The sequence below is a fragment of the Coregonus lavaretus genome (genome assembly GCF_964263955.1).
Source record: "Coregonus lavaretus genome assembly, chromosome: 17".
NCBI classification, from domain to species: domain Eukaryota; kingdom Metazoa; phylum Chordata; class Actinopteri; order Salmoniformes; family Salmonidae; genus Coregonus; species Coregonus lavaretus.
The window spans coordinates 48,821,593-48,965,771 of NC_140004.1; the positions used below are offsets into that span (position 1 = coordinate 48,821,593).

The following is a 144,179-nucleotide window of genomic DNA, read 5'->3' on the forward strand; positions in this document are numbered from 1 at the left end:
TTGAAATCTAGCATGCTCTAGTCAGAGAGATGTTGTGGAATCTAGCCTGCTCTAGTCAGAGAGATGTTATGAAATCTAGCCTGCTCTAGTCAGAGAGATGTTATGGAATCTAGCGTTCTCTAGTCAGAGAGATGTTATGAAATCTAGCCTGCACTAGTCAGAGAGTTGTTATGGAATCCAGCCAGCTCTAGTCAGAGAGATGTTATGGAATGTAGCCTGCTCTAGTCAGAGAGATGTTATGAAATCTAGCCTGCTCTAGTCAGAGAGGTGTTATGAAATCTAGCCTGCTCTAGTCAGAGAGAAGTTATGGAATCTAGCCTTCTCTAGTCAGAGAGATATTATGAAATCTAGTCTGCTCTATACAGAGAGATGTTGTGAAATCTAGCATGCTCTATTCAGAGAGATTTCATGAAATCTATCCTGCTCCCGTCAGAGAGATGTTATGAAATCTAGCCTTCTATAGTCAGAGATATATGATGAAATCTAGTCTGCTCTATTCAGAGAGATGTTATGAAATCTAGCCTTCTATAGTCAGAGATATATGATGAAATCTAGTCTGCTCTATTCAGAGAGATGTTATGAAATCTAGCCTGCTCTAGTCAGGGAGTTGTTATGGAATCTAGCCTGCTCCCGTCAGAGAGATGTTATGAAATCTAGCCTTCTATAGTCAGAGATATATGATGAAATCTAGTCTGCTCTATTCAGAGAGATGTTATGAAATCTAGCCTGCTCTAGTCAGGGAGAATTCATGAAATCTAGCCTTCTCTAGTCAGAGAGATGTTATGAAATCTAGCCTGCTCTAATCAGAGAGATGTTATGATATCTAGCCTGCTCTAGTCAGAGCGAAGTTATGGAATCTAGCCTGCTCTAGTCAGAGAGATGTTATGAAATCTTGCCTTCTCTAGTCAGAGAGATATTATGAAATCTAGTCTGCTCTAGTCAGAGAGATTTTATGAAATCTAGCCCGCTCTAGTCAGAGTGATTTCATGAAATCTAGACTTCTCTATTCAGAGAGAAGTTATGGAATCTAGCCTGCTCTAGTCAGAGAGATGTTATGAAATCTGGCCTGCTCTAGTCAGATAGATGTTATGATATCTAGCCTGCTCTAGTCAGTTAGATGTTATGAAATCTAGCCTGCTCTAGTTAGAGATATGTTATGAAATCTAGCCTGCTCTAGTCAGAGAGATGTTATGGAATCTAGCCTGTTCGCATCAGAGAGATGTTATGAAATCTAGCCTTCTCTAGTCAGAGAGATATGATGAAATCTAGTCTTCTCTAGTCAGAGAGATGTTATGAAATCTAGCCTGCTCTAGTCAGTGAGATGTTATGAAATCTAGTCTGCTCTATTCAGAGAGATGTTATGAAATCTAGCCTGCTCTAGTCAGAGATATGTTATGAAATCTAGCCTGCTCTAGTCAGAGAGATGTTATGAAATCCAGTCTGCTCTATTCAGAGAGATGTTATGAAATCTAGCCTGCTCTAGTCAGAGATATGTTATGAAATCTAGCCTGCTCTAGTCAGAGAGATGTTATAAAATCTAGCCTGCTCTAGTCAGAGAGATGTTATGAAATCTAACGTGCTCTAGTCAGAGAGATGTTATAAAATCTAGCCTGATCTTGTCAGAGTGATGTTATGATATCTAGCCTGCTCTAGTCAGAGAGATATTATGAAATCTAATCTGCTCTATACAGAGAGATGTTATGAAATCTAGACTTCTCTAGTCAGAGAAATGTTATGACATCTAGCCTGCTCTAGTCAGAGATATGTTATGAAATCTAGCCTTCTCTATTCAGAGAGAAGTTATGGAATCTAGCCTGCTCTAGTCAGAGAGATGTTATGAAATCTGGCCTGCTCTAGTCATATAGATGTTATGATATCTAGCCTGCTCTAGTCAGTTAGATGTTATGAAATCTAGCCTGCTCTAGTTAGAGATATGTTATGAAATCTAGCCTGCTCTAGTCAGAGAGATGTTATGGAATCTAGCCTGTTCGCATCAGAGAGATGTTATGAAATCTAGCCTTCTCTAGTCAGAGAGATATGATGAAATCTAGTCTTCTCTAGTCAGAGAGATGTTATGAAATCTAGCCTGCTCTAGTCAGAGAGATGTTATGAAATCTAGTCTGCTCTATTCAGAGAGATGTTATGAAATCTAGCCTGCTCTAGTCAGAGATATGTTATGAAATCTAGCCTGCTCTAGTCAGAGAGATGTTATGAAATCCAGTCTGCTCTATTCAGAGAGATGTTATGAAATCTAGCCTGCTCTAGTCAGAGATATGTTATGAAATCTAGCCTGCTCTAGTCAGAGAGATGTTATGAAATCTAACGTGCTCTAGTCAGAGAGATGTTATAAAATCTAGCCTGATCTTGTCAGAGTGATGTTATGATATCTAGCCTGCTCTAGTCAGAGAGATATTATGAAATCTAATCTGCTCTATACAGAGAGATGTTATGAAATCTAGCATGCTCTAGTCAGAGAGATTTCATGAAATCTAGCCTGCTCCCGTCAGAGAGATGTTATGAAATCTAGCCTGCTCTAGTCAGGGAGATTTCATGAAATCTAGCCTTCTCTAGTCAGAGAGATGTTATGAAATCTAGCCTGCTCTAATCAGAGAGATATTATGATATCTAGCCTGCTCTAGTCAGAGAGAAGTTATGGAATCTAGCCTGCTCTAGTCAGAGAGATGTTATGAAATCTGGCCTGCTCTAGTCAGAGAGATGTTATGAAATCTAGCCTTCTCTAGTCAGAGAGATGTTATGAAATCTAGCCTTCTCAAGTCAGAGAGATATTATGAAATCTAGTCTGCTCTATTCAGAGAGATGTTATGAAATCTAGCCTGCTCTAGTCAGAGAGATTTCATGAATTCTAGCCTGCTCTAGTCAGAGATATGTTATTAAATCTAGCCTGCTCTAGTCAGAGAGATGTTATAAAATCTAGCCTGCTCTATTCAGAGAGATGTTATGAAATCTAGCCCGCTCTAGTCAGAGAGATTTCATGAAATCTAGACTTCTCTAGTCAGAGAGATGTTATGACATCTAGCCTGCTCTAGTCAGAGAGATGTTATTAAATCTGGCCTGCTCTAGTCAGATAGATGTTATGGAATCTAGCCTGCTCTAGTCAGAGAGATGTTATGAAATCTAGCCTGCTCTAGTCAGAGATATGTTATGAAATCTAGCCTGCTCTAGTATGAGAGATGTTATGGAATCTAGCCTGCTCCCATCAGAGAGATGTTATGAAATCTAGCCTTCTCTAGTCAGAGAGATATGATGAAATCTAGTCTGCTCTAGTCAGAGAGATGTTATGAAATCTAGCCTGCTCTAATCAGAGAGATGTTATGATATCTAGCCTGCTCTAGTCAGAGAGATGTTATGAAATATAGCCTGCTCTAGTCAGAGAGATATTATGAAATCTAATCTGCTCTATACAGAGAGATGTTATGAAATCTAGCATGCTCTAGTCAGAGAGATTTCATGAAATCTAGCCTGCTCCCGTCAGAGAGATGTTATGAAATCTAGCCTGCTCTAGTCAGGGAGATTTCATGAAATCTAGCCTTCTCTAGTCAGAGAGATGTTATGAAATCTAGCCTGCTCTAATCAGAGAGATATTATGATATCTAGCCTGCTCTAGTCAGAGAGAAGTTATGGAATCTAGCCTGCTCTAGTCAGAGAGATGTTATGAAATCTGGCCTGCTCTAGTCAGAGAGATGTTATGAAATCTAGCCTGCTCTAGTCAGAGAGATGTTATGAAATCTAGCCTTCTCAAGTCAGAGAGATATTATGAAATCTAGTCTGCTCTATTCAGAGAGATGTTATGAAATCTAGCCTGCTCTAGTCAGAGAGATTTCATGAATTCTAGCCTGCTCTAGTCAGAGATATGTTATTAAATCTAGCCTGCTCTAGTCAGAGAGATGTTATAAAATCTAGCCTGCTCTATTCAGAGAGATGTTATGAAATCTAGCCCGCTCTAGTCAGAGAGATTTCATGAAATCTAGACTTCTCTAGTCAGAGAGATGTTATGACATCTAGCCTGCTCTAGTCAGAGAGATGTTATTAAATCTGGCCTGCTCTAGTCAGATAGATGTTATGGAATCTAGCCTGCTCTAGTCAGAGAGATGTTATGAAATCTAGCCTGCTCTAGTCAGAGAGATGTTATGGAATCTAGCGTTCTCTAGTCAGAGAGATGTTATGAAATCTAGCCTGCACTAGTCAGAGAGTTGTTATGGAATCCAGCCAGCTCTAGTCAGAGAGATGTTATGGAATGTAGCCTGCTCTAGTCAGAGAGATGTTATGAAATCTAGCCTGCTCTAGTCAGAGAGAAGTTATGGAATCTAGCCTTCTCTAGTCAGAGAGATATTATGAAATCTAGTCTGCTCTATACAGAGAGATGTTGTGAAATCTAGCATGCTCTATTCAGAGAGATTTCATGAAATCTATCCTGCTCCCGTCAGAGAGATGTTATGAAATCTAGCCTTCTATAGTCAGAGATATATGATGAAATCTAGTCTGCTCTATTCAGAGAGATGTTATGAAATCTAGCCTTCTATAGTCAGAGATATATGATGAAATCTAGTCTGCTCTATTCAGAGAGATGTTATGAAATCTAGCCTGCTCTAGTCAGGGAGTTGTTATGGAATCTAGCCTGCTCCCGTCAGAGAGATGTTATGAAATCTAGCCTTCTATAGTCAGAGATATATGATGAAATCTAGTCTGCTCTATTCAGAGAGATGTTATGAAATCTAGCCTGCTCTAGTCAGGGAGAATTCATGAAATCTAGCCTTCTCTAGTCAGAGAGATGTTATGAAATCTAGCCTGCTCTAATCAGAGAGATGTTATGATATCTAGCCTGCTCTAGTCAGAGCGAAGTTATGGAATCTAGCCTGCTCTAGTCAGAGAGATGTTATGAAATCTTGCCTTCTCTAGTCAGAGAGATATTATGAAATCTAGTCTGCTCTAGTCAGAGAGATTTTATGAAATCTAGCCCGCTCTAGTCAGAGTGATTTCATGAAATCTAGACTTCTCTATTCAGAGAGAAGTTATGGAATCTAGCCTGCTCTAGTCAGAGAGATGTTATGAAATCTGGCCTGCTCTAGTCAGATAGATGTTATGATATCTAGCCTGCTCTAGTCAGTTAGATGTTATGAAATCTAGCCTGCTCTAGTTAGAGATATGTTATGAAATCTAGCCTGCTCTAGTCAGAGAGATGTTATGGAATCTAGCCTGTTCGCATCAGAGAGATGTTATGAAATCTAGCCTTCTCTAGTCAGAGAGATATGATGAAATCTAGTCTTCTCTAGTCAGAGAGATGTTATGAAATCTAGCCTGATCTAGTCAGTGAGATGTTATGAAATCTAGTCTGCTCTATTCAGAGAGATGTTATGAAATCTAGCCTGCTCTAGTCAGAGATATGTTATGAAATCTAGCCTGCTCTAGTCAGAGAGATGTTATGAAATCCAGTCTGCTCTATTCAGAGAGATGTTATGAAATCTAGCCTGCTCTAGTCAGAGATATGTTATGAAATCTAGCCTGCTCTAGTCAGAGAGATGTTATAAAATCTAGCCTGCTCTAGTCAGAGAGATGTTATGAAATCTAACGTGCTCTAGTCAGAGAGATGTTATAAAATCTAGCCTGATCTTGTCAGAGTGATGTTATGATATCTAGCCTGCTCTAGTCAGAGAGATATTATGAAATCTAATCTGCTCTATACAGAGAGATGTTATGAAATCTAGACTTCTCTAGTCAGAGAAATGTTATGACATCTAGCCTGCTCTAGTCAGAGATATGTTATGAAATCTAGCCTTCTCTATTCAGAGAGAAGTTATGGAATCTAGCCTGCTCTAGTCAGAGAGATGTTATGAAATCTGGCCTGCTCTAGTCATATAGATGTTATGATATCTAGCCTGCTCTAGTCAGTTAGATGTTATGAAATCTAGCCTGCTCTAGTTAGAGATATGTTATGAAATCTAGCCTGCTCTAGTCAGAGAGATGTTATGGAATCTAGCCTGTTCGCATCAGAGAGATGTTATGAAATCTAACCTGCTCTAGTCAGAGAGATGTTATGAAATCTAGTCTGCTCTATTCAGAGAGATGTTATGAAATCTAGCCTGCTCTAGTCAGAGATATGTTATGAAATCTAGCCTGCTCTAGTCAGAGAGATGTTATGAAATCCAGTCTGCTCTATTCAGAGAGATGTTATGAAATCTAGCCTGCTCTAGTCAGAGATATGTTATGAAATCTAGCCTGCTCTAGTCAGAGAGATGTTATAAAATCTATCCTGCTCTAGTCAGAGAGATGTTATGAAATCTAACGTGCTCTAGTCAGAGAGATGTTATAAAATCTAGCCTGATCTTGTCAGAGTGATGTTATGATATCTAGCCTGCTCTAGTCAGAGAGATATTATGAAATCTAATCTGCTCTATACAGAGAGATGTTATGAAATCTAGCATGCTCTAGTCAGAGAGATTTCATGAAATCTAGCCTGCTCCCGTCAGAGAGATGTTATGAAATCTAGCCTGCTCTAGTCAGGGAGATTTCATGAAATCTAGCCTTCTCTAGTCAGAGAGATGTTATGAAATCTAGCCTGCTCTAATCAGAGAGATATTATGATATCTAGCCTGCTCTAGTCAGAGAGAAGTTATGGAATCTAGCCTGCTCTAGTCAGAGAGATGTTATGAAATCTGGCCTGCTCTAGTCAGAGAGATGTTATGAAATCTAGCCTTCTCTAGTCAGAGAGATGTTATGAAATCTAGCCTTCTCAAGTCAGAGAGATATTATGAAATCTAGTCTGCTCTATTCAGAGAGATGTTATGAAATCTAGCCTGCTCTAGTCAGAGAGATTTCATGAATTCTAGCCTGCTCTAGTCAGAGATATGTTATTAAATCTAGCCTGCTCTAGTCAGAGAGATGTTATAAAATCTAGCCTGCTCTATTCAGAGAGATGTTATGAAATCTAGCCCGCTCTAGTCAGAGAGATTTCATGAAATCTAGACTTCTCTAGTCAGAGAGATGTTATGACATCTAGCCTGCTCTAGTCAGAGAGATGTTATTAAATCTGGCCTGCTCTAGTCAGATAGATGTTATGGAATCTAGCCTGCTCTAGTCAGAGAGATGTTATGAAATCTAGCCTGCTCTAGTCAGAGATATGTTATGAAATCTAGCCTGCTCTAGTATGAGAGATGTTATGGAATCTAGCCTGCTCCCATCAGAGAGATGTTATGAAATCTAGCCTTCTCTAGTCAGAGAGATATGATGAAATCTAGTCTGCTCTAGTCAGAGAGATGTTATGAAATCTAGCCTGCTCTAATCAGAGAGATGTTATGATATCTAGCCTGCTCTAGTCAGAGAGATGTTATGAAATATAGCCTGCTCTAGTCAGAGAGATATTATGAAATCTAATCTGCTCTATACAGAGAGATGTTATGAAATCTAGCATGCTCTAGTCAGAGAGATTTCATGAAATCTAGCCTGCTCCCGTCAGAGAGATGTTATGAAATCTAGCCTGCTCTAGTCAGGGAGATTTCATGAAATCTAGCCTTCTCTAGTCAGAGAGATGTTATGAAATCTAGCCTGCTCTAATCAGAGAGATATTATGATATCTAGCCTGCTCTAGTCAGAGAGAAGTTATGGAATCTAGCCTGCTCTAGTCAGAGAGATGTTATGAAATCTGGCCTGCTCTAGTCAGAGAGATGTTATGAAATCTAGCCTGCTCTAGTCAGAGAGATGTTATGAAATCTAGCCTTCTCAAGTCAGAGAGATATTATGAATTCTAGTCTGCTCTATTCAGAGAGATGTTATGAAATCTAGCCTGCTCTAGTCAGAGAGATTTCATGAATTCTAGCCTGCTCTAGTCAGAGATATGTTATTAAATCTAGCCTGCTCTAGTCAGAGAGATGTTATAAAATCTAGCCTGCTCTATTCAGAGAGATGTTATGAAATCTAGCCCGCTCTAGTCAGAGAGATTTCATGAAATCTAGACTTCTCTAGTCAGAGAGATGTTATGACATCTAGCCTGCTCTAGTCAGAGAGATGTTATTAAATCTGGCCTGCTCTAGTCAGATAGATGTTATGGAATCTAGCCTGCTCTAGTCAGAGAGATGTTATGAAATCTAGCCTGCTCTAGTCAGAGATATGTTATGAAATCTAGCCTGCTCTAGTATGAGAGATGTTATGGAATCTAGCCTGCTCCCATCAGAGAGATGTTATGAAATCTAGCCTTCTCTAGTCAGAGAGATATGATGAAATCTGGTCTGCTCTAGTCAGAGAGATGTTATGAAATCTAGCCTGCTCTAATCAGAGAGATGTTATGATATCTAGCCTGCTCTAGTCAGAGAGATGTTATGAAATCTAGCCTGCTCTTGTCAGAGAGATGTTAAGAAATCTGGCCTGCTCTAGTCAGAGAGATGTTATGATATCTAGCCTGCTTTAGTCAGAGAGATGTTATGAAATCTAGCCTGCTCCAGTCAGAGAGATGTTATGAAATCTATCCTGCTCTAGTCAGAGAGGTGTTATGAAATTCAGCCTGCTCTAGTCAGAGAGATGTTATGAAATCTAGCCTTCTCCCATCAGAGAAATGTTATGACATCTAGCATGCTCTAGTCAGATAGATGTTATGGAATCTAGCCTGCTCTAGTTAGAGAGAAGTTATGAAATCTAGCCTGCTCTAGTCAGAGAGATGTTATGAAATCTAGCCTGCTCTAGTCAGAGAGATGTTATGAAATCTACCTGCTCTAGTCAGAGAGAAGTTATGGAATCTAGCCTGCTCTAGTCAGAGAGATGTTATAAAATCTAGCCTGCTCTAGTCAGAGAGATGTTATGAAATCTAGCCTGCTCTAGTCAGAGAGATGTTATGATATCTAGCCTGCTCTTGTCAGAGAGATGTTATGAAATCTAGCCTGCTCTAGTCAGAGAGATTTCATGAAATCTAGCCTTCTCTAGTCAGAGAGATGTTATAATATCTAGCCTGCTCTAGTCAGAGAGAAGTTATGGAATCTAGCATGCTCTAGTCAGAGAGATATTATGAAATATAGCCTGCTGTAGTCAAAGAGCTGTTAGGAAATCTGGCCTGCTCTAGTCAGAGAGATGTTATGATATCTAGCCTGCTCTTGTCAGAGAGATGTTATGAAATCTAGCCTGCTCTAGTCAGAGAGATTTCATGAAATCTAGCCTGCTCTATTAAGAGAGATGTTATGACATCTAGTCTGCTCTAGTAAGAGAGATGTTATGAAATCTAGCCTTATCTAGTCAGAGAGATGTTATGATATCTAGCCTGCTCTAGTCAGAGAGATGTTATGAAATCTAGCCTACTCTAATTTTGAGATGTTTTGATATCTAGCATGCTCTAGTCAGAGAGAAGTTATGGAATCTAGCCTGCTCTAGTCAGAGAGATATTATGAAATCTAGCCTGCTCTAGTCAGGGAGATTTCATGAAATCTAGCCTTCTCTAGTCAGAGAGATGTTATGAAATCTAGCCTGCTCTAATCAGAGAGATATTATGATATCTAGCCTGCTCTAGTCAGAGAGAAGTTATGGAATCTAGCCTGCTCTAGTCAGAGAGATGTTATGGAATCTAGCCCGCTCCTGTCAGAGAGATGTTATGAAATCTATCCTTCTCTAATTAGAGAGATATTATGAAATCTAGCCTGCTCTAGACAGAGAGATGTTAAGAAATCTAGCCTGCTCTAGTCAGAGAGATGTTATGAAATCTAGCCTGCTCTATTCAGAGAGATGTTATGAAATCTAGCCTGCTCTAGTCAGAGAGGTGTTATGGAATCTAGCCTGCTCTAGTCAGAGAGATGTTATGAAATCTAGCCTTCTCTAGTCAGAAAGATGTTATGAAATATAGCCTGCTCTAGTCAGAGAGATGTTATTAAATCTAGCCTTCTCTAGTCAGAGAGCTGTTATGGAATCTAGCCTGCTCTAGTCAGAGAGATGTTATGGAATCTAGCCTGCTCCTGTCAGAGAGATGTTATGAAATCTAGCCTGCTCTAGTCAGAGAGATTTCATGAAATCTAGCCTTCTCTAGTCAGAGAGATGTTATGACATCTAGTCTGCTCTAGTAAGAGAGATGTTATGAAATCCGGCCTGCTCTAGTCAGAGAGATGTTATGATATCTAGCCTGTTCTAGTCAGAGAGATGTTATGAAATCTAGCCTACTCTAATTAGAGAGATGTTTTGATATCTAGCATGCTCTAGTCAGAGAGAAGTTATGCAATCTAGCCTGCTCTAGTCAGAGAGATGTTATGAAATCTAGCCTGCTCTAGTCAGAGAGATGTTATGGGATCTAGCCTGCTCTAATCAGACAGATTTCATGAAATCTAGCCTTCTCTAATCAGAGAGATGTTATGAAATCTAGCCTGCTCTAGTCAGAGAGATTTCATGAAATCTAACCTTCTCTAGTCAGAGAGCTGTTATGACATCTAGCCTGCTCTAGTCAGAGAGATGTTATGAAATCTGGCCTGCTCTAGTCAGAGAGAAGTTATGGAATCTAGCCTGCTCTACTCAGAGAGATATTATGAAATCTAGCCTGCTGTAGTCAAAGAGCTGTTATGAAATCTGGCCTGCTCTAGTCAGAGAGATGTTATGATATCTAGCCTGCTCTAGTCAGAGAGATTTCATGAAATCTAGCCTTCTCTAGTCCGAGAGATGTTATGGAATCTAGCCTGCTCTAGTCAGAGAGACGTTATGATATCTAGCCTGCTCTAGTCAGAGAGATGTCATGAAATCTAGCCTACTCTAATCAGAGAGATGTTATGATATCTAGCCTGCTCTAGTCAGAGAGAAGTTATGGAATCTAGCCTGCTATAGTCAGAGAGATTTCATGAAATCTAGCCTTCTCTAGTCAGAGAGATGTTATGACATCTAGCCTGCTCTAGTCAGAGAGATGTTATGAAATCTAGCCTGCTCTAGTCAGAGAGATGTTATGGAATCTAGCCCGCTCTAATCAGACAGTTTTCATGAAATCTAGCATTCTCTGGTCAGAGAGATGTTATGACATCTAGCCTGCTCTAGTCAGAGAGATATTATGAAATCTAGCCTGCTTTAGTCAGAAAGATGTTATGGAATCTAGCCTGCTCCCGTCAGGGAGATGTTATGAAATCTAGCCTTCTCTAGTCAGAGAGAAGTTATGGAATCTAGCCTGCTCTAGTCATAGAGATGTTATGAAATCTAGCCTGCTCTAGTCAGGGAGATTTCATGAAATCTAGCCTTCTCTAGTCAGAGAGATGTTATGAAATCTAGCCTGCTCTAATCAGAGAGATATTATGATATCTAGCCTGCTCTAGTCAGAGAGAAGTTATGGAATCTAGCCTGCTCTAGTCAGAGAGATGTTATGAAATCTGGCCTGCTCTAGTCAGAGAGATGTTATGAAATCTAGCCTGCTCTAGTCAGAGAGATGTTATGAAATCTAGCCTTCTCAAGTCAGAGAGATATTATGAAATCTAGTCTGCTCTATTCAGAGAGATGTTATGAAATCTAGCCTGCTCTAGTCAGAGAGATTTCATGAATTCTAGCCTGCTCTAGTCAGAGATATGTTATTAAATCTAGCCTGCTCTAGTCAGAGAGATGTTATAAAATCTAGCCTGCTCTATTCAGAGAGATGTTATGAAATCTAGCCCGCTCTAGTCAGAGAGATTTCATGAAATCTAGACTTCTCTAGTCAGAGAGATGTTATGACATCTAGCCTGCTCTAGTCAGAGAGATGTTATTAAATCTGGCCTGCTCTAGTCAGATAGATGTTATGGAATCTAGCCTGCTCTAGTCAGAGAGATGTTATGAAATCTAGCCTGCTCTAGTCAGAGAGATGTTATGGAATCTAGCGTTCTCTAGTCAGAGAGATGTTATGAAATCTAGCCTGCACTAGTCAGAGAGTTGTTATGGAATCCAGCCAGCTCTAGTCAGAGAGATGTTATGGAATGTAGCCTGCTCTAGTCAGAGAGATGTTATGAAATCTAGCCTGCTCTAGTCAGAGAGAAGTTATGGAATCTAGCCTTCTCTAGTCAGAGAGATATTATGAAATCTAGTCTGCTCTATACAGAGAGATGTTGTGAAATCTAGCATGCTCTATTCAGAGAGATTTCATGAAATCTATCCTGCTCCCGTCAGAGAGATGTTATGAAATCTAGCCTTCTATAGTCAGAGATATATGATGAAATCTAGTCTGCTCTATTCAGAGAGATGTTATGAAATCTAGCCTTCTATAGTCAGAGATATATGATGAAATCTAGTCTGCTCTATTCAGAGAGATGTTATGAAATCTAGCCTGCTCTAGTCAGGGAGTTGTTATGGAATCTAGCCTGCTCCCGTCAGAGAGATGTTATGAAATCTAGCCTTCTATAGTCAGAGATATATGATGAAATCTAGTCTGCTCTATTCAGAGAGATGTTATGAAATCTAGCCTGCTCTAGTCAGGGAGAATTCATGAAATCTAGCCTTCTCTAGTCAGAGAGATGTTATGAAATCTAGCCTGCTCTAATCAGAGAGATGTTATGATATCTAGCCTGCTCTAGTCAGAGCGAAGTTATGGAATCTAGCCTGCTCTAGTCAGAGAGATGTTATGAAATCTTGCCTTCTCTAGTCAGAGAGATATTATGAAATCTAGTCTGCTCTAGTCAGAGAGATTTTATGAAATCTAGCCCGCTCTAGTCAGAGTGATTTCATGAAATCTAGACTTCTCTATTCAGAGAGAAGTTATGGAATCTAGCCTGCTCTAGTCAGAGAGATGTTATGAAATCTGGCCTGCTCTAGTCAGATAGATGTTATGATATCTAGCCTGCTCTAGTCAGTTAGATGTTATGAAATCTAGCCTGCTCTAGTTAGAGATATGTTATGAAATCTAGCCTGCTCTAGTCAGAGAGATGTTATGGAATCTAGCCTGTTCGCATCAGAGAGATGTTATGAAATCTAGCCTTCTCTAGTCAGAGAGATATGATGAAATCTAGTCTTCTCTAGTCAGAGAGATGTTATGAAATCTAGCCTGATCTAGTCAGTGAGATGTTATGAAATCTAGTCTGCTCTATTCAGAGAGATGTTATGAAATCTAGCCTGCTCTAGTCAGAGATATGTTATGAAATCTAGCCTGCTCTAGTCAGAGAGATGTTATGAAATCCAGTCTGCTCTATTCAGAGAGATGTTATGAAATCTAGCCTGCTCTAGTCAGAGATATGTTATGAAATCTAGCCTGCTCTAGTCAGAGAGATGTTATAAAATCTAGCCTGCTCTAGTCAGAGAGATGTTATGAAATCTAACGTGCTCTAGTCAGAGAGATGTTATAAAATCTAGCCTGATCTTGTCAGAGTGATGTTATGATATCTAGCCTGCTCTAGTCAGAGAGATATTATGAAATCTAATCTGCTCTATACAGAGAGATGTTATGAAATCTAGACTTCTCTAGTCAGAGAAATGTTATGACATCTAGCCTGCTCTAGTCAGAGATATGTTATGAAATCTAGCCTTCTCTATTCAGAGAGAAGTTATGGAATCTAGCCTGCTCTAGTCAGAGAGATGTTATGAAATCTGGCCTGCTCTAGTCATATAGATGTTATGATATCTAGCCTGCTCTAGTCAGTTAGATGTTATGAAATCTAGCCTGCTCTAGTTAGAGATATGTTATGAAATCTAGCCTGCTCTAGTCAGAGAGATGTTATGGAATCTAGCCTGTTCGCATCAGAGAGATGTTATGAAATCTAACCTGCTCTAGTCAGAGAGATGTTATGAAATCTAGTCTGCTCTATTCAGAGAGATGTTATGAAATCTAGCCTGCTCTAGTCAGAGATATGTTATGAAATCTAGCCTGCTCTAGTCAGAGAGATGTTATGAAATCCAGTCTGCTCTATTCAGAGAGATGTTATGAAATCTAGCCTGCTCTAGTCAGAGATATGTTATGAAATCTAGCCTGCTCTAGTCAGAGAGATGTTATAAAATCTATCCTGCTCTAGTCAGAGAGATGTTATGAAATCTAACGTGCTCTAGTCAGAGAGATGTTATAAAATCTAGCCTGATCTTGTCAGAGTGATGTTATGATATCTAGCCTGCTCTAGTCAGAGAGATATTATGAAATCTAATCTGCTCTATACAGAGAGATGTTATGAAATCTAGCATGCTCTAGTCAGAGAGATTTCATGAAATCTAGCCTGCTCCCGTCAGAGAGATGTTATGAAATCTAGCCTGCTCTAGTCAGGGAGATTTCATGAAATCTAGCCTTCTCTAGTCAGAGAGATGTTATGAAATCTAGCCTGCTCTAATCAGAGAGATATTATGATATCTAGCCTGCTCTAGTCAGAGAGAAGTTATGGAATCTAGCCTGCTCTAGTCAGAGAGATGTTATGAAATCTGGCCTGCTCTAGTCAGAGAGATGTTATGAAATCTAGCCTTCTCTAGTCAGAGAGATGTTATGAAATCTAGCCTTCTCAAGTCAGAGAGATATTATGAAATCTAGTCTGCTCTATTCAGAGAGATGTTATGAAATCTAGCCTGCTCTAGTCAGAGAGATTTCATGAATTCTAGCCTGCTCTAGTCAGAGATATGTTATTAAATCTAGCCTGCTCTAGTCAGAGAGATGTTATAAAATCTAGCCTGCTCTATTCAGAGAGATGTTATGAAATCTAGCCCGCTCTAGTCAGAGAGATTTCATGAAATCTAGACTTCTCTAGTCAGAGAGATGTTATGACATCTAGCCTGCTCTAGTCAGAGAGATGTTATTAAATCTGGCCTGCTCTAGTCAGATAGATGTTATGGAATCTAGCCTGCTCTAGTCAGAGAGATGTTATGAAATCTAGCCTGCTCTAGTCAGAGATATGTTATGAAATCTAGCCTGCTCTAGTATGAGAGATGTTATGGAATCTAGCCTGCTCCCATCAGAGAGATGTTATGAAATCTAGCCTTCTCTAGTCAGAGAGATATGATGAAATCTAGTCTGCTCTAGTCAGAGAGATGTTATGAAATCTAGCCTGCTCTAATCAGAGAGATGTTATGATATCTAGCCTGCTCTAGTCAGAGAGATGTTATGAAATATAGCCTGCTCTAGTCAGAGAGATATTATGAAATCTAATCTGCTCTATACAGAGAGATGTTATGAAATCTAGCATGCTCTAGTCAGAGAGATTTCATGAAATCTAGCCTGCTCCCGTCAGAGAGATGTTATGAAATCTAGCCTGCTCTAGTCAGGGAGATTTCATGAAATCTAGCCTTCTCTAGTCAGAGAGATGTTATGAAATCTAGCCTGCTCTAATCAGAGAGATATTATGATATCTAGCCTGCTCTAGTCAGAGAGAAGTTATGGAATCTAGCCTGCTCTAGTCAGAGAGATGTTATGAAATCTGGCCTGCTCTAGTCAGAGAGATGTTATGAAATCTAGCCTGCTCTAGTCAGAGAGATGTTATGAAATCTAGCCTTCTCAAGTCAGAGAGATATTATGAATTCTAGTCTGCTCTATTCAGAGAGATGTTATGAAATCTAGCCTGCTCTAGTCAGAGAGATTTCATGAATTCTAGCCTGCTCTAGTCAGAGATATGTTATTAAATCTAGCCTGCTCTAGTCAGAGAGATGTTATAAAATCTAGCCTGCTCTATTCAGAGAGATGTTATGAAATCTAGCCCGCTCTAGTCAGAGAGATTTCATGAAATCTAGACTTCTCTAGTCAGAGAGATGTTATGACATCTAGCCTGCTCTAGTCAGAGAGATGTTATTAAATCTGGCCTGCTCTAGTCAGATAGATGTTATGGAATCTAGCCTGCTCTAGTCAGAGAGATGTTATGAAATCTAGCCTGCTCTAGTCAGAGATATGTTATGAAATCTAGCCTGCTCTAGTATGAGAGATGTTATGGAATCTAGCCTGCTCCCATCAGAGAGATGTTATGAAATCTAGCCTTCTCTAGTCAGAGAGATATGATGAAATCTGGTCTGCTCTAGTCAGAGAGATGTTATGAAATCTAGCCTGCTCTAATCAGAGAGATGTTATGATATCTAGCCTGCTCTAGTCAGAGAGATGTTATGAAATCTAGCCTGCTCTTGTCAGAGAGATGTTAAGAAATCTGGCCTGCTCTAGTCAGAGAGATGTTATGATATCTAGCCTGCTTTAGTCAGAGAGATGTTATGAAATCTAGCCTGCTCCAGTCAGAGAGATGTTATGAAATCTATCCTGCTCTAGTCAGAGAGGTGTTATGAAATTCAGCCTGCTCTAGTCAGAGAGATGTTATGAAATCTAGCCTTCTCCCATCAGAGAAATGTTATGACATCTAGCATGCTCTAGTCAGATAGATGTTATGGAATCTAGCCTGCTCTAGTTAGAGAGAAGTTATGAAATCTAGCCTGCTCTAGTCAGAGAGATGTTATGAAATCTAGCCTGCTCTAGTCAGAGAGATGTTATGAAATCTACCTGCTCTAGTCAGAGAGAAGTTATGGAATCTAGCCTGCTCTAGTCAGAGAGATGTTATAAAATCTAGCCTGCTCTAGTCAGAGAGATGTTATGAAATCTAGCCTGCTCTAGTCAGAGAGATGTTATGATATCTAGCCTGCTCTTGTCAGAGAGATGTTATGAAATCTAGCCTGCTCTAGTCAGAGAGATTTCATGAAATCTAGCCTTCTCTAGTCAGAGAGATGTTATAATATCTAGCCTGCTCTAGTCAGAGAGAAGTTATGGAATCTAGCATGCTCTAGTCAGAGAGATATTATGAAATATAGCCTGCTGTAGTCAAAGAGCTGTTAGGAAATCTGGCCTGCTCTAGTCAGAGAGATGTTATGATATCTAGCCTGCTCTTGTCAGAGAGATGTTATGAAATCTAGCCTGCTCTAGTCAGAGAGATTTCATGAAATCTAGCCTGCTCTATTAAGAGAGATGTTATGACATCTAGTCTGCTCTAGTAAGAGAGATGTTATGAAATCTAGCCTTATCTAGTCAGAGAGATGTTATGATATCTAGCCTGCTCTAGTCAGAGAGATGTTATGAAATCTAGCCTACTCTAATTTTGAGATGTTTTGATATCTAGCATGCTCTAGTCAGAGAGAAGTTATGGAATCTAGCCTGCTCTAGTCAGAGAGATATTATGAAATCTAGCCTGCTCTAGTCAGGGAGATTTCATGAAATCTAGCCTTCTCTAGTCAGAGAGATGTTATGAAATCTAGCCTGCTCTAATCAGAGAGATATTATGATATCTAGCCTGCTCTAGTCAGAGAGAAGTTATGGAATCTAGCCTGCTCTAGTCAGAGAGATGTTATGGAATCTAGCCCGCTCCTGTCAGAGAGATGTTATGAAATCTATCCTTCTCTAATTAGAGAGATATTATGAAATCTAGCCTGCTCTAGACAGAGAGATGTTAAGAAATCTAGCCTGCTCTAGTCAGAGAGATGTTATGAAATCTAGCCTGCTCTATTCAGAGAGATGTTATGAAATCTAGCCTGCTCTAGTCAGAGAGGTGTTATGGAATCTAGCCTGCTCTAGTCAGAGAGATGTTATGAAATCTAGCCTTCTCTAGTCAGAAAGATGTTATGAAATATAGCCTGCTCTAGTCAGAGAGATGTTATTAAATCTAGCCTTCTCTAGTCAGAGAGCTGTTATGGAATCTAGCCTGCTCTAGTCAGAGAGATGTTATGGAATCTAGCCTGCTCCTGTCAGAGAGATGTTATGAAATCTAGCCTGCTCTAGTCAGAGAGATTTCATGAAATCTAGCCTTCTCTAGTCAGAGAGATGTTATGACATCTAGTCTGCTCTAGTAAGAGAGATGTTATGAAATCCGGCCTGCTCTAGTCAGAGAGATGTTATGATATCTAGCCTGTTCTAGTCAGAGAGATGTTATGAAATCTAGCCTACTCTAATTAGAGAGATGTTTTGATATCTAGCATGCTCTAGTCAGAGAGAAGTTATGCAATCTAGCCTGCTCTAGTCAGAGAGATGTTATGAAATCTAGCCTGCTCTAGTCAGAGAGATGTTATGGGATCTAGCCTGCTCTAATCAGACAGATTTCATGAAATCTAGCCTTCTCTAATCAGAGAGATGTTATGAAATCTAGCCTGCTCTAGTCAGAGAGATTTCATGAAATCTAACCTTCTCTAGTCAGAGAGCTGTTATGACATCTAGCCTGCTCTAGTCAGAGAGATGTTATGAAATCTGGCCTGCTCTAGTCAGAGAGAAGTTATGGAATCTAGCCTGCTCTACTCAGAGAGATATTATGAAATCTAGCCTGCTGTAGTCAAAGAGCTGTTATGAAATCTGGCCTGCTCTAGTCAGAGAGATGTTATGATATCTAGCCTGCTCTAGTCAGAGAGATTTCATGAAATCTAGCCTTCTCTAGTCCGAGAGATGTTATGGAATCTAGCCTGCTCTAGTCAGAGAGACGTTATGATATCTAGCCTGCTCTAGTCAGAGAGATGTCATGAAATCTAGCCTACTCTAATCAGAGAGATGTTATGATATCTAGCCTGCTCTAGTCAGAGAGAAGTTATGGAATCTAGCCTGCTATAGTCAGAGAGATTTCATGAAATCTAGCCTTCTCTAGTCAGAGAGATGTTATGACATCTAGCCTGCTCTAGTCAGAGAGATGTTATGAAATCTAGCCTGCTCTAGTCAGAGAGATGTTATGGAATCTAGCCCGCTCTAATCAGACAGTTTTCATGAAATCTAGCATTCTCTGGTCAGAGAGATGTTATGACATCTAGCCTGCTCTAGTCAGAGAGATATTATGAAATCTAGCCTGCTTTAGTCAGAAAGATGTTATGGAATCTAGCCTGCTCCCGTCAGGGAGATGTTATGAAATCTAGCCTTCTCTAGTCAGAGAGAAGTTATGGAATCTAGCCTGCTCTAGTCATAGAGATGTTATGAAATCTAGCCTGCTCTACTCAGAGAGATGTTATGAAATCTAGCCTGCTTTAGTCAGAAAGATGTTATGGAATCTAGCCTGCTCCCATGAGGGAGATGTTATGAAATCTAGCCTTCTCTAGTCAGAGAGAAGTTATGGAATCTAGCCTGCTCTAGTCATAGAGATGTTATGAAATCTAGCCTGCTCTACTCAGAGAGATGTTATGAAATCTAGCCTGCTCTAGTCTGACAGATGTTATGGAATCTAGCCTGCTCTAGTCAGAGAGATGTCATGAAATGTAGCCTGCTCTAGTCAGAGAGATGTTATGGAATCTAGCCTGCTCTAGTCATAGAGATGTTATGGAATCTAGCCTGCTCTAGTCAGAGAGATGTTATGGAATATAGCCTGCTCTAGTCAGAGAGATGTTATGAAATCTGGCCTGCTCTAGTCAGAGAGATGTTATGATATCTAGCCTGCTCTAGTCAGAGAGATGTTATGAAATCTACCCTTCTCTGCTCAGAGAGATCTTATGAAATCTACCCTTCTCTAGTCAGAGAGATGTTATGAAATCCAGCCTGCTCTAATCAGAGAAATGTTATAGAATCTAGCCTGCTCTAGACAGATAGATGTTATGGAATCTAGCCTGCTCTAGTCAGAGAGATGTTATTAAATCTAGCCTGCTCTAGTCAGAGAGATGTTATTAAATCTAGCATTCTCTAGTAAGAGAGATATTATGGAATCTAGCCTGCTCTAGTCAGAGAGATGTTATGAAATCTAACCTGCTCTAGTCAGAGAGATGTTATGGAATCTAGCCTTCTCTAGTCAGAGAGATGTTATGGAATCTAGCCTGCTCCTGTCAGAGAGATATTATGGAATCTAGCCTGCTCTAGTCAGAGAGATGTTATGAAATCTAACCTGCTCTAGTCAGAGAGATGTTATGGAATCTAGCATTCTCTAGTAAGAGAGATATTATGGAATCTAGCCTGCTCTAGTCAGAGAGATGTTATGAAATCTAACCTGCTCTAGTCAGAGAGATGTTATGGAATCTAGCCTTCTCTAGTCAGAGAGATGTTATGGAATCTAGCCTGCTCCTGTCAGAGAGATGTTATGAAATCTAGCCTGCTCTAGTCAGAGAGATGTTGTGGAATCTAGCCTGCTCCTGTCTGAGAGATGTTATGAAATCTAGCCTACTCTAATTTTGAGATGTTTTGATATCTAGCATGCTCTAGTCAGAGAGAAGTTATGGAATCTAGCCTGCTCTAGTCAGAGAGATATTATGAAATCTAGCCTGCTATAGTCAGGGAGATTTCATGAAATCTAGCCTTCTCTAGTCAGAGAGATGTTATGAAATCTAGCCTGCTCTAATCAGAGAGATATTATGATATCTAGCCTGCTCTAGTCAGAGAGAAGTTATGGAATCTAGCCTGCTCTAGTCAGAGAGATGTTATTAAATTTAGCCTTCTCTAGTCAGAGAGATGTTATGGAATCTAGCCCGCTCCTGTCAGAGAGATGTTATGAAATCTATCCTTCTCTAATTAGAGAGATATTATGAAATCTAGCCTGCTCTAGACAGAGAGATGTTAAGAAATCTAGCCTGCTCTAGTCAGAGAGATGTTATGAAATCTAGCCTGCTCTATTCAGAGAGATGTTATGAAATCTAGCCTGCTCTAGTCAGAGAGGTGTTATGGAATCTAGCCTGCTCTAGTCAGAGAGATGTTATGAAATCTAGCCTTCTCTAGTCAGAAAGATGTTATGAAATATAGCCTGCTCTAGTCAGAGAGATGTTATTAAATCTAGCCTTCTCTAGTCAGAGAGCTGTTATGGAATCTAGCCTGCTCTAGTCAGAGAGATGTTATGGAATCTAGCCTGCTCCTGTCAGAGATATGTAATGAAATCTAGCCTGCTCTAGTCAGAGAGATTTCATGAAATCTAGCCTTCTCTAGTCAGAGAGATGTTATGAAATCTAGCCTGATCTAGTCAGTGAGATGTTATGAAATCTAGTCTGCTCTATTCAGAGAGATGTTATGAAATCTAGCCTGCTCTAGTCAGAGATATGTTATGAAATCTAGCCTGCTCTAGTCAGAGAGATGTTATGAAATCCAGTCTGCTCTATTCAGAGAGATGTTATGAAATCTAGCCTGCTCTAGTCAGAGATATGTTATGAAATCTAGCCTGCTCTAGTCAGAGAGATGTTATAAAATCTAGCCTGCTCTAGTCAGAGAGATGTTATGAAATCTAACGTGCTCTAGTCAGAGAGATGTTATAAAATCTAGCCTGATCTTGTCAGAGTGATGTTATGATATCTAGCCTGCTCTAGTCAGAGAGATATTATGAAATCTAATCTGCTCTATACAGAGAGATGTTATGAAATCTAGACTTCTCTAGTCAGAGAAATGTTATGACATCTAGCCTGCTCTAGTCAGAGATATGTTATGAAATCTAGCCTTCTCTATTCAGAGAGAAGTTATGGAATCTAGCCTGCTCTAGTCAGAGAGATGTTATGAAATCTGGCCTGCTCTAGTCATATAGATGTTATGATATCTAGCCTGCTCTAGTCAGTTAGATGTTATGAAATCTAGCCTGCTCTAGTTAGAGATATGTTATGAAATCTAGCCTGCTCTAGTCAGAGAGATGTTATGGAATCTAGCCTGTTCGCATCAGAGAGATGTTATGAAATCTAACCTGCTCTAGTCAGAGAGATGTTATGAAATCTAGTCTGCTCTATTCAGAGAGATGTTATGAAATCTAGCCTGCTCTAGTCAGAGATATGTTATGAAATCTAGCCTGCTCTAGTCAGAGAGATGTTATGAAATCCAGTCTGCTCTATTCAGAGAGATGTTATGAAATCTAGCCTGCTCTAGTCAGAGATATGTTATGAAATCTAGCCTGCTCTAGTCAGAGAGATGTTATAAAATCTATCCTGCTCTAGTCAGAGAGATGTTATGAAATCTAACGTGCTCTAGTCAGAGAGATGTTATAAAATCTAGCCTGATCTTGTCAGAGTGATGTTATGATATCTAGCCTGCTCTAGTAAGAGAGATATTATGAAATCTAATCTTCTCTATACAGAGAGATGTTATGAAATCTAGCATGCTCTAGTCAGAGAGATTTCATGAAATCTAGCCTGCTCCCGTCAGAGAGATGTTATGAAATCTAGCCTGCTCTAGTCAGGGAGATTTCATGAAATCTAGCCTTCTCTAGTCAGAGAGATGTTATGAAATCTAGCCTGCTCTAATCAGAGAGATATTATGATATCTAGCCTGCTCTAGTCAGAGAGAAGTTATGGAATCTAGCCTGCTCTAGTCAGAGAGATGTTATGAAATCTGGCCTGCTCTAGTCAGAGAGATGTTATGAAATCTAGCCTTCTCTAGTCAGAGAGATGTTATGAAATCTAGCCTTCTCAAGTCAGAGAGATATTATGAAATCTAGTCTGCTCTATTCAGAGAGATGTTATGAAATCTAGCCTGCTCTAGTCAGAGAGATTTCATGAATTCTAGCCTGCTCTAGTCAGAGATATGTTATTAAATCTAGCCTGCTCTAGTCAGAGAGATGTTATAAAATCTAGCCTGCTCTATTCAGAGAGATGTTATGAAATCTAGCCCGCTCTAGTCAGAGAGATTTCATGAAATCTAGACTTCTCTAGTCAGAGAGATGTTATGACATCTAGCCTGCTCTAGTCAGAGAGATGTTATTAAATCTGGCCTGCTCTAGTCAGATAGATGTTATGGAATCTAGCCTGCTCTAGTCAGAGAGATGTTATGAAATCTAGCCTGCTCTAGTCAGAGATATGTTATGAAATCTAGCCTGCTCTAGTATGAGAGATGTTATGGAATCTAGCCTGCTCCCATCAGAGAGATGTTATGAAATCTAGCCTTCTCTAGTCAGAGAGATATGATGAAATCTAGTCTGCTCTAGTCAGAGAGATGTTATGAAATCTAGCCTGCTCTAATCAGAGAGATGTTATGATATCTAGCCTGCTCTAGTCAGAGAGATGTTATGAAATATAGCCTGCTCTAGTCAGAGAGATATTATGAAATCTAATCTGCTCTATACAGAGAGATGTTATGAAATCTAGCATGCTCTAGTCAGAGAGATTTCATGAAATCTAGCCTGCTCCCGTCAGAGAGATGTTATGAAATCTAGCCTGCTCTAGTCAGGGAGATTTCATGAAATCTAGCCTTCTCTAGTCAGAGAGATGTTATGAAATCTAGCCTGCTCTAATCAGAGAGATATTATGATATCTAGCCTGCTCTAGTCAGAGAGAAGTTATGGAATCTAGCCTGCTCTAGTCAGAGAGATGTTATGAAATCTGGCCTGCTCTAGTCAGAGAGATGTTATGAAATCTAGCCTGCTCTAGTCAGAGAGATGTTATGAAATCTAGCCTTCTCAAGTCAGAGAGATATTATGAATTCTAGTCTGCTCTATTCAGAGAGATGTTATGAAATCTAGCCTGCTCTAGTCAGAGAGATTTCATGAATTCTAGCCTGCTCTAGTCAGAGATATGTTATTAAATCTAGCCTGCTCTAGTCAGAGAGATGTTATAAAATCTAGCCTGCTCTATTCAGAGAGATGTTATGAAATCTAGCCCGCTCTAGTCAGAGAGATTTCATGAAATCTAGACTTCTCTAGTCAGAGAGATGTTATGACATCTAGCCTGCTCTAGTCAGAGAGATGTTATTAAATCTGGCCTGCTCTAGTCAGATAGATGTTATGGAATCTAGCCTGCTCTAGTCAGAGAGATGTTATGAAATCTAGCCTGCTCTAGTCAGAGATATGTTATGAAATCTAGCCTGCTCTAGTATGAGAGATGTTATGGAATCTAGCCTGCTCCCATCAGAGAGATGTTATGAAATCTAGCCTTCTCTAGTCAGAGAGATATGATGAAATCTGGTCTGCTCTAGTCAGAGAGATGTTATGAAATCTAGCCTGCTCTAATCAGAGAGATGTTATGATATCTAGCCTGCTCTAGTCAGAGAGATGTTATGAAATCTAGCCTGCTCTTGTCAGAGAGATGTTAAGAAATCTGGCCTGCTCTAGTCAGAGAGATGTTATGATATCTAGCCTGCTTTAGTCAGAGAGATGTTATGAAATCTAGCCTGCTCCAGTCAGAGAGATGTTATGAAATCTATCCTGCTCTAGTCAGAGAGGTGTTATGAAATTCAGCCTGCTCTAGTCAGAGAGATGTTATGAAATCTAGCCTTCTCCCATCAGAGAAATGTTATGACATCTAGCATGCTCTAGTCAGATAGATGTTATGGAATCTAGCCTGCTCTAGTTAGAGAGAAGTTATGAAATCTAGCCTGCTCTAGTCAGAGAGATGTTATGAAATCTAGCCTGCTCTAGTCAGAGAGATGTTATGAAATCTACCTGCTCTAGTCAGAGAGAAGTTATGGAATCTAGCCTGCTCTAGTCAGAGAGATGTTATAAAATCTAGCCTGCTCTAGTCAGAGAGATGTTATGAAATCTAGCCTGCTCTAGTCAGAGAGATGTTATGATATCTAGCCTGCTCTTGTCAGAGAGATGTTATGAAATCTAGCCTGCTCTAGTCAGAGAGATTTCATGAAATCTAGCCTTCTCTAGTCAGAGAGATGTTATAATATCTAGCCTGCTCTAGTCAGAGAGAAGTTATGGAATCTAGCATGCTCTAGTCAGAGAGATATTATGAAATATAGCCTGATGTAGTCAAAGAGCTGTTAGGAAATCTGGCCTGCTCTAGTCAGAGAGATGTTATGATATCTAGCCTGCTCTTGTCAGAGAGATGTTATGAAATCTAGCCTGCTCTAGTCAGAGAGATTTCATGAAATCTAGCCTGCTCTATTAAGAGAGATGTTATGACATCTAGTCTGCTCTAGTAAGAGAGATGTTATGAAATCTAGCCTGCTCTAGTCAGAGAGATGTTATGATATCTAGCCTGCTCTAGTCAGAGAGATGTTATGAAATCTAGCCTACTCTAATTTTGAGATGTTTTGATATCTAGCATGCTCTAGTCAGAGAGAAGTTATGGAATCTAGCCTGCTCTAGTCAGAGAGATATTATGAAATCTAGCCTGCTCTAGTCAGGGAGATTTCATGAAATCTAGCCTTCTCTAGTCAGAGAGATGTTATGAAATCTATCCTGCTCTAATCAGAGAGATATTATGATATCTAGCCTGCTCTAGTCAGAGAGAAGTTATGGAATCTAGCCTGCTCTAGTCAGAGAGATGTTATTAAATTTAGCCTTCTCTAGTCAGAGAGATGTTATGGAATCTAGCCCGCTCCTGTCAGAGAGATGTTATGAAATCTATCCTTCTCTAATTAGAGAGATATTATGAAATCTAGCCTGCTCTAGACAGAGAGATGTTAAGAAATCTAGCCTGCTCTAGTCAGAGAGATGTTATGAAATCTAGCCTGCTCTATTCAGAGAGATGTTATGAAATCTAGCCTGCTCTAGTCAGAGAGGTGTTATGGAATCTAGCCTGCTCTAGTCAGAGAGATGTTATGAAATCTAGCCTTCTCTAGTCAGAAAGATGTTATGAAATATAGCCTGCTCTAGTCAGAGAGATGTTATTAAATCTAGCCTTCTCTAGTCAGAGAGCTGTTATGGAATCTAGCCTGCTCTAGTCAGAGAGATGTTATGGAATCTAGCCTGCTCCTGTCAGAGAGATGTTATGAAATCTAGCCTGCTCTAGTCAGAGAGATTTCATGAAATCTAGCCTTCTCTAGTCAGAGAGATGTTATGACATCTAGTCTGCTCTAGTAAGAGAGATGTTATGAAATCTGGCCTGCTCTAGTCAGAGAGATGTTATGATATCTAGCCTGTTCTAGTCAGAGAGATGTTATGAAATCTAGCCTACTCTAATTAGAGAGATGTTTTGATATCTAGCATGCTCTAGTCAGAGAGAAGTTATGCAATCTAGCCTGCTCTAGTCAGAGAGATGTTATGAAATCTAGCCTGCTCTAGTCAGAGAGATGTTATGGGATCTAGCCTGCTCTAATCAGACAGATTTCATGAAATCTAGCCTTCTCTAATCAGAGAGATGTTATGAAATCTAGCCTGCTCTAGTCAGAGAGATTTCATGAAATCTAACCTTCTCTAGTCAGAGAGCTGTTATGACATCTAGCCTGCTCTAGTCAGAGAGATGTTATGAAATCTGGCCTGCTCTAGTCAGAGAGAAGTTATGGAATCTAGCCTGCTCTACTCAGAGAGATATTATGAAATCTAGCCTGCTGTAGTCAAAGAGCTGTTATGAAATCTGGCCTGCTCTAGTCAGAGAGATGTTATGATATCTAGCCTGCTCTAGTCAGAGAGATTTCATGAAATCTAGCCTTCTCTAGTCCGAGAGATGTTATGGAATCTAGCCTGCTCTAGTCAGAGAGACGTTATGATATCTAGCCTGCTCTAGTCAGAGAGATGTCATGAAATCTAGCCTACTCTAATCAGAGAGATGTTATGATATCTAGCCTGCTCTAGTCAGAGAGAAGTTATGGAATCTAGCCTGCTATAGTCAGAGAGATTTCATGAAATCTAGCCTTCTCTAGTCAGAGAGATGTTATGACATCTAGCCTGCTCTAGTCAGAGAGATGTTATGAAATCTAGCCTGCTCTAGTCAGAGAGATGTTATGGAATCTAGCCCGCTCTAATCAGACAGTTTTCATGAAATCTAGCATTCTCTGGTCAGAGAGATGTTATGACATCTAGCCTGCTCTAGTCAGAGAGATATTATGAAATCTAGCCTGCTTTAGTCAGAAAGATGTTATGGAATCTAGCCTGCTCCCGTCAGGGAGATGTTATGAAATCTAGCCTTCTCTAGTCAGAGAGAAGTTATGGAATCTAGCCTGCTCTAGTCATAGAGATGTTATGAAATCTAGCCTGCTCTACTCAGAGAGATGTTATGAAATCTAGCCTGCTTTAGTCAGAAAGATGTTATGGAATCTAGCCTGCTCCCATGAGGGAGATGTTATGAAATCTAGCCTTCTCTAGTCAGAGAGAAGTTATGGAATCTAGCCTGCTCTAGTCATAGAGATGTTATGAAATCTAGCCTGCTCTACTCAGAGAGATGTTATGAAATCTAGCCTGCTCTAGTCTGACAGATGTTATGGAATCTAGCCTGCTCTAGTCAGAGAGATGTCATGAAATGTAGCCTGCTCTAGTCAGAGAGATGTTATGGAATCTAGCCTGCTCTAGTCATAGAGATGTTATGGAATCTAGCCTGCTCTAGTCAGAGAGATGTTATGGAATATAGCCTGCTCTAGTCAGAGAGATGTTATGAAATCTGGCCTGCTCTAGTCAGAGAGATGTTATGATATCTAGCCTGCTCTAGTCAGAGAGATGTTATGAAATCTACCCTTCTCTGCTCAGAGAGATCTTATGAAATCTACCCTTCTCTAGTCAGAGAGATGTTATGAAATCCAGCCTGCTCTAATCAGAGAAATGTTATAGAATCTAGCCTGCTCTAGACAGATAGATGTTATGGAATCTAGCCTGCTCTAGTCAGAGAGATGTTATTAAATCTAGCCTGCTCTAGTCAGAGAGATGTTATTAAATCTAGCATTCTCTAGTAAGAGAGATATTATGGAATCTAGCCTGCTCTAGTCAGAGAGATGTTATGAAATCTAGCCTGCTCTAGTCAGAGAGATGTTATGGAATCTAGCATTCTCTAGTAAGAGAGATATTATGGAATCTAGCCTGCTCTAGTCAGAGAGATGTTATGAAATCTAACCTGCTCTAGTCAGAGAGATGTTATGGAATCTAGCATTCTCTAGTAAGAGAGATATTATGGAATCTAGCCTGCTCTAGTCAGAGAGATGTTATGAAATCTAACCTGCTCTAGTCAGAGAGATGTTATGGAATCTAGCCTTCTCTAGTCAGAGAGATGTTATGGAATCTAGCCTGCTCCTGTCAGAGAGATGTTATGAAATCTAGCCTGCTCTAGTCAGAGAGATGTTGTGGAATCTAGCCTGCTCCTGTCTGAGAGATGTTATGAAATCTAGCCTACTCTAATTTTGAGATGTTTTGATATCTAGCATGCTCTAGTCAGAGAGAAGTTATGGAATCTAGCCTGCTCTAGTCAGAGAGATATTATGAAATCTAGCCTGCTATAGTCAGGGAGATTTCATGAAATCTAGCCTTCTCTAGTCAGAGAGATGTTATGAAATCTAGCCTGCTCTAATCAGAGAGATATTATGATATCTAGCCTGCTCTAGTCAGAGAGAAGTTATGGAATCTAGCCTGCTCTAGTCAGAGAGATGTTATTAAATTTAGCCTTCTCTAGTCAGAGAGATGTTATGGAATCTAGCCCGCTCCTGTCAGAGAGATGTTATGAAATCTATCCTTCTCTAATTAGAGAGATATTATGAAATCTAGCCTGCTCTAGACAGAGAGATGTTAAGAAATCTAGCCTGCTCTAGTCAGAGAGATGTTATGAAATCTAGCCTGCTCTATTCAGAGAGATGTTATGAAATCTAGCCTGCTCTAGTCAGAGAGGTGTTATGGAATCTAGCCTGCTCTAGTCAGAGAGATGTTATGAAATCTAGCCTTCTCTAGTCAGAAAGATGTTATGAAATATAGCCTGCTCTAGTCAGAGAGATGTTATTAAATCTAGCCTTCTCTAGTCAGAGAGCTGTTATGGAATCTAGCCTGCTCTAGTCAGAGAGATGTTATGGAATCTAGCCTGCTCCTGTCAGAGATATGTAATGAAATCTAGCCTGCTCTAGTCAGAGAGATTTCATGAAATCTAGCCTTCTCTAGTCAGAGAGATGTTATGACATCTAGTCTGCTCTAGTAAGAGAGATGTTATGAAATCTGGCCTGCTCTAGTCAGAGAGATGTTATGATATCTAGCCTGTTCTAGTCAGAGAGATGTTATGAAATCTAGCCTACTCTAATTAGAGTGATGTTTTGATATCTAGCATGTTCTAGTCAGAGAGAAGTTATGCAATCTAGCCTGCTCTAGTCAGAGAGATGTTATGAAATCTAGCCTGCTCTAGTCAGAGAGATGTTATGGGATCTAGCCTGCTCTAATCAGACAGATTTCATGAAATCTAGCCTTCTCTAATCAGAGAGATGTTATGATATCTAGCCTGCTCTAGTCAGAGAGATTTCATGAAATCTAACCTTCTCTAGTCAGAGAGCTGTTATGACATCTAGCCTGCTCTAGTCAGAGAGATGTTATGAAATCTGGCCTGCTCTAGTCAGAGAGAAGTTATGGAATCTAGCCTGCTCTACTCAGAGAGATATTATGAAATCTAGCCTGCTGTAGTCAAAGAGCTGTTATGAAATCTGGCCTGCTCTAGTCAGAGAGATGTTATGATATCTAGCCTGCTCTAGTCAGAGAGATTTCATGAAATCTAGCCTTCTCTGGTCCGAGAGATGTTATGGAATCTAGCCTGCTCTAGTCAGAGAGACGTTATGATATCTAGCCTGCTCTAGTCAGAGAGATGTCATGAAATCTAGCCTACTCTAATCAGAGAGATGTTATGATATCTAGCCTGCTCTAGTCAGAGAGAAGTTATGGAATCTAGCCTGCTATAGTCAGAGAGATTTCATGAAATCTAGCCTTCTCTAGTCAGAGAGATGTTATGACATCTAGCCTGCTCTAGTCAGAGAGATGTTATGAAATCTAGCCTGCTCTAGTCAGAGAGATGTTATGGAATCTAGCCCGCTCTAATCAGACAGTTTTCATGAAATCTAGCATTCTCTGGTCAGAGAGATGTTATGAAATCTAGCCTTCTCTAGTCAGAGAGATATTATGGAATCTAGCCTGCTCTAGTCAGAGAGATATTATGAAATCTAGCCTGCTTTAGTCAGAAAGATGTTATGGAATCTAGCCTGCTCCCGTCAGGGAGATGTTATGAAATCTAGCCTTCTCTAGTCAGAGAGAAGTTATGGAATCTAGCCTGCTCTAGTCATAGAGATGTTATGAAATCTAGCCTGCTCTACTCAGAGAGATGTTATGAAATCTAGCCTGCTTTAGTCAGAAAGATGTTATGGAATCTAGCCTGCTCCCATGAGGGAGATGTTATGAAATCTAGCCTTCTCTAGTCAGAGAGAAGTTATGGAATCTAGCCTGCTCTAGTCATAGAGATGTTATGAAATCTAGCCTGCTCTACTCAGAGAGATGTTATGAAATCTAGCCTGCTCTAGTCAGAGAGATGTTATGGAATCTAGCCTGCTCTAGTCATAGAGATGTTATGGAATCTAGCCTGCTCTAGTCAGAGAGATGTTATGGAATATAGCCTGCTCTAGTCAGAGAGATGTTATGAAATCTGGCCTGCTCTAGTCAGAGAGATGTTATGATATCTAGCCTGCTCTAGTCAGAGAGATGTTATGAAATCTACCCTTCTCTGCTCAGAGAGATCTTATGAAATCTACCCTTCTCTAGTCAGAGAGATGTTATGAAATCCAGCCTGCTCTAATCAGAGAAATGTTATAGAATCTAGCCTGCTCTAGACAGATAGATGTTATGGAATCTAGCCTGCTCTAGTCAGAGAGATGTTATTAAATCTAGCCTGCTCTAGTCAGAGAGATGTTATTAAATCTAGCATTCTCTAGTAAGAGAGATATTATGGAATCTAGCCTGCTCTAGTCAGAGAGATGTTATGAAATCTAACCTGCTCTAGTCAGAGAGATGTTATGGAATCTAGCCTTCTCTAGTCAGAGAGATGTTATGGAATCTAGCCTGCTCCTGTCAGAGAGATATTATGGAATCTAGCCTGCTCTAGTCAGAGAGATGTTATGAAATCTAACCTGCTCTAGTCAGAGAGATGTTATGGAATCTAGCATTCTCTAGTAAGAGAGATATTATGGAATCTAGCCTGCTCTAGTCAGAGAGATGTTATGAAATCTAACCTGCTCTAGTCAGAGAGATGTTATGGAATCTAGCCTTCTCTAGTCAGAGAGATGTTATGGAATCTAGCCTGCTCCTGTCAGAGAGATGTTATGAAATCTAGCCTGCTCTAGTCAGAGAGATGTTGTGGAATCTAGCCTGCTCCTGTCAGAGAGATGTTATGAAATCTAGCCTGCTCTAGTCAGAGAGATGTTAAGAAATCTAGCCTGCTCTAGTCATAGAGATGTTATGAAATCTAGCCTGCTCTAGTCAGAGAGATTTCATGAAATCTAGCCTTCTCTAGTCAGAGAGATGTTATGACATCTAGTCTGCTCTAGTAAGAGAGATGTTATGAAATCTGGCCTGCTCTAGTCAGAGAGATGTTATGATATCTAGCCTGTTCTAGTCAGAGAGATGTTATGAAATCTAGCCTACTCTAATTAGAGAGATGTTTTGATATCTAGCATGTTCTAGTCAGAGAGAAGTTATGCAATCTAGCCTGCTCTAGTCAGAGAGATGTTATGAAATCTAGCCTGCTCTAGTCAGAGAGATGTTATGGGATCTAGCCTGCTCTAATCAGACAGATTTCATGAAATCTAGCCTTCTCTAATCAGAGAGATGTTATGATATCTAGCCTGCTCTAGTCAGAGAGATTTCATGAAATCTAACCTTCTCTAGTCAGAGAGCTGTTATGACATCTAGCCTGCTCTAGTCAGAGAGATGTTATGAAATCTGGCCTGCTCTAGTCAGAGAGAAGTTATGGAATCTAGCCTGCTCTACTCAGAGAGATATTATGAAATCTAGCCTGCTGTAGTCAAAGAGCTGTTATGAAATCTGGCCTGCTCTAGTCAGAGAGATGTTATGATATCTAGCCTGCTCTAGTCAGAGAGATTTCATGAAATCTAGCCTTCTCTGGTCCGAGAGATGTTATGGAATCTAGCCTGCTCTAGTCAGAGAGACGTTATGATATCTAGCCTGCTCTAGTCAGAGAGATGTCATGAAATCTAGCCTACTCTAATCAGAGAGATGTTATGATATCTAGCCTGCTCTAGTCAGAGAGAAGTTATGGAATCTAGCCTGCTATAGTCAGAGAGATTTCATGAAATCTAGCCTTCTCTAGTCAGAGAGATGTTATGACATCTAGCCTGCTCTAGTCAGAGAGATGTTATGAAATCTAGCCTGCTCTAGTCAGAGAGATGTTATGGAATCTAGCCCGCTCTAATCAGACAGTTTTCATGAAATCTAGCATTCTCTGGTCAGAGAGATGTTATGACATCTAGCCTGCTCTAGTCAGAGAGATATTATGAAATCTAGCCTGCTTTAGTCAGAAAGATGTTATGGAATCTAGCCTGCTCCCGTCAGGGAGATGTTATGAAATCTAGCCTTCTCTAGTCAGAGAGAAGTTATGGAATCTAGCCTGCTCTAGTCATAGAGATGTTATGAAATCTAGCCTGCTCTACTCAGAGAGATGTTATGAAATCTAGCCTGCTTTAGTCAGAAAGATGTTATGGAATCTAGCCTGCTCCCATGAGGGAGATGTTATGAAATCTAGCCTTCTCTAGTCAGAGAGAAGTTATGGAATCTAGCCTGCTCTAGTCATAGAGATGTTATGAAATCTAGCCTGCTCTACTCAGAGAGATGTTATGAAATCTAGCCTGCTCTAGTCTGACAGATGTTATGGAATCTAGCCTGCTCTAGTCAGAGAGATGTCATGAAATGTAGCCTGCTCTAGTCAGAGAGATGTTATGGAATCTAGCCTGCTCTAGTCATAGAGATGTTATGGAATCTAGCCTGCTCTAGTCAGAGAGATGTTATGGAATATAGCCTGCTCTAGTCAGAGAGATGTTATGAAATCTAGCCTGCTCTAGTCAGAGAGATGTTGTGGAATCTAGCCTGCTCCTGTCAGAGAGATGTTATGAAATCTAGCCTGCTCTAGTCAGAGAGATGTTAAGAAATCTAGCCTGCTCTCGTCAGAAAGATGTTATGAAATCTAGCCTGCTCTACTCAGAGAGATGTTATGAAATTTAGCTTGCTCTAGTCAGAGAGATGTTATGGAATCTACCATTCTCTGGTCAGAGAGATGTTATGAAATCTAGCCTGCTCTAGTCAGAGAGATGTTATGGAATCTAGCCTGCTCTAGTCAGATAGATGTTATGGAATCTAGCCTGCTCTAGTCAGAGAGATGTTATGGAATCTAGCCTGCTCTAGTCAGAGAGATGTTATGGAATCTAGCCTGCTCCTGTCAGAGAGATGTTATGAAATCTATCCTTCTCTAGTTAGAGAGATATTATGAAATCTAGTCTGCTCTAGTCAGAGAGATGTTATGAAATCTAGCCTGCTCTAGTCAGAGAGATGTTAAGAAATCTAGCCTGCTCTAGTCAGGGAGATGTTATTAAATCTAGCCTGCTCTATTCAGAGAGATGGTATGAAATCTAGCCTGCTCTAGTCAGAGAGATGTTATGAAATCTAGCCTGCTCTATTCAGAGAGATGTTATGAAATCTAGCCTGCTCTATTCAGAGAGATGTTATGAAATCTAGCCTGCTCTAGTCAGAGAGGTGTTATGGAATCTAGCCTGCTCTAGTCAGAGAGATGTTATGAAATCTAGCCTTCTCTAGTCAGAAAGATGTTATGAAATCTAGCCTGCTCTATTCAGAGAGATGTTATGAAATCTAGCCTGCTCTAGTCAGAGAGGTGTTATGGAATATAGCCTGCTCTAGTCAGAGAGATGTTATGAAATCTAGCCTGTTCTAGTCAGAGAGATGTTATGGCATCTAGCCTGCTCTAATCAGAGAGATGTCATGGAATCTAGCCTGCTCTAGTCAGATATATGTTATGGAATCTAGTCTGCTCTAGTCAGAGATATGTTATGAAATCTAGCCTGCTCTAGTCAGAGAGATGTTATTAAATCTAGCCTTCTCTAGTCAGAGAGCTGTTATGAAATCTATCCTGCTCTAGTCAGAGAGATATTATGAAATCTAGTCTGCTCTAGTCAGAGAGATGTTATGAAATCTAGCCTGCTCTAGTCAGAGAGATGTTAAGAAATCTAGCCTGCTCTAGTCAGGGAGATGTTATGAAATCTAGCCTGCTCTATTCAGAGAGATGTTATGAAATCTAGCCTGCTCTAGTCAGAGAGATGTTATGAAATCTAGCCTGCTCTATTCAGAGAGATGTTATGAAATCTAGCCTGCTCTATTCAGAGAGATGTTATGAAATCTAGCCTACTCTAATTAGAGAGATGTTTTGATATCTAGCATGTTCTAGTCAGAGAGAAGTTATGCAATCTAGCCTGCTCTAGTCAGAGAGATGTTATGAAATCTAGCCTGCTCTAGTCAGAGAGATGTTATGGGATCTAGCCTGCTCTAATCAGACAGATTTCATGAAATCTAGCCTTCTCTAATCAGAGAGATGTTATGATATCTAGCCTGCTCTAGTCAGAGAGATTTCATGAAATCTAACCTTCTCTAGTCAGAGAGCTGTTATGACATCTAGCCTGCTCTAGTCAGAGAGATGTTATGAAATCTGGCCTGCTCTAGTCAGAGAGAAGTTATGGAATCTAGCCTGCTCTACTCAGAGAGATATTATGAAATCTAGCCTGCTGTAGTCAAAGAGCTGTTATGAAATCTGGCCTGCTCTAGTCAGAGAGATGTTATGATATCTAGCCTGCTCTAGTCAGAGAGATTTCATGAAATCTAGCCTTCTCTGGTCCGAGAGATGTTATGGAATCTAGCCTGCTCTAGTCAGAGAGACGTTATGATATCTAGCCTGCTCTAGTCAGAGAGATGTCATGAAATCTAGCCTACTCTAATCAGAGAGATGTTATGATATCTAGCCTGCTCTAGTCAGAGAGAAGTTATGGAATCTAGCCTGCTATAGTCAGAGAGATTTCATGAAATCTAGCCTTCTCTAGTCAGAGAGATGTTATGACATCTAGCCTGCTCTAGTCAGAGAGATGTTATGAAATCTAGCCTGCTCTAGTCAGAGAGATGTTATGGAATCTAGCCCGCTCTAATCAGACAGTTTTCATGAAATCTAGCATTCTCTGGTCAGAGAGATGTTATGACATCTAGCCTGCTCTAGTCAGAGAGATATTATGAAATCTAGCCTGCTTTAGTCAGAAAGATGTTATGGAATCTAGCCTGCTCCCGTCAGGGAGATGTTATGAAATCTAGCCTTCTCTAGTCAGAGAGAAGTTATGGAATCTAGCCTGCTCTAGTCATAGAGATGTTATGAAATCTAGCCTGCTCTACTCAGAGAGATGTTATGAAATCTAGCCTGCTTTAGTCAGAAAGATGTTATGGAATCTAGCCTGCTCCCATGAGGGAGATGTTATGAAATCTAGCCTTCTCTAGTCAGAGAGAAGTTATGGAATCTAGCCTGCTCTAGTCATAGAGATGTTATGAAATCTAGCCTGCTCTACTCAGAGAGATGTTATGAAATCTAGCCTGCTCTAGTCTGACAGATGTTATGGAATCTAGCCTGCTCTAGTCAGAGAGATGTCATGAAATGTAGCCTGCTCTAGTCAGAGAGATGTTATGGAATCTAGCCTGCTCTAGTCATAGAGATGTTATGGAATCTAGCCTGCTCTAGTCAGAGAGATGTTATGGAATATAGCCTGCTCTAGTCAGAGAGATGTTATGAAATCTGGCCTGCTCTAGTCAGAGAGATGTTATGATATCTAGCCTGCTCTAGTCAGAGAGATGTTATGAAATCTACCCTTCTCTGCTCAGAGAGATCTTATGAAATCTACCCTTCTCTAGTCAGAGAGATGTTATGAAATCCAGCCTGCTCTAATCAGAGAAATGTTATAGAATCTAGCCTGCTCTAGACAGATAGATGTTATGGAATCTAGCCTGCTCTAGTCAGAGAGATGTTATTAAATCTAGCCTGCTCTAGTCAGAGAGATGTTATTAAATCTAGCATTCTCTAGTAAGAGAGATATTATGGAATCTAGCCTGCTCTAGTCAGAGAGATGTTATGAAATCTAACCTGCTCTAGTCAGAGAGATGTTATGGAATCTAGCCTTCTCTAGTCAGAGAGATGTTATGGAATCTAGCCTGCTCCTGTCAGAGAGATATTATGGAATCTAGCCTGCTCTAGTCAGAGAGATGTTATGAAATCTAACCTGCTCTAGTCAGAGAGATGTTATGGAATCTAGCATTCTCTAGTAAGAGAGATATTATGGAATCTAGCCTGCTCTAGTCAGAGAGATGTTATGAAATCTAACCTGCTCTAGTCAGAGAGATGTTATGGAATCTAGCCTTCTCTAGTCAGAGAGATGTTATGGAATCTAGCCTGCTCCTGTCAGAGAGATGTTATGAAATCTAGCCTGCTCTAGTCAGAGAGATGTTGTGGAATCTAGCCTGCTCCTGTCAGAGAGATGTTATGAAATCTAGCCTGCTCTAGTCAGAGAGATGTTAAGAAATCTAGCCTGCTCTAGTCATAGAGATGTTATGAAATCTAGCCTGCTCTAGTCAGAGAGATTTCATGAAATCTAGCCTTCTCTAGTCAGAGAGATGTTATGACATCTAGTCTGCTCTAGTAAGAGAGATGTTATGAAATCTGGCCTGCTCTAGTCAGAGAGATGTTATGATATCTAGCCTGTTCTAGTCAGAGAGATGTTATGAAATCTAGCCTACTCTAATTAGAGAGATGTTTTGATATCTAGCATGTTCTAGTCAGAGAGAAGTTATGCAATCTAGCCTGCTCTAGTCAGAGAGATGTTATGAAATCTAGCCTGCTCTAGTCAGAGAGATGTTATGGGATCTAGCCTGCTCTAATCAGACCGATTTCATGAAATCTAGCCTTCTCTAATCAGAGAGATGTTATGATATCTAGCCTGCTCTAGTCAGAGAGATTTCATGAAATCTAACCTTCTCTAGTCAGAGAGCTGTTATGACATCTAGCCTGCTCTAGTCAGAGAGATGTTATGAAATCTGGCCTGCTCTAGTCAGAGAGAAGTTATGGAATCTAGCCTGCTCTACTCAGAGAGATATTATGAAATCTAGCCTGCTGTAGTCAAAGAGCTGTTATGAAATCTGGCCTGCTCTAGTCAGAGAGATGTTATGATATCTAGCCTGCTCTAGTCAGAGAGATTTCATGAAATCTAGCCTTCTCTGGTCCGAGAGATGTTATGGAATCTAGCCTGCTCTAGTCAGAGAGACGTTATGATATCTAGCCTGCTCTAGTCAGAGAGATGTCATGAAATCTAGCCTACTCTAATCAGAGAGATGTTATGATATCTAGCCTGCTCTAGTCAGAGAGAAGTTATGGAATCTAGCCTGCTATAGTCAGAGAGATTTCATGAAATCTAGCCTTCTCTAGTCAGAGAGATGTTATGACATCTAGCCTGCTCTAGTCAGAGAGATGTTATGAAATCTAGCCTGCTCTAGTCAGAGAGATGTTATGGAATCTAGCCCGCTCTAATCAGACAGTTTTCATGAAATCTAGCATTCTCTGGTCAGAGAGATGTTATGACATCTAGCCTGCTCTAGTCAGAGAGATATTATGAAATCTAGCCTGCTTTAGTCAGAAAGATGTTATGGAATCTAGCCTGCTCCCGTCAGGGAGATGTTATGAAATCTAGCCTTCTCTAGTCAGAGAGAAGTTATGGAATCTAGCCTGCTCTAGTCATAGAGATGTTATGAAATCTAGCCTGCTCTACTCAGAGAGATGTTATGAAATCTAGCCTGCTTTAGTCAGAAAGATGTTATGGAATCTAGCCTGCTCCCATGAGGGAGATGTTATGAAATCTAGCCTTCTCTAGTCAGAGAGAAGTTATGGAATCTAGCCTGCTCTAGTCATAGAGATGTTATGAAATCTAGCCTGCTCTACTCAGAGAGATGTTATGAAATCTAGCCTGCTCTATTCTGACAGATGTTATGGAATCTAGCCTGCTCTAGTCAGAGAGATGTCATGAAATGTAGCCTGCTCTAGTCAGAGAGATGTTATGGAATCTAGCCTGCTCTAGTCATAGAGATGTTATGGAATCTAGCCTGCTCTAGTCAGAGAGATGTTATGGAATATAGCCTGCTCTAGTCAGAGAGATGTTATGAAATCTGGCCTGCTCTAGTCAGAGAGATGTTATGATATCTAGCCTGCTCTAGTCAGAGAGATGTTATGAAATCTACCCTTCTCTGCTCAGAGAGATCTTATGAAATCTACCCTTCTCTAGTCAGAGAGATGTTATGAAATCCAGCCTGCTCTAATCAGAGAAATGTTATAGAATCTAGCCTGCTCTAGACAGATAGATGTTATGGAATCTAGCCTGCTCTAGTCAGAGAGATGTTATTAAATCTAGCCTGCTCTAGTCAGAGAGATGTTATTAAATCTAGCATTCTCTAGTAAGAGAGATATTATGGAATCTAGCCTGCTCTAGTCAGAGAGATGTTATGAAATCTAACCTGCTCTAGTCAGAGAGATGTTATGGAATCTAGCCTTCTCTAGTCAGAGAGATGTTATGGAATCTAGCCTGCTCCTGTCAGAGAGATATTATGGAATCTAGCCTGCTCTAGTCAGAGAGATGTTATGAAATCTAACCTGCTCTAGTCAGAGAGATGTTATGGAATCTAGCATTCTCTAGTAAGAGAGATATTATGGAATCTAGCCTGCTCTAGTCAGAGAGATGTTATGAAATCTAACCTGCTCTAGTCAGAGAGATGTTATGGAATCTAGCCTGCTCTAGTCAGAGAGATGTTATGGAATCTAGCCTGCTCCTGTCAGAGAGATGTTATGAAATCTAGCCTGCTCTAGTCAGAGAGATGTTGTGGAATCTAGCCTGCTCCTGTCAGAGAGATGTTATGAAATCTAGCCTGCTCTAGTCAGAGAGATGTTAAGAAATCTAGCCTGCTCTCGTCAGAAAGATGTTATGAAATCTAGCCTGCTCTACTCAGAGAGATGTTATGAAATTTAGCTTGCTCTAGTCAGAGAGATGTTATGGAATCTACCATTCTCTGGTCAGAGAGATGTTATGAAATCTAGCCTGCTCTAGTCAGAGAGATGTTATGGAATCTAGCCTGCTCTAGTCAGATAGATGTTATGGAATCTAGCCTGCTCTAGTCAGAGAGATGTTATGGAATCTAGCCTGCTCTAGTCAGAGAGATGTTATGGAATCTAGCCTGCTCCTGTCAGAGAGATGTTATGAAATCTATCCTTCTCTAGTTAGAGAGATATTATGAAATCTAGTCTGCTCTAGTCAGAGAGATGTTATGAAATCTAGCCTGCTCTAGTCAGAGAGATGTTAAGAAATCTAGCCTGCTCTAGTCAGGGAGATGTTATTAAATCTAGCCTGCTCTATTCAGAGAGATGGTATGAAATCTAGCCTGCTCTAGTCAGAGAGATGTTATGAAATCTAGCCTGCTCTATTCAGAGAGATGTTATGAAATCTAGCCTGCTCTATTCAGAGAGATGTTATGAAATCTAGCCTGCTCTAGTCAGAGAGGTGTTATGGAATCTAGCCTGCTCTAGTCAGAGAGATGTTATGAAATCTAGCCTTTTCTAGTCAGAAAGATGTTATGAAATCTAGCCTGCTCTATTCAGAGAGATGTTATGAAATCTAGCCTGCTCTAGTCAGAGAGGTGTTATGGAATATAGCCTGCTCTAGTCAGAGAGATGTTATGAAATCTAGCCTGTTCTAGTCAGAGAGATGTTATGGCATCTAGCCTGCTCTAATCAGAGAGATGTCATGGAATCTAGCCTGCTCTAGTCAGATATATGTTATGGAATCTAGTCTGCTCTAGTCAGAGATATGTTATGAAATCTAGCCTGCTCTAGTCAGAGAGATGTTATTAAATCTAGCCTTCTCTAGTCAGAGAGCTGTTATGAAATCTATCCTGCTCTAGTCAGAGAGATATTATGAAATCTAGTCTGCTCTAGTCAGAGAGATGTTATGAAATCTAGCCTGCTCTAGTCAGAGAGATGTTAAGAAATCTAGCCTGCTCTAGTCAGGGAGATGTTATGAAATCTAGCCTGCTCTATTCAGAGAGATGTTATGAAATCTAGCCTGCTCTAGTCAGAGAGATGTTATGAAATCTAGCCTGCTCTATTCAGAGAGATGTTATGAAATCTAGCCTGCTCTATTCAGAGAGATGTTATGAAATCTAGCCTGCTCTAGTCAGAGAAGTGTTATGGAATCTAGCCTGCTCTAGTCAGAGAGATGTTATGAAATCTAGCCTTCTCTAGTCAGAAAGATGTTATGAAATCTAGCCTGCTCTATTCAGAGAGATGTTATGAAATCTAGCCTGCTCTAGTCAGAGAGGTGTTATGGAATATAGCCTGCTCTAGTCAGAGAGATGTTATGAAATCTAGCCTGTTCTAGTCAGAGAGATGTTATGGAATCTAGCCTGCTCTAATCAGAGAGATGTCATGGATTCTAGCCTGCTCTAGTCAGATATATGTTATGGAATCTAGTCTGCTCTAGTCAGAGATATGTTATGAAATCTAGCCTGCTTTAGTCAGAGAGATGTTATTAAATCTAGCCTTCTCTAGTCAGAGAGATGTTATGGAATCTAGCCTGCTCTAGTCAGAGAGATGTTATGGAATCTAGCCTGCTCCTGTCAGAGAGATGTTATTAAATCTAGCCTTCTCTAGTCAGAGAGATATTATGAAATCTAGCCTTCTCTATTCAGAAAGATGTTATGAAATATAGCCTGCTCTAGTCAGAGAGATGTTATTAAATCTAGCCTTCTCTAGTCAGAGAGATGTTATGGAATCTAGCCTGCTCTAGTCTGAGAGATGTTATGGAATCTAGCCTGCTCCTGTCAGAGAGATGTTATGAAATCTAGACTTCTCTAGTCAGAGAGATATTATGAAATCTAGTCTGCTCTAGTCAGAGAGATGTTATGAAATCTAGGCTGCTCTAGTCAGAGAGATGTTATGAAATCTAGCCTGCTCTAGTCAGAGAGATGTTATGGAATCTAGCCTGCTCCTGTCAGAGAGATGTTATGAAATCTAGCCTTCTCTAGTCAGAGAGCTGTTATGGAATCTAGCCTGCTCTAGTCAGAGAGATGTTATGGAATCTAGCCTGCTCCTGTCAGAGAGATATTATGAAATCCAGCCTTCTCTAGTCAGAGAGATATTATGAAATCTAGTCTGCTCTAGTCAGAGAGATGTTATGAAATCTAGCCTGCTCTAGTCAGAGAGATGTTATGAAATCTAGTCTGCTCTAGTCAGAGAGATGTTATGAAATCTAGCCTGATCTAGTCAGAGAGATGTTATGAAATCTAACCTGCTCTAGTCAGAGAGATGTTATGAAATCTAGTCTGCTCTAGTCAGAGAGATGTTATGAAATCTAGCATGCTCTAGTCAGAAAGATGTTATGAAATCTAGCCTGCTCTAGTCAGAGAGATGTTATGAAATCTAGCCTGCTCTAGTCAGAGAGATGTTATGAAATCTAACCTGCTCTAGTCAGAGAAATGTTATGGAATCTAACATTCTCTGGTCAGAGAGATGTTATGGAATCTAGCCTGCTCTAATCAGAGAGATGTCATGGATTCTAGCCTGCTCTAGTCAGATATATGTTATGGAATCTAGTCTGCTCTAGTCAGAGATATGTTATGAAATCTAGCCTGCTTTAGTCAGAGAGATGTTATTAAATCTAGCCTTCTCTAGTCAGAGAGATGTTATGGAATCTAGCCTGCTCTAGTCAGAGAGATGTTATGGAATCTAGCCTGCTCCTGTCAGAGAGATGTTATTAAATCTAGCCTTCTCTAGTCAGAGAGATATTATGAAATCTAGCCTTCTCTATTCAGAAAGATGTTATGAAATATAGCCTGCTCTAGTCAGAGAGATGTTATTAAATCTAGCCTTCTCTAGTCAGAGAGATGTTATGGAATCTAGCCTGCTCTAGTCTGAGAGATGTTATGGAATCTAGCCTGCTCCTGTCAGAGAGATGTTATGAAATCTAGACTTCTCTAGTCAGAGAGATATTATGAAATCTAGTCTGCTCTAGTCAGAGAGATGTTATGAAATCTAGGCTGCTCTAGTCAGAGAGATGTTATGAAATCTAGCCTGCTCTAGTCAGAGAGATGTTATGGAATCTAGCCTGCTCCTGTCAGAGAGATGTTATGAAATCTAGCCTTCTCTAGTCAGAGAGCTGTTATGGAATCTAGCCTGCTCTAGTCAGAGAGATGTTATGGAATCTAGCCTGCTCCTGTCAGAGAGATATTATGAAATCCAGCCTTCTCTAGTCAGAGAGATATTATGAAATCTAGTCTGCTCTAGTCAGAGAGATGTTATGAAATCTAGCCTGCTCTAGTCAGAGAGATGTTATGAAATCTAGTCTGCTCTAGTCAGAGAGATGTTATGAAATCTAGCCTGATCTAGTCAGAGAGATGTTATGAAATCTAACCTGCTCTAGTCAGAGAGATGTTATGAAATCTAGTCTGCTCTAGTCAGAGAGATGTTATGAAATCTAGCATGCTCTAGTCAGAAAGATGTTATGAAATCTAGCCTGCTCTAGTCAGAGAGATGTTATGAAATCTAACCTGCTCTAGTCAGAGAAATGTTATGGAATCTAACATTCTCTGGTCAGAGAGATGTTATGAAATCTACCCTGCTCTAGTCAGAGAGATGTTATGGAATCTAGCCTGCTCTAATCAGACAGATTTCATGAAATCTAGCCTTCTCTAGTCAGAGTGATGTTATTACATCTAGCCTGCCCTAGTCAGAGAGATATTATGAAATCTAGCCTGCTTTAGTCAGAGAGATGTTATGGAATCTAGCCTGCTCCCGTCAGAGAGATGTTATGAAATCTAGCCTTATCTAGTCAGAGAGAAGTTATGGAATCTAGCCTGCTCTAGTCATAGAGATGTTATGGAATTTAGCCTGCTCTAGTCAGAGAGATGTTGTGGAATATAGCCTGCTCTAGTCAGAGAGATGTTATGAAATCTAGCCTGCTCTAGTCAGAGAGAAGTTATGGAATCTAGCCTGCTCTACTCAGAGAAATATTATGAAATCTAGCCTGCTGTAGTCAAAGAGCTGTTATGAAATCTGGCCTGCTCTAGTCAGAGAGATGTTATGATATCTAGCCTGCTCTAGTCAGAGAGATTTCATGAAATCTAGCCTTCTCTAGTCCGAGAGATGTTATGGAATCTAGCCTGCTCTAGTCAGAGAGACGTTATGATATCTAGCCTGCTCTAGTCAGAGAGATGTCATGAAATCTAGCCTACTCTAATCAGAGAGATGTTATGATATCTAGCCTGCTCTAGTCAGAGAGAAGTTATGGAATCTAGCCTGCTCTAGTCAGAGAGATTTCATGAAATCTAGCCTTCTCTAGTCAGAGAGATGTTATGACATCTAGCCTTCTCTGGTCAGAGAGATGTTATGACATCTAGCCTAATCTAGTCAGAGAGATATTATGAAATCTAGCCTGCTTTAGTCAGAAAGATGTTATGGAATCTAGCCTGCTCCCGTCAGGGAGATGTTATGAAATCTAGCCTTCTCTAGTCAGAGAGAAGTTATGGAATCTAGCCTGCTCTAGTCATAGAGATGTTATGAAATCTATCCTGCTCTACTCAGAGAGATGTTATGAAATCTAGCCTGCTTTAGTCAGAAAGATGCTATGGAATCTAGCCTTCTCCCGTCAGGGAGATGTTATGAAATCTAGCCTTCTCTAGTCAGAGAGAAGTTATGGAATCTAGCCTGCTCTAGTCATAGAGATGTTATGAAATCTAGCCTGCTCTACTCAGAGAGATGTTATGAAATCTAGCCTGCTCTAGTCAGACAGATGTTATGGAATCTAGCCTGCTCTAGTCAGAGAGATTTCATGAAATCTAGCCTTCTCTAGTCAGAAAGATGTTATGACATCTAGCCTGCTCTAGTCAGAGAGATGTTATGAAATCTAGCCTGCTCTAGTCAGAGAGATGTTATGGAATCTAGCCCGCTATAATCAGACAGTTTTCATGAAATCTAGCATTCTCTGGTCAGAGAGATGTTATGACATCTAGCCTAATCTAGTCAGAGAGATATTATGAAATCTAGCCTGCTCTACTCAGAGAGATGTTATGAAATCTAGCCTGCTCTAGTCAGACAGATGTTATGGAATCTAGCCTGCTCTAGTCAGAGAGATGTCATGAAATGTAGCCTGCTCTAGTCAGAGAGATGTTATGGAATCTAGCCTGCTCTAGTCAGAGAGATGTTATGGAATCTAGCTTGCTCTAGACAGATATATGTTATGGAATCTAGCATGCTCCTGTCAGAGAGATGTTATGAAATCTAGCCTTCTCTAGTCAGAGAGATGTTATGAAATCTAGCATGCTCTAGTCAGAGAGATGTTATGAAATCTAGCATGCTCTAGTCAGAAAGATGTTATGAAATCTAGCCTGCTCTAGTCAGAGAGATGTTATGAAATCTACCCTGCTCTAGTCAGAGAGATGTTATGGAATCTAGCCTGCTCTAATCAGACAGATTTCATGAAATCTAGCCTTCTCTAGTCAGAGTGATGTTATTACATCTAGCCTGCTCTAGTCAGAGAGATATTATGAAATCTATCCTGCTTTAGTCAGAGAGATGTTATGGAATCTAGCCTGCTCCCGTCAGAGAGATGTTATGAAATCTAGCCTTCTCTAGTCAGAGAGAAGTTATGGAATCTAGCCTGCTCTAGTCAGAGAGATGTTATGAAATCTAGCCTACTCTAATTAGAGAAATGTTTTGATATCTAGCCTGCTCTAGTCAGAGAGATGTTATGAAATCTAGCCTGCTCTAGTCAGAGAGAAGTTATGAAATCTGGCCTGCTCTAGTCAGAGAGACGTTACGATATCTAGCCTGGTCTAGTCAGAGAGATGTTATGAATTCTAGCCTACTCTAATCAGAGAGATGTTATGATATCTAGCCTGCTCTAGTCAGAGAGAAGTTATGGAATCTAGCCTGCTCTAGTCAGAGAGATTACATGAAATCTAGCCTTCTCTAGTCAGAGAGATGTTATGACATCTAGCCTGCTCTAGTCAGAGAGATGTTATGAAATCTAGCCTGCTCTAGTCAGAGAGATGTTATGGAATCTAGCCCGCTCTAATCAGACAGTTTTCATGAAATCTAGCATTCTCTGGTCAGAGAGATGTTATGACATCTAGCCTAATCTAATCAGAGAGATATTATGAAATCTAGCCTGCTTTAGTCAGAAAGATGTTATGGAATCTAGCCTGCTCCCGTCAGGGAGATGTTATGAAATCTAGCCTTCTCTAGTCAGAGAGAAGTTATGGAATCTAGCCTGCTCTAGTCATAGAGATGTTATGAAATCTAGCCTGCTCTACTCAGAGAGATGTTATGAAATCTAGCCTGCTTTAGTCAGAAAGATGCTATGGAATCTAGCCTTCTCCCGTCAGGGAGATGTTATGAAATCTAGCCTTCTCTAGTCAGAGAGAAGTTATGGAATCTAGCCTGCTCTAGTCATAGAGATGTTATGAAATCTAGCCTGCTCTACTCAGAGAGATGTTATGAAATCTAGCCTGCTCTAGTCAGACAGATGTTATGGAATCTAGCCTGCTCTAGTCAGAGAGATGTCATGAAATGTAGCCTGCTCTAGTCAGAGAGATGTTATGGAATCTAGCCTGCTCTAGTCAGAGAGATGTTATGGAATCTAGCTTGCTCTAGACAGATATATGTTATGGAATCTAGCATGCTCCTGTCAGAGAGATGTTATGAAATCTAGCCTTCTCTAGTCAGAGAGATATTATGAATTCTAGTCTGCTCTTGTCAGAGAGATGTTATGAAATCTAGCCTGCTCTAGTCAGAGAGATGTTATGAAATCTAGCATGCTCTAGTCAGAAAGATGTTATGAAATCTAGCCTGCTCTAGTCAGAGAGATGTTATGAAATCTACCCTGCTCTAGTCAGAGAGATGTTATGGAATCTAGCCTGCTCTAATCAGACAGATTTCATGAAATCTAGCCTTCTCTAGTCAGAGTGATGTTATTACATCTAGCCTGCTCTAGTCAGAGAGATATTATGAAATCTATCCTGCTTTAGTCAGAGAGATGTTATGGAATCTAGCCTGCTCCCGTCAGAGAGATGTTATGAAATCTAGCCTTCTCTAGTCAGAGAGAAGTTATGGAATCTAGCCTGCTCTAGTCAGAGAGATGTTATGAAATCTAGCCTACTCTAATTAGAGAAATGTTTTGATATCTAGCCTGCTCTAGTCAGAGAGATGTTATGAAATCTAGCCTGCTCTAGTCAGAGAGAAGTTATGAAATCTGGCCTGCTCTAGTCAGAGAGACGTTATGATATCTAGCCTGGTCTAGTCAGAGAGATGTTATAAAATCTAACCTACTCTAGTCAGAGAGATGTTATGAATTCTAGCCTGCTCTAATCAGAGACATGTTATGGAATCTATCTTGCTCCCATCAGAGAGATGTTATGAAATCTGGCCTGCTCTAGTCAGAGAGATGTTATGAAATCTAGCCTGCTCTAGTCAGAGAGAAGTTATGAAATCGGGCCTGCTCTAGTCAGAGAGGTGTTATTATATCTAGCCTGGTCTAGTCATAGAGATGTTATAAAATCTAACCTGCTCTAGTCAGAGAGATGTTATGAAATCTTGCCTGCTCTAGTCGGAGACATGTTATGGAATCTATCTTGCTCCCATCAGAGAGATGTTATGAAATCTAGCCTGCTCTAGTCAGAGAGATGTTATGATATCTAGCCTGCTCTAGTCAGAGAGATGTTATGAAATCTACCCTTCTCTGGTCAGAGAGATGTTATGAAATCTACCCTTCTCTAGTCAGAGAGATGTTATGAAATCTAGCCTGCTCTAGTCAGAGAGATGTTATGGAATCTAGCCTGCTCTAGACAGATAGATGTTATGGAATCTAGCCTGCTCTAGTCAGATATATTTTATTAAATCTAGCCTGCTCTAGTCAGAGAGATGTTATTAAATCTAGCATTCTCTAGTCAGAGAGATATTATGGAATCTAGCCTGCTCTAGTCAGAGAGATGTTATGGAATCTAGCCTGCTCCTGTCAGAGAGATGTTATGAAATCTAGCCTGCTCTAGTCAGAGAGATGTTAAGAAATCTAGCCTGCTCTAGTAAGAAAGATGTTATGAAATCTAGCCTGCTCTAGTCAGAGAGATGTTATGAAATCTAGCCTGCTCTAGTCAGAGAGATGTTATGGAACCTACTATTCTCTGGTCAGCGAGATGTTATGAAATCTAGCCTGCTCTAGTCAGAGAGATGTTATGGAATCTAGCCTGCTCTAGTCAGATAGATGTTATGGAATCTAGCCTGCTCTAGTCAGAGAGATGTTATGGAATCTAGCCTGCTCTAGTCAGATAGATGTTATGGAATCTAGCCTGCTCTAGTCAGAGATATGTTATAAAATATAGCGTGCTTTATTGAGAGAGATGTTATTAAATCTAGCCTTCTCTAGTCAGAGAGATGTTATGGAATCTATCCTTCTCTAGTTAGAGAGATATTATGAAATCTAGCCTGCTCTAGTCAGAGAGATGTTAAGAAATATAGCCTGCTCTAGTCAGAGAGATGTTATGAAATCTAGCCTGCTCTATTCAGAGAGATGTTATGAAATCTAGCCTGCTCTAGTCAGAGAGGTGTTATGGAATCTCGCCTGCTCTAGTCAGAGAGATGTTATGAAATCTAGCCTTCTCTAGTCAGAAAGATGTTATGAAATATAGCCTGCTCTAGTCAGAGAGATGTTTTTAAATCTAGCCTTCTCTAGTCAGAGAGTTGTTATGGAATCTAGCCTGCTCTAGTCAGAGAGATGTTATGGAATCTAGCCTGCTCTAGTCAGAGAGATGTTATGAAATCTAGCCTGATCTAGTCAGAGAGATTTCATGAAATCTAGCCTTCTCTAGTCAGAGAGATGTTATGACATCTAGTCTGCTCTAGTAAGAGAGATGTTAAGAAATCTGGCCTGCTCTAGTCAGAGAGATGTTATGAAATCTAGCCTTATCTAATTAGAGAGATGTTTTGATATCTAGCATGCTCTAGTCAGAGAGAAGTTATGGAATCTAGCCTGCTCTAGTCAGAGAGATGTTATGAAATCTAGCCTGCTCTAGTCAGAGAGATGTTATGGAATCTAGCCTGCTCTAATCAGACAGATTTCATGAAATCTAGCCTTCTCTAAACAGAGAGATGTTATGATATCTAGCCTGCTCTAGTCAGAGAGATTTCATGAAATCTAACCTTCTCTAGTCCGAGAGATGTTATGACATCTAGTCTGCTCTAGTAAGAGAGATGTTATGAAATCTAGCATTCTCTGGTCAGAGAGATGTTATGACATCTAGCCTAATCTAGTCAGAGAGATATTATGAAATCTAGCCTGCTTTAGTCAGAAAGATGTTAGGGAATCTAGCCTGCTCTCGTCAGGGATTGTTATGAAATCTAGCCTTCTCTAGTCAGAGAGAAGTTATGGAATCTAGCCTGCTCTAGTCATAGAGATGTTATGAAATCTAGCCTGCTCTACTCAGAGAGATGTTATGAAATCTAGCCTGCTGTAGTCAAAGAGCTGTTATGAAATCTGCCCTGCTCTAGTCAGAGAGATGTTATGATATCTAGCCTGCTCTAGTCAGAGAGATTTCATGAAATCTAGCCTTCTCTAGTCCGAGAGATGTTATGGAATCTAGCCTGCTCTAGTCAGAGAGACGTTATGATATCTAGCCTGCTCTAGTCAGAGAGATGTCATGAAATCTAGCCTACTCTAATCAGAGAGATGTTATGATATCTAGCCTGCTCTAGTCAGAGAGAAGTTATGGAATCTAGCCTGCTCTAGTCAGAGAGATTTCATGAAATCTAGCCTTCTCTAGTCAGAGAGATGTTATGACATCTAGCCTGCTCTAGTCAGAGAGATGTTATGAAATCTAGCCTGCTCTAGTCAGAGAGATGTTATGAAATCTAGCCTGCTTTAGTCAGAAAGATGTTATGGAATCTAGCCTTCTCCCGTCAGGGAGATGTTATGAAATCTAGCCTTCTCTAGTCAGAGAGAAGTTATGGAATCTAGCCTGCTCTAGTCATAGAGATGTTATGAAATCTAGCCTGCTCTACTCAGAGAGATGTTATGAAATCTAGCCTGCTCTAGTCAGACAGATGTTATGGAATCTAGCCTGCTCTAGTCAGAGAGATGTCATGAAATGTAGCCTGCTCTAGTCAGAGAGATGTTATGGAATCTAGCCTGCTCTAGTCAGAGAGATGTTATGGAATCTAGCCTGCTCTAGACAGATATATGTTATGGAATCTAGCATGCTCCTGTCAGAGAGATGTTATGAAATCTAACCTGCTCTAGTCAGAGAAATGTTATGGAACCTACCATTCTCTGGTCAGAGAGATGTTATGAAATCTACCCTGCTCTAGTCAGAGAGATGTTATGGAATCTAGCCTGCTCTAATCAGACAGATTTCATGAAATCTAGCCTGCTCTAGTCAGAGTGATGTTATTACATCTAGCCTGCTCTAGTCAGAGAGATATTATGAAATCTATCCTGCTTTAGTAAGAGAGATGTTATGGAATCTAGCCTGCTCCCGTCAGAGAGATGTTATGAAATCTAGCCTTCTCTAGTCAGAGAGAAGTTATGGAATCTAGCCTGCTCTAGTCAGAGAGATGTTATGAAATCTAGCCTACTCTAATTAGAGAGATGTTTTGATATCTAGCATGCTCTAGTCAGAGAGAAGTTATGGAATCTAGCCTGCTCTAGTCAGAGAGATGTTATGAAATCTAGCCTGCTCTAGTCAGAGAGATGTTATGGAATCTAGCCTGCTCTAATCAGACAGATTTCATGAAATCTAGCCTTCTCTAAACAGAGAGATGTTATGATATCTAGCCTGCTCTAGTCAGAGAGATTTCATGAAATCTAACTTTCTCTAGTCAGAGAGATGTTATGACATCTAGCCTGCTCTAGTCAGAGAGATGTTATGAAATCTAGCCTGCTCTAGTCAGAGAGAAGTTATGGAATCTAGCCTGCTCTACTCAGAGAAATATTATGAAATCTAGCCTGCTGTAGTCAAAGAGCTGTTATGAAATCTGGCCTGCTCTAGTCAGAGAGATGTTATGATATCTAGCCTGCTCTAGTCAGAGAGATTTCATGAAATCTAGCCTTCTCTAGTCCGAGAGATGTTATGGAATCTAGCCTGCTCTAGTCAGAGAGACGTTATGATATCTAGCCTGCTCTAGTCAGAGAGATGTCATGAAATCTAGCCTACTCTAATCAGAGAGATGTTATGGAATCTAGCCTGCTCTAGTCAGAGAGAAGTTATGGAATCTAGCCTGCTCTAGTCAGAGAGATTTCATGAAATCTAGCCTTCTCTAGTCAGAGAGATGTTATGACATCTAGCCTGCTCTAGTCAGAGAGATGTAATGAAATCTAGCCTGCTCTAGTCAGAGAGATGTTATGGAATCTAGCCCGCTCTAATCAGAGAGTTTTCATGAAATCTAGCATTCTCTGGTCAAAGAGATGTTATGACATCTAGCCTGCTCTAGTCAGAGAGATATTATGAAATCTAGCCTGCTTTAGTCAGAAAGATGTTATGGAATCTAGCCTGCTCCCGTCAGGGAGATGTTATGAAATCTAGCCTTCTCTAGTCAGAGAGAAATTATGGAATCTAGCCTGCTCTAGTCATAGAGATGTTATGAAATCTAGCCTGCTCTACTCAGAGAGATGTTATGAAATATAGCCTGCTTTAGTCAGAAAGATGTTATGGAATCTAGCCTGCTCCCGTCAGGGAGATGTTATGAAATCTAGCCTTCTCTAGTCAGAGAGAAGTTATGGAATCTAGCCTGCTCTAGTCATAGAGATGTTATGAAATCTAGCCTGCTCTAGTCAGAGAGATGTTATGGAATCTAGCCTGCTCTAGTCAGAGAGATGTTATGGAATCTAGCCTGCTCTAGACAGATAGATGTTATGGAATCTAGCCTGCTCTAGTCAGAGAGATGTTATTAAATCTAGCCTGCTCTAGTCAGAGAGATGTTATTAAATCTAGCATTCTCTAGTCAGAGAGATATTATGGAATCTAGCCTGCTCTAGTCAGAGAGATGTTATGAAATCTAACCTGCTCTAGTCAGAGATATGTTATGGAATCTAGCCTTCTCTAGTCAGAGAGATGTTATGGAATCTAGCCTGCTCCTGTCAGAGAGATGTTATGAAATCTAGCCTGCTCTAGTCAGAGAGATGTTGTGGAATCTAGCCTGCACCTGTCAGAGAGATGTTATGAAATCTAGCCTGCTCTAGTCAGAGAGATGTTAAGAAATCTAGCCTGCTCTCGTCAGAAAGATGTTATGAAATCTAGCCTGCTCTAGTCAGAGAGATGTTATGAAATCTAGCTTGCTCTAGTCAGAGAGATGTTATGGAATCTACCATTCTCTGGTCAGAGAGATGTTACGAAATCTAGCCTGCTCTAGTCAGAGAGATGTTATGGAATCTAGCCTGCTCTAGTCAGATAGATGTTATGGAATCTAGCCTGCTCTAGTAAGAGATATGTTATGAAATATAGCCTGCTCTAGTCAGAGATTTGTTATTAAATCTAGCCTTTTCTAGTCAGAGAGATGTTATGGAATCTAGCCTGCTCTAGTCAGAAAGATGTTATGGAATCTAGCCTGCTCCTGTCAGAGAGATGTTATGAAATCTATCCTTCTCTAGTTAGAGAGATATTATGAAATCTAGTCTGCTCTAGTCAGAGAGATGTTATGAAATCTAGCCTGCTCTAGTCAGAGAGATGTTAAGAAATCTAGCCTGCTCTAGTCAGGGAGATGTTATGAAATCTAGCCTGCTCTATTCAGAGAGATGTTATGAAATCTAGCCTGCTCTAGTCAGAGAGATGTTATGAAATCTAGCCTGCTCTATTCAGAGAGATGTTATGAAATCTAGCCTGCTCTAGTCAGAGAGGTGTTATGGAATCTAGCCTGCTCTAGTCAGAGAGATGTTATGAAATCTAGCCTTCTCTAGTCAGAAAGATGTTATGAAATCTAGCCTGCTCTATTCAGAGAGATGTTATGAAATCTAGCCGGCTCTAGTCAGAGAGGTGTTATGGAATATAGCCTGGTCTAGTCAGAGAGATGTTATGAAATCTAGCCTGTTCTAGTCAGAGAGATGTTATGGAATCTAGCCTGCTCTAATCAGAGAGATGTCATGGAATCTAGCCTGCTCTAGTCAGATATATGTTATGGAATCTAGTCTGCTCTAGTCAGAGATATGTTATGAAATCTAGCCTGCTCTAGTCAGAGAGATGTTATTAAATCTAGCCTTCTCTAGTCAGAGAGATGTTATGGAATCTAGCCTGCTCTAGTCTGAGAGATGTTTAGGAATCTAGCCTGCTCCTGTCAGAGAGATGTTATGAAATCTAGCCTTCTCTAGTCAGAGAGATATTATGAAATCTAGTCTGCTCTAGTCAGAGAGATGTTATGAAATCTAGGCTGCTCTAGTCAGAGAGATGTTATGAAATCTAGCCTGCTCTAGTCAGAGAGATGTTATGGAATCTAGCCTGCTCCTGTCAGAGAGATGTTATGAAATGTAGCCTTCTCTAGTCAGAGAGCTGTTATGGAATCTAGCCTGCTCTAGTCAGAGAGATGTTATGGAATCTAGCCTGCTCCTGTCAGAGAGATGTTATGAAATCCAGCCTTCTCTAGTCAGAGAGATATTATGAAATCTAGTCTGCTCTAGTCAGAGAGATGTTATGAAATCTAGCCTGCTCTAGTCAGAGAGATGTTATGAAATCTAGTCTGCTCTAGTCAGAGAGATGTTATGAAATCTAACCTGCTCTAGTCAGAGAAATGTTATGGAATCTAACATTCTCTGGTCAGAGAGATGTTATGAAATCTAGCCTGCTCTAGTCAGAGAGATGTTATGGAATCTAGCCTGCTCTAATCAGACAGATTTCATGAAATCTAGCCTTCTCTAGTCAGAGTGATGTTATTACATCTAGCCTGCTCTAGTCAGAGAGATATTATGAAATCTAGCCTGCTTTAGTCAGAGAGATGTTATGGAATCTAGCCTGCTCCCGTCAGAGAGATGTTATGAAATCTAGCCTTCTCTAGTCAGAGAGAAGTTATGGAATCTAGCCTGCTCTAGTCATAGAGATGTTATGGAATTTAGCCTGCTCTAGTCAGAGAGATGTTGTGGAATATAGCCTGCTCTAGTCAGAGAGATGTTATGAAATCTAGCCTGCTCTAGTCAGAGAGAAGTTATGAAATCTGGCCTGCTCTAGTCAGAGAGGTGTTATGATATCTAGCCTGGTCTAGTCAGAGAGATGTTATAAAATCTAACCTGCTCTAGTCAGAGAGATGTTATGAAATCTAGCCTGCTCTAGTCGGAAACATGTTATGGAATCTATCTTGCTCCCATCAGAGAGATGTTATGAAATCTGGCCTGCTCTAGTCGGAGAGATGTTATGATATCTAGCCTGCTCTAGTAAGAAAGATGTTATGAAATCTAGCCTGCTCTAGTCAGAGAGATGTTATGAAATCTAGCCTGCTCTAGTCAGAGAGATGTTATGGAATCTACTATTCTCTGGTCAGCGAGATGTTATGAAATCTACCCTGCTCTAGTCAGAGAGATGTTATGGAATCTAGCCTGCTCTAGTCAGAGATATGTTATGGAATCTAGCCTGCTCTAGTCAGATAGATGTTATGGAATCTAGCCTGCTCTAGTCAGATAGATGTTATGGAATCTAGCCTGCTCTAGTCAGAGATATGTTATGAAATATAGCGTGCTCTATTCAGAGAGATGTTATTAAATCTAGCCTTCTCTAGTCAGAGAGATGTTATGGAATCTAGCCTGCTCCTGTCAGAGAGATGTTATGAAATCTATCCTTCTCTAGTTAGAGAGATATTATGAAATCTAGCCTGCTCTAGTCAGAGAGATGTTAAGAAATATAGCCTGCTCTAGTCAGAGAGATGTTATGAAATCTAGCCTGCTCTATTCAGAGAGATGTTATGAAATCTAGCCTGCTCTAGTCAGAGAGGTGTTATGGAATCTAGCCTGCTCTAGTCAGAGAGATGTTATGAAATCTAGCCTTCTCTAGTCAGAAAGATGTTATGAAATATAGCCTGCTCTAGTCAGAGAGATGTTATTAAATCTAGCCTTCTCTAGTCAGAGAGTTGTTATGGAATCTAGCCTGCTCTAGTCAGAGAGATGTTATGGAATCAAGCCTGCTCTAGTCAGAGAGATGTTATGAAATCTAGCCTGATCTAGTCAGAGAGATTTCATGAAATCTAGCCTTCTCTAGTCAGAGAGATGTTATGACATCTAGTCTGCTCTAGTAAGAGAGATGTTATGAAATCTGGCCTGCTCTAGTCAGAGAGATGTTATGAAATCTAGCCTACTCTAATTAGAGAGATGTTTTGATATCTAGCATGCTCTAGTCAGAGAGAAGTTATGGAATCTAGCCTGCTCTAGTCAGAGAGATGTTATGAAATCTAGCCTGCTCTAGTCAGAGAGATGTTATGGAATCTAGCCTGCTCTAATCAGACAGATTTCATGAAATCTAGCCTTCTCTAATCAGAGAGATGTTATGATACCTAGCTTGCTCTAGTCAGAGAGATTTCATGAAATCTAACCTTCTCTAGTCAGAGAGATGTTATGACATCTAGCCTGCTCTAGTCAGAGAGATGTTATGAAATCTAGCCTGCTCTAGTCAGAGAGAAGTTATGGAATCTAGCCTGCTCTACTCAGAGAAATATTATGAAATCTAGCCTGCTGTAGTCAAAGAGCTGTTATGAAATCTGGCCTGCTCTAGTCAGAGAGATGTTATGATATCTAGCCTGCTCTAGTCAGAGAGATTTCATGAAATCTAGCCTTCTCTAGTCCGAGAGATATTATGGAATCTAGCCTGCTCTAGTCAGAGAGACGTTATGATATCTAGCCTGCTCTAGTCAGAGAGATGTCATGAAATCTAGCCTACTCTAATCAGAGAGATGTTATGATATCTAGCCTGCTCTAGTCAGAGAGAAGTTATGGAATCTAGCCTGCTCTAGTCAGAGAGATTTCATGAAATCTAGCCTTCTCTAGTCAGAGAGATGTTATGACATCTAGCCTGCTCTAGTCAGAGAGATGTTATGAAATCTAGCCTGCTCTAGTCAGAGAGATGTTATGGAATCTAGCCCGCTCTAATCAGACAGTTTTCATGAAATCTAGCATTCTCTGGTCAGAGAGATGTTATGAAATCTAGTCTGCTCTAGTCAGAGAGATGTTATGAAATCTAGGCTGCTCTAGTCAGAGAGATGTTATGAAATCTAGCCTGCTCTAGTCAGAGAGATGTTATGAAATGTAGCCTTCTCTAGTCAGAGAGCTGTTATGGAATCTAGCCTGCTATAGTCAGAGAGATGTTATGGAATCTAGCCTGCTCCTGTCAGAGAGATGTTATGAAATCCAGCCTTCTCTAGTCAGAGAGATATTATGAAATCTAGTCTGCTCTAGTCAGAGAGATGTTATGAAATCTAGCCTGCTCTAGTCAGAGAGATGTTATGAAATCTAGTCTGCTCTAGTCAGAGAGATGTTATGAAATCTAACCTGCTCTAGTCAGAGAAATGTTATGGAATCTAACATTCTCTGGTCAGAGAGATGTTATGAAATCTACCCTGCTCTAGTCAGAGAGATGTTATGAAATCTAGCCTTCTCTAGTCAGAGAGATATTATGAAATCTAGTCTGCTCTAGTCAGAGAGATGTTATGAAATCTAGGCTGCTCTAGTCAGAGAGATGTTATGAAATCTAGCCTGCTCTAGTCAGAGAGATGTTATGGAATCTAGCCTGCTCCTGTCAGAGAGATGTTATGAAATGTAGCCTTCTCTAGTCAGAGAGCTGTTATGGAATCTAGCCTGCTCTAGTCAGAGAGATGTTATGGAATCTAGCCTGCTCCTGTCAGAGAGATGTTATGAAATCCAGCCTTCTCTTGTCAGAGAGATATTATGAAATCTAGTCTGCTCTAGTCAGAGAGATGTTATGAAATCTAGCCTGCTCTAGTCAGAGAGATGTTATGAAATCTAGTCTGCTCTAGTCAGAGAGATGTTATGAAATCTAACCTGCTCTAGTCAGAGAAATGTTATGGAATCTAACATTCTCTGGTCAGAGAGATGTTATGAAATCTACCCTGCTCTAGTCAGCGAGATGTTATGAAATCTACCCTGCTCTAGTCAGAGAGATGTTATGGAATCTAGCCTGCTCTAGTCAGAGATATGTTATGGAATCTAGCCTGCTCTAGTCAGATAGATGTTATGGAATCTAGCCTGCTCTAGTCAGACAGATGTTATGGAATCTAGCCTGCTCTAGTCAGAGATATGTTATGAAATATAGCGTGCTCTATTCAGAGAGATGTTATTAAATCTAGCCTTCTCTAGTCAGAGAGATGTTATGGAATCTAGCCTGCTCCTGTCAGAGAGATGTTATGAAATCTATCCTTCTCTAGTTAGAGAGATATTATGAAATCTAGCCTGCTCTAGTCAGAGAGATGTTAAGAAATATAGCCTGCTCTAGTCAGAGAGATGTTATGAAATCTAGCCTGCTCTATTCAGAGAGATGTTATGAAATCTAGCCTGCTCTAGTCAGAGAGGTGTTATGGAATCTAGCCTGCTTTAGTCAGAGAGATGTTATGAAATCTAGCCTTCTCTAGTCAGAAAGATTTTATGAAATATAGCCTGCTCTAGTCAGAGAGATGTTATTAAATCTAGCCTTCTCTAGTCAGAGAGTTGTTATGGAATCTAGCCTGCTCTAGTCAGAGAGATGTTATGGAATCTAGCCTGCTCTAGTCAGAGAGATGTTATGAAATCTAGCCTGATCTAGTCAGAGAGATTTCATGAAATCTAGCCTTCTCTAGTCAGAGAGATGTTATGACATCTAGTCTGCTCTAGTAAGAGAGATGTTATGAAATCTGGCCTGCTCTAGTCAGAGAGATGTTATGAAATCTAGCCTACTCTAATTAGAGAGATGTTTTGATATCTAGCATGCTCTAGTCAGAGAGAAGTTATGGAATCTAGCCTGCTCTAGTCAGAGAGATGTTATGAAATCTAGCCTGCTCTAGTCAGAGAGATGTTATGGAATCTAGCCTGCTCTAATCAGACAGATTTCATGAAATCTAGCCTTCTCTAATCAGAGAGATGTTATGATATCTAGCTTGCTCTAGTCAGAGAGATTTCATGAAATCTAACCTTCTCTAGTCAGAGAGATGTTATGACATCTAGCCTGCTCTAGTCAGAGAGATGTTATGAAATCTAGCCTGCTCTAGTCAGAGAGAAGTTATGGAATCTAGCCTGCTCTACTCAGAGAAATATTATGAAATCTAGCCTGCTGTAGTCAAAGAGCTGTTATGAAATCTGGCCTGCTCTAGTCAGAGAGATGTTATGATATCTAGCCTGCTCTAGTCAGAGAGATTTCATGAAATCTAGCCTTCTCTAGTCCGAGAGATATTATGGAATCTAGCCTGCTCTAGTCAGAGAGACGTTATGATATCTAGCCTGCTCTAGTCAGAGAGATGTCATGAAATCTAGCCTACTCTAATCAGAGAGATGTTATGATATCTAGCCTGCTCTAGTCAGAGAGAAGTTATGGAATCTAGCCTGCTCTAGTCAGAGAGATTTCATGAAATCTAGCCTTCTCTAGTCAGAGAGATGTTATGACATCTAGCCTGCTCTAGTCAGAGAGATGTTATGAAATCTAGCCTGCTCTAGTCAGAGAGATGTTATGGAATCTAGCCCGCTCTAATCAGACAGTTTTCATGAAATCTAGCATTCTCTGGTCAGAGAGATGTTATGAAATCTAGTCTGCTCTAGTCAGAGAGATGTTATGAAATCTAGGCTGCTCTAGTCAGAGAGATGTTATGAAATCTAGCCTGCTCTAGTCAGAGAGATGTTATGGAATCTAGCCTGCTCCTGTCAGAGAGATGTTATGAAATGTAGCCTTCTCTAGTCAGAGAGCTGTTATGGAATCTAGCCTGCTATAGTCAGAGAGATGTTATGGAATCTAGCCTGCTCCTGTCAGAGAGATGTTATGAAATCCAGCCTTCTCTAGTCAGAGATATTATGAAATCTAGTCTGCTCTAGTCAGAGAGATGTTATGAAATCTAGCCTGCTCTAGTCAGAGAGATGTTATGAAATCTAGTCTGCTCTAGTCAGAGAGATGTTATGAAATCTAACCTGCTCTAGTCAGAGAAATGTTATGGAATCTAACATTCTCTGGTCAGAGAGATGTTATGAAATCTACCCTGCTCTAGTCAGAGAGATGTTATGAAATCTAGCCTTCTCTAGTCAGAGAGATATTATGAAATCTAGTCTGCTCTAGTCAGAGAGATGTTATGAAATCTAGGCTGCTTTAGTCAGAGAGATGTTATGAAATCTAGCCTGCTCTAGTCAGAGAGATGTTATGGAATCTAGCCTGCTCCTGTCAGAGAGATGTTATGAAATGTAGCCTTCTCTAGTCAGAGAGCTGTTATGGAATCTAGCCTGCTCTAGTCAGAGAGATGTTATGGAATCTAGCCTGCTCCTGTCAGAGAGATGTTATGAAATCCAGCCTTCTCTAGTCAGAGAGATATTATAAAATCTAGTCTGCTCTAGTCAGAGAGATGTTATGGAATCTAGCCTGCTCTAGTCAGAGAGATGTTATGAAATCTAGTCTGCTCTAGTCAGAGAGATGTTATGAAATCTAACCTGCTCTAGTCAGAGAAATGTTATGGAATCTAACATTCTCTGGTCAGAGAGATGTTATGAAATCTACCCTGCTCTAGTCAGAGAGATGTTATGGAATCTAGCCTGCTCTAATCAGACAGATTTCATGAAATCTAGCCTTCTCTAGTCAGAGTGATGTTATTACATCTAGCCTGCTCTAGTCAGAGAGATATTATGAAATCTAGCCTGCTTTAGTCAGAGAGATGTTATGGAATCTAGCCTGCTCCCGTCAGAGAGATGTTATGAAATCTAGCCTTCTCTAGTCAGAGAGAAGTTATGGAATCTAGCCTGCTCTAGTCATAGAGATGTTATGGAATTTAGCCTGCTCTAGTCAGAGAGATGTTGTGGAATATAGCCTGCTCTAGTCAGAGAGATGTTATGAAATCTAGCCTGCTCTAGTCAGAGAGAAGTTATGAAATCTGGCCTGCTCTAGTCAGAGAGGTGTTATGATATCTAGCCTGGTCTAGTCAGAGAGATGTTATAAAATCTAACCTGCTCTAGTCAGAGAGATGTTATGAAATCTAGCCTGCTCTAGTCGGAAACATGTTATGGAATCTATCTTGCTCCCATCAGAGAGATGTTATGAAATCTGGCCTGCTCTAGTCGGAGAGATGTTATGATATCTAGCCTGCTCTAGTAAGAAAGATGTTATGAAATCTAGCCTGCTCTAGTCAGAGAGATGTTATGAAATCTAGCCTGCTCTAGTCAGAGAGATGTTATGGAATCTACTATTCTCTGGTCAGCGAGATGTTATGAAATCTACCCTGCTCTAGTCAGAGAGATGTTATGGAATCTAGCCTGCTCTAGTCAGAGAGATGTTATGGAATCTAGCCTGCTCTAGTCAGAGAGATGTTATGGAATCTAGCCTGCTCCTGTCAGAGAGATGTTATGAAATCCAGCCTTCTCTAGTCAGAGAGATATTATGAAATCTAGTCTGCTCTAGTCAGAGAGATGTTATGAAATCTAGCCTGCTCTAGTCAGAGAGATGTTATGAAATCTAGTCTGCTCTAGTCAGAGAGATGTTATGAAATCTAACCTGCTCTAGTCAGAGAAATGTTATGGAATCTAACATTCTCTGGTCAGAGAGATGTTATGAAATCTACCCTGCTCTAGTCAGAGAGATGTTATGGAATCTAGCCTGCTCTAATCAGACAGATTTCATGAAATCTAGCCTTCTCTAGTCAGAGTGATGTTATTACATCTAGCCTGCTCTAGTCAGAGAGATATTATGAAATCTAGCCTTCTCTAGTCAGAGAGAAGTTATGGAATCTAGCCTGCTCTAGTCATAGAGATGTTATGGAATTTAGCCTGCTCTAGTCAGAGAGATGTTGTGGAATATAGCCTGCTCTAGTCAGAGAGATGTTATGAAATCTAGCCTGCTCTAGTCAGAGAGAAGTTATGATATCTGGCCTGCTCTAGTCAGAGAGGTGTTATGATATCTAGCCTGGTCTAGTCAGAGAGATGTTATAAAATCTAACCTGCTCTAGTCAGAGAGATGTTATGAAATCTAGCCTGCTCTAGTCGGAAACATGTTATGGAATCTATCTTGCTCCCATCAGAGAGATGTTATGAAATCTGGCCTGCTCTAGTCGGAGAGATGTTATGATATCTAGCCTGCTCTAGTAAGAAAGATGTTATGAAATCTAGCCTGCTCTAGTCAGAGAGATGTTATGAAATCTAGCCTGCTCTAGTCAGAGAGATGTTATGGAATCTACTATTCTCTGGTCAGCGAGATGTTATGAAATCTACACTGCTCTAGTCAGAGAGATGTTATGGAATCTAGCCTGCTCTAGTCAGAGAGATGTTATGGAATCTAACCTGCTCTAGTCAGATAGATGTTATGGAATCTAGCCTGCTCTAGTCAGATAGATGTTATGGAATCTAGCCTGCTCTAGTCAGAGATATGTTATGAAATATAGCGTGCTCTATTCAGAGAGATGTTATTAAATCTAGCCTTCTCTAGTCAGAGAGATGTTATGGAATCTAGCCTGCTCCTGTCAGAGAGATGTTATGAAATCTATCCTTCTCTAGTTAGAGAGATATTATGAAATCTAGCCTGCTCTAGTCAGAGAGATGTTAAGAAATATAGCCTGCTCTAGTCAGAGAGATGTTATGAAATCTAGCCTGCTCTATTCAGAGAGATGTTATGAAATCTAGCCTGCTCTAGTCAGAGAGGTGTTATGGAATCTAGCCTGCTCTAGTCAGAGAGATGTTATGAAATCTAGCCTTCTCTAGTCAGAAAGATGTTATGAAATATAGCCTGCTCTAGTCAGAGAGATGTTATTAAATCTAGCCTTCTCTAGTCAGAGAGTTGTTATGGAATCTAGCCTGCTCTAGTCAGAGAGATGTTATGGAATCTAGCCTGCTCTAGTCAGAGAGATGTTATGAAATCTAGCCTGATCTAGTCAGAGAGATTTCATGAAATCTAGCCTTCTCTAGTCAGAGAGATGTTATGACATCTAGTCTGCTCTAGTAAGAGAGATGTTATGAAATCTGACCTGCTCTAGTCAGAGAGATGTTATGAAATCTAGCCTACTCTAATTAGAGAGATGTTTTGATATCTAGCATGCTCTAGTCAGAGAGATGTTATGAAATCTAGCCTGCTCTAGTCAGAGAGATGTTATGGAATCTAGCCTGCTCTAATCAGACAGATTTCATGAAATCTAGCCTTCTCTAATCAGAGAGATGTTATGATATCTAGCTTGCTCTAGTCAGAGAGATTTCATGAAATCTAACCTTCTCTAGTCAGAGAGATGTTATGACATCTAGCCTGCTCTAGTCAGAGAGATGTTATGAAATCTAGCCTGCTCTAGTCAGAGAGAAGTTATGGAATCTAGCCTGCTCTACTCAGAGAAATATTATGAAATCTAGCCTGCTGTAGTCAAAGAGCTGTTATGAAATCTGGCCTGCTCTAGTCAGAGAGATGTTATGATATCTAGCCTGCTCTAGTCAGAGAGATTTCATGAAATCTAGCCTTCTCTAGTCCGAGAAATGTTATGGAATCTAGCCTGCTCTAGTCAGAGAGACGTTATGATATCTAGCCTGCTCTAGTCAGAGAGATGTCATGAAATCTAGCCTACTCTAATCAGAGAGATGTTATGATATCTAGCCTGCTCTAGTCAGAGAGAAGTTATGGAATCTAGCCTGCTCTAGTCAGAGAGATTTCATGAAATCTAGCCTTCTCTAGTCAGAGAGATGTTATGACATCTAGCCTGCTCTAGTCAGAGAGATGTTATGAAATCTAGCCTGCTCTAGTCAGAGAGATGTTATGGAATCTAGCCCGCTCTAATCAGACAGTTTTCATGAAATCTAGCATTCTCTGGTCAGAGAGATGTTATGACATCTAGCCTACTCTAGTCAGAGAGATATTATGAAATCTAGCCTGCTTTAGTCAGAAAGATGTTATGGAATCTAGCCTGCTCCCGTCAGGGAGATGTTATGAAATCTAGCCTTCTCTAGTCAGAGAGAAGTTATGGAATCTAGCCTGCTCTAGTCATAGAGATGTTATGAAATCTAGCCTGCTCTACTCAGAGAGGTGTTATGAAATCTAGCCTGCTTTAGTCAGAAAGATGTTATGGAATCTAGCCTGCTCCCGTCAGGGAGATGTTATGAAATCTAGCCTTCTCTAGTCAGAGAGAAGTTATGGAATCTAGCCTGCTCTAGTCATAGAGATGTTATGAAATCTAGCCTGCTCTACTCAGAGAGATGTTATAAAATCTAGCCTGCTCTAGTCAGACAGATGTTATGGAATCTAGCCTGCTCTAGTCAGAGAGATGTCATGAAATGTAGCCTGCTCTAGTCAGAGAGATGTTATGGAATCTAGCCTGCTCTAGTCAGAGAGATGTTATGGAATCTAGCCTGCTCTAGACAGATAGATGTTATGGAATCTAGCATGCTCCTGTCAGAGAGATGTTATGAAATCTAGCCTTCTCTAGTCAGAGAGATATTATGAAATCTAGTCTGCTCTAGTCAGAGAGATGTTATGAAATATAGCCTGCTCTAGTCAGAGAGATGTTATGAAATCTAGCATGCTCTAGTCAGAAAGATGTTATGAAATCTAGCCTGCTCTAGTCAGAGAGATGTTATGAAATCTACCCTGCTCTAGTCAGAGAGATGTTATGGAATCTAGCCTGCTCTAATCAGACAGATTTCATGAAATCTAGCCTTCTCTAGTCAGAGTGATGTTATTACATCTAGCCTGCTCTAGTCAGAGAGATATTATGAAATCTATCCTGCTTTAGTCAGAGAGATGTTATGGAATCTAGCCTGCTCCCGTCAGAGAGATGTTATGAAATCTAGCCTTCTCTAGTCAGAGAGAAGTTATGGAATCTAGCCTGCTCTAGTCAGAGAGATGTTATGAAATCTAGCCTACTCTAATTAGAGAGATGTTTTGATATCTAGCATGCTCTAGTCAGAGAGAAGTTATGGAATCTAGCCTGCTCTAGTCATAGAGATGTTATGAAATCTAGCCTGCTCTAGTCAGAGAGATGTTATGGAATCTAGCCTGCTCTAATCAGACAGATTTCATGAAATCTAGCCTTCTCTAGTCAGAGTGATGTTATTACATCTAGCCTGCTCTAGTCAGAGAGATATTATGAAATCTAGCCTGCTTTAGTCAGAGAGATGTTATGGAATCTAGCCTGCTCCCGTCAGAGAGATGATATGAAATCTAGCCTTCTCTAGTCAGAGAGAAATTATGGAATCTAGCCTGCTCTAGTCATAGAGATGTGATGGAATTTAGCCTGCTCTAGTCAGAGAGATGTTGTGGAATATAGCCTGCTCTAGTCAGAGAGATGTTATGAAATCTAGCCTGCTCTAGTCAGAGAGAAGTTATGAAATCTGGCCTGCTCTAGTCAGAGAGGTGTTATGATATCTAGCCTGGTCTAGTCAGAGAGATGTTATACAATCTAACCTGCTCTAGTCAGAGAGATGTTATGAAATCTAGCCTGCTCTAGTCGGAAACATGTTATGGAATCTATCTTGCTCCCATCAGAGAGATGTTATGAAATCTGGCCTGCTCTAGTCGGAGAGATGTTATGATATCTAGCCTGCTCTAGTAAGAAAGATGTTATGAAATCTAGCCTGCTCTAGTCAGAGAGATGTTATGAAATCTAGCCTGCTCTAGTCAGAGAGATGTTATGGAATCTACTATTCTCTGGTCAGCGAGATGTTATGAAATCTACCCTGCTCTAGTCAGAGAGATGTTATGGAATCTAGCCTGCTCTAGTCAGAGAGATGTTATGGAATCTAGCCTGCTCTAGTCAGAGAGATGTTATGGAATCTAGCCTGCTCCTGTCAGAGAGATGTTATGAAATCCAGCCTTCTCTAGTCAGAGAGATATTATGAAATCTAGTCTGCTCTAGTCAGAGAGATGTTATGAAATCTAGCCTGCTCTAGTCAGAGAGATGTTATGAAATCTAGTCTGCTCTAGTCAGAGAGATGTTATGAAATCTAACCTGCTCTAGTCAGAGAAATGTTATGGAATCTAACATTCTCTGGTCAGAGAGATGTTATGAAATCTACCCTGCTCTAGTCAGAGAGATGTTATGGAATCTAGCCTGCTCTAATCAGACAGATTTCATGAAATCTAGCCTTCTCTAGTCAGAGTGATGTTATTACATCTAGCCTGCTCTAGTCAGAGAGATATTATGAAATCTAGCCTGCTTTAGTCAGAGAGATGTTATGGAATCTAGCCTGCTCCCGTCAGAGAGATGTTATGAAATCTAGCCTTCTCTAGTCAGAGAGAAGTTATGGAATCTAGCCTGCTCTAGTCATAGAGATGTTATGGAATTTAGCCTGCTCTAGTCAGAGAGATGTTGTGGAATATAGCCTGCTCTAGTCAGAGAGATGTTATGAAATCTAGCCTGCTCTAGTCAGAGAGAAGTTATGAAATCTGGCCTGCTCTAGTCAGAGAGGTGTTATGATATCTAGCCTGGTCTAGTCAGAGAGATGTTATAAAATCTAACCTGCTCTAGTCAGAGAGATGTTATGAAATCTAGCCTGCTCTAGTCGGAAACATGTTATGGAATCTATCTTGCTCCCATCAGAGAGATGTTATGAAATCTGGCCTGCTCTAGTCGGAGAGATGTTATGATATCTAGCCTGCTCTAGTAAGAAAGATGTTATGAAATCTAGCCTGCTCTAGTCAGAGAGATGTTATGAAATCTAGCCTGCTCTAGTCAGAGAGATGTTATGGAATCTACTATTCTCTGGTCAGCGAGATGTTATGAAATCTACCCTGCTCTAGTCAGAGAGATGTTATGGAATCTAGCCTGCTCTAGTCAGAGAGATGTTATGGAATCTAGCCTGCTCTAGTCAGATAGATGTTATGGAATCTAGCCTGCTCTAGTCAGATAGATGTTATGGAATCTAGCCTGCTCTAGTCAGAGATATGTTATGAAATATAGCGTGCTCTATTCAGAGAGATGTTATTAAATCTTACCTTCTCTAGTTAGAGAGATATTATGAAATCTAGCCTGCTCTAGTCAGAGAGATGTTAAGAAATATAGCCTGCTCTAGTCAGAGAGATGTTATGAAATCTAGCCTGCTCTATTCAGAGAGATGTTATGAAATCTAGCCTGCTCTAGTCAGAGAGGTGTTATGGAATCTAGCCTGCTCTAGTCAGAGAGATGTTATGAAATCTAGCCTTCTCTAGTCAGAAAGATGTTATGAAATATAGCCTGCTCTAGTCAGAGAGATGTTATTAAATCTAGCCTTCTCTAGTCAGAGAGTTGTTATGGAATCTAGCCTGCTCTAGTCAGAGAGATGTTATGGAATCTAGCCTGCTCTAGTCAGAGAGATGTTATGAAATCTAGCCTGATCTAGTCAGAGAGATTTCATGAAATCTAGCCTTCTCTAGTCAGAGAGATGTTATGACATCTAGTCTGCTCTAGTAAGAGAGATGTTATGAAATCTGGCCTGCTCTAGTCAGAGAGATGTTATGAAATCTAGCCTACTCTAATTAGAGAGATGTTTTGATATCTAGCATGCTCTAGTCAGAGAGAAGTTATGGAATCTAGCCTGCTCTAGTCAGAGAGATGTTATGAAATCTAGCCTGCTCTAGTCAGAGAGATGTTATGGAATCTAGCCTGCTCTAATCAGACAGATTTCATGAAATCTAGCCTTCTCTAATCAGAGAGATGTTATGATACCTAGCTTGCTCTAGTCAGAGAGATTTCATGAAATCTAACCTTCTCTAGTCAGAGAGATGTTATGACATCTAGCCTGCTCTAGTCAGAGAGATGTTATGAAATCTAGCCTGCTCTAGTCAGAGAGAAGTTATGGAATCTAGCCTGCTCTACTCAGAGAAATATTATGAAATCTAGCCTGCTGTAGTCAAAGAGCTGTTATGAAATCTAGCATGCTCTAGTCAGAGAGAAGTTATGGAATCTAGCCTGCTCTACTCAGAGAAATATTATGAAATCTAGCCTGCTGTAGTCAAAGAGCTGTTATGAAATCTGGCCTGCTCTAGTCAGAGAGATGTTATGATATCTAGCCTGCTCTAGTCAGAGAGATGTTATGAAATCTAGCCTGCTCTAGTCAGAGAGATGTTATGGAATCTACTATTCTCTGGTCAGCGAGATGTTATGAAATCTACCCTGCTCTAGTCAGAGAGATGTTATGGAATCTAGCCTGCTCTAGTCAGAGAGATGTTATGGAATCTAGCCTGCTCTAGTCAGAGAGATGTTATGGAATCTAGCCTGCTCCTGTCAGAGAGATGTTATGAAATCCAGCCTTCTCTAGTCAGAGAGATATTATGAAATCTAGTCTGCTCTAGTCAGAGAGATGTTATGAAATCTAGCCTGCTCTAGTCAGAGAGATGTTATGAAATCTAGTCTGCTCTAGTCAGAGAGATGTTATGAAATCTAACCTGCTCTAGTCAGAGAAATGTTATGGAATCTAACATTCTCTGGTCAGAGAGATGTTATGAAATCTACCCTGCTCTAGTCAGAGAGATGTTATGGAATCTAGCCTGCTCTAATCAGACAGATTTCATGAAATCTAGCCTTCTCTAGTCAGAGTGATGTTATTACATCTAGCCTGCTCTAGTCAGAGAGATATTATGAAATCTAGCCTGCTTTAGTCAGAGAGATGTTATGGAATCTAGCCTGCTCCCGTCAGAGAGATGTTATGAAATCTAGCCTTCTCTAGTCAGAGAGAAGTTATGGAATCTAGCCTGTTCTAGTCATAGAGATGTTATGGAATTTAGCCTGCTCTAGTCAGAGAGATGTTGTGGAATATAGCCTGCTCTAGTCAGAGAGATGTTATGAAATCTAGCCTGCTCTAGTCAGAGAGAAGTTATGAAATCTGGCCTGCTCTAGTCAGAGAGGTGTTATGATATCTAGCCTGGTCTAGTCAGAGAGATGTTATAAAATCTAACCTGCTCTAGTCAGAGAGATGTTATGAAATCTAGCCTGCTCTAGTCGGAAACATGTTATGGAATCTATCTTGCTCCCATCAGAGAGATGTTATGAAATCTGGCCTGCTCTAGTCGGAGAGATGTTATGATATCTAGCCTGCTCTAGTAAGAAAGATGTTATGAAATCTAGCCTGCTCTAGTCAGAGAGATGTTATGAAATCTAGCCTGCTCTAGTCAGAGAGATGTTATGGAATCTACTATTCTCTGGTCAGCGAGATGTTATGAAATCTACCCTGCTCTAGTCAGAGAGATGTTATGGAATCTAGCCTGCTCTAGTCAGAGAGATGTTATGGAATCTAGCCTGCTCTAGTCAGATAGATGTTATGGAATCTAGCCTGCTCTAGTCAGATAGATGTTATGGAATCTAGCCTGCTCTAGTCAGAGATATGTTATGAAATATAGCGTGCTCTATTCAGAGAGATGTTATTAAATCTTACCTTCTCTAGTTAGAGAGATATTATGAAATCTAGCCTGCTCTAGTCAGAGAGATGTTAAGAAATATAGCCTGCTCTAGTCAGAGAGATGTTATGAAATCTAGCCTGCTCTATTCAGAGAGATGTTATGAAATCTAGCCTGCTCTAGTCAGAGAGGTGTTATGGAATCTAGCCTGCTCTAGTCAGAGAGATGTTATGAAATCTAGCCTTCTCTAGTCAGAAAGATGTTATGAAATATAGCCTGCTCTAGTCAGAGAGATGTTATTAAATCTAGCCTTCTCTAGTCAGAGAGATGTTATGAAATCTAGCCTTCTCTAGTCAGAGAGTTGTTATGGAATCTAGCCTGCTCTAGTCAGAGAGATGTTATGGAATCTAGCCTGCTCTAGTCAGAGAGATGTTATGAAATCTAGCCTGATCTAGTCAGAGAGATTTCATGAAATCTAGCCTTCTCTAGTCAGAGAGATGTTATGACATCTAGTCTGCTCTAGTAAGAGAGATGTTATGAAATCTGGCCTGCTCTAGTCAGAGAGATGTTATGAAATCTAGCCTACTCTAATTAGAGAGATGTTTTGATATCTAGCATGCTCTAGTCAGAGAGAAGTTATGGAATCTAGCCTGCTCTAGTCAGAGAGATGTTATGAAATCTAGCCTGCTCTAGTCAGAGAGATGTTATGGAATCTAGCCTGCTCTAATCAGACAGATTTCATGAAATCTAGCCTTCTCTAATCAGAGAGATGTTATGATACCTAGCTTGCTCTAGTCAGAGAGATTTCATGAAATCTAACCTTCTCTAGTCAGAGAGATGTTATGACATCTAGCCTGCTCTAGTCAGAGAGAAGTTATGGAATCTAGCCTGCTCTACTCAGAGAAATATTATGAAATCTAGCCTGCTGTAGTCAAAGAGCTGTTATGAAATCTGGCCTGCTCTAGTCAGAGAGATGTTATGATATCTAGCCTGCTCTAGTCAGAGAGATTTCATGAAATCTAGCCTTCTCTAGTCCGAGAGATGTTATGGAATCTAGCCTGCTCTAGTCAGAGAGATGTTATGAAATCTAGTCTGCTCTAGTCAGAGAGATGTTATGAAATCTAACCTGCTCTAGTCAGAGAAATGTTATGGAATCTAACATTCTCTGGTCAGAGAGATGTTATGAAATCTACCCTGCTCTAGTCAGAGAGATGTTATGGAATCTAGCCTGCTCTAATCAGACAGATTTCATGAAATCTAGCCTTCTCTAGTCAGAGTGATGTTATTACATCTAGCCTGCTCTAGTCAGAGAGATATTATGAAATCTAGCCTGCTTTAGTCAGAGAGATGTTATGGAATCTAGCCTGCTCCCGTCAGAGAGATGTTATGAAATCTAGCCTTCTCTAGTCAGAGAGAAGTTATGGAATCTAGCCTGCTCTAGTCATAGAGATGTTATGGAATTTAGCCTGCTCTAGTCAGAGAGATGTTGTGGAATATAGCCTGCTCTAGTCAGAGAGATGTTATGAAATCTAGCCTGCTCTAGTCAGAGAGAAGTTATGAAATCTGGCCTGCTCTAGTCAGAGAGGTGTTATGATATCTAGCCTGGTCTAGTCAGAGAGATGTTATAAAATCTAACCTGCTCTAGTCAGAGAGATGTTATGAAATCTAGCCTGCTCTAGTCGGAAACATGTTATGGAATCTATCTTGCTCCCATCAGAGAGATGTTATGAAATCTGGCCTGCTCTAGTCGGAGAGATGTTATGATATCTAGCCTGCTCTAGTAAGAAAGATGTTATGAAATCTAGCCTGCTCTAGTCAGAGAGATGTTATGAAATCTAGCCTGCTCTAGTCAGAGAGATGTTATGGAATCTACTATTCTCTGGTCAGCGAGATGTTATGAAATCTACCCTGCTCTAGTCAGAGAGATGTTATGGAATCTAGCCTGCTCTAGTCAGAGAGATGTTATGGAATCTAGCCTGCTCTAGTCAGATAGATGTTATGGAATCTAGCCTGCTCTAGTCAGATAGATGTTATGGAATCTAGCCTGCTCTAGTCAGAGATATGTTATGAAATATAGCGTGCTCTATTCAGAGAGATGTTATTAAATCTTACCTTCTCTAGTTAGAGAGATATTATGAAATCTAGCCTGCTCTAGTCAGAGAGATGTTAAGAAATATAGCCTGCTCTAGTCAGAGAGATGTTATGAAATCTAGCCTGCTCTATTCAGAGAGATGTTATGAAATCTAGCCTGCTCTAGTCAGAGAGGTGTTATGGAATCTAGCCTGCTCTAGTCAGAGAGATGTTATGAAATCTAGCCTTCTCTAGTCAGAAAGATGTTATGAAATCTAGCCTGCTCTAGTCAGAGAGAAGTTATGAAATCTGGCCTGCTCTAGTCAGAGAGGTGTTATGATATCTAGCCTGGTGTAGTCAGAGAGATGTTATAAAATCTAACCTGCTCTAGTCAGAGAGATGTTATGAAATCTAGCCTGCTCTAGTCGGAAACATGTTATGGAATCTATCTTGCTCCCATCAGAGAGATGTTATGAAATCTGGCCTGCTCTAGTCGGAGAGATGTTATGATATCTAGCCTGCTCTAGTAAGAAAGATGTTATGAAATCTAGCCTGCTCTAGTCAGAGAGATGTTATGAAATCTAGCCTGCTCTAGTCAGAGAGATGTTATGGAATCTACTATTCTCTGGTCAGCGAGATGTTATGAAATCTACCCTGCTCTAGTCAGAGAGATGTTATGGAATCTAGCCTGCTCTAGTCAGAGAGATGTTATGGAATCTAGCCTGCTCTAGTCAGATAGATGTTATGGAATCTAGCCTGCTCTAGTCAGATAGATGTTATGGAATCTAGCCTGCTCTAGTCAGAGATATGTTATGAAATATAGCGTGCTCTATTCAGAGAGATGTTATTAAATCTTACCTTCTCTAGTTAGAGAGATATTATGAAATCTAGCCTGCTCTAGTCAGAGAGATGTTAAGAAATATAGCCTGCTCTAGTCAGAGAGATGTTATGAAATCTAGCCTGCTCTATTCAGAGAGATGTTATGAAATCTAGCCTGCTCTAGTCAGAGAGGTGTTATGGAATCTAGCCTGCTCTAGTCAGAGAGATGTTATGAAATCTAGCCTTCTCTAGTCAGAAAGATGTTATGAAATATAGCCTGCTCTAGTCAGAGAGATGTTATTAAATCTAGCCTTCTCTAGTCAGAGAGTTGTTATGGAATCTAGCCTGCTCTAGTCAGAGAGATGTTATGGAATCTAGCCTGCTCTAGTCAGAGAGATGTTATGAAATCTAGCCTGATCTAGTCAGAGAGATTTCATGAAATCTAGCCTTATCTAGTCAGAGAGATGTTATGACATCTAGTCTGCTCTAGTAAGAGAGATGTTATGAAATCTGGCCTGCTCTAGTCAGAGAGATGTTATGAAATCTAGCCTACTCTAATTAGAGAGATGTTTTGATATCTAGCATGCTCTAGTCAGAGAGAAGTTATGGAATCTAGCCTGCTCTAGTCAGAGAGATGTTATGAAATCTAGCCTGCTCTAGTCAGAGAGATGTTATGGAATCTAGCCTGCTCTAATCAGACAGATTTCATGAAATCTAGCCTTCTCTAATCAGAGAGATGTTATGATACCTAGCTTGCTCTAGTCAGAGAGATTTCATGAAATCTAACCTTCTCTAGTTAGAGAGATGTTATGACATCTAGCCTGCTCTAGTCAGAGAGATGTTATGAAATCTAGCCTGCTCTAGTCAGAGAGAAGTTATGGAATCTAGCCTGCTCTACTCAGAGAAATATTATGAAATCTAGCCTGCTGTAGTCAAAGAGCTGTTATGAAATCTGGCCTGCTCTAGTCAGAGAGATGTTATGATATCTAGCCTGCTCTAGTCAGAGAGATTTCATGAAATCTAGCCTTCTCTAGTCCGAGAGATGTTATGGAATCTAGCCTGCTCTAGTCAGAGAGATGTTATGAAATCTAGTCTGCTCTAGTCAGAGAGATGTTATGAAATCTAACCTGCTCTAGTCAGAGAAATGTTATGGAATCTAACATTCTCTGGTCAGAGAGATGTTATGAAATCTACCCTGCTCTAGTCAGAGAGATGTTATGGAATCTAGCCTGCTCTAATCAGACAGATTTCATGAAATCTAGCCTTCTCTAGTCAGAGTGATGTTATTACATCTAGCCTGCTCTAGTCAGAGAGATATTATGAAATCTATCCTGCTTTAGTCAGAGAGATGTTATGGAATCTAGCCTGCTCCCGTCAGAGAGATGTTATGAAATCTAGCCTTCTCTAGTCAGAGAGAAGTTATGGAATCTAGCCTGCTCTAGTCATAGAGATGTTATGGAATTTAGCCTGCTCTAGTCAGAGAGATGTTGTGGAATATAGCCTGCTCTAGTCAGAGAGATGTTATGAAATCTAGCCTGCTCTAGTCAGAGAGAAGTTATGAAATCTGGCCTGCTCTAGTCAGAGAGGTGTTATGATATCTAGCCTGGTCTAGTCAGAGAGATGTTATAAAATCTAACCTGCTCTAGTCAGAGAGATGTTATGAAATCTAGCCTGCTCTAGTCGGAAACATGTTATGGAATCTATCTTGCTCCCATCAGAGAGATGTTATGAAATCTGGCCTGCTCTAGTCGGAGAGATGTTATGATATCTAGCCTGCTCTAGTAAGAAAGATGTTATGAAATCTAGCCTGCTCTAGTCAGAGAGATGTTATGAAATCTAGCCTGCTCTAGTCAGAGAGATGTTATGGAATCTACTATTCTCTGGTCAGCGAGATGTTATGAAATCTACCCTGCTCTAGTCAGAGAGATGTTATGGAATCTAGCCTGCTCTAGTCAGAGAGATGTTATGGAATCTAGCCTGCTCTAGTCAGATAGATGTTATGGAATCTAGCCTGCTCTAGTCAGATAGATGTTATGGAATCTAGCCTGCTCTAGTCAGAGATATGTTATGAAATATAGCGTGCTCTATTCAGAGAGATGTTATTAAATCTTACCTTCTCTAGTTAGAGAGATATTATGAAATCTAGCCTGCTCTAGTCAGAGAGATGTTAAGAAATATAGCCTGCTCTAGTCAGAGAGATGTTATGAAATCTAGCCTGCTCTATTCAGAGAGATGTTATGAAATCTAGCCTGCTCTAGTCAGAGAGGTGTTATGGAATCTAGCCTGCTCTAGTCAGAGAGATGTTATGAAATCTAGCCTTCTCTAGTCAGAAAGATGTTATGAAATATAGCCTGCTCTAGTCAGAGAGATGTTATTAAATCTAGCCTTCTCTAGTCAGAGAGTTGTTATGGAATCTAGCCTGCTCTAGTCAGAGAGATGTTATGGAATCTAGCCTGCTCTAGTCAGAGAGATGTTATGAAATCTAGCCTGATCTAGTCAGAGAGATTTCATGAAATCTAGCCTTCTCTAGTCAGAGAGATGTTATGACATCTAGTCTGCTCTAGTAAGAGAGATGTTATGAAATCTGGCCTGCTCTAGTCAGAGAGATGTTATGAAATCTAGCCTACTCTAATTAGAGAGATGTTTTGATATCTAGCATGCTCTAGTCAGAGAGAAGTTATGGAATCTAGCCTGCTCTAGTCAGAGAGATGTTATGAAATCTAGCCTGCTCTAGTCAGAGAGATGTTATGGAATCTAGCCTGCTCTAATCAGACAGATTTCATGAAATCTAGCCTTCTCTAATCAGAGAGATGATATGATACCTAGCTTGCTCTAGTCAGAGAGATTTCATGAAATCTAACCTTCTCTAGTCAGAGAGATGTTATGACATCTAGCCTGCTCTAGTCAGAGAGATGTTATGAAATCTAGCCTGCTCTAGTCAGAGAGAAGTTATGGAATCTAGCCTGCTCTACTCAGAGAAATATTATGAAATCTAGCCTGCTGTAGTCAAAGAGCTGTTATGAAATCTGGCCTGCTCTAGTCAGAGAGATGTTATGATATCTAGCCTGCTCTAGTCAGAGAGATTTCATGAAATCTAGCCTTCTCTAGTCCGAGAGATGTTATGGAATCTAGCCTGCTCTAGTCAGAGAGACGTTATGATATCTAGCCTGCTCTAGTCAGAGAGATGTCATGAAATCTAGCCTACTCTAATCAGAGAGATGTTATGATATCTAGCCTGCTCTAGTCAGAGAGAAGTTATGGAATCTAGCCTGCTCTAGTCAGAGAGATTTCATGAAATCTAGCCTTCTCTAGTCAGAGAGATGTTATGACATCTAGCCTGCTCTAGTCAGAGAGATGTTATGAAATCTAGCCTGCTCTAGTCAGAGAGATGTTATGGAATCTAGCCCGCTCTAATCAGACAGTTTTCATGAAATCTAGCATTCTCTGGTCAGAGAGATGTTATGACATCCAGCCTACTCTAGTCAGAGAGATATTATGAAATCTAGCCTGCTTTAGTCAGAAAGATGTTATGGAATCTAGCCTGCTCCCGTAAGGGAGATGTTATGAAATCTAGCCTTCTCTAGTCAGAGAGAAGTTATGGAATCTAGCCTGCTCTAGTCATAGAGATGTTATGAAATCTAGCCTGCTCTACTCAGAGAGGTGTTATGAAATCTAGCCTGCTTTAGTCAGAAAGATGTTATGGAATCTAGCCTGCTCCCGTCAGGGAGATGTTATGAAATCTAGCCTTCTCTAGTAAGAGAGAAGTTATGGAATCTAGCCTGCTCTAGTCATAGAGATGTTATGAAATCTAGCCTGCTCTACTCAGAGAGATGTTATAAAATCTAGCCTGCTCTAGTCAGACAGATGTTATGGAATCTAGCCTGCTCTAGTCAGAGAGATGTCATGAAATGTAGCCTGCTCTAGTCAGAGAGATGTTATGGAATCTAGCCTGCTCTAGTCAGAGAGATGTTATGGAATCTAGCCTGCTCTAGACAGATAGATGTTATGGAATCTAGCATGCTCCTGTCAGAGAGATGTTATGAAATCTAGCCTTCTCTAGTCAGAAAGATATTATGAAATCTAGTCTGCTCTAGTCAGAGAGATGTTATGAAATATAGCCTGCTCTAGTCAGAGAGATGTTATGAAATCTAGCATGCTCTAGTCAGAAAGATGTTATGAAATCTAGCCTGCTCTAGTCAGAGAGATGTTATGAAAATTAACCTGCTCTAGTCAGAGAAATGTTATGGAACCTACCATTCTCTGGTCAGAGAGATGTTATGAAATCTACCCTGCTCTAGTCAGAGAGATGTTATGGAATCTAGCCTGCTCTAATCAGACAGATTTCATGAAATCTAGCCTTCTCTAGTCAGAGTGATGTTATTACATCTAGCCTGCTCTAGTCAGAGAGATATTATGAAATCTATCCTGCTTTAGTCAGAGAGATGTTATGGAATCTAGCCTGCTCCCGTCAGAGAGATGTTATGAAATCTAGCCTTCTCTAGTCAGAGAGAAGTTATGGAATCTAGCCTGCTCTAGTCAGAGAGATGTTATGAAATCTAGCCTACTCTAATTAGAGAGATGTTTTGATATCTAGCATGCTCTAGTCAGAGAGAAGTTATGGAATCTAGCCTGCTCTAGTCAGAGAGATATTATGAAATCTAGCCTGCTCTAGTCAGAGAGATGTTATGGAATCTAGCCTGCTCTAATCAGACAGATTTCATGAAATCTGGCCTTCTCTAGTCAGAGTGATGTTATTACATCTAGCCTGCTCTAGTCAGAGAGATATTATGAAATCTAGCCTGCTTTAGTCAGAGAGATGTTATGGAATCTAGCCTGCTCCCGTCAGAGAGATGTTATGAAATCTAGCCTGCTCTAGTCAGAGAGAAGTTATGGAATCTAGCCTGCTCTAGTCATAGAGATGTTATGGAATTTAGCCTGCTCTAGTCAGAGAGATGTTGTGGAATATAGCCTGCTCTAGTCAGAGAGATGTTATGAAATCTAGCCTGCTCTAGTCAGAGAGAAGTTATGAAATCTGGCCTGCTCTAGTCAGAGAGGTGTTATGATATCTAGCCTGGTCTAGTCAGAGAGATGTTATAAAATCTAACCTACTCTAGTCAGAGAGATGTTATGAAATCTAGCCTGCTCTAGTCGGAAACATGTTATGGAATCTATCTTGCTCCCATCAGAGAGATGTTATGAAATCTGGCCTGCTCTAGTCGGAGAGATGTTATGATATCTAGCCTGCTCTAGTAAGAAAGATGTTATGAAATCTAGCCTGCTCTAGTCAGAGAGATGTTATGAAATCTAGCCTGCTCTAGTCAGAGAGATGTTATGGAATCTACTATTCTCTGGTCAGCGAGATGTTATGAAATCTACCCTGCTCTAGTCAGAGAGATGTTATGGAATCTAGCCTGCTCTAGTCAGAGAGATGTTATGGAATCTAGCCTGCTCTAGTCAGATAGATGTTATGGAATCTAGCCTGCTCTAGTCAGATAGATGTTATGGAATCTAGCCTGCTCTAGTCAGAGATATGTTATGAAATATAGCGTGCTCTATTCAGAGAGATGTTATTAAATCTAGCCTTCTCTAGTCAGAGAGATGTTATGGAATCTAGCCTGCTCCTGTCAGAGAGATGTTATGAAATCTATCCTTCTCTAGTTAGAGAGATATTATGAAATCTAGCCTGCTCTAGTCAGAGAGATGTTAAGAAATCTAGCCTGCTCTAGTCAGAGAGATGTTATGAAATCTAGCCTGCTCTAGTCAGAGAGGTGTTATGGAATCTAGCCTGCTCTAGTCAGAGAGATGTTATGAAATCTAGCCTTCTCTAGTCAGAAAGATGTTATGAAATATAGCCTGCTCTAGTCAGAGAGATGTTATTAAATCTAGCCTTCTCTAGTCAGAGAGTTGTTATGGAATTTAGCCTGCTCTAGTCAGAGAGATGTTATGGAATCTAGCCTGCTCTAGTCAGAGAGATGTTATGAAATCTAGCCTGATCTAGTCAGAGAGATTTCATGAAATCTAGCCTTCTCTAGTCAGAGAGATGTTATGACATCTAGTCTGCTCTAGTAAGAGAGATGTTATGAAATCTGGCCTGCTCTAGTCAGAGAGATGTTATGAAATCTAGCCTACTCTAATTAGAGAGATGTTTTGATATCTAGCATGCTCTAGTCAGAGAGATTTCATGAAATCTAGCCTTCTCTAGTCCGAGAGATGTTATGGAATCTAGCCTGCTCTAGTCAGAGAGACGTTATGATATCTAGCCTGCTCTAGTCAGAGAGATGTCATGAAATCTAGCCTACTCTAATCAGAGAGATGTTATGATATCTAGCCTGCTCTAGTCAGAGAGAAGTTATGGAATCTAGCCTGCTCTAGTCAGAGAGATGTTATTAAATCTTACCTTCTCTAGTTAGAGAGATATTATGAAATCTAGCCTGCTCTAGTCAGAGAGATGTTAAGAAATATAGCCTGCTCTAGTCAGAGAGATGTTATGAAATCTAGCCTGCTCTATTCAGAGAGATGTTATGAAATCTAGCCTGCTCTAGTCAGAGAGGTGTTATGGAATCTAGCCTGCTCTAGTCAGAGAGATGTTATGAAATCTAGCCTTCTCTAGTCAGAAAGATGTTATGAAATATAGCCTGCTCTAGTCAGAGAGATGTTATTAAATCTAGCCTTCTCTAGTCAGAGAGTTGTTATGGAATCTAGCCTGCTCTAGTCAGAGAGATGTTATGGAATCTAGCCTGCTCTAGTCAGAGAGATGTTATGAAATCTAGCCTGATCTAGTCAGAGAGATTTCATGAAATCTAGCCTTCTCTAGTCAGAGAGATGTTATGACATCTAGTCTGCTCTAGTAAGAGAGATGTTATGAAATCTGGCCTGCTCTAGTCAGAGAGATGTTATGAAATCTAGCCTACTCTAATTAGAGAGATGTTTTGATATCTAGCATGCTCTAGTCAGAGAGAAGTTATGGAATCTAGCCTGCTCTAGTCAGAGAGATGTTATGAAATCTAGCCTGCTCTAGTCAGAGAGATGTTATGGAATCTAGCCTGCTCTAATCAGACAGATTTCATGAAATCTAGCCTTCTCTAATCAGAGAGATGATATGATACCTAGCTTGCTCTAGTCAGAGAGATTTCATGAAATCTAACCTTCTCTAGTCAGAGAGATGTTATGACATCTAGCCTGCTCTAGTCAGAGAGATGTTATGAAATCTAGCCTGCTCTAGTCAGAGAGAAGTTATGGAATCTAGCCTGCTCTACTCAGAGAAATATTATGAAATCTAGCCTGCTGTAGTCAAAGAGCTGTTATGAAATCTGGCCTGCTCTAGTCAGAGAGATGTTATGATATCTAGCCTGCTCTAGTCAGAGAGATTTCATGAAATCTAGCCTTCTCTAGTCCGAGAGATGTTATGGAATCTAGCCTGCTCTAGTCAGAGAGACGTTATGATATCTAGCCTGCTCTAGTCAGAGAGATGTCATGAAATCTAGCCTACTCTAATCAGAGAGATGTTATGATATCTAGCCTGCTCTAGTCAGAGAGAAGTTATGGAATCTAGCCTGCTCTAGTCAGAGAGATTTCATGAAATCTAGCCTTCTCTAGTCAGAGAGATGTTATGACATCTAGCCTGCTCTAGTCAGAGAGATGTTATGAAATCTAGCCTGCTCTAGTCAGAGAGATGTTATGGAATCTAGCCCGCTCTAATCAGACAGTTTTCATGAAATCTAGCATTCTCTGGTCAGAGAGATGTTATGACATCCAGCCTACTCTAGTCAGAGAGATATTATGAAATCTAGCCTGCTTTAGTCAGAAAGATGTTATGGAATCTAGCCTGCTCCCGTAAGGGAGATGTTATGAAATCTAGCCTTCTCTAGTCAGAGAGAAGTTATGGAATCTAGCCTGCTCTAGTCATAGAGATGTTATGAAATCTAGCCTGCTCTACTCAGAGAGGTGTTATGAAATCTAGCCTGCTTTAGTCAGAAAGATGTTATGGAATCTAGCCTGCTCCCGTCAGGGAGATGTTATGAAATCTAGCCTTCTCTAGTAAGAGAGAAGTTATGGAATCTAGCCTGCTCTAGTCATAGAGATGTTATGAAATCTAGCCTGCTCTACTCAGAGAGATGTTATAAAATCTAGCCTGCTCTAGTCAGACAGATGTTATGGAATCTAGCCTGCTCTAGTCAGAGAGATGTCATGAAATGTAGCCTGCTCTAGTCAGAGAGATGTTATGGAATCTAGCCTGCTCTAGTCAGAGAGATGTTATGGAATCTAGCCTGCTCTAGACAGATAGATGTTATGGAATCTAGCATGCTCCTGTCAGAGAGATGTTATGAAATCTAGCCTTCTCTAGTCAGAAAGATATTATGAAATCTAGTCTGCTCTAGTCAGAGAGATGTTATGAAATATAGCCTGCTCTAGTCAGAGAGATGTTATGAAATCTAGCATGCTCTAGTCAGAAAGATGTTATGAAATCTAGCCTGCTCTAGTCAGAGAGATGTTATGAAAATTAACCTGCTCTAGTCAGAGAAATGTTATGGAACCTACCATTCTCTGGTCAGAGAGATGTTATGAAATCTACCCTGCTCTAGTCAGAGAGATGTTATGGAATCTAGCCTGCTCTAATCAGACAGATTTCATGAAATCTAGCCTTCTCTAGTCAGAGTGATGTTATTACATCTAGCCTGCTCTAGTCAGAGAGATATTATGAAATCTATCCTGCTTTAGTCAGAGAGATGTTATGGAATCTAGCCTGCTCCCGTCAGAGAGATGTTATGAAATCTAGCCTTCTCTAGTCAGAGAGAAGTTATGGAATCTAGCCTGCTCTAGTCAGAGAGATGTTATGAAATCTAGCCTACTCTAATTAGAGAGATGTTTTGATATCTAGCATGCTCTAGTCAGAGAGAGGTTATGGAATCTAGCCTGCTCTAGTCAGAGAGATGTTATGAAATCTAGCCTGCTCTAGTCAGAGAGATGTTATGGAATCTAGCCTGCTCTAATCAGACAGATTTCATGAAATCTGGCCTTCTCTAGTCAGAGTGATGTTATTACATCTAGCCTGCTCTAGTCAGAGAGATATTATGAAATCTAGCCTGCTTTAGTCAGAGAGATGTTATGGAATCTAGCCTGCTCCCGTCAGAGAGATGTTATGAAATCTAGCCTGCTCTAGTCAGAGAGAAGTTATGGAATCTAGCCTGCTCTAGTCATAGAGATGTTATGGAATTTAGCCTGCTCTAGTCAGAGAGATGTTGTGGAATATAGCCTGCTCTAGTCAGAGAGATGTTATGAAATCTAGCCTGCTCTAGTCAGAGAGAAGTTATGAAATCTGGCCTGCTCTAGTCAGAGAGGTGTTATGATATCTAGCCTGGTCTAGTCAGAGAGATGTTATAAAATCTAACCTACTCTAGTCAGAGAGATGTTATGAAATCTAGCCTGCTCTAGTCGGAAACATGTTATGGAATCTATCTTGCTCCCATCAGAGAGATGTTATGAAATCTGGCCTGCTCTAGTCGGAGAGATGTTATGATATCTAGCCTGCTCTAGTAAGAAAGATGTTATGAAATCTAGCCTGCTCTAGTCAGAGAGATGTTATGAAATCTAGCCTGCTCTAGTCAGAGAGATGTTATGGAATCTACTATTCTCTGGTCAGCGAGATGTTATGAAATCTACCCTGCTCTAGTCAGAGAGATGTTATGGAATCTAGCCTGCTCTAGTCAGAGAGATGTTATGGAATCTAGCCTGCTCTAGTCAGATAGATGTTATGGAATCTAGCCTGCTCTAGTCAGATAGATGTTATGGAATCTAGCCTGCTCTAGTCAGAGATATGTTATGAAATATAGCGTGCTCTATTCAGAGAGATGTTATTAAATCTAGCCTTCTCTAGTCAGAGAGATGTTATGGAATCTAGCCTGCTCCTGTCAGAGAGATGTTATGAAATCTATCCTTCTCTAGTTAGAGAGATATTATGAAATCTAGCCTGCTCTAGTCAGAGAGATGTTAAGAAATCTAGCCTGCTCTAGTCAGAGAGATGTTATGAAATCTAGCCTGCTCTAGTCAGAGAGGTGTTATGGAATCTAGCCTGCTCTAGTCAGAGAGATGTTATGAAATCTAGCCTTCTCTAGTCAGAAAGATGTTAAGAAATATAGCCTGCTCTAGTCAGAGAGATGTTATTAAATCTAGCCTTCTCTAGTCAGAGAGTTGTTATGGAATTTAGCCTGCTCTAGTCAGAGAGATGTTATGGAATCTAGCCTGCTCTAGTCAGAGAGATGTTATGAAATCTAGCCTGATCTAGTCAGAGAGATTTCATGAAATCTAGCCTTCTCTAGTCAGAGAGATGTTATGACATCTAGTCTGCTCTAGTAAGAGAGATGTTATGAAATCTGGCCTGCTCTAGTCAGAGAGATGTTATGAAATCTAGCCTACTCTAATTAGAGAGATGTTTTGATATCTAGCATGCTCTAGTCAGAGAGATTTCATGAAATCTAGCCTTCTCTAGTCCGAGAGATGTTATGGAATCTAGCCTGCTCTAGTCAGAGAGACGTTATGATATCTAGCCTGCTCTAGTCAGAGAGATGTCATGAAATCTAGCCTACTCTAATCAGAGAGATGTTATGATATCTAGCCTGCTCTAGTCAGAGAGAAGTTATGGAATCTAGCCTGCTCTAGTCAGAGAGATTTCATGAAATCTAGCCTTCTCTAGTCAGAGAGATGTTATGACATTTAGCCTGCTCTAGTCAGAGAGATGTCATGAAATCTAGCCTACTCTAATCAGAGAGATGTTATGAAATCTAGCCTGCTCTAGTCAGAGAGATGTTATGGAATCTAGCCCACTCTAATCAGACAGTTTTCATGAAATCTAGCATTCTCTGGTCAGAGAGATGTTATGACATCTAGCCTACTCTAGTCAGAGAGATATTATGAAATCTAGCCTGCTTTAGTCAGAAAGATGTTATGGAATCTAGCCTGCTCCCGTCAGGGAGATGTTATGAAATCTAGCCTTCTCTAGTCAGAGAGAAGTTATGGAATCTAGCCTGCTCTAGTCATAGAGATGTTATGAAATCTAGCCTGCTCTACTCAGAGAGATGTTATGAAATCTAGCCTGCTCTAGTCAGACATATGTTATGGAATCTAGCCTGCTCTAGTCAGAGAGATGTCATGAAATGTAGCCTGCTCTAGTCAGAGAGATGTTATGGAATCTAGCCTGCTCTAGTCAGAGATATTATTATTATTATTATTATTATGTTATGGAATCTAGCATGCTCCTGTCAGAGAGATGTTATGAAATCTAGCCTTCTCTAGTCCGAGAGATATTATGAAATCTAGTCTGCTCTAGTCAGAGAGATGTTATGAAATATAGCCTGCTCTAGTCAGAGAGATGTTATGAAATCTAGCATGCTCTAGTCAGAAAGATGTTATGAAATCTAGCCTGCTCTAGTCAGAGAGATGTTATGAAAATTAACCTGCTCTATTCAGAGAAATGTTATGGAACCTACCATTCTCTGGTCAGAGAGATGTTATGAAATCTACCCTGCTCTAGTCAGAGAGATGTTATGGAATCTAGCCTGCTCTAATCAGACAGATTTCATGAAATCTAGCCTTCTCTATTCAGAGTGATGTTATGGAATCTAGCCTGCTCTAGTCAGAGAGATATTATGAAATCTATCCCGCTTTAGTCAGAGAGATGTTATGGAATCTAGCCTGCTCCCGTCAGAGAGATGTTATGAAATCTAGCCTTCTCTAGTCAGAGAGAAGTTATGGAATCTAGCCTGCTCTAGTCAGAGAGATGTTATGAAATCTAGCCTACTCTAATTAGAGAGATGTTTTGATATCTAGCATGCTCTAGTCAGAGAGAAGTTATGGAATCTAGCCTGCTCTAGTCAGAGAGATGTTATGAAATCTAGCCTGCTCTAGTCAGAGAGATGTTATGGAATCTAGCCTGCTCTAATCAGACAGATTTCATGAAATCTAGCCTTCTCTAAACAGAGAGATGTTATGATATCTAGCCTGCTCTAGTCAGAGAGATTTCATGAAATCTAACTTTCTCTAGTCAGAGAGATGTTATGACATCTAGCCTGCTCTAGTCAGAGAGATGTTATGAAATCTAGCCTGCTCTAGTCAGAGAGAAGTTATGGAATCTAGCCTGCTCTACTCAGAGAAATATTATGAAATCTAGCCTGCTGTAGTCAAAGAGCTGTTATGAAATCTGGCCTGCTCTAGTCAGAGAGATGTTATGATATCTAGCCTGCTCTAGTCAGAGAGATTTCATGAAATCTAGCCTTCTCTAGTCCGAGAGATGTTATGGAATCTAGCCTGCTCTAGTCAGAGAGACGTTATGATATCTAGCCTGCTCTAGTCAGAGAGATATTATGAAATCTAGCCTGCTTTAGTCAGAAAGATGTTATGGAATCTAGCCTGCTCCCGTCAGGGAGATGTTATGAAATCTAGCCTGCTCTAGTCAGAGAGATGTTATGAAATCTAGCCTGCTCTACTCAGAGAGATGTTATGAAATATAGCCTGCTTTAGTCAGAAAGATGTTATGGAATATAGCCTGCTCCCGTCAGAAAGATGTTATGAAATCTAACCTTCTCTAGTCAGAGAGAAGTTATGGAATCTAGCCTGCTCTAGTCATAGAGATGTTATGAAATCTAGCCTGCTCTAGTCAGAGAGATGTTATGGAATCTAGCCTGCTCTAGTCAGAGAGATGTTATGGAATCTAGCCTGCTCTAGACAGATAGATGTTATGGAATCTAGTCTGCTCTAGTCAGAGAGATGTTATTAAATCTAGCCTGCTCTAGTCAGAGAGATGTTATTAAATCTAGCATTCTCTAGTCAGAGAGATATTATGGAATCTAGCCTGCTCTAGTCAGAGAGATGTTATGAAATCTAACCTGCTCTAGTCAGAGATATGTTATGGAATCTAGCCTTCTCTAGTCAGAGAGATGTTATGGAATCTAGCCTGCTCCTGTCAGAGAGATGTTATGAAATCTAGCCTGCTCTAGTCAGAGAGATGTTGTGGAATCTAGCCTGCTCCTGTCAGAGAGATGTTATGAAATCTAGCCTGCTCTAGTCAGAGAGATGTTAAGAAATCTAGCCTGCTCTCGTCAGAAAGATGTTATGAAATCTAGCCTGCTCTAGTCAGAGAGATGTTATGAAATCTAGCTTGCTCTAGTCAGAGAGATGTTATGGAATCTACCATTCTCTGGTCAGAGAGATGTTATGAAATCTAGCCTGCTCTAGTCAGAGAGATGTTATGGAATCTAGCCTGCTCTAGTCAGATAGATGTTATGGAATCTAGCCTGCTCTAGTCAGAGATATGTTATGAAATCTAGCCTGCTCTAGTCAGAGATTTGTTATTAAATTTATCCTTTTCTAGTCAGAGAGATGTTATGGAATCTAGCCTGCTCTAGTCAGAGAGATGTTATGGAATCTAGCCTGCTCCTGTCAGAGAGATGTTATGAAATCTATCCTTCTCTAGTTAGAGAGATATTATGAAATCTAGTCTGCTCTAGTCAGAGAGATGTGATGAAATCTAGCCTGCTCTAGTCAGAGAGATGTTAAGAAATCTAGCCGGCTCTAGTCAGGGAGATGTTATGAAATCTAGCCTGCTCTATTCAGAGAGATGTTATGAAATCTAGCCTGCTCTAGTCAGAGAGGTGTTATGGAATCTAGCCTGCTCTAGTCAGAGAGATGTTATGAAATCTAGCCTTCTCTAGTCAGAAAGATGTTATGGAATCTAGTCTGCTCTAGTCAGAGATATGTTATGAAATCTAGCCTGCTCTAGTCAGAGAGATGTTATTAAATCTAGCCTTCTCTACTCAGAGAGATGTTATGGAATCTAGCCTGCTCTAGTCAGAGAGATGTTATGGAATCTAGCCTGCTCCTGTCAGAGAGATGTTATTAAATCTATCCTTCTCTAGTCAGAGAGATATTATGAAATCTAGCCTTCTCTATTCAGAAAGATGTTATGAAATATAGCCTGCTCTAGTCAGAGAGATGTTATTAAATCTAGCCTTCTCTAGTCAGAGAGATGTTATGGAATCTAGCCTGCTCTAGTCTGAGAGATGTTATGGAATCTAGCCTGCTCCTGTCAGAGAGATGTTATGAAATCTAGCCTTCTCTAGTCAGAGAGATATTATGAAATCTAGTCTGCTCTAGTCAGAGAGATGTTATGAAATCTAGGCTGCTCTAGTCAGAGAGATGTTATGAAATCTAGCCTGCTCTAGTCAGAGAGATGTTATGGAATCTAGCCTGTTCCTGTCAGAGAGATGTTATGAAATCTAGCCTTCTCTAGTCAGAGAGCTGTTATGGAATCTAGCCTGCTCTAGTCAGAGAGATGTTATGGAATCTAGCCTGCTCCTGTCAGAGAGATGTTATGAAATCCAGCCTTCTCTAGTCAGAGAGATATTATGAAATCTAGTCTGCTCTAGTCAGAGAGATGTTATGAAATCTAGCCTGCTCTAGTCAGAGAGATGTTATGAAATATAGTCTGCTCTAGTCAGAGAGATGTTATGAAATCTAGCCTGCTCGAGTCAGAGAGATGTTATGAAATCTAGCCTGCTCTAGTCAGAGAGATGTTATGAAATCTAGTCTGCTTTAGTCAGAGAGATGTTATGAAATCTAACCTGCTCTAGTCAGAGAAATGTTATGGAATCTAACATTCTCTGGTCAGAGAGATGTTATGAAATCTACCCTGCTCTAGTCAGAGAGATGTTATGGAATCTAGCCTGCTCTAATCAGACAGATTTCATGAAATCTAGCCTTCTCTAGTCAGAGTGATGTTATTACATCTAGCCTGCTCTAGTCAGAGAGATATTATGAAATCTAGCCTGCTTTAGTCAGAGAGATGTTGTGGAATCTAGCCTGCTCCTGTCAGAGAGATGTTATGAAATCTAGCCTGCTCTAGTCAGAGAGATGTTAAGAAATCTAGCCTGCTCTCGTCAGAAAGATGTTATGAAATCTAGCCTGCTCTAGTCAGAGAGATGTTATGAAATCTAGCTTGCTCTAGTCAGAGAGATGTTATGGAATCTACCATTCTCTGGTCAGAGAGATGTTATGAAATCTAGCCTGCTCTAGTCAGAGAGATGTTATGGAATCTAGCCTGCTCTAGTCAGATAGATGTTATGGAATCTAGCCTGCTCTAGTCAGAGATATGTTATGAAATCTAGCCTGCTCTAGTCAGAGATTTGTTATTAAATCTATCCTTTTCTAGTCAGAGAGATGTTATGGAATCTAGCCTGCTCTAGTCAGAGAGATGTTATGGAATCTAGCCTGCTCCTGTCAGAGAGATGTTATGAAATCTATCCTTCTCTAGTTAGAGAGATATTATGAAATCTAGTCTGCTCTAGTCAGAGAGATGTGATGAAATCTAGCCTGCTCTAGTCAGAGAGATGTTAAGAAATCTAGCCGGCTCTAGTCAGGGAGATGTTATGAAATCTAGCCTGCTCTATTCAGAGAGATGTTATGAAATCTAGCCTGCTCTAGTCAGAGAGATGTTATGAAATCTAGCCTGCTCTATTCAGAGAGATGTTATGAAATCTAGCCTGCTCTATTCAGAGAGATGTTATGAAATCTAGCCTGCTCTAGTCAGAGAGGTGTTATGGAATCTAGCCTGCTCTAGTCAGAGAGATGTTATGAAATCTAGCCTTCTCTAGTCAGAAAGATGTTATGGAATCTAGTCTGCTCTAGTCAGAGATATGTTATGAAATCTAGCCTGCTCTAGTCAGAGTGATGTTATTACATCTAGCCTGCTCTAGTCAGAGAGATATTATGAAATCTAGCCTGCTTTAGTCAGAGAGATGTTGTGGAATCTAGCCTGCTCCTGTCAGAGAGATGTTATGAAATCTAGCCTGCTCTAGTCAGAGAGATGTTAAGAAATCTAGCCTGCTCTCGTCAGAAAGATGTTATGAAATCTAGCCTGCTCTAGTCAGAGAGATGTTATGAAATCTAGCTTGCTCTAGTCAGAGAGATGTTATGGAATCTACCATTCTCTGGTCAGAGAGATGTTATGAAATCTAGCCTGCTCTAGTCAGAGAGATGTTATGGAATCTAGCCTGCTCTAGTCAGATAGATGTTATGGAATCTAGCCTGCTCTAGTCAGAGATATGTTATGAAATCTAGCCTGCTCTAGTCAGAGATTTGTTATTAAATCTATCCTTTTCTAGTCAGAGAGATGTTATGGAATCTAGCCTGCTCTAGTCAGAGAGATGTTATGGAATCTAGCCTGCTCCTGTCAGAGAGATGTTATGAAATCTATCCTTCTCTAGTTAGAGAGATATTATGAAATCTAGTCTGCTCTAGTCAGAGAGATGTGATGAAATCTAGCCTGCTCTAGTCAGAGAGATGTTAAGAAATCTAGCCGGCTCTAGTCAGGGAGATGTTATGAAATCTAGCCTGCTCTAGTCAGAGAGATGTTGTGGAATCTAGCCTGCTCCTGTCAGAGAGATGTTATGAAATCTAGCCTGCTCTAGTCAGAGAGATGTTAAGAAATCTAGCCTGCTCTCGTCAGAAAGATGTTATGAAATCTAGCCTGCTCTAGTCAGAGAGATGTTATGAAATCTAGCTTGCTCTAGTCAGAGAGATGTTATGGAATCTACCATTCTCTGGTCAGAGAGATGTTATGAAATCTAGCCTGCTCTAGTCAGAGAGATGTTATGGAATCTAGCCTGCTCTAGTCAGATAGATGTTATGGAATCTAGCCTGCTCTAGTCAGAGATATGTTATGAAATCTAGCCTGCTCTAGTCAGAGATTTGTTATTAAATCTATCCTTTTCTAGTCAGAGAGATGTTATGGAATCTAGCCTGCTCTAGTCAGAGAGATGTTATGGAATCTAGCCTGCTCCTGTCAGAGAGATGTTATGAAATCTATCCTTCTCTAGTTAGAGAGATATTATGAAATCTAGTCTGCTCTAGTCAGAGAGATGTGATGAAATCTAGCCTGCTCTAGTCAGAGAGATGTTAAGAAATCTAGCCGGCTCTAGTCAGGGAGATGTTATGAAATCTAGCCTGCTCTATTCAGAGAGATGTTATGAAATCTAGCCTGCTCTAGTCAGAGAGATGTTATGAAATCTAGCCTGCTCTATTCAGAGAGATGTTATGAAATCTAGCCTGCTCTATTCAGAGAGATGTTATGAAATCTAGCCTGCTCTAGTCAGAGAGGTGTTATGGAATCTAGCCTGCTCTAGTCAGAGAGATGTTATGAAATCTAGCCTTCTCTAGTCAGAAAGATGTTATGGAATCTAGTCTGCTCTAGTCAGAGATATGTTATGAAATCTAGCCTGCTCTAGTCAGAGAGATGTTATTAAATCTAGCCTTCTCTACTCAGAGAGATGTTATGGAATCTAGCCTGCTCTAGTCAGAGAGATGTTATGGAATCTAGCCTGCTCCTGTCAGAGAGATGTTATTAAATCTATCCTTCTCTAGTCAGAGAGATATTATGAAATCTAGCCTTCTCTATTCAGAAAGATGTTATGAAATATAGCCTGCTCTAGTCAGAGAGATGTTATTAAATCTAGCCTTCTCTAGTCAGAGAGATGTTATGGAATCTAGCCTGCTCTAGTCTGAGAGATGTTATGGAATCTAGCCTGCTCCTGTCAGAGAGATGTTATGAAATCTAGCCTTCTCTAGTCAGAGAGATATTATGAAATCTAGTCTGCTCTAGTCAGAGAGATGTTATGAAATCTAGGCTGCTCTAGTCAGAGAGATGTTATGAAATCTAGCCTGCTCTAGTCAGAGAGATGTTATGGAATCTAGCCTGCTCCTGTCAGAGAGATGTTATGAAATCTAGCCTTCTCTAGTCAGAGAGCTGTTATGGAATCTAGCCTGCTCTAGTCAGAGAGATGTTATGGAATCTAGCCTGCTCCTGTCAGAGAGATGTTATGAAATCCAGCCTTCTCTAGTCAGAGAGATATTATGAAATCTAGTCTGCTCTAGTCAGAGAGATGTTATGAAATCTAGCCTGCTCTAGTCAGAGAGATGTTATGAAATCTAGTCTGCTCTAGTCAGAGAGATGTTATGAAATCTAGCCTGCTCGAGTCAGAGAGATGTTATGAAATCTAGCCTGCTCTAGTCAGAGAGATGTTATGAAATCTAGTCTGCTTTAGTCAGAGAGATGTTATGAAATCTAACCTGCTCTAGTCAGAGAAATGTTATGGAATCTAACATTCTCTGGTCAGAGAGATGTTATGAAATCTACCCTGCTCTAGTCAGAGAGATGTTATGGAATCTAGCCTGCTCTAATCAGACAGATTTCATGAAATCTAGCCTTCTCTAGTCAGTGTGATGTTATTACATCTAGCCTGCTCTAGTCAGAGAGATATTATGAAATCTAGCCTGCTTTAGTCAGAGAGGTGTTATGGAATCTAGCCTGCTCCCGTCAGAGAGATGTTATGAAATCTAGCCTTCTCTAGTCAGAGAGAAGTTATGGAATCTAGCCTGCTCTAGTCATAGAGATGTTATGGAATTTAGCCTGCTCTAGTCAGAGAGATGTTGTGGAATATAGCCTGCTCTAGTCAGAGAGATGTTATGAAATCTAGCCTGCTTGTTTTATCAGAGAGAAGTTATGAAATCTGGCCTGCTCTAGTCAGAGAGGTGTTACGATATCTAGCCTGGTCTAGTCAGAGAGATGTTATAAAATCTAACCTGCTCTAGTCAGAGAGATGTTAAGAAAACTAGCCTGCTCTAGTCGGAAACATGTTATGGAATCTATCTTGCTCCCATCAGAGAGATGTTATGAAATCTGGCCTGCTCTAGTCGGAGAGATGTTATGATATCTAGCCTGCTCTAGTAAGAAAGATGTTATGAAATCTAGCCTGCTCTAGTCAGAGAGATGTTATGAAATCTAGCCTGCTCTAGTCAGAGAGATGTTATGGAATCTACTATTCTCTGGTCAGCGAGATGTTATGAAATCTACTCTGCTCTAGTCAGAGAGATGTTATGGAATCTAGCCTGCTCTAGTCAGAGAGATGTTATGGAATCTAGCCTGCTCTAGTTAGATAGATGTTATGGAATCTAGCCTGCTCTAGTCAGATAGATGTTATGGAATCTAGCCTGCTCTAGTCAGAGATATGTTATGAAATATAGCGTGCTCTATTCAGAGAGATGTTATGAAATCTAGCCTGCTCTAGTCAGAGAGAAGTTATGGAATCTAGCCTGCTCTACTCAGAGAAATATTATGAAATCTAGCCTGCTGTAGTCAAAGAGCTGTTATGAAATCTGGCCTGCTCTAGTCAGAGAGATGTTATGATATCTAGCCTGCTCTAGTCAGAGAGATTTCATGAAATCTAGCCTTCTCTAGTCCGAGAGATGTTATGATATCTAGCCTGCTCTAGTCAGAGAGAAGTTATGGAATCTAGCCTGCTCTAGTCAGAGAGATTTCATGAAATCTAGCCTTCTCTAGTCAGAGAGATGTTATGACATCTAGCATGCTCTAGTCAGAAAGATGTTATGAAATCTAGCCTGCTCTAGTCAGAGAGATGTTATGAAAATTAACCTGCTCTATTCAGAGAAATGTTATGGAACCTACCATTCTCTGGTCAGAGAGATGTTATGAAATCTACCCTGCTCTAGTCAGAGAGATGTTATGGAATCTAGCCTGCTCTAATCAGACAGATTTCATGAAATCTAGCCTTCTCTATTCAGAGTGATGTTATGGAATCTAGCCTGCTCTAGTCAGAGAGATATTATGAAATCTATCCCGCTTTAGTCAGAGAGATGTTATGGAATCTAGCCTGCTCCCGTCAGAGAGATGTTATGAAATCTAGCCTTCTCTAGTCAGAGAGAAGTTATGGAATCTAGCCTGCTCTAGTCAGAGAGATGTTATGAAATCTAGCCTACTCTAATTAGAGAGATGTTTTGATATCTAGCATGCTCTAGTCAGAGAGAAGTTATGGAATCTAGCCTGCTCTAGTCAGAGAGATGTTATGAAATCTAGCCTGCTCTAGTCAGAGAGATGTTATGGAATCTAGCCTGCTCTAATCAGACAGATTTCATGAAATCTAGCCTTCTCTAAACAGAGAGATGTTATGATATCTAGCCTGCTCTAGTCAGAGAGATTTCATGAAATCTAACTTTCTCTAGTCAGAGAGATGTTATGACATCTAGCCTGCTCTAGTCAGAGAGATGTTATGAAATCTAGCCTGCTCTAGTCAGAGAGAAGTTATGGAATCTAGCCTGCTCTACTCAGAGAAATATTATGAAATCTAGCCTGCTGTAGTCAAAGAGCTGTTATGAAATCTGGCCTGCTCTAGTCAGAGAGATGTTATGATATCTAGCCTGCTCTAGTCAGAGAGATTTCATGAAATCTAGCCTTCTCTAGTCCGAGAGATGTTATGGAATCTAGCCTGCTCTAGTCAGAGAGACGTTATGATATCTAGCCTGCTCTAGTCAGAGAGATATTATGAAATCTAGCCTGCTTTAGTCAGAAAGATGTTATGGAATCTAGCCTGCTCCCGTCAGGGAGATGTTATGAAATCTAGCCTTCTCTAGTCAGAGAGAAGTTATGGAATCTAGCCTGCTCTAGTCAGAGAGATGTTATGAAATCTAGCCTGCTCTACTCAGAGAGATGTTATGAAATATAGCCTGCTTTAGTCAGAAAGATGTTATGGAATATAGCCTGCTCCCGTCAGAAAGATGTTATGAAATCTAACCTTCTCTAGTCAGAGAGAAGTTATGGAATCTAGCCTGCTCTAGTCATAGAGATGTTATGAAATCTAGCCTGCTCTAGTCAGAGAGATGTTATGGAATCTAGCCTGCTCTAGTCAGAGAGATGTTATGGAATCTAGCCTGCTCTAGACAGATAGATGTTATGGAATCTAGTCTGCTCTAGTCAGAGAGATGTTATTAAATCTAGCCTGCTCTAGTCAGAGAGATGTTATTAAATCTAGCATTCTCTAGTCAGAGAGATATTATGGAATCTAGCCTGCTCTAGTCAGAGAGATGTTATGAAATCTAACCTGCTCTAGTCAGAGATATGTTATGGAATCTAGCCTTCTCTAGTCAGAGAGATGTTATGGAATCTAGCCTGCTCCTGTCAGAGAGATGTTATGAAATCTAGCCTGCTCTAGTCAGAGAGATGTTGTGGAATCTAGCCTGCTCCTGTCAGAGAGATGTTATGAAATCTAGCCTGCTCTAGTCAGAGAGATGTTAAGAAATCTAGCCTGCTCTCGTCAGAAAGATGTTATGAAATCTAGCCTGCTCTAGTCAGAGAGATGTTATGAAATCTAGCTTGCTCTAGTCAGAGAGATGTTATGGAATCTACCATTCTCTGGTCAGAGAGATGTTATGAAATCTAGCCTGCTCTAGTCAGAGAGATGTTATGGAATCTAGCCTGCTCTAGTCAGATAGATGTTATGGAATCTAGCCTGCTCTAGTCAGAGATATGTTATGAAATCTAGCCTGCTCTAGTCAGAGATTTGTTATTAAATCTATCCTTTTCTAGTCAGAGAGATGTTATGGAATCTAGCCTGCTCTAGTCAGAGAGATGTTATGGAATCTAGCCTGCTCCTGTCAGAGAGATGTTATGAAATCTATCCTTCTCTAGTTAGAGAGATATTATGAAATCTAGTCTGCTCTAGTCAGAGAGATGTGATGAAATCTAGCCTGCTCTAGTCAGAGAGATGTTAAGAAATCTAGCCGGCTCTAGTCAGGGAGATGTTATGAAATCTAGCCTGCTCTATTCAGAGAGATGTTATGAAATCTAGCCTGCTCTAGTCAGAGAGATGTTATGAAATCTAGCCTGCTCTATTCAGAGAGATGTTATGAAATCTAGCCTGCTCTATTCAGAGAGATGTTATGAAATCTAGCCTGCTCTAGTCAGAGAGGTGTTATGGAATCTAGCCTGCTCTAGTCAGAGAGATGTTATGAAATCTAGCCTTCTCTAGTCAGAAAGATGTTATGGAATCTAGTCTGCTCTAGTCAGAGATATGTTATGAAATCTAGCCTGCTCTAGTCAGAGAGATGTTATTAAATCTAGCCTTCTCTACTCAGAGAGATGTTATGGAATCTAGCCTGCTCTAGTCAGAGAGATGTTATGGAATCTAGCCTGCTCCTGTCAGAGAGATGTTATTAAATCTATCCTTCTCTAGTCAGAGAGATATTATGAAATCTAGCCTTCTCTATTCAGAAAGATGTTATGAAATATAGCCTGCTCTAGTCAGAGAGATGTTATTAAATCTAGCCTTCTCTAGTCAGAGAGATGTTATGGAATCTAGCCTGCTCTAGTCTGAGAGATGTTATGGAATCTAGCCTGCTCCTGTCAGAGAGATGTTATGAAATCTAGCCTTCTCTAGTCAGAGAGATATTATGAAATCTAGTCTGCTCTAGTCAGAGAGATGTTATGAAATCTAGGCTGCTCTAGTCAGAGAGATGTTATGAAATCTAGCCTGCTCTAGTCAGAGAGATGTTATGGAATCTAGCCTGTTCCTGTCAGAGAGATGTTATGAAATCTAGCCTGCTCCTGTCAGAGAGATGTTATGAAATCCAGCCTTCTCTAGTCAGAGAGATATTATGAAATCTAGTCTGCTCTAGTCAGAGAGATGTTATGAAATCTAGCCTGCTCTAGTCAGAGAGATGTTATGAAATATAGTCTGCTCTAGTCAGAGAGATGTTATGAAATCTAGCCTGCTCGAGTCAGAGAGATGTTATGAAATCTAGCCTGCTCTAGTCAGAGAGATGTTATGAAATCTAGTCTGCTTTAGTCAGAGAGATGTTATGAAATCTAACCTGCTCTAGTCAGAGAAATGTTATGGAATCTAACATTCTCTGGTCAGAGAGATGTTATGAAATCTACCCTGCTCTAGTCAGAGAGATGTTATGGAATCTAGCCTGCTCTAATCAGACAGATTTCATGAAATCTAGCCTTCTCTAGTCAGAGTGATGTTATTACATCTAGCCTGCTCTAGTCAGAGAGATATTATGAAATCTAGCCTGCTTTAGTCAGAGAGATGTTGTGGAATCTAGCCTGCTCCTGTCAGAGAGATGTTATGAAATCTAGCCTGCTCTAGTCAGAGAGATGTTAAGAAATCTAGCCTGCTCTCGTCAGAAAGATGTTATGAAATCTAGCCTGCTCTAGTCAGAGAGATGTTATGAAATCTAGCTTGCTCTAGTCAGAGAGATGTTATGGAATCTACCATTCTCTGGTCAGAGAGATGTTATGAAATCTAGCCTGCTCTAGTCAGAGAGATGTTATGGAATCTAGCCTGCTCTAGTCAGATAGATGTTATGGAATCTAGCCTGCTCTAGTCAGAGATATGTTATGAAATCTAGCCTGCTCTAGTCAGAGATTTGTTATTAAATCTATCCTTTTCTAGTCAGAGAGATGTTATGGAATCTAGCCTGCTCTAGTCAGAGAGATGTTATGGAATCTAGCCTGCTCCTGTCAGAGAGATGTTATGAAATCTATCCTTCTCTAGTTAGAGAGATATTATGAAATCTAGTCTGCTCTAGTCAGAGAGATGTGATGAAATCTAGCCTGCTCTAGTCAGAGAGATGTTAAGAAATCTAGCCGGCTCTAGTCAGGGAGATGTTATGAAATCTAGCCTGCTCTATTCAGAGAGATGTTATGAAATCTAGCCTGCTCTAGTCAGAGAGATGTTATGAAATCTAGCCTGCTCTATTCAGAGAGATGTTATGAAATCTAGCCTGCTCTATTCAGAGAGATGTTATGAAATCTAGCCTGCTCTAGTCAGAGAGGTGTTATGGAATCTAGCCTGCTCTAGTCAGAGAGATGTTATGAAATCTAGCCTTCTCTAGTCAGAAAGATGTTATGGAATCTAGTCTGCTCTAGTCAGAGATATGTTATGAAATCTAGCCTGCTCTAGTCAGAGTGATGTTATTACATCTAGCCTGCTCTAGTCAGAGAGATATTATGAAATCTAGCCTGCTTTAGTCAGAGAGATGTTGTGGAATCTAGCCTGCTCCTGTCAGAGAGATGTTATGAAATCTAGCCTGCTCTAGTCAGAGAGATGTTAAGAAATCTAGCCTGCTCTCGTCAGAAAGATGTTATGAAATCTAGCCTGCTCTAGTCAGAGAGATGTTATGAAATCTAGCTTGCTCTAGTCAGAGAGATGTTATGGAATCTACCATTCTCTGGTCAGAGAGATGTTATGAAATCTAGCCTGCTCTAGTCAGAGAGATGTTATGGAATCTAGCCTGCTCTAGTCAGATAGATGTTATGGAATCTAGCCTGCTCTAGTCAGAGATATGTTATGAAATCTAGCCTGCTCTAGTCAGAGATTTGTTATTAAATCTATCCTTTTCTAGTCAGAGAGATGTTATGGAATCTAGCCTGCTCTAGTCAGAGAGATGTTATGGAATCTAGCCTGCTCCTGTCAGAGAGATGTTATGAAATCTATCCTTCTCTAGTTAGAGAGATATTATGAAATCTAGTCTGCTCTAGTCAGAGAGATGTGATGAAATCTAGCCTGCTCTAGTCAGAGAGATGTTAAGAAATCTAGCCGGCTCTAGTCAGGGAGATGTTATGAAATCTAGCCTGCTCTAGTCAGAGAGATGTTGTGGAATCTAGCCTGCTCCTGTCAGAGAGATGTTATGAAATCTAGCCTGCTCTAGTCAGAGAGATGTTAAGAAATCTAGCCTGCTCTCGTCAGAAAGATGTTATGAAATCTAGCCTGCTCTAGTCAGAGAGATGTTATGAAATCTAGCTTGCTCTAGTCAGAGAGATGTTATGGAATCTACCATTCTCTGGTCAGAGAGATGTTATGAAATCTAGCCTGCTCTAGTCAGAGAGATGTTATGGAATCTAGCCTGCTCTAGTCAGATAGATGTTATGGAATCTAGCCTGCTCTAGTCAGAGATATGTTATGAAATCTAGCCTGCTCTAGTCAGAGATTTGTTATTAAATCTATCCTTTTCTAGTCAGAGAGATGTTATGGAATCTAGCCTGCTCTAGTCAGAGAGATGTTATGGAATCTAGCCTGCTCCTGTCAGAGAGATGTTATGAAATCTATCCTTCTCTAGTTAGAGAGATATTATGAAATCTAGTCTGCTCTAGTCAGAGAGATGTGATGAAATCTAGCCTGCTCTAGTCAGAGAGATGTTAAGAAATCTAGCCGGCTCTAGTCAGGGAGATGTTATGAAATCTAACCTGCTCTATTCAGAGAGATGTTATGAAATCTAGCCTGCTCTAGTCAGAGAGATGTTATGAAATCTAGCCTGCTCTATTCAGAGAGATGTTATGAAATCTAGCCTGCTCTATTCAGAGAGATGTTATGAAATCTAGCCTGCTCTAGTCAGAGAGGTGTTATGGAATCTAGCCTGCTCTAGTCAGAGAGATGTTATGAAATCTAGCCTTCTCTAGTCAGAAAGATGTTATGGAATCTAGTCTGCTCTAGTCAGAGATATGTTATGAAATCTAGCCTGCTCTAGTCAGAGAGATGTTATTAAATCTAGCCTTCTCTACTCAGAGAGATGTTATGGAATCTAGCCTGCTCTAGTCAGAGAGATGTTATGGAATCTAGCCTGCTCCTGTCAGAGAGATGTTATTAAATCTATCCTTCTCTAGTCAGAGAGATATTATGAAATCTAGCCTTCTCTATTCAGAAAGATGTTATGAAATATAGCCTGCTCTAGTCAGAGAGATGTTATTAAATCTAGCCTTCTCTAGTCAGAGAGATGTTATGGAATCTAGCCTGCTCTAGTCTGAGAGATGTTATGGAATCTAGCCTGCTCCTGTCAGAGAGATGTTATGAAATCTAGCCTTCTCTAGTCAGAGAGATATTATGAAATCTAGTCTGCTCTAGTCAGAGAGATGTTATGAAATCTAGGCTGCTCTAGTCAGAGAGATGTTATGAAATCTAGCCTGCTCTAGTCAGAGAGATGTTATGGAATCTAGCCTGCTCCTGTCAGAGAGATGTTATGAAATCTAGCCTTCTCTAGTCAGAGAGCTGTTATGGAATCTAGCCTGCTCTAGTCAGAGAGATGTTATGGAATCTAGCCTGCTCCTGTCAGAGAGATGTTATGAAATCCAGCCTTCTCTAGTCAGAGAGATATTATGAAATCTAGTCTGCTCTAGTCAGAGAGATGTTATGAAATCTAGCCTGCTCTAGTCAGAGAGATGTTATGAAATCTAGTCTGCTCTAGTCAGAGAGATGTTATGAAATCTAGCCTGCTCGAGTCAGAGAGATGTTATGAAATCTAGCCTGCTCTAGTCAGAGAGATGTTATGAAATCTAGTCTGCTTTAGTCAGAGAGATGTTATGAAATCTAACCTGCTCTAGTCAGAGAAATGTTATGGAATCTAACATTCTCTGGTCAGAGAGATGTTATGAAATCTACCCTGCTCTAGTCAGAGAGATGTTATGGAATCTAGCCTGCTCTAATCAGACAGATTTCATGAAATCTAGCCTTCTCTAGTCAGAGTGATGTTATTACATCTAGCCTGCTCTAGTCAGAGAGATATTATGAAATCTAGCCTGCTTTAGTCAGAGAGGTGTTATGGAATCTAGCCTGCTCCCGTCAGAGAGATGTTATGAAATCTAGCCTTCTCTAGTCAGAGAGAAGTTATGGAATCTAGCCTGCTCTAGTCATAGAGATGTTATGGAATTTAGCCTGCTCTAGTCAGAGAGATGTTGTGGAATATAGCCTGCTCTAGTCAGAGAGATGTTATGAAATCTAGCCTGCTCTAGTCAGAGAGAAGTTATGAAATCTGGCCTGCTCTAGTCAGAGAGGTGTTACGATATCTAGCCTGGTCTAGTCAGAGAGATGTTATAAAATCTAACCTGCTCTAGTCAGAGAGATGTTAAGAAAACTAGCCTGCTCTAGTCGGAAACATGTTATGGAATCTATCTTGCTCCCATCAGAGAGATGTTATGAAATCTGGCCTGCTCTAGTCGGAGAGATGTTATGATATCTAGCCTGCTCTAGTAAGAAAGATGTTATGAAATCTAGCCTGCTCTAGTCAGAGAGATGTTATGAAATCTAGCCTGCTCTAGTCAGAGAGATGTTATGGAATCTACTATTCTCTGGTCAGCGAGATGTTATGAAATCTACTCTGCTCTAGTCAGAGAGATGTTATGGAATCTAGCCTGCTCTAGTCAGAGAGATGTTATGGAATCTAGTCTGCTCTAGTTAGATAGATGTTATGGAATCTAGCCTGCTCTATTCAGATAGATGTTATGGAATCTAGCCTGCTCTAGTCAGAGATATGTTATGAAATATAGCGTGCTCTATTCAGAGAGATGTTATGAAATCTAGCCTGCTCTAGTCAGAGAGAAGTTATGGAATCTAGCCTGCTCTACTCAGAGAAATATTATGAAATCTAGCCTGCTGTAGTCAAAGAGCTGTTATGAAATCTGGCCTGCTCTAGTCAGAGAGATGTTATGATATCTAGCCTGCTCTAGTCAGAGAGATTTCATGAAATCTATTCTTCTCTAGTCCGAGAGATGTTATGGAATCTAGCCTGCTCTAGTCAGAGAGACGTTATGATATCTAGCCTGCTCTAGTCAGAGAGATGTCATGAAATCTAGCCTACTCTAATCAGAGAGATGTTATGATATCTAGCCTGCTCTAGTCAGAGAGAAGTTATGGAATCTAGCCTGCTCTAGTCAGAGAGATTTCATGAAATCTAGCCTTCTCTAGTCAGAGAGATGTTATGACATCTAGCTTGATCTAGTCAGAGAGATGTAATGAAATCTAGCCTGCTCTAGTCAGAGAGATGTTATGGAATCGAGCCCGCTCTAATCAGACAGTTTTCATGAAATCTAGCATTCTCTGGTCAGAGAGATGTTATGACATCTAGCCTGCTCTAGTCAGAGAGATATTATGAAATCTAGCCTGCTTTAGTCAGAAAGATGTTATGGAATCTAGCCTGCTCCCGTCAGGGAGATGTTATGAAATCTAGCCTTCTCTAGTCAGAGAGAAGTTATGGAATCTAGCCTGCTCTAGTCATAGAGATGTTATGAAATCTAGCCTGCTCTACTCAGAGAGATGTTATGAAATATAGCCTGCTTTAGTCAGAAAGATGTTATGGAATCTAGCCTGCTCCCGTCAGGGAGATGTTATGAAATCTAGCCTTCTCTAGTCAGAGAGAAGTTATGGAATCTAGCCTGCTCTAGTCATAGAGATGTTATGAAATCTAGCCTGCTCTAGTCAGAGAGATGTTATGGAATCTAGCCTGCTCTAGTCAGAGAGATGTTATGGAATCTAGCCTGCTCTAGACAGATAGATGTTATGGAATCTAGCCTGCTCTAGTCAGAGAGATATTATGGAATCTAGCCTGCTCTACTCAGAGAGATGTTATGAAATATAGCATGCTTTAGTCAGAAAGATGTTATGGAATCTAGCCTGCTCCCGTCAGGGAGATGTTATGAAATCTAGCCTTCTCTAGTCAGAGAGAAGTTATGGAATCTAGCCTGCTCTAGTCATAGAGATGTTATGAAATCTAGCCTGCTCTAGTCAGAGAGATGTTATGGAATCTAGCCTGCTCTAGTCAGAGAGATGTTATGGAATCTAGCCTGCTCTAGACAGATAGATGTTATGGAATCTAGCCTGCTCTAGTCAGAGAGATGTTATTAAATCTAGCCTGCTCTAGTCAGAGAGATGTTATTAAATCTAGCATTCTCTAGTCAGAGAGATATTATGGAATCTAGCCTGCTCTAGTCAGAGAGATGTTATGAAATCTAACCTGCTCTAGTCAGAGATATGTTATGGAATCTAGCCTTCTCTAGTCAGAGAGATGTTATGGAATCTAGCCTGCTCCTGTCAGAGAGATGTTATGAAATCTAGCCTGCTCTAGTCAGAGAGATGTTGTGGAATCTAGCCTGCTCCTGTCAGAGAGATGTTATGAAATCTAGCCTGCTCTAGTCAGAGAGATGTTAAGAAATCTAGCCTGCTCTCGTCAGAAAGATGTTATGAAATCTAGCCTGCTCTAGTCAGAGAGATGTTATGAAATCTAGCTTGCTCTAGTCAGAGAGATGTTATGGAATCTACCATTCTCTGGTCAGAGAGATGTTATGAAATCTAGCCTGCTCTAGTCAGAGAGATGTTATGGAATCTAGCCTGCTCTAGTCAGATAGATGTTATGGAATCTAGCCTGCTCTAGTCAGAGATATGTTATGAAATATAGCCTGCTCTAGTCAGAGATTTGTTATTAAATCTAGCCTTTTCTAGTCAGAGAGATGTTATGGAATCTAGCCTGCTCTAGTCAGAGAGGTGTTATGGAATCTAGCCTGCTCTAGTCAGAGAGATGTTATGAAATCTAGCCTTCTCTAGTCAGAAAGATGTTATGGAATCTAGTCTGCTCTAGTCAGAGAGATGTTATGAAATCTAGCCTGCTCTAGTCAGAGAGATGTTATTAAATCTAGCCTTCTCTACTCAGAGAGATGTTATGGAATCTAGCCTGCTCTAGTCAGAGAGATGTTATGGAATCTAGCCTGCTCCTGTCAGAGAGATGTTATTAAATCTATCCTTCTCTAGTCAGAGAGATATTATGAAATCTAGCCTTCTCTATTCAGAAAGATGTTATGAAATATAGCCTGCTCTAGTCAGAGAGATGTTATTAAATCTAGCCTTCTCTAGTCAGAGAGATGTTATGGAATCTAGCCTGCTCTAGTCTGAGAGATGTTATGGAATCTAGCCTGCTCCTGTCAGAGAGATGTTATGAAATCTAGCCTTCTCTAGTCAGAGAGATATTATGAAATCTAGTCTGCTCTAGTCAGAGAGATGTTATGAAATCTAGGCTGCTCTAGTCAGAGAGATGTTATGAAATCTAGCCTGCTCTAGTCAGAGAGATGTTATGGAATCTAGCCTGCTCCTGTCAGAGAGATGTTATGAAATCTAGCCTTCTCTAGTCAGAGAGCTGTTATGGAATCTAGCCTGCTCTAGTCAGAGAGATGTTATGGAATCTAGCCTGCTCCTGTCAGAGAGATGTTATGAAATCCAGCCTTCTCTAGTCAGAGAGATATTATGAAATCTAGTCTGCTCTAGTCAGAGAGATGTTATGAAATCTAGCCTGCTCTAGTCAGAGAGATGTTATGAAATCTAGTCTGCTCTAGTCAGAGAGATGTTATGAAATCTAGCCTGCTCGAGTCAGAGAGATGTTATGAAATCTAGCCTGCTCTAGTCAGAGAGATGTTATGAAATCTAGTCTGCTTTAGTCAGAGAGATGTTATGAAATCTAACCTGCTCTAGTCAGAGAAATGTTATGGAATCTAACATTCTCTGGTCAGAGAGATGTTATGAAATCTACCCTGCTCTAGTCAGAGAGATGTTATGGAATCTAGCCTGCTCTAATCAGACAGATTTCATGAAATCTAGCCTTCTCTAGTCAGAGTGATGTTATTACATCTAGCCTGCTCTAGTCAGAGAGATATTATGAAATCTAGCCTGCTTTAGTCAGAGAGGTGTTATGGAATCTAGCCTGCTCCCGTCAGAGAGATGTTATGAAATCTAGCCTTCTCTAGTCAGAGAGAAGTTATGGAATCTAGCCTGCTCTAGTCATAGAGATGTTATGGAATTTAGCCTGCTCTAGTCAGAGAGATGTTGTGGAATATAGCCTGCTCTAGTCAGAGAGATGTTATGAAATCTAGCCTGCTCTAGTCAGAGAGAAGTTATGAAATCTGGCCTGCTCTAGTCAGAGAGGTGTTATGATATCTAGCCTGGTCTAGTCAGAGAGATGTTATAAAATCTAACCTGCTCTAGTCAGAGAGATGTTAAGAAAACTAGCCTGCTCTAGTCGGAAACATGTTATGGAATCTATCTTGCTCCCATCAGAGAGATGTTATGAAATCTGGCCTGCTCTAGTCGGAGAGATGTTATGATATCTAGCCTGCTCTAGTAAGAAAGATGTTATGAAATCTAGCCTGCTCTAGTCAGAGAGATGTTATGAAATCTAGCCTGCTCTAGTCAGAGAGATGTTATGGAATCTACTATTCTCTGGTCAGCGAGATGTTATGAAATCTACTCTGCTCTAGTCAGAGAGATGTTATGGAATCTAGCCTGCTCTAGTCAGAGAGATGTTATGGAATCTAGCCTGCTCTAGTTAGATAGATGTTATGGAATCTAGCCTGCTCTAGTCAGATAGATGTTATGGAATCTAGCCTGCTCTAGTCAGAGATATGTTATGAAATATAGCGTGCTCTATTCAGAGAGATGTTATGAAATCTAGCCTGCTCTAGTCAGAGAGAAGTTATGGAATCTAGCCTGCTCTACTCAGAGAAATATTATGAAATCTAGCCTGCTGTAGTCAAAGAGCTGTTATGAAATCTGGCCTGCTCTAGTCAGAGAGATGTTATGATATCTAGCCTGCTCTAGTCAGAGAGATTTCATGAAATCTAGCCTTCTCTAGTCCGAGAGATGTTATGGAATCTAGCCTGCTCTAGTCAGAGAGACGTTATGATATCTAGCCTGCTCTAGTCAGAGAGATGTCATGAAATCTAGCCTACTCTAATCAGAGAGATGTTATGATATCTAGCCTGCTCTAGTCAGAGAGAAGTTATGGAATCTAGCCTGCTCTAGTCAGAGAGATTTCATGAAATCTAGCCTTCTCTAGTCAGAGAGATGTTATGACATCTAGCTTGCTCTAGTCAGAGAGATGTAATGAAATCTAGCCTGCTCTAGTCAGAGAGATGTTATGGAATCTAGCCCGCTCTAATCAGACAGTTTTCATGAAATCTAGCATTCTCTGGTCAGAGAGATGTTATGACATCTAGCCTGCTCTAGTCAGAGAGATATTATGAAATCTAGCCTGCTTTAGTCAGAAAGATGTTATGGAATCTAGCCTGCTCCCGTCAGGGAGATGTTATGAAATCTAGCCTTCTCTAGTCAGAGAGAAGTTATGGAATCTAGCCTGCTCTAGTCATAGAGATGTTATGAAATCTAGCCTGCTCTACTCAGAGAGATGTTATGAAATATAGCCTGCTTTAGTCAGAAAGATGTTATGGAATCTAGCCTGCTCCCGTCAGGGAGATGTTATGAAATCTAGCCTTCTCTAGTCAGAGAGAAGTTATGGAATCTAGCCTGCTCTAGTCATAGAGATGTTATGAAATCTAGCCTGCTCTAGTCAGAGAGATGTTATGGAATCTAGCCTGCTCTAGTCAGAGAGATGTTATGGAATCTAGCCTGCTCTAGACAGATAGATGTTATGGAATCTAGCCTGCTCTAGTCAGAGAGATATTATGGAATCTAGCCTGCTCTACTCAGAGAGATGTTATGAAATATAGCATGCTTTAGTCAGAAAGATGTTATGGAATCTAGCCTGCTCCCGTCAGGGAGATGTTATGAAATCTAGCCTTCTCTAGTCAGAGAGAAGTTATGGAATCTAGCCTGCTCTAGTCATAGAGATGTTATGAAATCTAGCCTGCTCTAGTCAGAGAGATGTTATGGAATCTAGCCTGCTCTAGTCAGAGAGATGTTATGGAATCTAGCCTGCTCTAGACAGATAGATGTTATGGAATCTAGCCTGCTCTAGTCAGAGAGATGTTATTAAATCTAGCCTGCTCTAGTCAGAGAGATGTTATTAAATCTAGCATTCTCTAGTCAGAGAGATATTATGGAATCTAGCCTGCTCTAGTCAGAGAGATGTTATGAAATCTAACCTGCTCTAGTCAGAGATATGTTATGGAATCTAGCCTTCTCTAGTCAGAGAGATGTTATGGAATCTAGCCTGCTCCTGTCAGAGAGATGTTATGAAATCTAGCCTGCTCTAGTCAGAGAGATGTTGTGGAATCTAGCCTGCTCCTGTCAGAGAGATGTTATGAAATCTAACCTGCTCTAGTCAGAGAGATGATAAGAAATCTAGCCTGCTCTCGTCAGAAAGATGTTATGAAATCTAGCCTGCTCTAGTCAGAGAGATGTTATGAAATCTAGCTTGCTCTAGTCAGAGAGATGTTATGGAATCTACCATTCTCTGGTCAGAGAGATGTTATGAAATCTAGCCTGCTCTAGTCAGAGAGATGTTATGGAATCTAGCCTGCTCTAGTCAGATAGATGTTATGGAATCTAGCCTGCTCTAGTCAGATATATGTTATGAAATATAGCCTGCTCTAGTCAGAGATTTGTTATTAAATCTAGCCTTTTCTAGTCAGAGAGATGTTATGGAATCTAGCCTGCTCTAGTCAGAGAGATGTTATGGAATCTAGCCTGCTCCTGTCAGAGAGATGTTATGAAATCTATCCTTCTCTAGTTAGAGAGATATTATGAAATCTAGTCTGCTCTAGTCAGAGAGATGTTATTAAATCTAGCATTCTCTAGTCAGAGAGATATTATGGAATCTAGCCTGCTCTACTCAGAGAGATGTTATGAAATATAGCCTGCTTTAGTCAGAAAGATGTTATGGAATCTAGCCTGCTCCCGTCAGGGAGATGTTATGAAATCTAGCCTTCTCTAGTCAGAGAGAAGTTATGGAATCTAGCCTGCTCTAGTCATAGAGATGTTATGAAATCTAGCCTGCTCTAGTCAGAGAGATGTTATGGAATCTAGCCTGCTCTAGTCAGAGAGATGTTATGGAATCTAGCCTGCTCTAGACAGATAGATGTTATGGAATCTAGCCTGCTCTAGTCAGAGAGATATTATGGAATCTAGCCTGCTCTACTCAGAGAGATGTTATGAAATATAGCATGCTTTAGTCAGAAAGATGTTATGGAATCTAGCCTGCTCCCGTCAGGGAGATGTTATGAAATCTAGCCTTCTCTAGTCAGAGAGAAGTTATGGAATCTAGCCTGCTCTAGTCATAGAGATGTTATGAAATCTAGCCTGCTCTAGTCAGAGAGATGTTATGGAATCTAGCCTGCTCTAGTCAGAGAGATGTTATGGAATCTAGCCTGCTCTAGACAGATAGATGTTATGGAATCTAGCCTGCTCTAGTCAGAGAGATGTTATTAAATCTAGCCTGCTCTAGTCAGAGAGATGTTATTAAATCTAGCATTCTCTAGTCAGAGAGATATTATGGAATCTAGCCTGCTCTAGTCAGAGAGATGTTATGAAATCTAACCTGCTCTAGTCAGAGATATGTTATGGAATCTAGCCTTCTCTAGTCAGAGAGATGTTATGGAATCTAGCCTGCTCCTGTCAGAGAGATGTTATGAAATCTAGCCTGCTCTAGTCAGAGAGATGTTGTGGAATCTAGCCTGCTCCTGTCAGAGAGATGTTATGAAATCTAGCCTGCTCTAGTCAGAGAGATGTTAAGAAATCTAGCCTGCTCTCGTCAGAAAGATGTTATGAAATCTAGCCTGCTCTAGTCAGAGAGATGTTATGAAATCTAGCTTGCTCTAGTCAGAGAGATGTTATGGAATCTACCATTCTCTGGTCAGAGAGATGTTATGAAATCTAGCCTGCTCTAGTCAGAGAGATGTTATGGAATCTAGCCTGCTCTAGTCAGATAGATGTTATGGAATCTAGCCTGCTCTAGTCAGAGATATGTTATGAAATATAGCCTGCTCTAGTCAGAGATTTGTTATTAAATCTAGCCTTTTCTAGTCAGAGAGATGTTATGGAATCTAGCCTGCTCTAGTCAGAGAGATGTTATGGAATCTAGCCTGCTCCTGTCAGAGAGGAGTTATGAAATCTATCCTTCTCTAGTTAGAGAGATATTATGAAATCTAGTCTGCTCTAGTCAGAAAGATGTTATTAAATCTAGCATTCTCTAGTCAGAGAGATATTATGGAATCTAGCCTGCTCTACTCAGAGAGATGTTATGAAATATAGCCTGCTTTAGTCAGAAAGATGTTATGGAATCTAGCCTGCTCCCGTCAGGGAGATGTTATGAAATCTAGCCTTCTCTAGTCAGAGAGAAGTTATGGAATCTAGCCTGCTCTAGTCATAGAGATGTTATGAAATCTAGCCTGCTCTAGTCAGAGAGATGTTATGGAATCTAGCCTGCTCTAGACAGATAGATGTTATGGAATCTAGCCTGCTCTAGTCAGAGAGATGTTATTAAATCTAGCCTGCTCCTGTCAAAGAGATGTTATGAAATCTAGCCTGCTCTAGTCAGAGAGATGTTGTGGAATCTAGCCTGCTCCTGTCAGAGAGATGTTATGAAATCTAGCCTGCTCTAGTCAGAGAGATGTTAAGAAATCTAGCCTGCTCTCGTCAGAAAGATGTTATGAAATCTAGCCTGCTCTAGTCAGAGAGATGTTATGAAATCTAGCTTGCTCTAGTCAGAGAGATGTTATGGAATCTACCATTCTCTGGTCAGAGAGATGTTATGAAATCTAGCCTGCTCTAGTCAGAGAGATGTTATGGAATCTAGCCTGCTCTAGTCAGATAGATGTTATGGAATCTAGCCTGCTCTAGTCAGAGATATGTTATGAAATATAGCCTGCTCTAGTCAGAGATTTGTTATTAAATCTAGCCTTTTCTAGTCAGAGAGATGTTATGGAATCTAGCCTGCTCTAGTCAGAGAGATGTTATGAAATCTAACCTGCTCTAGTCAGAGATATGTTATGGAATCTAGCCTTCTCTAGTCAGAGAGATGTTATGGAATCTAGCCTGCTCCTGTCAGAGAGATGTTATGAAATCTAGCCTGCTCTAGTCAGAGAGATGTTGTGGAATCTAGCCTGCTCCTGTCAGAGAGATGTTATGAAATCTAGCCTGCTCTAGTCAGAGAGATGTTAAGAAATCTAGCCTGCTCTCGTCAGAAAGATGTTATGAAATCTAGCCTGCTCTAGTCAGAGAGATGTTATGAAATCTAGCTTGCTCTAGTCAGAGAGATGTTATGGAATCTACCATTCTCTGGTCAGAGAGATGTTATGAAATCTAGCCTGCTCTAGTCAGAGAGATGTTATGGAATCTAGCCTGCTCTAGTCAGATAGATGTTATGGAATCTAGCCTGCTCTAGTCAGAGATATGTTATGAAATATAGCCTGCTCTAGTCAGAGATTTGTTATTAAATCTAGCCTTTTCTAGTCAGAGAGATGTTATGGAATCTAGCCTGCTCTAGTCAGAGAGATGTTATGGAATCTAGCCTGCTCCTGTCAGAGAGGAGTTATGAAATCTATCCTTCTCTAGTTAGAGAGATATTATGAAATCTAGTCTGCTCTAGTCAGAGAGATGTTATTAAATCTAGCATTCTCTAGTCAGAGAGATATTATGGAATCTAGCCTGCTCTACTCAGAGAGATGTTATGAAATATAGCCTGCTTTAGTCAGAAAGATGTTATGGAATCTAGCCTGCTCCCGTCAGGGAGATGTTATGAAATCTAGCCTTCTCTAGTCAGAGAGAAGTTATGGAATCTAGCCTGCTCTAGTCATAGAGATGTTATGAAATCTAGCCTGCTCTAGTCAGAGAGATGTTATGGAATCTAGCCTGCTCCTGTCAGAGAGATGTTATGAAATCTATCCTTCTCTAGTTAGAGAGATATTATGAAATCTAGTCTGCTCTAGTCAGAGAGATGTGATGAAATCTAGCCTGCTCTAGTCAGAGAGATGTTAAGAAATCTAGCCGGCTCTAGTCAGGGAGATGTTATGAAATCTAGCCTGCTCTAGTCAGAGAGATGTTGTGGAATCTAGCCTGCTCCTGTCAGAGAGATGTTATGAAATCTAGCCTGCTCTAGTCAGAGAGATGTTAAGAAATCTAGCCTGCTCTCGTCAGAAAGATGTTATGAAATCTAGCCTGCTCTAGTCAGAGAGATGTTATGAAATCTAGCTTGCTCTAGTCAGAGAGATGTTATGGAATCTACCATTCTCTGGTCAGAGAGATGTTATGAAATCTAGCCTGCTCTAGTCAGAGAGATGTTATGGAATCTAGCCTGCTCTAGTCAGATAGATGTTATGGAATCTAGCCTGCTCTAGTCAGAGATATGTTATGAAATCTAGCCTGCTCTAGTCAGAGATTTGTTATTAAATCTATCCTTTTCTAGTCAGAGAGATGTTATGGAATCTAGCCTGCTCTAGTCAGAGAGATGTTATGGAATCTAGCCTGCTCCTGTCAGAGAGATGTTATGAAATCTATCCTTCTCTAGTTAGAGAGATATTATGAAATCTAGTCTGCTCTAGTCAGAGAGATGTGATGAAATCTAGCCTGCTCTAGTCAGAGAGATGTTAAGAAATCTAGCCGGCTCTAGTCAGGGAGATGTTATGAAATCTAACCTGCTCTATTCAGAGAGATGTTATGAAATCTAGCCTGCTCTAGTCAGAGAGATGTTATGAAATCTAGCCTGCTCTATTCAGAGAGATGTTATGAAATCTAGCCTGCTCTATTCAGAGAGATGTTATGAAATCTAGCCTGCTCTAGTCAGAGAGGTGTTATGGAATCTAGCCTGCTCTAGTCAGAGAGATGTTATGAAATCTAGCCTTCTCTAGTCAGAAAGATGTTATGGAATCTAGTCTGCTCTAGTCAGAGATATGTTATGAAATCTAGCCTGCTCTAGTCAGAGAGATGTTATTAAATCTAGCCTTCTCTACTCAGAGAGATGTTATGGAATCTAGCCTGCTCTAGTCAGAGAGATGTTATGGAATCTAGCCTGCTCCTGTCAGAGAGATGTTATTAAATCTATCCTTCTCTAGTCAGAGAGATATTATGAAATCTAGCCTTCTCTATTCAGAAAGATGTTATGAAATATAGCCTGCTCTAGTCAGAGAGATGTTATTAAATCTAGCCTTCTCTAGTCAGAGAGATGTTATGGAATCTAGCCTGCTCTAGTCTGAGAGATGTTATGGAATCTAGCCTGCTCCTGTCAGAGAGATGTTATGAAATCTAGCCTTCTCTAGTCAGAGAGATATTATGAAATCTAGTCTGCTCTAGTCAGAGAGATGTTATGAAATCTAGGCTGCTCTAGTCAGAGAGATGTTATGAAATCTAGCCTGCTCTAGTCAGAGAGATGTTATGGAATCTAGCCTGCTCCTGTCAGAGAGATGTTATGAAATCTAGCCTTCTCTAGTCAGAGAGCTGTTATGGAATCTAGCCTGCTCTAGTCAGAGAGATGTTATGGAATCTAGCCTGCTCCTGTCAGAGAGATGTTATGAAATCCAGCCTTCTCTAGTCAGAGAGATATTATGAAATCTAGTCTGCTCTAGTCAGAGAGATGTTATGAAATCTAGCCTGCTCTAGTCAGAGAGATGTTATGAAATCTAGTCTGCTCTAGTCAGAGAGATGTTATGAAATCTAGCCTGCTCGAGTCAGAGAGATGTTATGAAATCTAGCCTGCTCTAGTCAGAGAGATGTTATGAAATCTAGTCTGCTTTAGTCAGAGAGATGTTATGAAATCTAACCTGCTCTAGTCAGAGAAATGTTATGGAATCTAACATTCTCTGGTCAGAGAGATGTTATGAAATCTACCCTGCTCTAGTCAGAGAGATGTTATGGAATCTAGCCTGCTCTAATCAGACAGATTTCATGAAATCTAGCCTTCTCTAGTCAGAGTGATGTTATTACATCTAGCCTGCTCTAGTCAGAGAGATATTATGAAATCTAGCCTGCTTTAGTCAGAGAGGTGTTATGGAATCTAGCCTGCTCCCGTCAGAGAGATGTTATGAAATCTAGCCTTCTCTAGTCAGAGAGAAGTTATGGAATCTAGCCTGCTCTAGTCATAGAGATGTTATGGAATTTAGCCTGCTCTAGTCAGAGAGATGTTGTGGAATATAGCCTGCTCTAGTCAGAGAGATGTTATGAAATCTAGCCTGCTCTAGTCAGAGAGAAGTTATGAAATCTGGCCTGCTCTAGTCAGAGAGGTGTTACGATATCTAGCCTGGTCTAGTCAGAGAGATGTTATAAAATCTAACCTGCTCTAGTCAGAGAGATGTTAAGAAAACTAGCCTGCTCTAGTCGGAAACATGTTATGGAATCTATCTTGCTCCCATCAGAGAGATGTTATGAAATCTGGCCTGCTCTAGTCGGAGAGATGTTATGATATCTAGCCTGCTCTAGTAAGAAAGATGTTATGAAATCTAGCCTGCTCTAGTCAGAGAGATGTTATGAAATCTAGCCTGCTCTAGTCAGAGAGATGTTATGGAATCTACTATTCTCTGGTCAGCGAGATGTTATGAAATCTACTCTGCTCTAGTCAGAGAGATGTTATGGAATCTAGCCTGCTCTAGTCAGAGAGATGTTATGGAATCTAGTCTGCTCTAGTTAGATAGATGTTATGGAATCTAGCCTGCTCTATTCAGATAGATGTTATGGAATCTAGCCTGCTCTAGTCAGAGATATGTTATGAAATATAGCGTGCTCTATTCAGAGAGATGTTATGAAATCTAGCCTGCTCTAGTCAGAGAGAAGTTATGGAATCTAGCCTGCTCTACTCAGAGAAATATTATGAAATCTAGCCTGCTGTAGTCAAAGAGCTGTTATGAAATCTGGCCTGCTCTAGTCAGAGAGATGTTATGATATCTAGCCTGCTCTAGTCAGAGAGATTTCATGAAATCTATTCTTCTCTAGTCCGAGAGATGTTATGGAATCTAGCCTGCTCTAGTCAGAGAGACGTTATGATATCTAGCCTGCTCTAGTCAGAGAGATGTCATGAAATCTAGCCTACTCTAATCAGAGAGATGTTATGATATCTAGCCTGCTCTAGTCAGAGAGAAGTTATGGAATCTAGCCTGCTCTAGTCAGAGAGATTTCATGAAATCTAGCCTTCTCTAGTCAGAGAGATGTTATGACATCTAGCTTGATCTAGTCAGAGAGATGTAATGAAATCTAGCCTGCTCTAGTCAGAGAGATGTTATGGAATCGAGCCCGCTCTAATCAGACAGTTTTCATGAAATCTAGCATTCTCTGGTCAGAGAGATGTTATGACATCTAGCCTGCTCTAGTCAGAGAGATATTATGAAATCTAGCCTGCTTTAGTCAGAAAGATGTTATGGAATCTAGCCTGCTCCCGTCAGGGAGATGTTATGAAATCTAGCCTTCTCTAGTCAGAGAGAAGTTATGGAATCTAGCCTGCTCTAGTCATAGAGATGTTATGAAATCTAGCCTGCTCTACTCAGAGAGATGTTATGAAATATAGCCTGCTTTAGTCAGAAAGATGTTATGGAATCTAGCCTGCTCCCGTCAGGGAGATGTTATGAAATCTAGCCTTCTCTAGTCAGAGAGAAGTTATGGAATCTAGCCTGCTCTAGTCATAGAGATGTTATGAAATCTAGCCTGCTCTAGTCAGAGAGATGTTATGGAATCTAGCCTGCTCTAGTCAGAGAGATGTTATGGAATCTAGCCTGCTCTAGACAGATAGATGTTATGGAATCTAGCCTGCTCTAGTCAGAGAGATATTATGGAATCTAGCCTGCTCTACTCAGAGAGATGTTATGAAATATAGCATGCTTTAGTCAGAAAGATGTTATGGAATCTAGCCTGCTCCCGTCAGGGAGATGTTATGAAATCTAGCCTTCTCTAGTCAGAGAGAAGTTATGGAATCTAGCCTGCTCTAGTCATAGAGATGTTATGAAATCTAGCCTGCTCTAGTCAGAGAGATGTTATGGAATCTAGCCTGCTCTAGTCAGAGAGATGTTATGGAATCTAGCCTGCTCTAGACAGATAGATGTTATGGAATCTAGCCTGCTCTAGTCAGAGAGATGTTATTAAATCTAGCCTGCTCTAGTCAGAGAGATGTTATTAAATCTAGCATTCTCTAGTCAGAGAGATATTATGGAATCTAGCCTGCTCTAGTCAGAGAGATGTTATGAAATCTAACCTGCTCTAGTCAGAGATATGTTATGGAATCTAGCCTTCTCTAGTCAGAGAGATGTTATGGAATCTAGCCTGCTCCTGTCAGAGAGATGTTATGAAATCTAGCCTGCTCTAGTCAGAGAGATGTTGTGGAATCTAGCCTGCTCCTGTCAGAGAGATGTTATGAAATCTAGCCTGCTCTAGTCAGAGAGATGTTAAGAAATCTAGCCTGCTCTCGTCAGAAAGATGTTATGAAATCTAGCCTGCTCTAGTCAGAGAGATGTTATGAAATCTAGCTTGCTCTAGTCAGAGAGATGTTATGGAATCTACCATTCTCTGGTCAGAGAGATGTTATGAAATCTAGCCTGCTCTAGTCAGAGAGATGTTATGGAATCTAGCCTGCTCTAGTCAGATAGATGTTATGGAATCTAGCCTGCTCTAGTCAGAGATATGTTATGAAATATAGCCTGCTCTAGTCAGAGATTTGTTATTAAATCTAGCCTTTTCTAGTCAGAGAGATGTTATGGAATCTAGCCTGCTCTAGTCAGAGAGGTGTTATGGAATCTAGCCTGCTCTAGTCAGAGAGATGTTATGAAATCTAGCCTTCTCTAGTCAGAAAGATGTTATGGAATCTAGTCTGCTCTAGTCAGAGAGATGTTATGAAATCTAGCCTGCTCTAGTCAGAGAGATGTTATTAAATCTAGCCTTCTCTACTCAGAGAGATGTTATGGAATCTAGCCTGCTCTAGTCAGAGAGATGTTATGGAATCTAGCCTGCTCCTGTCAGAGAGATGTTATTAAATCTATCCTTCTCTAGTCAGAGAGATATTATGAAATCTAGCCTTCTCTATTCAGAAAGATGTTATGAAATATAGCCTGCTCTAGTCAGAGAGATGTTATTAAATCTAGCCTTCTCTAGTCAGAGAGATGTTATGGAATCTAGCCTGCTCTAGTCTGAGAGATGTTATGGAATCTAGCCTGCTCCTGTCAGAGAGATGTTATGAAATCTAGCCTTCTCTAGTCAGAGAGATATTATGAAATCTAGTCTGCTCTAGTCAGAGAGATGTTATGAAATCTAGGCTGCTCTAGTCAGAGAGATGTTATGAAATCTAGCCTGCTCTAGTCAGAGAGATGTTATGGAATCTAGCCTGCTCCTGTCAGAGAGATGTTATGAAATCTAGCCTTCTCTAGTCAGAGAGCTGTTATGGAATCTAGCCTGCTCTAGTCAGAGAGATGTTATGGAATCTAGCCTGCTCCTGTCAGAGAGATGTTATGAAATCCAGCCTTCTCTAGTCAGAGAGATATTATGAAATCTAGTCTGCTCTAGTCAGAGAGATGTTATGAAATCTAGCCTGCTCTAGTCAGAGAGATGTTATGAAATCTAGTCTGCTCTAGTCAGAGAGATGTTATGAAATCTAGCCTGCTCGAGTCAGAGAGATGTTATGAAATCTAGCCTGCTCTAGTCAGAGAGATGTTATGAAATCTAGTCTGCTTTAGTCAGAGAGATGTTATGAAATCTAACCTGCTCTAGTCAGAGAAATGTTATGGAATCTAACATTCTCTGGTCAGAGAGATGTTATGAAATCTACCCTGCTCTAGTCAGAGAGATGTTATGGAATCTAGCCTGCTCTAATCAGACAGATTTCATGAAATCTAGCCTTCTCTAGTCAGAGTGATGTTATTACATCTAGCCTGCTCTAGTCAGAGAGATATTATGAAATCTAGCCTGCTTTAGTCAGAGAGGTGTTATGGAATCTAGCCTGCTCCCGTCAGAGAGATGTTATGAAATCTAGCCTTCTCTAGTCAGAGAGAAGTTATGGAATCTAGCCTGCTCTAGTCATAGAGATGTTATGGAATTTAGCCTGCTCTAGTCAGAGAGATGTTGTGGAATATAGCCTGCTCTAGTCAGAGAGATGTTATGAAATCTAGCCTGCTCTAGTCAGAGAGAAGTTATGAAATCTGGCCTGCTCTAGTCAGAGAGGTGTTATGATATCTAGCCTGGTCTAGTCAGAGAGATGTTATAAAATCTAACCTGCTCTAGTCAGAGAGATGTTAAGAAAACTAGCCTGCTCTAGTCGGAAACATGTTATGGAATCTATCTTGCTCCCATCAGAGAGATGTTATGAAATCTGGCCTGCTCTAGTCGGAGAGATGTTATGATATCTAGCCTGCTCTAGTAAGAAAGATGTTATGAAATCTAGCCTGCTCTAGTCAGAGAGATGTTATGAAATCTAGCCTGCTCTAGTCAGAGAGATGTTATGGAATCTACTATTCTCTGGTCAGCGAGATGTTATGAAATCTACTCTGCTCTAGTCAGAGAGATGTTATGGAATCTAGCCTGCTCTAGTCAGAGAGATGTTATGGAATCTAGCCTGCTCTAGTTAGATAGATGTTATGGAATCTAGCCTGCTCTAGTCAGATAGATGTTATGGAATCTAGCCTGCTCTAGTCAGAGATATGTTATGAAATATAGCGTGCTCTATTCAGAGAGATGTTATGAAATCTAGCCTGCTCTAGTCAGAGAGAAGTTATGGAATCTAGCCTGCTCTACTCAGAGAAATATTATGAAATCTAGCCTGCTGTAGTCAAAGAGCTGTTATGAAATCTGGCCTGCTCTAGTCAGAGAGATGTTATGATATCTAGCCTGCTCTAGTCAGAGAGATTTCATGAAATCTAGCCTTCTCTAGTCCGAGAGATGTTATGGAATCTAGCCTGCTCTAGTCAGAGAGACGTTATGATATCTAGCCTGCTCTAGTCAGAGAGATGTCATGAAATCTAGCCTACTCTAATCAGAGAGATGTTATGATATCTAGCCTGCTCTAGTCAGAGAGAAGTTATGGAATCTAGCCTGCTCTAGTCAGAGAGATTTCATGAAATCTAGCCTTCTCTAGTCAGAGAGATGTTATGACATCTAGCTTGCTCTAGTCAGAGAGATGTAATGAAATCTAGCCTGCTCTAGTCAGAGAGATGTTATGGAATCTAGCCCGCTCTAATCAGACAGTTTTCATGAAATCTAGCATTCTCTGGTCAGAGAGATGTTATGACATCTAGCCTGCTCTAGTCAGAGAGATATTATGAAATCTAGCCTGCTTTAGTCAGAAAGATGTTATGGAATCTAGCCTGCTCCCGTCAGGGAGATGTTATGAAATCTAGCCTTCTCTAGTCAGAGAGAAGTTATGGAATCTAGCCTGCTCTAGTCATAGAGATGTTATGAAATCTAGCCTGCTCTACTCAGAGAGATGTTATGAAATATAGCCTGCTTTAGTCAGAAAGATGTTATGGAATCTAGCCTGCTCCCGTCAGGGAGATGTTATGAAATCTAGCCTTCTCTAGTCAGAGAGAAGTTATGGAATCTAGCCTGCTCTAGTCATAGAGATGTTATGAAATCTAGCCTGCTCTAGTCAGAGAGATGTTATGGAATCTAGCCTGCTCTAGTCAGAGAGATGTTATGGAATCTAGCCTGCTCTAGACAGATAGATGTTATGGAATCTAGCCTGCTCTAGTCAGAGAGATATTATGGAATCTAGCCTGCTCTACTCAGAGAGATGTTATGAAATATAGCATGCTTTAGTCAGAAAGATGTTATGGAATCTAGCCTGCTCCCGTCAGGGAGATGTTATGAAATCTAGCCTTCTCTAGTCAGAGAGAAGTTATGGAATCTAGCCTGCTCTAGTCATAGAGATGTTATGAAATCTAGCCTGCTCTAGTCAGAGAGATGTTATGGAATCTAGCCTGCTCTAGTCAGAGAGATGTTATGGAATCTAGCCTGCTCTAGACAGATAGATGTTATGGAATCTAGCCTGCTCTAGTCAGAGAGATGTTATTAAATCTAGCCTGCTCTAGTCAGAGAGATGTTATTAAATCTAGCATTCTCTAGTCAGAGAGATATTATGGAATCTAGCCTGCTCTAGTCAGAGAGATGTTATGAAATCTAACCTGCTCTAGTCAGAGATATGTTATGGAATCTAGCCTTCTCTAGTCAGAGAGATGTTATGGAATCTAGCCTGCTCCTGTCAGAGAGATGTTATGAAATCTAGCCTGCTCTAGTCAGAGAGATGTTGTGGAATCTAGCCTGCTCCTGTCAGAGAGATGTTATGAAATCTAACCTGCTCTAGTCAGAGAGATGATAAGAAATCTAGCCTGCTCTCGTCAGAAAGATGTTATGAAATCTAGCCTGCTCTAGTCAGAGAGATGTTATGAAATCTAGCTTGCTCTAGTCAGAGAGATGTTATGGAATCTACCATTCTCTGGTCAGAGAGATGTTATGAAATCTAGCCTGCTCTAGTCAGAGAGATGTTATGGAATCTAGCCTGCTCTAGTCAGATAGATGTTATGGAATCTAGCCTGCTCTAGTCAGATATATGTTATGAAATATAGCCTGCTCTAGTCAGAGATTTGTTATTAAATCTAGCCTTTTCTAGTCAGAGAGATGTTATGGAATCTAGCCTGCTCTAGTCAGAGAGATGTTATGGAATCTAGCCTGCTCCTGTCAGAGAGATGTTATGAAATCTATCCTTCTCTAGTTAGAGAGATATTATGAAATCTAGTCTGCTCTAGTCAGAGAGATGTTATTAAATCTAGCATTCTCTAGTCAGAGAGATATTATGGAATCTAGCCTGCTCTACTCAGAGAGATGTTATGAAATATAGCCTGCTTTAGTCAGAAAGATGTTATGGAATCTAGCCTGCTCCCGTCAGGGAGATGTTATGAAATCTAGCCTTCTCTAGTCAGAGAGAAGTTATGGAATCTAGCCTGCTCTAGTCATAGAGATGTTATGAAATCTAGCCTGCTCTAGTCAGAGAGATGTTATGGAATCTAGCCTGCTCTAGTCAGAGAGATGTTATGGAATCTAGCCTGCTCTAGACAGATAGATGTTATGGAATCTAGCCTGCTCTAGTCAGAGAGATATTATGGAATCTAGCCTGCTCTACTCAGAGAGATGTTATGAAATATAGCATGCTTTAGTCAGAAAGATGTTATGGAATCTAGCCTGCTCCCGTCAGGGAGATGTTATGAAATCTAGCCTTCTCTAGTCAGAGAGAAGTTATGGAATCTAGCCTGCTCTAGTCATAGAGATGTTATGAAATCTAGCCTGCTCTAGTCAGAGAGATGTTATGGAATCTAGCCTGCTCTAGTCAGAGAGATGTTATGGAATCTAGCCTGCTCTAGACAGATAGATGTTATGGAATCTAGCCTGCTCTAGTCAGAGAGATGTTATTAAATCTAGCCTGCTCTAGTCAGAGAGATGTTATTAAATCTAGCATTCTCTAGTCAGAGAGATATTATGGAATCTAGCCTGCTCTAGTCAGAGAGATGTTATGAAATCTAACCTGCTCTAGTCAGAGATATGTTATGGAATCTAGCCTTCTCTAGTCAGAGAGATGTTATGGAATCTAGCCTGCTCCTGTCAGAGAGATGTTATGAAATCTAGCCTGCTCTAGTCAGAGAGATGTTGTGGAATCTAGCCTGCTCCTGTCAGAGAGATGTTATGAAATCTAGCCTGCTCTAGTCAGAGAGATGTTAAGAAATCTAGCCTGCTCTCGTCAGAAAGATGTTATGAAATCTAGCCTGCTCTAGTCAGAGAGATGTTATGAAATCTAGCTTGCTCTAGTCAGAGAGATGTTATGGAATCTACCATTCTCTGGTCAGAGAGATGTTATGAAATCTAGCCTGCTCTAGTCAGAGAGATGTTATGGAATCTAGCCTGCTCTAGTCAGATAGATGTTATGGAATCTAGCCTGCTCTAGTCAGAGATATGTTATGAAATATAGCCTGCTCTAGTCAGAGATTTGTTATTAAATCTAGCCTTTTCTAGTCAGAGAGATGTTATGGAATCTAGCCTGCTCTAGTCAGAGAGATGTTATGGAATCTAGCCTGCTCCTGTCAGAGAGGAGTTATGAAATCTATCCTTCTCTAGTTAGAGAGATATTATGAAATCTAGTCTGCTCTAGTCAGAAAGATGTTATTAAATCTAGCATTCTCTAGTCAGAGAGATATTATGGAATCTAGCCTGCTCTACTCAGAGAGATGTTATGAAATATAGCCTGCTTTAGTCAGAAAGATGTTATGGAATCTAGCCTGCTCCCGTCAGGGAGATGTTATGAAATCTAGCCTTCTCTAGTCAGAGAGAAGTTATGGAATCTAGCCTGCTCTAGTCATAGAGATGTTATGAAATCTAGCCTGCTCTAGTCAGAGAGATGTTATGGAATCTAGCCTGCTCTAGACAGATAGATGTTATGGAATCTAGCCTGCTCTAGTCAGAGAGATGTTATTAAATCTAGCCTGCTCCTGTCAAAGAGATGTTATGAAATCTAGCCTGCTCTAGTCAGAGAGATGTTGTGGAATCTAGCCTGCTCCTGTCAGAGAGATGTTATGAAATCTAGCCTGCTCTAGTCAGAGAGATGTTAAGAAATCTAGCCTGCTCTCGTCAGAAAGATGTTATGAAATCTAGCCTGCTCTAGTCAGAGAGATGTTATGAAATCTAGCTTGCTCTAGTCAGAGAGATGTTATGGAATCTACCATTCTCTGGTCAGAGAGATGTTATGAAATCTAGCCTGCTCTAGTCAGAGAGATGTTATGGAATCTAGCCTGCTCTAGTCAGATAGATGTTATGGAATCTAGCCTGCTCTAGTCAGAGATATGTTATGAAATATAGCCTGCTCTAGTCAGAGATTTGTTATTAAATCTAGCCTTTTCTAGTCAGAGAGATGTTATGGAATCTAGCCTGCTCTAGTCAGAGAGATGTTATGAAATCTAACCTGCTCTAGTCAGAGATATGTTATGGAATCTAGCCTTCTCTAGTCAGAGAGATGTTATGGAATCTAGCCTGCTCCTGTCAGAGAGATGTTATGAAATCTAGCCTGCTCTAGTCAGAGAGATGTTGTGGAATCTAGCCTGCTCCTGTCAGAGAGATGTTATGAAATCTAGCCTGCTCTAGTCAGAGAGATGTTAAGAAATCTAGCCTGCTCTCGTCAGAAAGATGTTATGAAATCTAGCCTGCTCTAGTCAGAGAGATGTTATGAAATCTAGCTTGCTCTAGTCAGAGAGATGTTATGGAATCTACCATTCTCTGGTCAGAGAGATGTTATGAAATCTAGCCTGCTCTAGTCAGAGAGATGTTATGGAATCTAGCCTGCTCTAGTCAGATAGATGTTATGGAATCTAGCCTGCTCTAGTCAGAGATATGTTATGAAATATAGCCTGCTCTAGTCAGAGATTTGTTATTAAATCTAGCCTTTTCTAGTCAGAGAGATGTTATGGAATCTAGCCTGCTCTAGTCAGAGAGATGTTATGGAATCTAGCCTGCTCCTGTCAGAGAGGAGTTATGAAATCTATCCTTCTCTAGTTAGAGAGATATTATGAAATCTAGTCTGCTCTAGTCAGAGAGATGTTATTAAATCTAGCATTCTCTAGTCAGAGAGATATTATGGAATCTAGCCTGCTCTACTCAGAGAGATGTTATGAAATATAGCCTGCTTTAGTCAGAAAGATGTTATGGAATCTAGCCTGCTCCCGTCAGGGAGATGTTATGAAATCTAGCCTTCTCTAGTCAGAGAGAAGTTATGGAATCTAGCCTGCTCTAGTCATAGAGATGTTATGAAATCTAGCCTGCTCTAGTCAGAGAGATGTTATGGAATCTAGCCTGCTCTAGACAGATAGATGTTATGGAATCTAGCCTGCTCTAGTCAGAGAGATGTTATTAAATCTAGCCTGCTCTAGTCAGAGAGATGTTATTAAATCTAGCATTCTCTAGTCAGAGAGATATTATGGAATCTAGCCTGCTCTAGTCAGAGAGATGTTATGAAATCTAACCTGCTCTAGTCAGAGATATGTTATGGAATCTAGCCTTCTCTAGTCAGAGAGATGTTATGGAATCTAGCCTGCTCCTGTCAGAGAGATGTTATGAAATCTAATCTGCTCTAGTCAGAGAGATGTTGTGGAATCTAGCCTGCTCCTGTCAGAGAGATGTTATGAAATCTATCCTGCTCTAGTCAGAGAGATGTTAAGAAATCTAGCCTGCTCTCGTCAGAAAGATGTTATGAAATCTAGCTTGCTCTAGTCAGAGAGATGTTATGAAATCTAGCTTGCTCTAGTCAGAGAGATGTTATGGAATCTACCATTCTCTGGTCAGAGAGATGTTATGAAATCTAGCCTGCTCTAGTCAGAGAGATGTTATGGAATCTAGCCTGCTCTAGTCAGAGATATGTTATGAAATATAGCCTGCTCTAGTCAGAGATTTGTTATTAAATCTAGCCTTTTCTAGTCAGAGAGATGTTATGGAATCTAGCCTGCTCTAGTCAGAGAGATGTTATGGAATCTAGCCTGCTCCTGTCAGAGAGATGTTATGAAATCTATCCTTCTCTAGTTAGAGAGATATTATGAAATCTAGTCTGCTCTAGTCAGAGAGATGTTATGAAATCTAACCTGCTCTAGTCAGAGAAATGTTATGGAACCTATCATTCTCTGGTCAGAGAGATGTTATGAAATCTACCCTGCTCTAGTCAGAGAGATGTTATGGAATCTAGCCTGCTCTAATCAGACAGATTTCATGAAATTTAGCCTTCTCTAGTCAGAGTGATGTTATTACATCTAGCCTGCTCTAGTCAGAGAGATATTATGAAATCTATCCTGCTTTAGTCAGAGAGATGTTATGAAATCTAGCCTGCTCCCGTCAGAGAGATGTTATGAAATCTAGCCTTCTCTAGTCAGAGAGAAGTTATGGAATCTAGCCTGCTCTAGTCAGAGAGATGTTATGAAATCTAGCCTGCTCTAGTCAGAGAGATGTTATGGAATCTAGCCTGCTCTAATCAGACAGATTTCATGAAATCTAGCCTTCTCTAAACAGAGAGATGTTATGAAATCTGGCCTGCTCTAGTCAGAGAGATGTTATGATATCTAGCCTGCTCTAGTCAGAGAGATTTCATGAAATCTAGCCTTCTCTAGTCCGAGAGATGTTATGGAATCTAGCCTGCTCTAGTCAGAGAGACGTTATGATATCTAGCCTGCTCTAGTCAGAGAGATGTCATGAAATCTAGCCTACTCTAATCAGAGAGATGTTATGATATCTAGCCTGCTCTAGTCAGAGAGAAGTTATGGAATCTAGCCTGCTCTAGTCAGAGAGATTTCATGAAATCTAGCCTTCTCTAGTCAGAGAGATGTTATGACATCTAGCCTGCTCTAGTCAGAGAGATGTAATGAAATCTAGCCTGCTCTAGTCAGAGAGATGTTATGGAATCTAGCCCGCTCTAATCAGACAGTTTTCATGAAATCTAGCATTCTCTGGTCAGAGAGATGTTATGACTTCTAGCCTGCTCTAGTCAGAGAGATATTATGAAATCTAGCCTGCTTTAGTCAGAAAGATGTTATGGAATCTAGCCTGCTCCCGTCAGGGAGATATTATGAAATCTAGCCTTCTCTAGTCAGAGAGAAGTTATGGAATCTAGCCTGCTCTAGTCATAGAGATGTTATGAAATCTAGCCTGCTCTACTCAGAGAGATGTTATGAAATATAGCCTGCTTTAGTCAGAAAGATGTTATGGAATCTAGCCTGCTCTAGTCATAGAGATGTTATGAAATCTAGCCTGCTCTACTCAGAGAGATGTTATGAAATATAGCCTGCTTTAGTCAGAAAGATGTTATGGAATCTAGCCTGCTCCCGTCAGGGAGATGTTATGAAATCTAGCCTTCTCTAGTCAGAGAGAAGTTATGGAATCTAGCCTGCTCTAGTCATAGAGATGTTATGAAATCTAGCCTGCTCTAGTCAGAGAGATGTTATGGAATCTAGCCTGCTCTAGTCAGAGAGATGTTATGGAATCTAGCCTGCTCTAGACAGATAGATGTTATGGAATCCAGCCTGCTCTAGTCAGAGAGATGTTATTAAATATAGCCTGCTCTAGTCAGAGAGATGTTATTAAATCTAGCATTCTCTAGTGAGAGAGATATTATGGAATCTAGCCTGCTCTAGTCAGAGAGATGTTATGAAATCTAACCTGCTCTAGTCAGAGATATGTTATGGAATCTAGCCTTCTCTAGTCAGAGAGATGTTATGGAATCTAGCCTGCTCCTGTCAGAGAGATGTTATGAAATCTAGCCTGCTCTAGTCAGAGAGATGTTGTGGAATCTAGCCTGCTCCTGTCAGAGAGATGTTATGAAATCTAGCCTGCTCTAGTCAGAGAGATGTTAAGAAATCTAGCCTGCTCTCGTCAGAAAGATGTTATGAAATCTAGCCTGCTCTAGTCAGAGAGATGTTATGAAATCTAGCTTGCTCTAGTCAGAGAGATGTTATTGAATCTACCATTCTCTGGTCAGAGAGATGTTATGAAATCTAGCCTGCTCTAGTCAGAGAGATGTTATGAAATCTAGTCTGCTCTAGTCAGAGAGATGTTATGAAATCTAGCCTGCTCTAGTCAGAGAGATGTTAAGAAATCTAGCCTGCTCTAGTCAGGGAGATGTTATGAAATCTAGCCTGCTCTATTCAGAGAGATGTTATGAAATCTAGCCTGCTCTAGTCAGAGATATGTTATGAAATCTAGCCTGCTCTATTCAGAGAGATGTTATGAAATCTAGCCTGCTCTATTCAGAGAGATGTTATGAAATCTAGCCTTCTCTAGTCAGAAAGATGTTATGAAATCTAGCCTGCTCTATTCAGAGAGATGTTATGAAATCTAGCCTGCTCTAGTCAGAGAGGTGTTATGGAATATAGCCTGCTCTAGTCAGAGAGATGTTATGAAATCTAGCCTGTTCTAGTCAGAGAGATGTTATGGAATCTAGCCTGCTCTAATCAGACAGATTTCATGAAATTTAGCCTTCTCTAGTCAGAGTGATGTTATTACATCTAGCCTGCTCTAGTCAGAGAGATATTATGAAATCTATCCTGCTTTAGTCAGAGAGATGTTATGAAATCTAGCCTGCTCCCATCAGAGAGATGTTATGAAATCTAGCCTTCTCTAGTCAGAGAGAAGTTATGGAATCTAGCCTGCTCTAGTCAGAGAGATGTTATGAAATCTAGCCTGCTCTAGTCAGAGAGATGTTATGGAATCTAGCCTGCTCTAATCAGACAGATTTCATGAAATCTAGCCTTCTCTAAACAGAGAGATGTTATGAAATCTGGCCTGCTCTAGTCAGAGAGATGTTATGATATCTAGCCTGCTCTAGTCAGAGAGATTTCATGAAATCTAGCCTTCTCTAGTCCGAGAGATGTTATGGAATCTAGCCTGCTCTAGTCAGAGAGACGTTATGATATCTAGCCTGCTCTAGTCAGAGAGATGTCATGAAATCTAGCCTACTCTAATCAGAGAGATGTTATGATATCTAGCCTGCTCTAGTCAGAGAGAAGTTATGGAATCTAGCCTGCTCTAGTCAGAGAGATTTCATGAAATCTAGCCTTCTCTAGTCAGAGAGATGTTATGACATCTAGCCTGCTCTAGTCAGAGAGATGTAATGAAATCTAGCCTGCTCTAGTCAGAGAGATGTTATGGAATCTAGCCCGCTCTAATCAGACAGTTTTCATGAAATCTAGCATTCTCTGGTCAGAGAGATGTTATGACTTCTAGCCTGCTCTAGTCAGAGAGATATTATGAAATCTAGCCTGCTTTAGTCAGAAAGATGTTATGGAATCTAGCCTGCTCCCGTCAGGGAGATGTTATGAAATCTAGCCTTCTCTAGTCAGAGAGAAGTTATGGAATCTAGCCTGCTCTAGTCATAGAGATGTTATGAAATCTAGCCTGCTCTACTCAGAGAGATGTTATGAAATATAGCCTGCTTTAGTCAGAAAGATGTTATGGAATCTAGCCTGCTCTAGTCATAGAGATGTTATGAAATCTAGCCTGCTCTACTCAGAGAGATGTTATGAAATATAGCCTGCTTTAGTCAGAAAGATGTTATGGAATCTAGCCTGCTCCCGTCAGGGAGATGTTATGAAATCTAGCCTTCTCTAGTCAGAGAGAAGTTATGGAATCTAGCCTGCTCTAGTCATAGAGATGTTATGAAATCTAGCCTGCTCTAGTCAGAGAGATGTTATGGAATCTAGCCTGCTCTAGTCAGAGAGATGTTATGGAATCTAGCCTGCTCTAGACAGATAGATGTTATGGAATCCAGCCTGCTCTAGTCAGAGAGATGTTATTAAATATAGCCTGCTCTAGTCAGAGAGATGTTATTAAATCTAGCATTCTCTAGTGAGAGAGATATTATGGAATCTAGCCTGCTCTAGTCAGAGAGATGTTATGAAATCTAACCTGCTCTAGTCAGAGATATGTTATGGAATCTAGCCTTCTCTAGTCAGAGAGATGTTATGGAATCTAGCCTGCTCCTGTCAGAGAGATGTTATGAAATCTAGCCTGCTCTAGTCAGAGAGATGTTGTGGAATCTAGCCTGCTCCTGTCAGAGAGATGTTATGAAATCTAGCCTGCTCTAGTCAGAGAGATGTTAAGAAATCTAGCCTGCTCTCGTCAGAAAGATGTTATGAAATCTAGCCTGCTCTAGTCAGAGAGATGTTATGAAATCTAGCTTGCTCTAGTCAGAGAGATGTTATTGAATCTACCATTCTCTGGTCAGAGAGATGTTATGAAATCTAGCCTGCTCTAGTCAGAGAGATGTTATGAAATCTAGTCTGCTCTAGTCAGAGAGATGTTATGAAATCTAGCCTGCTCTAGTCAGAGAGATGTTAAGAAATCTAGCCTGCTCTAGTCAGGGAGATGTTATGAAATCTAGCCTGCTCTATTCAGAGAGATGTTATGAAATCTAGCCTGCTCTAGTCAGAGATATGTTATGAAATCTAGCCTGCTCTATTCAGAGAGATGTTATGAAATCTAGCCTGCTCTATTCAGAGAGATGTTATGAAATCTAGCCTTCTCTAGTCAGAAAGATGTTATGAAATCTAGCCTGCTCTATTCAGAGAGATGTTATGAAATCTAGCCTGCTCTAGTCAGAGAGGTGTTATGGAATATAGCCTGCTCTAGTCAGAGAGATGTTATGAAATCTAGCCTGTTCTAGTCAGAGAGATGTTATGGAATCTAGCCTGCTCTAATCAGAGAGATGTCATGGAATCTAGCATTCTCTGGTCAGAGAGATGTAATGACATCTAGCCTGCTCTAGTCAGAGAGATATTATGAAATCTAGCCTGCTTTAGTCAGAAAGATGTTATGGAATCTAGCCTGCTCCCGTCAGGGAGATGTTATGAAATCTAGCCTTCTCTAGTCAGAGAGAAGTTATGGAATCTAGCCTGCTCTAGTCATAGAGATGTTATGAAATCTAGCCTGCTCTACTCAGAGAGATGTTATGAAATATAGCCTGCTTTAGTCAGAAAGATGTTATGGAATCTAGCCTGCTCCCGTCAGGGAGATGTTATGAAATCTAGCCTTCTCTAGTCAGAGAGAAGTTATGGAATCTAGCCTGCTCTAGTCATAGAGATGTTATGAAATCTAGCCTGCTCTAGTCAGAGAGATGTTATGGAATCTAGCCTGCTCTAGTCAGAGAGATGTTATGGAATCTAGCCTGCTCTAGACAGATAGATGTTATGGAATCCAGCCTGCTCTAGTCAGAGAGATGTTATTAAATATAGCCTGCTCTAGTCAGAGAGATGTTATTAAATCTAGCATTCTCTAGTGAGAGAGATATTATGGAATCTAGCCTGCTCTAGTCAGAGAGATGTTATGAAATCTAACCTGCTCTAGTCAGAGATATGTTATGGAATCTAGCCTTCTCTAGTCAGAGAGATGTTATGGAATCTAGCCTGCTCCTGTCAGAGAGATGTTATGAAATCTAGCCTGCTCTAGTCAGAGAGATGTTGTGGAATCTAGCCTGCTCCTGTCAGAGAGATGTTATGAAATCTAGCCTGCTCTAGTCAGAGAGATGTTAAGAAATCTAGCCTGCTCTCGTCAGAAAGATGTTATGAAATCTAGCCTGCTCTAGTCAGAGAGATGTTATGAAATCTAGCTTGCTCTAGTCAGAGAGATGTTATGGAATCTACCATTCTCTGGTCAGAGAGATGTTATGAAATCTAGCCTGCTCTAGTCAGAGAGATGTTATGAAATCTAGTCTGCTCTAGTCAGAGAGATGTTATGAAATCTAGCCTGCTCTAGTCAGAGAGATGTTAAGAAATCTAGCCTGCTCTAGTCAGGGAGATGTTATGAAATCTAGCCTGCTCTATTCAGAGAGATGTTATGAAATCTAGCCTGCTCTAGTCAGAGAGATGTTATGAAATCTAGCCTGCTCTATTCAGAGAGATGTTATGAAATCTAGCCTGCTCTATTCAGAGAGATGTTATGAAATCTAGCCTGCTCTAGTCAGAGAGGTGTTATGGAATCTAGCCTGCTCTAGTCAGAGAGATGTTATGAAATCTAGCCTTCTCTAGTCAGAAAGATGTTATGAAATCTAGCCTGCTCTATTCAGAGAGATGTTATGAAATCTAGCCTGCTCTAGTCAGAGAGGTGTTATGGAATATAGCCTGCTCTAGTCAGAGAGATGTTATGAAATCTAGCCTGTTCTAGTCAGAGAGATGTTATGGAATCTAGCCTGCTCTAATCAGAGAGATGTCATGGAATCTAGCCTGCTCTAGTCAGATATATGTTATGGAATCTAGTCTGCTCTAATCAGAGAGATGTTATGAAATCTAGCCTGCTCTAGTCAGAGAGATGTTATTAAATCTAGCCTTCTCTACTCAGAGAGATGTTATGGAATCTAGCCTGCTCTAGTCAGAGAGATGTTATGGAATCTAGCCTGCTCCTGTCAGAGAGATGTTATTAAATCTATCCTTCTCTAGTCAGAGAGATATTATGAAATCTAGCCTTCTCTATTCAGAAAGATGTTATGAAATATAGCCTGCTCTCGTCAGAGAGATGTTATGAAATCTAGCTTGCTCTAGTCAGAGAGATGTTATGAAATATAGCCTTCTCTAGTCAGAGAGATATTGTGAAATCTAGTCTGCTCTAGTCAGAGAGATGTTATGAAATCTAGCTTGCTCTAGTCAGAGAGATGTTATGGAATCTACCATTCTCTGGTCAGAGAGATGTTATGAAATCTAGCCTGCTCTAGTCAGAGAGATGTTATGGAATCTAGCCTGCTCTAGTCAGATAGATGTTATGGAATCTAGCCTGCTCTAGTCAGATATATGTTATGAAATATAGCCTGCTCTAGTCAGAGATTTGTTATTAAATCTAGCCTTTTCTAGTCAGAGAGATGTTATGGAATCTAGCCTGCTCTAGTCAGAGAGATGTTATGGAATCTAGCCTGCTCCTGTCAGAGAGATGTTATGAAATCTATCCTTCTCTAGTTAGAGAGATATTATGAAATCTAGTCTGCTCTAGTCAGAGAGATGTTATTAAATCTAGCATTCTCTAGTCAGAGAGATATTATGGAATCTAGCCTGCTCTACTCAGAGAGATGTTATGAAATATAGCCTGCTTTAGTCAGAAAGATGTTATGGAATCTAGCCTGCTCCCGTCAGGGAGATGTTATGAAATCTAGCCTTCTCTAGTCAGAGAGAAGTTATGGAATCTAGCCTGCTCTAGTCATAGAGATGTTATGAAATCTAGCCTGCTCTAGTCAGAGAGATGTTATGGAATCTAGCCTGCTCTAGTCAGAGAGATGTTATGGAATCTAGCCTGCTCTAGACAGATAGATGTTATGGAATCTAGCCTGCTCTAGTCAGAGAGATATTATGGAATCTAGCCTGCTCTACTCAGAGAGATGTTATGAAATATAGCATGCTTTAGTCAGAAAGATGTTATGGAATCTAGCCTGCTCCCGTCAGGGAGATGTTATGAAATCTAGCCTTCTCTAGTCAGAGAGAAGTTATGGAATCTAGCCTGCTCTAGTCATAGAGATGTTATGAAATCTAGCCTGCTCTAGTCGGAGAGATGTTATGGAATCTAGCCTGCTCTAGTCAGAGAGATGTTATGGAATCTAGCCTGCTCTAGACAGATAGATGTTATGGAATCTAGCCTGCTCTAGTCAGAGAGATGGTATTAAATCTATCCTGCTCTAGTCAGAGAGATGTTATTACATCTAGCATTCTCTAGTCAGAGAGATATTATGGAATCTAGCCTGCTCTAGTCAGAGAGATGTTATGAAATCTAACCTGCTCTAGTCAGAGATATGTTATGGAATCTAGCCTTCTCTAGTCAGAGAGATGTTATGGAATCTAGCCTGCTCCTGTCAGAGAGATGTTATGAAATCTAGCCTGCTCTCGTCAGAAAGATGTTATGAAATCTAGCCTGCTCTAGTCAGAGAGATGTTATGAAATCTAGCTTGCTCTAGTCAGAGAGATGTTATGGAATCTACCATTCTCTGGTCAGAGAGATGTTATGAAATCTAGCCTGCTCTAGTCAGAGAGATGTTATGGAATCTAGCCTGCTCTAGTCAGATAGATGTTATGGAATCTAGCCTGCTCTAGTCAGAGATATGTTATGAAATATAGCCTGCTCTAGTCAGAGATTTGTTATTAAATCTAGCCTTTTCTAGTCAGAGAGATGTTATGGAATCTAGCCTGCTCTAGTCAGAGAGATGTTATGGAATCTAGCCTGCTCCTGTCAGAGAGATGTTATGAAATCTATCCTTCTCTAGTTAGAGAGATATTATGAAATCTAGTCTGCTCTAGTCAGAGAGATGTTATTAAATCTAGCATTCTCTAGTCAGAGAGATATTATGGAATCTAGCCTGCTCTACTCAGAGAGATGTTATGAAATATAGCCTGCTTTAGTCAGAAAGATGTTATGGAATCTAGCCTGCTCCCGTCAGGGAGATGTTATGAAATCTAGCCTTCTCTAGTCAGAGAGAAGTTATGGAATCTAGCCTGCTCTAGTCATAGAGATGTTATGAAATCTAGCCTGCTCTAGTCAGAGAGATGTTATGGAATCTAGCCTGCTCTAGACAGATAGATGTTATGGAATCTAGCCTGCTCTAGTCAGAGAGATGTTATTAAATCTAGCCTGCTCTAGTCAGAGAGATGTTATTAAATCTAGCATTCTCTAGTCAGAGAGATATTATGGAATCTAGCCTGCTCTAGTCAGAGAGATGTTATGAAATCTAACCTGCTCTAGTCAGAGATATGTTATGGAATCTAGCCTTCTCTAGTCAGAGAGATGTTATGGAATCTAGCCTGCTCCTGTCAGAGAGATGTTATGAAATCTAATCTGCTCTAGTCAGAGAGATGTTGTGGTATCTAGCCTGCTCCTGTCAGAGAGATGTTATGAAATCTATCCTGCTCTAGTCAGAGAGATGTTAAGAAATCTAGCCTGCTCTCGTCAGAAAGATGTTATGAAATCTAGCTTGCTCTAGTCAGAGAGATGTTATGAAATCTAGCTTGCTCTAGTCAGAGAGATGTTATGGAATCTACCATTCTCTGGTCAGAGAGATGTTATGAAATCTAGCCTGCTCTAGTCAGAGAGATGTTATGGAATCTAGCCTGCTCTAGTCAGAGATATGTTATGAAATATAGCCTGCTCTAGTCAGAGATTTGTTATTAAATCTAGCCTTTTCTAGTCAGAGAGATGTTATGGAATCTAGCCTGCTCTAGTCAGAGAGATGTTATGGAATCTAGCCTGCTCCTGTCAGAGAGATGTTATGAAATCTATCCTTCTCTAGTTAGAGAGATATTATGAAATCTAGTCTGCTCTAGTCAGAGAGATGTTATGAAATCTAACCTGCTCTAGTCAGAGAAATGTTATGGAACCTATCATTCTCTGGTCAGAGAGATGTTATGAAATCTACCCTGCTCTAGTCAGAGAGATGTTATGGAATCTAGCCTGCTCTAATCAGACAGATTTCATGAAATTTAGCCTTCTCTAGTCAGAGTGATGTTATTACATCTAGCCTGCTCTAGTCAGAGAGATATTATGAAATCTATCCTGCTTTAGTCAGAGAGATGTTATGAAATCTAGCCTGCTCCCGTCAGAGAGATGTTATGAAATCTAGCCTTCTCTAGTCAGAGAGAAGTTATGGAATCTAGCCTGCTCTAGTCAGAGAGATGTTATGAAATCTAGCCTGCTCTAGTCAGAGAGATGTTATGGAATCTAGCCTGCTCTAATCAGACAGATTTCATGAAATCTAGCCTTCTCTAAACAGAGAGATGTTATGAAATCTGGCCTGCTCTAGTCAGAGAGATGTTATGATATCTAGCCTGCTCTAGTCAGAGAGATGTCATGAAATCTAGCCTACTCTAATCAGAGAGATGTTATGATATCTAGCCTGCTCTAGTCAGAGAGAAGTTATGGAATCTAGCCTGCTCTAGTCAGAGAGATTTCATGAAATCTAGCCTTCTCTAGTCAGAGAGATGTTATGACATCTAGCCTGCTCTAGTCAGAGAGATGTAATGAAATCTAGCCTGCTCTAGTCAGAGAGATGTTATGGAATATAGCCCGCTCTAATCAGACAGTTTTCATGAAATCTAGCATTCTCTGGTCAGAGAGATGTTATGACATCTAGCCTGCTCTAGTCAGAGAGATATTATGAAATCTAGCCTGCTTTAGTCAGAAAGATGTTATGGAATCTAGCCTGCTCCCGTCAGGGAGATGTTATGAAATCTAGCCTTCTCTAGTCAGAGAGAAGTTATGGAATCTAGCCTGCTCTAGTCATAGAGATGTTATGAAATCTAGCTTGCTCTACTCAGAGAGATGTTATGAAATATAGCCTGCTTTAGTCAGAAAGATGTTATGGAATCTAGCCTGCTCCCGTCAGGGAGATGTTATGAAATCTAGCCTTCTCTAGTCAGAGAGAAGTTATGGAATCTAGCCTGCTCTAGTCATAGAGATGTTATGAAATCTAGCCTGCTCTAGTCAGAGAGATGTTATGGAATCTAGCCTGCTCTAGTCAGAGAGATGTTATGGAATCTAGCCTGCTCTAGACAGATAGATGTTATGGAATCCAGCCTGCTCTAGTCAGAGAGATGTTATTAAATATAGCCTGCTCTAGTCAGAGAGATGTTATTAAATCTAGCATTCTCTAGTGAGAGAGATATTATGGAATCTAGCCTGCTCTAGTCAGAGAGATGTTATGAAATCTAACCTGCTCTAGTCAGAGATATGTTATGGAATCTAGCCTTCTCTAGTCAGAGAGATGTTATGGAATCTAGCCTGCTCCTGTCAGAGAGATGTTATGAAATCTAGCCTGCTCTAGTCAGAGAGATGTTGTGGAATCTAGCCTGCTCCTGTCAGAGAGATGTTATGAAATCTAGCCTGCTCTAGTCAGAGAGATGTTAAGAAATCTAGCCTGCTCTCGTCAGAAAGATGTTATGAAATCTAGCCTGCTCTAGTCAGAGAGATGTTATGAAATCTAGCTTGCTCTAGTCAGAGAGATGTTATGGAATCTACCATTCTCTGGTCAGAGAGATGTTATGAAATCTAGCCTGCTCTAGTCAGAGAGATGTTATGAAATCTAGTCTGCTCTAGTCAGAGAGATGTTATGAAATCTAGCCTGCTCTAGTCAGAGAGATGTTAAGAAATCTAGCCTGCTCTAGTCAGGGAGATGTTATGAAATCTAGCCTGCTCTATTCAGAGAGATGTTATGAAATCTAGCCTGCACTAGTCAGAGATATGTTATGAAATCTAGCCTGCTCTATTCAGAGAGATGTTATGAAATCTAGCCTGCTCTATTCAGAGAGATGTTATGAAATCTAGCCTTCTCTAGTCAGAAAGATGTTATGAAATCTAGCCTGCTCTATTCAGAGAGATGTTATGAAATCTAGCCTGCTCTAGTCAGAGAGGTGTTATGGAATATAGCCTGCTCTAGTCAGAGAGATGTTATGAAATCTAGCCTGTTCTAGTCAGAGAGATGTTATGGAATCTAGCCTGCTCTAATCAGAGAGATGTCATGGAATCTAGCATTCTCTGGTCAGAGAGATGTTATGACATCTAGCCTGCTCTAGTCAGAGAGATATTATGAAATCTAGCCTGCTTTAGTCAGAAAGATGTTATGGAATCTAGTCTGCTCCCGTCAGGGAGATGTTATGAAATCTAGCCTTCTCTAGTCAGAGAGAAGTTATGGAATCTAGCCTGCTCTAGTCATAGAGATGTTATGAAATCTAGCCTGCTCTACTCAGAGAGATGTTATGAAATATAGCCTGCTTTAGTCAGAAAGATGTTATGGAATCTAGCCTGCTCCCGTCAGGGAGATGTTATGAAATCTAGCCTTCTCTAGTCAGAGAGAAGTTATGGAATCTAGCCTGCTCTAGTCAAAGAGATGTTATGAAATCTAGCCTGCTCTAGAAAGAGAGATGTTATGGAATCTAGCCTGCTCTAGTCAGAGAGATGTTATGGAATCTAGCCTGCTCTAGACAGATAGATGTTATGGAATCCAGCCTGCTCTAGTCAGAGAGATGTTATTAAATATAGCCTGCTCTAGTCAGAGAGATGTTATTAAATCTAGCATTCTCTAGTGAGAGAGATATTATGGAATCTAGCCTGCTCTAGTCAGAGAGATGTTATGAAATCTAACCTGCTCTAGTCAGAGATATGTTATGGAATCTAGCCTTCTCTAGTCAGAGAGATGTTATGGAATCTAGCCTGCTCCTGTCAGAGAGATGTTATGAAATCTAGCCTGCTCTAGTCAGAGAGATGTTGTGGAATCTAGCCTGCTCCTGTCAGAGAGATGTTATGAAATCTAGCCTGCTCTAGTCAGAGAGATGTTAAGAAATCTAGCCTGCTCTCGTCAGAAAGATGTTATGAAATCTAGCCTGCTCTAGTCAGAGAGATGTTATGAAATCTAGCTTGCTCTAGTCAGAGAGATGTTATGGAATCTACCATTCTCTGGTCAGAGAGATGTTATGAAATCTAGCCTGCTCTAGTCAGAGAGATGTTATGAAATCTAGTCTGCTCTAGTCAGAGAGATGTTATGAAATCTAGCCTGCTCTAGTCAGAGAGATGTTAAGAAATCTAGCCTGCTCTAGTCAGGGAGATGTTATGAAATCTAGCCTGCTCTATTCAGAGAGATGTTATGAAATCTAGCCTGCTCTAGTCAGAGAGATGTTATGAAATCTAGCCTGCTCTATTCAGAGAGATGTTATGAAATCTAGCCTGCTCTATTCAGAGAGATGTTATGAAATCTAGCCTGCTCTAGTCAGAGAGGTGTTATGGAATCTAGCCTGCTCTAGTCAGAGAGATGTTATGAAATCTAGCCTTCTCTAGTCAGAAAGATGTTATGAAATCTAGCCTGCTCTATTCAGAGAGATGTTATGAAATCTAGCCTGCTCTAGTCAGAGAGATGTTATTAAATCTAGCCTTCTCTACTCAGAGAGATGTTATGGAATCTAGCCTGCTCTAGTCAGAGAGATGTTATGGAATCTAGCCTGCTCCTGTAAGAGAGATGTTATTAAATCTATCCTTCTCTAGTCAGAGAGATATTATGAAATCTAGCCTTCTCTATTCAGAAAGATGTTATGAAATATAGCCTGCTCTAGTCAGAGAGATGTTATGAAATCTAGCTTGCTCTAGTCAGAGAGATGTTATGGAATCTACCATTCTCTGGTCAGAGAGATGTTATGAAATCTAGCCTGCTCTAGTCAGAGAGATGTTATGAAATCTAGCCTTCTCTAGTCAGAGAGATATTGTGAAATCTAGTCTGCTCTAGTCAGAGAGATGTTATGGAATCTAGCCTGCTCTAATCAGAGAAATGTCATGGAATCTAGCCTGCTCTAGTCAGATATATGTTATGGAATCTAGTCTGCTCTAGTCAGAGATATGTTATGAAATCTAGCCTGCTCTAGTCAGAGAGATGTTATTAAATCTAGCCTTCTCTAGTCAGAGAGATGTTATGGAATCTAGCCTGCTCTAGTCAGAGAGATGTTATGGAATCTAGCCTGCTCCTGTCAGAGAGATGTTATTAAATCTAGCCTTCTTTAGTCAGAGAGATATTATGAAATCTAGTCTGCTCCAGTCAGAGAGATGTTATGAAATCTAGCCTGCTCTAGTCAGAGAGATGTTATGAAATCTAGCCTGCTCTATTCAGAGAGATGTTATGAAATCTAGCCTGCTCTAGTCAGAGAGATGTTATGGAATCTAGCATGCTCTAGTCAGAGAGATGTTATGAAATCTAGCCTTCTCTATTCAGAAAGATGTTATGAAATATAGCCTGCTCTAGTCAGAGAGATGTTATTAAATCTAGCCTTCTCTAGTCAGAGAGATTTTATGGAATCTAGCCTGCTCTAGTCTGAGAGATGTTATGGAATCTAGCCTGCTCCTGTCAGAGAGATGTTATGAAATCTAGACTTCTCTAGTCAGAGAGATATTATGAAATCTAGTCTGCTCTAGTCAGAGAGATGTTATGAAATCTAGCCTGCTCTAGTCAGAGAGATGTTATGAAATCTAGCCTGCTCTAGTCAGAGAGATTTTATGGAATCTAGCCTGCTCCTGTCAGAGAGATGTTATGAAATCTAGCCTTCTCTAGTCAGAGAGATATTATGAAATCTAGTCTGCTCTAGTCAGAGAGATGTTATGAAATCTAGTCTGCTCTAGTCAGAGAGATGTTATGAAATCTAGCCTGCTCTAGTCAGAGAGATGTTATGAAATCTAGCCTGCTCTAGTCAGAGAGATGTTATGAAATCTAGTCTGCTCTAGTCAGAGAGATGTTATGAAATCTAGCCTGCTCTAGTCAGAGAGATGTTATGAAATCTAGCCTGCTCTAGTCAGAGAGATGTTATGAAATCTCGTCAGAGAGATGTTATGAAATCTAGCCTGCTCTAGTCAGAGAGATGTTATGAAATCTAGCCTGCTCTAGTCAGAGAGATGTTATGAAATCTAGCCTGCTCTAGTCAGAGAGATGTTATGAAATCTAGTCTGCTCTAGTCAGAGAGATGTTATGAAATCTAGCCTGCTCTAGTCAGAGAGACGTTATGGAATCTAGCATGCTCTAGTCAGAGAGATGTTATGAAATCTAGCCTTCTCTATTCAGAAAGATGTTATGAAATATAGCCTGCTCTAGTCAGAGAGATGTTATTAAATCTAGCCTTCTCTAGTCAGAGAGATGTTATGGAATCTAGCCTGCTCTAGTCTGAGAGATGTTATGGAATCTAGCCTGCTCCTGTCAGAGAGATGTTATGAAATCTAGTCTGCTCTAGTCAGAGAGATGTTATGAAATCTAGCCTGCTCTAGTCAGAGAGATGTTATGAAATCTAGCCTGCTCTAGTCAGAGAGATGTTATGGAATCTAGCCTGCTCCTGTCAGAGAGATGTTATGAAATCTAGCCTTCTCTAGTCAGAGAGATATTATGAAATCTAGTCTGCTCTAGTCAGAGAGATGTTATGAAATCTAGTCTGCTCTAGTCAGAGAGATGTTATGAAATCTAGCCTGCTCTAGTCAGAGAGATGTTATGAAATCTAGCCTGCTCTAGTCAGAGAGATGTTATGAAATCTAGTCTGCTCTAGTCAGAGAGATGTTATGAAATCTAGCCTGCTCTAGTCAGAGAGATGTTATGAAATCTAGCCTTCTCTAGTCAGAGAGATGTTATGGAATCTAGCCTTCTCTAGTCAGAGAGATGTTATGCCAAATGCTAAGAAATAAACAAACAAATAAACCTTTTGCTTTTGCATCATAGGAAAAACATTTAATAAAAATGTGTAGCCCAAATTAATTTAACAAATTGTGCAAACCTTAATAAATGATTATAAATAAATGAAAAACTGTGTAATAATAATAATAATAATAATAATGGTAGTTATAATGTTATAATATTAATATAATTGAACAATAGGCTAGAAAAACTTCAGCTAAATGTTGCACCATAATCAGACTGCTGGAGTAGAGAAGAGGGCAGTCCTATATGCTTTTGTTAATTTTGTTCAATGAAAGCCTTTTCTTCCTACCGTATTGTCAGAGGCAATGAACTGTCCAGTCACTCTGATGCTTTGTGTCAGCAGGCATCTTTTGTATCCTCAAGTTATTTCAATAGAAAATACAACTTAATCGAATCCACAAAATGTGATCAATTAGTAATTGAACACCTCCCAAACATGAACATTGACCTCACTGTATCTTGGCTATAATATTTTTGGGAAAAACAATTTTCGAAGGTTTGGCATTTAATCAAATAATAATGTAGGTCCACATATTATGAAGATATGATTGTGTTTATATTCACCTTAAACTGCAGTCTATATTTGGGGAGGGGTGAGGTGAGGGATGAGGTGAGAGGTGAGGTGAGGGGTGAGGATGGATGAGGAGGGGGTGAGGTGAGGGATGAGGTGAGGGATGAGGAGGGGGTGAGGATGGATGAGGAGGGGGTGAGGTGAGGGATGAGGTGAGGGATGAGGAGGGGGTGAGGTGAGGGATGAGGTGAGGGGTGAGGAGGGATGAGGAGAGGGGTGAGGTGAGGGGTGAGGAGGGATGAGGTGAGGGGTGAGGAGGGATGAGGTGAGGGGTGAGGAGGGATGAGGTGAGGGGTGAGGTGAGGGGTGAGGAGGGATGAGGTGAGGGGTGAGGAGGGATGAGGTGAGGGGTGAGGAGGGATGAGGTGAGGGGTGAGGAGGGATGAGGTGAGGGGTGAGGAGGGATGAGGTGAGGGGTGAGGTGAGGGGTGAGGAGGGATGAGGTGAGGGGTGAGGAGGGATGAGGTGAGGGGTGAGGAGGGATGAGGTGAGGGGTGAGGAGGGATGAGGTGAGGGATGAGGTGAGGGGTGAGGTGAGGGATGAGGTGAGGGGTGAGGTGAGGGGTGAGGATGGATGAGATGAGGGGTGAGGAGGGATGAGGTGAGGGATGAGGAGGGATGAGATGAGGGGTGAGGTGAGGGTTGAGGAGGGATGAGGTGAGAGGTGAGGAGGGGTGAGGAGGGATGAGGTGAGAGGTGAGGAGGGATGAGGTGAGGGATGAGGTGAAGGATTAGGTGAGGGGTGAGGAGGGATGAGGTGAGGGGTGAGGAGGGATGAGGTGAGGGATGAGGAGGGATGAGGTGAGAGGTGAGGTGTGAGGAGGGATTAGGTGAGGGATGAGGTGAGGGGTGAGGTGGGATGAGGTGAGGGTTGAGGAGGGATGAGGTGAGGGGTGGGGAGGGATGAGGTGAGGGGTGAGGTGAGGTGAGGGGTGAGGAGGGATGAGATGAGGGGTGAGGAGGGATGAGGTGAGGGGTGAGGAGGGGGGGTGAGGGGGTGAGGGGAGGGGTGAGGGGAGGGGAGGGGTGAGGAGGGGGTGAGTAAAGGGGTCTGTGTTGATTTATCAGTGACAGATGGGTTTGACAAAAGCCAGTTAGTAAACCAAGTCACTGCTTCATTCAGCCAGTTAAACCAAGTCACTGCTTCATTCAGCCAGTTAAACCAAGTCACTGCTTCATTCAGCCAGTTAAACCAAGTCACTGCTTCATTCAGCCAGTTAAACCAAGTCACTGCTTCATTCAGCCAGTTAAACCAAGTCACTGCTTCATTCAGCCAGTTAAACCAAGTCACTGCTTCATTCAGCCAGTTAAACCAAGTCACTGCTTCATTCAGCCAGTTAAACCAAGTCACTGCTTCATTCAGCCAGTTAAACCAAGTCACTGCTTCATTCAGCCAGTTAAACCAAGTCACTGCTTCATTCAGCCAGTTAAACCAAGTCACTGCTTCATTTAGCCAGTTAAACCAAGTCACTGCTTCATTCAGCCAGTTAAACCAAGTCACTGCTTCATTCAGCCAGTTAAACCAAGTCACTGCTTCATTCAGCCAGTAAAACCAAGTCACTGCTTCATTCAGCCAGTTAAACCAAGTCACTGCTTCATTCAGCCAGTTAAACCAAGTCACTGCTTCATTCAGCCAGTTAAACCAAGTCACTGCTTCATTCAGCCAGTTAAACCAAGTTACTGCTTCATTCAGCCAGTTAAACCAAGTCACTGCTTCATTCAGCCAGTTAAACCAAGTCACTGCTTCATTCAGCCAGTTAAACCAAGTCACTGCTTCATTTAGCCAGTTAAACCAAGTCACTGCTTCATTCAGCCAGTTAGACCAAGTCACTGCTTCATTCAGCCAGTTAATCCAAGTCACTGCTTCATTCAGCCAGTAAAACCAAGTCACTGCTTCATTCAGCCAGTTAAACCAAGTCACTGCTTCATTCAGCCAGTTAAACCAAGTCACTGCTTCATTCAGCCAGTTAAACCAAGCTGACTTGGGATGACCCGCAGCAGGGTTGTTGTTTGTGATGGTCGCGCGGCCCAAGGCCTTTGATTGAGGAGAATGTTTAGTAGATAAATAAACAGTTCTATCTGGAAGCCAGTCAAAGCTTTAACCCCCAAGGGCAAAATGCTCCTTTTGTGTTACTGTTTGAGAGATACCCAAATGTCAATGTTTATTCCTTCTGCAAACAGGACTATTTAGAAAGTGAGTGCAGCAGCACTCCAAGCTCCTCCTGGTATAATAGTATACCTATTTTAATGCTACTAGACTCAATCCAGGCTGCATGGGTTCTATCGAAGGATCAACAGGTTATTTGTGTTTTTATATGGAAAGGTCAACAGGACAGAAAATAACTACCAGCCCATAACTATATTCTCAGAATAGTGTGGCAATGCAACAATAACATTTATGATGAAGAGGATCAACAAGATTGAAAATAACTAATAACTTATAGCGGAACGTTCCCAATATTCTCCAAAACAGTTTGTCAATGCAGAAGGTAGCAAAAACAGCCTTTACTCTCCAAAACAGTTTGTCAACAGTGACATTAGGGTGAATTAACAAACAAAACAACAGCAACATATAACATATATTGGTCATGTCTCTTTATGCCTTTATAAAAGTAGGCTACATCACCGAGCCAGTCAGTCTTACAGTGGAATTAGACATTTTTTTCTAAACAGTGAATAAATCTTCTTATAACAATTGAAGGCTTCTCTGTATGTATAGGCTATAATACACTATACAGGCATATTAAAGAGACAATCCACACAACACAGAACTTACTTCCTTTAAACCTTGAACTTTTTCCTTACGTTTTTGACAGGAATCATATTTTTCTGTATTTCTATTGAAAGTTTAGATGTGACTTTGACACATCCCACTAGGCTCACACTGCTTGAATCAACGTTGTTTCCACGTCATTTCAATCACATTACGTTGAACCAACGTGGAATAGACATTGAATTGACGTCCGTGCCCAGCGGGATGTAGGATTAATAAATAACTTTAAACTGCATTTATTTACCAATCTACAGTATGTACAAGTCCACCGTATAGCTTCGGATTCCAGCATTAAATTCATAGAGATGCCATCAGTCACCCAATGTCAATGATATCATATAAAAAGTATTCAAATATAGGCAGTGCACCGTTTTTTGATAAAAAAAACCTGCCATTGTTTAATCTCTGTGTAACAAAATAGAACCGTGTCTGTTGACATTTTACCATAATGTTTAAAAAACGAGCATTTGGTGAGCCATGTTGACATGTAGCAGAGAAGTGGGCCACAGTAGGCCTTGTGTTTAGGTGTCCATGTCTCTATTCTTACATTGTTTTTTTTTTTTTATAAATAAGGAAAATGTTCTTCAGACCAGTGATACAACATGGTTCCATAATGTTACTGAATGTAATATTTGCATAGAAAATACCAACTTGATTCGATATCCTTCAGGACAGAAAAGTCATATTTCAAAAAAGCAAGTTTGGTCACGCAACAAAAATTGCATTTGATACTCTTTGGAGTAGTAGCCTACCCCTTCAATAGCTTTGGCTAGACTGACTGACATCCGTTTGTAGAGGCATGTGTTTCAACTTCATCTGAACAACAGTCTGAGTTTGTAAGGCCATCAATGTGTTTATCTGTCCAACAGTCTGATATATATATATGTTTTACTCTGAGGAGAGTTTAGAGAAGAGGCGCTAGTAGAACCAGGGCGGATGCAGTCACCGCGGTCACTACACCACAGCTTCCCACAGCAGAGCCACCTGAACCGGTGCTCCTCCCCACGAACTCTGGGCCTGACACCGGGAAGTCCTCATCATCTTCCTCGTAGTCCTCTGACCCGCTGCCGTCCTCCACCATCACAGGAGCTTCGAAGCACAGGTTCTTCATGCTAATCTTGACATACTCGCAGATGGTCCTCTCAGTCCCGTCGCACACGCACGTATCCAACAGCTCCGCTTTGGGTATTTTGCGCATGTCTGCGATCACATTCCGACAAGCGTTCGTGCAGGTTGCCCCGCTGAAGAGCTTCCCGCAGTAGATTAAATAGTCTCGCATGGCGGAGCTGCAGTGCTGGTCTCTCTCACACTGCCTCCGGGCCTCGGTGCAGCCCGTGTTGCTAGTCCGGGGGAGGCACGGCTCGATGGCCCGCTTGGTGTTCCGGCAGATGGGGTCCGACGCACAGCTGCAGTCCTCCAGCGCAGGCCCGTTCTTCGTCAGGTTGAGCTGCACAAGAGAGGAGATGCAGTGACTGGGACACTTCTTCCTGACCCCGCTCAGAACAGCGGCGCACGCGTGCATGTATTGTCCATATGCGTAATGGCACTCAGGCTCCGTCTGACAGTTCATGATGGCCTGCCAGCAGATTAACCTGCGGCTGTGGGAGGGGGAGGCCACGGATAAACAGCCCCAAAACAAAAACACACAACCAACAGGCCACAACAACCTGCGGGAGCCGTGCGCCAAAGCCTCAAAACTGGCCATTTTAGTGAAGGCTGTGACTGAAAGGCTAAAACTACACCAGCTTCATACCTGCATATTTCCAACTTCCAAAGACTGCACTACTCATAAAACAAAACAATATTCCGGGATCAGACCACAGGTAGTGTGTAAAGAGCGGAGCAGGCTGCTGTACATATCCCGTTCTGAAGTAGCTTCACTGTTCTGTTTGGGAACTCCGTCAAAGTGCTTGGAAGAAAGTTTGCCGCGAGGCAGTGGAGTGGTCACGGTTATCCATAAGTGCCAAATAAAATGAAAACAACAAGTGTTGAGGACAAAGCCCACAACTGTTGATAACCCAGTGGCTTATTCCATTGCAGAATTTGTAGTGTAACCCCTCGGCTGCCTCAGCTCCTGTGCTTTCCTGATCTCGTCTTCCACTATTCCAGCAGCCGCTTCCCGTCTCCTCTCCTCTCCGCGGACAGAGCTGAGCGCTCGATGTGTCCGTTCATGGGTTATAAGGAGCAGATATTGTACATCCACGAGACAGCGCTAATCACCGTTAATTACGTATGCATAGGAACACAAACAAATATCAGAGGAAAACAGAAACTCTGCCTCTCCCAAAGTGATCTCTCTCTCTTTCTCTCTCTGTCTCTCTCTCTGTCTTGCTCTGTTTGTCTTTCTCTACAACCCCCCCCCCCCCCCCCCCCCCCCCCGTTGGCCCTCGCTGCGGAACTTCAGCAGCATTGTTTTCTATTGGCCAGCCGCCTGTTGTAAATGTCGTCGGGCCATAGGCGGGACTCCGGGGGTGGAGGGTGGAGTTTTGGGAACACTGGCTCACTCCTCCTCACTCCCTCTCTCTGTAGAGAGGGGACAGGATCAACGCACTGAACCAATGAACTCACCGCCTGCATAATTAACAAAGTTATTCGACAGTCATGGATAGGCCGAAAATAAATATAATAATGACACATTTTGGGGAGCAAAGTTTTCCTTGGCAAACAGGAGGGTTGCAACTGCAGATATGGGGTGCTCTAAATAAAATAAACACACACACACACAAAACAAATAAATGAATAGTAAACTGGTAATGTGATAGATTAGCTAGATAACGAGGGCAACAGCAGCTCAAGTAACACAGCAAAAGCTAATAAAACAATGTAATGAACGACATATTTTAACCAAGTCTAAACTACAGTGAGCTATGGGGGATTGAGCCAGTATCCATCTTGTGAACTTTATAGTCAACTAAACTAAATGGGCCTATTGCAACGGACATTGGCCATGATCTCTTTCTTGTCCTAATGGAATATTGATTTATTTATATTTTATATATTTTATATTGAATAATATTTAATGTTTCATCCTCTGGTGGTAATACCATCTGAACAAATTGATCCTTTACTAGACTCATGTGGATTTAAGTCCTTTACTAGACTAATGGGGATTTAGATCCTTTACTAGACTAATGGGGGATTTAGATCCTTTACTAGACTAATGGGGATTTAGATCCTTTACTAGACTAATGGGGATTTAGATCCTTTACTAGACTAATGGGGATTTAGATCCTTTACTAGACTAATGGGGATTTAGATCCTTTACTAGACTAATGGGGTATTTAGATCCTTTACTAGACTAATGGGGATTTAGATCCTTTACTAGACTAATGGGGATTTAGATCCTTTACTAGACTAATGGGGATTTAGATCCTTTACTAGACTAATGGGGGATTTAGATCCTTTACTAGACTAATGGGGGATTTAGATCCTTTACTAGACTAATGGGGGATTTAGATCCTTTACTAGACTAATGGGGATTTAGATCCTTTACTAGACTAATGGGGATTTAGATCCTTTACTAGACTAATGGGGGATTTAGATCCTTTACTAGACTAATGGGGATTTAGATCCTTTACTAGACTAATGGGGATTTAGATCCTTTACTAGACTAATGGGGGATTTAGATCCTTTACTAGACTAATGGGGATTTAGATCCTTTACTAGACTAATGTGGATTTAAGTCCTTTACTAGACTAATGGGGATTTAGATCCTTTACTAGACTAATGGGGATTTAGATCCTTTACTAGACTAATGGGGGATTTAGATCCTTTACTAGACTAATGGGGGATTTAGATCCTTTACTAGACTAATGGGGGATTTAGATCATTTACTAGACTAATGGGGATTTAGATCCTTTACTAGACTAATGGGGATTTAGATCCTTTACTAGACTAATGGGGGATTTAGATCATTTACTAGACTAATGGGGGATTTAGATCCTTTACTAGACTAATGGGGGATTTAGATCCTTTACTAGACTAATGGGGATTTAGATCCTTTACTAGACTAATGGGGATTTAGATCCTTTACTAGACTAATGGGGGATTTAGATCCTTTACTAGACTAATGGGGATTTAGATCCTTTACTAGACTAATGGGGATTTAGATCCTTTACTAGACTAATGGGGATTTAGATCCTTTACTAGACTAATGGGGATTTAGATCCTTTACTAGACAAAGGGGGATATAGATCCTTTACTAGACTAATGGGGAATTTAGATCCTTTACTAGACTAATGGGGATTTAGATCCTTTACTAGACTAATGGGGCTTTAGATCCTTTACTAGACTAATGGGGATTTAGATCCTTTACTAGACTAATGGGGATTTAGATCCTTTACTAGACTAATGGGGATTTAGATCCTTTACTAGACTAATGGGGATTTAGATCCTTTACTAGACTAATGGGGGATTTAGATCCTTTACTAGACTAATGGGGATTTAGATCTTTTACTAGACTAGTTGGGATTTAGATCCTTTACTAGACTAATGGGGGATTTAGATCCTTTACTAGACTAATGGGGATTTAGATCCTTTACTAGATTAATGGGGGATTTACATCCTTTACTAGACTAATGGGGATTTAGATCCTTTACTAGACTAATGGGGATTTAGATCCTTTACTAGACTAAGGGGGATTTAGATCCTTTACTAGACTAAGGGGGATTTAGATCCTTTACTAGACTAATGGGGGATTTAGATCCTTTACTAGACTAATGGTGATTTAGATCCTTTACTAGACTAATGGGGGATTTAGATCCTTTACTAGACTAATGGGGATTTAGATCCTTTACTAGACTAATGGGGATTTAGATCCTTTACTAGACTAATGGGGATTTAAGTCCTTTACTAGACTAATGGGGATTTAGATCCTTTACTAGACTAATGGGGATTTAGATCCTTTACTAGACTAAGGGGGATTTAGATCCTTTACTAGACTAAGGGGGATTTGAACCTTTACTAGACTAATGGGGATTTAGATCCTTTACTAGACTAATGGGGGATTTAGATCCTTTACTAGACTAATGGGGATTTAGATCCTTTACTAGACTAAGGGGGATTTAGATCCTTTACTAGACTAATGGGGCTTTAGATCCTTTACTAGACTAATGGGGATTTAGATCATTTACTAGACTAATGGGGCTTTAGATTCTTTACTAGACTAATGGGGGATTTAGATCCTTTACTAGACTAATGGGGATTTAGATCATTTACTAGACTAATGGGGATTTAGATCCTTTACTAGACTAATAAGGGATTTAGATCCTTTACTAGACTAATGGGGATTTAGATCCTTTACTAGACTAATGGGGATTTAGATCCTTTACTAGACTAATGGGGATTTAGATCCTTTACTAGACTAATGGGGGATTTAGATCCTTTACTAGACTAATGGGGGATTTAGATCCTTTACTAGACTAATGGGGATTTAGATCCTTTACTAGACTAATGGGGATTTAGATCCTTTACTAGACTAATGGGGGATTTAGATCCTTTACTAGACTAATGGGGATTTAGATCCTTTACTAGACTAATGGGGATTTAGATCCTTTACTAGACTAATGGGGGATTTAGATCCTTTACTAGACTAATGGGGATTTAGATCCTTTACTAGACTAATGTGGATTTAAGTCCTTTACTAGACTAATGGGGATTTAGATCCTTTACTAGACTAATGGGGATTTAGATCCTTTACTAGACTAATGGGGGATTTAGATCCTTTACTAGACTAATGGGGGATTTAGATCCTTTACTAGACTAATGGGGGATTTAGATCATTTACTAGACTAATGGGGATTTAGATCCTTTACTAGACTAATGGGGATTTAGATCCTTTACTAGACTAATGGGGGATTTAGATCATTTACTAGACTAATGGGGGATTTAGATCCTTTACTAGACTAATGGGGGATTTAGATCCTTTACTAGACTAATGGGGGATTTAGATCATTTACTAGACTAATGGGGATTTAGATCCTTTACTAGACTAATGGGGATTTAGATCCTTTACTAGACTAATGGGGGATTTAGATCATTTACTAGACTAATGGGGGATTTAGATCCTTTACTAGACTAATGGGGGATTTAGATCCTTTACTAGACTAATGGGGATTTAGATCCTTTACTAGACTAATGGGGATTTAGATCCTTTACTAGACTAATGGGGGATTTAGATCCTTTACTAGACTAATGGGGATTTAGATCCTTTACTAGACTAATGGGGATTTAGATCCTTTACTAGACTAATGGGGATTTAGATCCTTTACTAGACTAATGGGGATTTAGATCCTTTACTAGACAAAGGGGGATATAGATCCTTTACTAGACTAATGGGGAATTTAGATCCTTTACTAGACTAATGGGGATTTAGATCCTTTACTAGACTAATGGGGCTTTAGATCCTTTACTAGACTAATGGGGATTTAGATCCTTTACTAGACTAATGGGGATTTAGATCCTTTACTAGACTAATGGGGATTTAGATCCTTTACTAGACTAATGGGGATTTAGATCCTTTACTAGACTAATGGGGGATTTAGATCCTTTACTAGACTAATGGGGATTTAGATCTTTTACTAGACTAGTTGGGATTTAGATCCTTTACTAGACTAATGGGGGATTTAGATCCTTTACTAGACTAATGGGGATTTAGATCCTTTACTAGATTAATGGGGGATTTACATCCTTTACTAGACTAATGGGGATTTAGATCCTTTACTAGACTAATGGGGATTTAGATCCTTTACTAGACTAAGGGGGATTTAGATCCTTTACTAGACTAAGGGGGATTTAGATCCTTTACTAGACTAATGGGGGATTTAGATCCTTTACTAGACTAATGGTGATTTAGATCCTTTACTAGACTAATGGGGGATTTAGATCCTTTACTAGACTAATGGGGATTTAGATCCTTTACTAGACTAATGGGGATTTAGAT

The 144,179-nt window shown here is 40.4% G+C and overlaps 1 protein-coding gene across 1 annotated transcript; it reads right to left on the reverse strand.

Moving 5' to 3' along the window:
* Window positions 1-136,956: 136,956 nt before the first annotated feature.
* gas1a (growth arrest-specific 1a) lies at window positions 136,957-139,555 on the reverse strand. Its single transcript, XM_084180227.1, has one exon. It carries the CDS (start codon window positions 138,942-138,944, stop codon window positions 138,144-138,146), a length of 801 nt encoding a protein of 266 aa, XP_084036353.1. The 5' UTR covers window positions 138,945-139,555; the 3' UTR covers window positions 136,957-138,143.
* Between the last annotated feature and the right edge of the window lie 4,624 nt (window positions 139,556-144,179).

Coding starts and splice junctions, on each gene's coding strand:
- gas1a (XM_084180227.1), bottom strand. CDS start 138,944: ATGGCCAGTTTTGAGGCTTTGGCGCACGGCTCCCGCAGGTTGTTGTGG.